The sequence below is a fragment of the Amblyomma mixtum genome, chromosome 2, assembly GCF_055824585.1.
Source record: "Amblyomma mixtum isolate Tamu chromosome 2, ASM5582458v1, whole genome shotgun sequence".
Lineage (NCBI taxonomy): Eukaryota > Metazoa > Arthropoda > Arachnida > Ixodida > Ixodidae > Amblyomma > Amblyomma mixtum.
Window position 1 is genome coordinate 236680968 of NC_143013.1, and position 144179 is coordinate 236825146.

Sequence of the window (144179 nt, forward strand, 5' to 3'; positions counted from 1 at the left end):
ATTCACTAAAGGTGTGGATTGGGCGCATGCCCACATCATATGGGCTAAGGTGGCTCGTTCTCCACAGGCCCTACATTTCCCGTCATTGAAGCCGGGCATGAACCTACTCAGCGTGGCTGGATTCGGAAAAGTGCCCACCTGCAACTGCCGCCATGCTACTTCCTCCTTCTTGCTCAGCTTCTTGTGCGGTGCGGAGTATTCTCTTCGACTAATACCCCTGTCACACGGGCACTGTAAAGGTACTTTCAACTAAAGCTCCATTACTCCAAGGGAGAACGCGCGCTGCCACACGGACGCGCCTAAGGACACCTAGTTCAAAGGAACTTCGAATCAAGGCAGCTCGAGTTTGTCCTTTGAGGCTGCAAGGGAGTACTCTCTCTCCCAGTAAGTTAGCAGCAAAAATAAATGGGGATAAGAAACGATCGATGCTCTTTTCTTAAATTTGCTTCGTAAAATTATTGATGTTTTAAAATATAAGGTTATTTGTTTTGTGGCGGTTTCACCGTGCCATACTCTCGTCCCGGATTTACAAGCGCCACGGTAACTACGACGCCATGTCGGCCATGTTTGTTGTTTTCAGCAAGTACGGACAGTGGCGGACAGCAGATAGTGCCACATCTGCGGTGCCGTTGCTAGACACCCTGCCGTTGGCACTAGACTCACTGGATGCCGCTAGTCGCCAACACTACCCGCTCTCCGAGACTGCACTGCTTTTTTTTTCTGTGTGTACAGCTTCGTGCTTTTTTTTATTTTTGACAAAATGAGTGGCAGTGAATCCGCGGTGGACCCTACTGCAAAACCGCCAAAACCGCGGACCACGTGGAGTGAAAGAGAGACTTGGGCCCTCATCTCGCTATGGGAAGAAAATTTAGATAGCCTCAGGGCCGAGAAACAAAACGCAAAGGTGTACGAGGCCATCGCTCAAGGCCTTGCTCGAAGCGGGATTTTTAAATCCCGCAAACAGGTGCAGTCGAAGATTGATAACCTCACTCAAGCCTACAGGTAAGGCATTTGCTGGTCTTAAATGAAGTGTTCTGAGCTGATTGCTAATGCTTTTATAGGAATCGGTGCGCAGAAGCTGCACGGTTTCGTGAAAGTTTGCGGAGTGAGGATTGAGCCGCGTATTGTAGTCGCCGAGAAGGCGGGATGAAAGCTTTCACTGGCTGCTGTATCACAATCAGTTAAAAACGAATGTGTAGCTGCATTGAATGTCCCGACCCTCTACTTGTGAGCTATATTACGCGGCGCCCCCGAGATGCACTTTTCACAGTAGATAATTTCATCTTTCTGTATGCAGCTTGCTCTTGCTACTCATCATTTCCTGCTCATTCTGACACTTGCGTGCGAATAACAAATGAGTGAAACTGTTTCAGGAACTGCTCCAAACAACGGACGACGGGCTCAGCGCCGGTTCCGTGGATGTACTTCACGGAAATCCACAGGTTTCTGGGCAGCCTGCCAGCCAATGATCATTCACTGGTCGAAGAGAGCGTGACAGTGGAACAGGTAGGCAGCAATTTTCTTCGGCACGGCATTAATGCTTGCTGTTAATCACGCGAGTGAACCAAAGTGCAGTGCATGCCGCTGCACTCCCTTTTACGCCAAACATTGTGCACATTATGACTCAGTTGTATAGAAATGAAACCATATATTTATAAGCACAGTGGTCTTCCATGGTCTCCTACATGCATATTGACTCATGCAATCAGTGCTTTCTCTAAAATGAAATTCTTCCTTCATTCAATTCATGTGAATGTGAACTTGTTCACTGCTGGAAATGTTATTTTATTGTTGTACCAAATCAAAAGCTGTTTGCATGGTATGGTACAGCGCCATCATTTTCTGTTCACATGAATTTCAGTGCAACTGCTGAGAAGCACGAAATTTTTTTAAGAAGTCTGCACAACAAGAGTTAAGTCGAGAATGTTTTGCTGCTTTCATTGCCACCAGTACATGGAATATGATAAGCGCATGTAAATTCTCTTGGCCACAGGAAGGCGCCTGTCCTGTGGTATCTTCTGTGTTTTGTTTGTTCGCGCCCACAAATTCCATCATAAATTCTCTTGCATTTGTTTTCTTTAGCTCATCGCCAGCATGGAAGGTGGCGCAAGTCCACCAAGGAGCACAGCTGGGGATCTGGACGTACCCAGTTCATCACAGAATGCCTTGTGCACAGCTGTGTGCGAGGATGAAGAGCAAGGAAATGAAAATGAAGAGCCAGGCAACATCCAGAGGCGGCGCTCGCGCAAAAGGAAGGCTGAGAGCTCGAGCTTCCAGCAGCAGCTGCTTGAAGAGCAACGCCAGCTTCGCATCGCACTGGCAGCTGCCTCAGAGAAGGAAGCGCAATTAATGGAACGCCACGTCAATGCTCAAGAAAAGCTTGTTGATTTGATGGGGAAATTTTTTAATAAAACTTAAAAGGAGTAGGTAAGTCGAAAACCAGCGGAAAGGACGCGCTCACAAGGAGGAGAAGTATACAGGACAACGCTGGAAACACAACTGAAAATTCTTTACTTGCTGTATCGCCAACATCACAACAGGGCGCACATGCACGAGAGCAACCACAAACGATAACAGGACAACAAAAACAAAATTGATTAAGCGACCGAAGATTGCATGTGGCAACCTATGTCCCATTCATGAAACTGTACTCTTTTGCCGTGAATCTAACGGAGCTGTCACTGATGCATTCAGTTCCTAACTGCTTGATTTTGAAGGCTTCCAAGATTTCTCGTTAGAAACGCAGATAGACGAGAAATCTTGGAAGCCTTCAAAATCAAGCAGTTAGGAACTGAATGCATCAGTGACAGCTCTGTTAGGTTCACGGCAAAAGAGTACACTTTCATGAAAGGGACATAGGTTGCCACATGCAATCTTCGGTCGCTTAATCAACTTTGCTTTTGTTGTCCTGTTATCATTTGTGGTTGCTCTTGTGCGCCCTGTTCTGATGTTGGCGATACACCAAGTAAATTATTTGCAGTTGTGTTTCCAGCGTTGTCATGTGTACTTCTCCTGCTTCTGAATGCGTCCTTTCCACTGGTTTTCGACTTACCATGCACCAACTGGCCGAACAAGCTTCGCTTCTTCAATATTCAAAGGAGTGAAGACACAAGACCTTTGCTGGCGTGTTTTGTTCTTTTTAAATAATGCGCTAAATATTACATTGATCACACAAGTTAAAAAGTCCCCTGTACGGCTGCGCCAGTTGAAATCCTCTCTTAAGATCTCGTAGAAGGGAACTGCTGTTGAAGATGATAATTGTAGGATGGTTGACGTCTTGCAGATTCGTATTGCTCAATCACATTGCAAGAGGACACTTCTGGAGAGGTTAACTTTCTATAACAATTAAAAGCACAAAGGAAGATACAAGCAAGTAGAAAACATATTGTTACGGGGAAATACTATATACATTTATTTACAAGCCGAATGTGGATAGTTCCTAGCAGGGAGCACCAACGCGAACAAAAAACACCATCAACCTCTTCTTCTTCGTTCGTCCCTTTCGTGCAGGAGTTCACTTCGTCGTAACATGACCCCCGGAAGCACAAGCGCTGTCCCGGCGCTAGGCCGATGATAGAGGAGCTGCGTGGTAGGGCTTGAGGCGCGTAACGTGAACAATATCGGTGGGTGCTCTACATGATGAGGATGCAGGTGTATGAGGAGCAACTTCATACGTGACGTCAATGACCTGATGCACAACACGATAAGGACCATAGTAGGGAGACAAAAGTTTCTCAGAAAGACCGACGCGGCGGGAAGGGGACACAGAAGAACGAGCGACCCCGGTTCGTATGTGACATGGCGATGGTGATTATCATACAGAGACTTTTGTGCTTGCTGGGACGCTTGTAGCCGAGTACGGGTGATTTGGCGAGCGTCTGCAGCTTGAGCAATGGCGTCACGGGCATAGGCGGTGACTGGACGGTCAGCAGATGGGACGAGTGTATCCAAAGGCAGGACGGCGTGTCTCCCTTATAAGAGATAGAAAGGAGAGTAGCCAGTTGTGTCATGCCGTGAGGTGTTGTAAGCGAACGTGACGTAGGGCAAGGCGAGATCCCAGTCTTTGTGGTCGGGGGAGACGTACATAGACAACATGTCTGTCAATGTTCGGTTCAAACGCTCGGTTAGCCCGTTGGTCTGCGGGTGGTATGCTGTGGCAATCTTATGCTTGGTGGAACATGAACGCAGGATGTCGTCAACAACTCTGGACAGGAAATAGCGTCCGCGGTCTGTGAGTAGCTGACGAGGGGCACCATGTTGCAGAATGAGATTGTGCAAAAGAAAATCTGCCACATCGGTCGCGCAGATCGTAGGCAATGCATGGGTGATCGCATACCGAGTGGCATAGTCTGTGGCTACTGCAACCCACCTATTTCCGGATGCCGAGGTCGGGAATGGTCCAAGGAGGTCGAGCCCTACACGGTGGAACGGTTCCACAGGCACGTCTATAGGATGCAGAAGACCAGGAGGTGGTGACGTAATGCCGCACTGTACGGTATAATCCAGGCCAAAAGAAACGGCGCCGTATCCGGTCGTAAGTTCGTGCCACACCAAGGTGGCCAGCGGCAGGCAGGTCATGGAGTTCTGCAATTATAGAAAACCGCAGCTGCTGGGGAATGACTAGAAGGAGGGAGGGCAAGTTAGGACGGAAGTTGCGGCGATAGAGGATGTCATTTTCGGTAACGAAGAGCTGCAGGGACCGCTTCGAGCTTCCAGAGCTGAGGCCCTCGATGATGGTTTGCAAATAAGGGTCTTTGCGCTGCTCCTCGGCGATGTTGTGTAGATCAGAAATGCCAAACAGGGAAGGGATATCATCAGTGTCACTGAGAGCAGGTGGCTCGACAGGGTACCGAGACAGGCAATCAGCGTCTTGATGGAGACGCCCAGACTTGTACACGACAGTGTACGAATACTCCTGACGGCATAGCACCCAGCGGCCAAGACGCCCAGAAGGGTCTTTCCGCGAGGACAGCCAGCATAGGGCGTGGTGGTCCGTGATAACAGAAAAGGCACGCCCGAACAAGTATGGCCGGAATTTAGCAACAGCCCAAACCAGGGCGAGGCACTCACGTTCGGTAATGGAGTAATTTCGCTCGGCAGGTGACAGCAGGCGGCTAGCATACGCAACCACGCGGTATGGGCCCCGGGAGCGTTGAGCCAGCACGGGTCTGATCCCGTAGCCACAGGCGTCCGTGCGGAGTCCAGTAGGGGCCGCGGGATCAAAATGTGCTAAAATTGGGGATGATGTCAGCAGGCGGACAAGCGTGGAAAACGCATGCTGTTGATCAGTGCCCCAAGTAAAGTCTGTCGGTCTTCAGGAGGTCAGTGAGGGGACGAGCGATACGAGCAAAATCCTGAATAAAACGGCGAAAGTAGGAACACAGCCCAAGAAAACTGCGTACGTCTTTCTGGGAATGTAGACGAGGGAAGTGTTGCACCGCTGCAATTTTAGCTGGATCAGGACGTACACCGGAGGCGTCGACGAGATGTAAAAGAATGGTGAGTTGCCGGTGGCCGAAGTGGCATTTGGACGAGTTGAGCTGTAGCCCAGCCGTACGAAAGACAGTCAGGATACTCCTGAGACGGGCAAGGTGCGAGGCAAATGTGGGCGAGAAGACAACAACATCGTCAAGGTAGCACATACACGTAATCCATTTAAATCCGCAAAGTAGTGAGTCCATCAACCGTTCAAAAGTAGCTGGTGCATTACAAAGTCCGAACGGCATGACTTTGAACTGGTATAAACCGTCAGGTATGACAAAAGCTGTTTTTTCGCGGTCCTGCTCGTCAACGGTGATTTGCCAATAACCGGAACGAAGATCAATGGAAGAAAAGTATTGAGATCCGTGGAGGCAGTCGAGAGCGTCATCGATCCTAGGGAGTGGGTACACGTCTCTTCTTGTGATGCGGTTCAGGTGGCGATAGTCGACGCAGAAATGCCAACTACCGTCTTTCTTTTTAACAAGGACGACCGGAGAGGCCCAAGGACTGGACGACGGTTCGATGATGTCCTTAGGGAGCATCTTTTCGACTTCCTGTTGTATCACTTGGCGTTCGGAACTGGACACCCTATAAGGCCGGCGGTGCAGAGGAGCGGCATCACCGGTGTTGATACGATGCTTCAAAATAGTCGTACGAGCCAAAGGGCGGTCATTGAAATCAAGTATGTCCTGAAAAGATGCCAGAAGATGGCTAAGCGCCTCTGCTTGGTCGGAAGAGAGATCGGAAGCGATCATAATGGCAAAGTGGTCAGGTCTCGAAAGAGCTGTGACATGATTGGCCGGAGAGGACGATACACAGTTTGTGATTGCGGAGATCACGTAGTCGTCGGTGGGGGACACCGTGGCGAGGCACATGCCTTGAGGAAGCATCTGGACGTGCGTACTGAAGTTGAGAACAGGTAGACATGCGCTGTTTGCCGAGACTGTGACAACTGTATGGGCAAGGGCAACATTCTTTGTGACGGGCAAATCAAGGACAGGAGTGATGATATACTGGCCGTTAGGAAGAGGTGGAACAGATTTAAACAATTGTAGGGGTGCGTTTATTAGGCGTCCTCAAGAGACCGAACCGCCGTGCAGGATCTGGCAGCGTAGACGGGCGTAGCCAGCACCAAGAGAGCGGGGCAACTTCGTCGTCGTCAGGCGCAGCGCAGTGTCGGCGCATGGCGGTAGCGGAACCTGTCACAGTTGGCACACTACACAATACGTAAGTAGCGGCTTCAGGTGGCAAGCGGATGAACTAGGCAGTACAGAGACGGTGCACAACTGGGGCAGGTGGTTCTGAGAGGAACGGTAGGTCCAACTCAACAACACTTGTAGCACAGTCTATAAGGGCTGCGTGCTCACCAAGGAAATCAAGGCAGAGTATGATGTCATGAGGGCACTGATTCAGAACGGTAAAGAGCACGGTGGTTCGTCGGTCAGAAATCGTCACACGAGCAGCACACAAGCCGAGGACTGGGGACGTTGTGCCATCGGCAACTCGAACAGCAGCTGTAGGAGCAAGCGTCAGTACTTTGCGAAGGCGGCGTCGTAGGTCGGAACTCATCACAGAAATGTGGGCGCCCGTGTCAACCAGAGCAGAGACGGCAACGCCATCGATTTGTATGGTCAGTAAATTGCGCGGGGCACGAAGAACTAAGCGAGGATTTTGGGCCCGGGTCGTCACTGCAGCATCACCTCTAGACGCTGCAGAAACTAGTTTTCCGCCTGTGATCGTCCATAGGGGCCCGGAGAGGAAGCGCGTGGTCGTTGCGGCGAACGGGACTGGCGGCGTTGTGGGGATGGTGAGCGGCTGAAGCGGGGCGGCGAGACGTCGGTGGTGGGGCTTGATGGGACCAAGGGTCGCGAGGAAGAGCTTGAGTCTGCAGCGTCGGGGCGATAAGGTGGGGTCGAGTAACGGGTCCGCTGGGAGGAATACCATCGACTACGGCAATGACGGGCGATGTGGCCGACACGGGAACAGGTGAAACAGATGGGCCTGTCGTCAGGCGTACGCCACTCGGAGGGGTTGCGCGGTCGAGGAGCGGTGTAAACGGGTCGGACAGGGTAGAGAGGAGGGACTTCGAGTACATGGGAGGGTTGAAGAGCGGCGACAGAGTTTAAACCTAAGTTAGCAATTTCCTGGCGCACGACGGCTTGAATAAGTGGAAGGTGCAGGGGCTGGTTGGCTACGGATGTTGGTAAAGGAGCCGGAGCAATGGCTTCAAGCTCACGGCGCACAATACGGGTCACGGTCTCAGGCGAGGTCAGCTGGTTACGAGAACAAAGATCTTGGCAGGACGAAGACGCAGCCGTGTTGGGCAGGCGTGCGATATGCTGACTGATCCGTCGGCTTTTGGCGTCCTCGAAGCGGCGGCATTCTTTTATGATGCCTGCAATCTTGTCACAGTTTTTGTAAACGAGCAGATTGAAGGCGTCGTCTGCGATGCCCTTGAGCACATGTCCAACTTTGTCAGCCTCACTCATCTCTGTATCTACCGTATAGCACAGAGCCAACACATCCTGAATATAGGAGACGTAGGACTCCGTGGATGACTGGGCGCGGCTTGCGAGATCTCTTTTTTGCGGCAAGCTGCCGGCCGAGCGGTTTGTCGAAAAGGTCGATAAGTTTCTGTTTACAGTCATCCCAACTGGTCAATGTCTCTTCGTTGGTATCGTACCACTTGAGCGCCGTGCCCTTAAGGTAAAAAACGACGTTCGCAAGCATGAAAGTTTGGTCCCACCGGTTGTTAGCGCTGCACCGTTCATACTTGCGAAGCCAAGTCTCGACGTCAGCGTCGTCGTCCCCAGAGAAGGGTCCAGGATCACGAGGGTGTGTGAGGACGACGGAGGACACCAATGCTGCCGAATCTGGAGGAGTTGTTTCCGTCATTGTCGGCCGTGGAAGGTAGGTCGGGGGTGGAAGTTTGACGTCTCCTGTAATCCCCCGCCATTCGGCGCCCCCTTCATCCGCTGGGTTGACTGACCCTTTCTGTGCGGTTGTGCGGAGGGCCCAAGAAAAAGGACGTAATAGGCATTCCATAGGCATTCCAATAACGCGACCGGATGCGGCAAACAAAATACAGCACCACGAACTTCACTACACAGTAGTGTACTGTGCGATGTCAGTGCACGTTAAAGAACCCCAGGTGGTCGAAATTTCCGGAGCCCTCCACTACAGCGTCCCTCATAGCCTCAGTCGCTTTGGGACGTTAAACCCCATAAACCAAACCAAACCAGTGACAAATATATCTACTGTTGTTCAAAATGCCGATAGTATTCAACAAGTGCTTCTCTAACATCTGCACCATTTGCAGTCACGACATCAGAGGAATGTGCAGGCTGTACATGCGCAGTTTCATCAATTTCTACTTCCCGCAACCACTGTTGTGCCACAAAGTCATTAAAATGCTCACAAATATTGTGGAGCACACAACATGCCCTCATTATCCTTGGCACATTCTTGATGTTAGCATCCATTCTTTTAGAAAGGAGCCTGAATCTTGCTTTCAGCCTCCAAAATGCGTTTTCCACAATTCTTCTAGACTTGGACAGGTGGTAGTTGTAGCTTCTGTGCCCATCGCAGGTATCAAGGCTTCTGAAAGGCTTCATCAAGTTCTGTGTCAGAGGAAATGCCTGATCGTACAGAGTCAAAGGTGGCACGATGACTCCGTTTATGGTGGCAGTTGGCGCAGTGAATATGGGTGACCCAACAATCGTGGCCAACGTCGAGGTTTGGTGCACATATGAGTCGTGACACCGCCCCGGCGATCCAGCGTTCACGAACCGGAAACTGTACTTGTGATCCACAAGGGCCAGTAGAATGATACTGTACCTGCAAAGCAGAATATTTTATTAACATACAGAAAACTGCAATCAGAAAGGTCATCAAATATGTGCTATCATGAGAACATCAATGGAGGAGGAATATGTTTAAAAGAAGTAACCAGGATGCGCGCATGGGGTGCTTTAAATTGCTTCCTAATGTCACAAGATGCATCCATACCTTTGTTTCATGCTTCCACATCAGCAGTTCATATGTTTGTTCTATGCTATCCAAAGCATTAAAATAATTACCGCCACACATACACTTACTCCTCCCATTCACAACTGCTATATGTTTTCGAAATGAAAAGCACAATATGCAACTATGAAAAAATGGACATCTCTCATTCACAACTGTTATGAGTTTTTTTTTTGCAGGTGGCAATGAGCACAGTATGTGAAAAATAAAAACGTGGCATCTCCAATGTATGACTCCTAAGTTTACTTTTGCTGGTGGCAAGCAGCACAGTACACGAACTATGAAAACATAGTGGACGACTCCTGCATGGCCCTTTCAATATTGTCGGAACTCGTTGACTACTTACCATCCCTTGTAGTTGTAATTGTCACTGGCATGCTCCTTCGGTGGCGACACAGGAATATGACAACCATCCAACGCTCCAACGGCTTGCGGGAACCCACACACAGCTTCAAACTCCCTTATGTGAGCAGGCATGTCAGCCGCAGTGGGTATTTTCACCCACTCATCTTCTAGCGTAGCCACGACAGTCTCGCAAAATTCCCTGTACACTTCGTTCACTGTTGAACGTCCAATGCCGAAGACGTCAGCGACGGCTCTGTCCTCTGCGCACGAGCAGAGCTTGTACAAGGCGACTGCGACGCGTTTTTCTACGGGGATGGGCTCGCGCATGTTCGTAACTTGTCGCTCCATTGCTGGCCGGCAAACGTCGACAAGATACCGAAAGCTGGTCTCCGACACGCGAAAAGACTGCCGGAAGTGCCGGCTACCTAAACCTGGCAGCGTGTCTTCGAACCAGCGCTCGTTACGTGGGTATGCCCAGACCTGTCGCCACACTGTGCGCCGGGACGAGGCCAGTGCTATAAGCAAAGCGTTGTTCGCCAAGAGACGCCGTCTTATTGCGCGCACCCTTCGCCTTGCTAGCGCAAGGTCTGCGGTCGATGACGAAACCGCAGTCATTGCAAGAGCGATTTCAAACTTCCTCTCGACGTCGCGTGGGTCGTCACTCATCTTGACGGAGATCGCTGAACGCAAGGCACAGAGAAAAACGTGAACAGAATCGCAATGATCGCAAGGCCAAAGAAAACAGAGGAAAAGAAGCAAAGGGAAGAGCCGAAGAACCAAGCCGAGCCAGTTGAGCTCAGTGTGGCCAGCGCTGTGATGTTATGCTCTGTGCTTGGCAGGTAATGTCATTATTGCAGTTGAAATTGCGTTGATTCAGCATAATCATGACATAAAACAAGTTTTTTTTATGATAATATGTTACACTGTTGTATTTTCATGTGCACTGAAGTCTGCAATTTTAATCCAGTTTTTCACCGATGAGGGCGCTAAAATCGTTTTCCAAAGGTCGTTCCGCGACCGTGTAGCACGGGCGAACTCCCTTGAAGTAATGCTCCTTTGGTAGCGTAATGGAGCTTTAGTTCAAAGTACCTTTACAGTGCCCGTGTGACAGGGGTATAAGAATGTAGAACTGTGTGATATCACGGAAAGAGTGTAACCGCTCGTTTTTTGAAATGTGTCCATCCTTGGACGGAGTCGCTGAGATCGGCCGGAAGGTCAGTCCTCGGGCGAGCTCGTGGGCTCCCTCATTGCCTTGAAGGGTTTGGTGCGCAGGCGTCCAAAGCAAGATGGTTTGACTCTCAATTTTTTCGTTCGACAGTATGCGTGCTGCCGCTGCTGATATTCTGCCTAAATCAAAATTGCGTATCGCTTCCTTAGAGTCGCTGATGACCACCTTATTGTCTTTTTGTGTGAGCGCGAGTGCGATGGCCGCCTCTTCTGCCGTAGTGACCGTAGCTCTTCTGATTGTGCAGCTGCTTACTAACCGGGCGCCTTCCTTTGCGACCACTGCTACCTTCGCTGTTCGTCCGTGGTACTCTGCCGCATCAGTATGCACAACGTCCTGGCGCCCTGTATATTTGCGATGCAACATTTCTGCCCTGTCTTTCCTGCGTGCCTCATGAAAATCGGAATGCATGTTCCGTGGCATAGGGGGGATTATTATTTTCTGCCTCACTTCAGCAGGAATTCCCACCTCAAGTTCTTTTGTCTGCGTGGGAGAATATCCCAGCTGCCTTAGGATATGCCTACCCGTGTTCATGGTCATTAATCGATTAAACTGCGCAGAAAGCGCAGCTTCTATAAGCTCGTTTATGGTGTTTGATACTCCTAAGGCCTGAAGTTTTTTTGTCCGAGCCCACTGCTGAAGTCCCAGAGCTATCTTGACACTTTTTCTTATGAGTAACTCTAAGCCCTTACGGTCGGAGACGGTGAGTTTTTGATACGGCACAGCAAACACAATCCTGCATATTACAAAGGCTTGTAGTAACCTAAGCAGATTTGCCTCCTTTACGCCTGCCTGCTTGTTGGCAACTGGTCGATTGAGCCCACTGGTGTGCTGCGCGCTACGTTGGATTCTTTCCAATGCTTGGGAGTTACATCTTGTGGACTGCACGTATAGCCCCAGCATGCGCCGGCATACCATGCTGAATACGCCACTTCTCGTTAAAGTCCCTCAATAATTTTAAAGTAAGGAAACGCTTTTATCTAGCCGCCGACGCCAGCGATTGGACGATCGACGGCATGTGACCTTGCTCCGCCCCTCGGCGCCATGAAAGCTCCTGCGCGCGCGTTCGCCTGCTCTGCTGTGCACGTCGCTGCGGTAGTTTTGTTCCGCAGGGGCCGAAATGCCTTGTTGCTGTGCGTTTGGGTGCCGAAATTCCTCGGAAGATGGCAAGAAGTTATTTTGCATTCCGCGTGGCAAAGAGAATTTAACCATAAGATAAGTGTGGCTGCACAGAATTGGACGGAAAGACTTTGAACCGTCGGCGTATACAGCATATACATATATACAGCAAAGCATATACAGCAAGCCGCGCGATGATTCAAGGCTACGTGGGGACGTTAAACGGTTCACGAGAACAGTCAACGGCGTTAACACACGCGCTGACAAAAAGCCACAACAAAGATATCTACAACGCTCAATGTTGGTGATCCGCGAGATCAGATCACTCTTGAAGCACGAACATGATCGAGGAGCTTCGAATACGCGATCCATACCACCGCTTTAGAATGTCGAGACAGTTGCACTGACTCGTAGCACTGAACCACAAGCACACGACACTCGTCGAGTAATCGTTACACGACAGACATACAGCGGCAAGAAGACGGCGCAAACGTTTCCGCACACAGGACGATTACTTTCCGTACGGGTCGCAGGTTTCAGCCGCGTTATGTCGTAGCTTTTAGATCCGAGCGACCGTCAGGCTTTTTTTTTTACTCGCATTCTTGCAACAAGGTAACCGGTATATGTATACCGCAGACTTACAAGTAAAAGAAACCACAGGGCAAACAGAACTGTCAGCACGCGATCACCAAGGCATGCGCGGATAGACACGAAACGCCATGCGAAACGCGCCGCGCGTTGTCTTCGGCTCCGACTTCGTGTCGTCTATCGTCGAATGCATCGACTACTTTAAAAGACACTGCCAGGTTAACACCTCATTCTTATTTTTGATTATATACTGCTAATTTATGTTTAAAAACTAATTTAACACGAGAACAAATCAACGAGATGCAAACATGCGGAATCCTGGCGACCAAGCACTCATTGTGCTCTCTTGAGTGAATTTTTTTCAGCGCTCATTTAAAAGAAGAGGACTGGTTTTGGCAGTTCGGGCTCTTCTTTCATTTTTTTACCACAGTCAGGCACCGGTAGTTTTATTTCCTCGCATGTGCAGTTATGTTTTCACTTCATGAATGCCGCGGTAGCCGCAGTAGAAACATGGCCGTCGTCTACTACCCAGGATCCTTCTAGGTGGCGCGCGCGTCAGATGTCCGTACCTAAATATTATAGAGGGACCTTAGTTCTCGTTAGGGTGCCTCGATGCCAGCGCCGCCGTTCAGGGTGGAGACAACATTGCGGGCGCCGCCATATTGAATCACACGGGATCACAGGGGCACGTCAAGCCAAAATTTCTGGCTTTTTTCCCTCGGCCCTCACCATGTGTACATGGGAAATAAATTGAAATTGAAATAGTGCTCAGTGGTAAGGCGCTCGTCTACCGAGCCGGAGTACCCGGTTTCGAACCCGACCGCGGCGGCCGCGTTTCGATGGAGGCGAAACGCAAGAGGCGCCCGTGTGCTGTGCGATGTCAGTGCACGTTAAAGATCCCCAGGTAGTCGAAATTATTCCGGAGACCTCCACTACGGCACCTCTTTCTCTCTTTCTTCTTTCACTCCTACCTTCCTCCCTTCCCTTACGGCGCGGTTCAGGTGTCCGCCGATATATGTAAGACAGATACTGCGCCATTTCCTTTCCTCAAAAAACCAATTTACCAATTTACCAATGTGTGTAACGACGCCACTCTTACTCTCGGCGGACGTGAGAGTGCTTTTGACTAGAACAGTCTTTTTCATCAACATCGCACTGCGTATCTTTTCACTCATAATAGCCATTTTAACATCCGAGGGTCGAAGACGTAATTGCATTACTTAATTTTACAGCCCCACGTGGTCGAGGTTGAACATTTACTGTTCCGTCTGTTGGTGTGAAAAGCGCGCTAAAAATTCAGGGGGCACTTTGACTGTCCAAAGTGCGCAGAGGCGAAAGCATCTTACGCACCACTTTCACTGCTTCTGTGGCACTGGTGGCGTCACATGTAATTGAGTACAAATTACTAAGTGATGACAAATCACTAATTAATGGTTAATTACTGATTAATGCCTGAATATTAATTAACTGCTAATTAATGACGCTTAAGCTTCGCCTTTAGGAGTGGAACGCGACAGCGTGTTGTAGCGCTGCCAGGGAGTCCACGGAACGCCACCACCCGTTCGGCGCGATGCCTTGCCGTTTGAACGCAATGGTTTTTGAGGAAAGGAAATGGCGCAGTAATTCTCTGTCATCTCGGTGGACACCTGAACCGCACCGTAGAGGAAAGGAGGAAATGGGAGTGAAAGAAGAAAGACAAAGATTGCCCGTAATGAAGAAAATGAAAATTGTATTTGAGGAAAGAAAATTATGCAGCAACTGTCTCGCATATCTCGGTGGACACCCGTCAAAATTCAGGGGGTGGGGGGTACACTTTTTTGAACTAAAGTGCGGTCACTGATGTGTGGCTAAGATGTTAAGCTTCACCTCTAAGAGTGCAACGCGAAGCGTCTTGCAACGCTGCCAGGGAGTCCATAGAACGCCATCGCCCATTCGGTTCTACGCCTCGCTCGTCGGTAAATTGGTTTTTGAGGAAAGGAAATATATTTCTCTCTCATATCTCGGTGGACAGCTAAACCTCGCCGGAAGGGAAGGGAGGAGGATGGCAGTGAGCGAAGACACCGTATTCACTAGATGCGCCTTTGTTCATTCCAAACCATCGAGCTGGCATGGCGGAGTGGATAGCATGCTCGTCTCGCACTCCGAAGACCGGGGTTCGATTCTCGAGCTCGACCAATTTCTTACTCGGTTTTATTTATTTATATGCCCTGACTAGAAAAGTTATTTAGGCTAATTGGGTAATTAAGCAATTAACTAAGCTCAGTCCCACTTACTTGGAGCATCACTATATGATCCCTTCAATTGGTTGCATGGTTACTAGCCAAACTACAATTGGCCCCGTTTGAAATTCGCGCACTTTAACGTCACGACCGTTTCGACCAATTGAAAAGCGTGACATTTATGTCGACAACTGCTGCTTACAACGATGAGACATTAAAGGCTTTCGCCTTAATATTTAAGATCTGTTGCCGGGCAGGTGCTGCTGCTCCATGCGGATAGAAGAAATTGCTGCCTCTTTTTTTTCCACGATATTTTGGATTTTAATTCCCGCGTTCTGTTAACGCCCGCGTGTCGTCAGCCGCCCGAGCGCTGCGGCTGGTTTCGCTATCGTCGCGCGGGCTGTTTCCGTTTCTTCTGCTCGCAAACACTGGTGTCTGTCTGCTTTCTAATCTTTCAAAGGGTAACTACGAGTTGCTCGCCCGTTTATTGCTCACAAGGGCGCAATAACATCTGCTTATGGGGCGGGCGCTGGTATTACAAATGATGCCGCCGTATACCGACGTTGCCACTGCTCCTGCGTTTTCTTTCTCGAGGCCAAAGAAAACGAATCACCCCTCGTTGGCGATAGCATAAAGGATTAGTGGAAGTTTCTCACTCGTTTCATTTTTATGACGGGCGCGCACAACCACCGAATGTTCTTACGTGCGCTCGCATGCACACTTCGCTTGCGCCATGGACATACGCACCGGTTGCTTTCCTGCGATTCTTTAGTTTGTGAAACACAATTATGCACATTTCTTTTTCATATTTATTTTATTCAAGCCAATCGGTATTTATTAATAAACCATGCATGTTAACCTGCTAAAAAAGGGTGGATTTTGTCATTAAAAAACTGCAGTAATACTGAAAATTTTAAATTCGAAATCGAATTAATCGACATTGAAAAGTCACGCTTCCGACCACAGAGGGTTTTGTTTAAAAAAACACGCGTTTTAACGTTGGCTATCCGTGTATTTCCTATTATGTCTACAAAATTGTATGCTGATGGGTTAGGGTGTTCGAAAAATAACTCCTACCTAAAAGTTGATCTTTATTACTGATGAAGACCAATATGTAACATAGCTTTCCAGCCTACCCTCTTGCAGAGGGCACAGAGAACAAAGCAAAAGAAAATGCAAATTATTCATTTAACGCCAACTGTAATTGCAGGTCATTAAAAGGCACGAACTACAATAAAAGTAAGCAAGACATTGGGACAGAAAAGTGGGGTATGTATCGTGGTGTGTAACCTTAAAGGAAAACATAAAAGAAAGGCATGAAGAAAGGTTCAAGTCACGAAATAAGTCAACAAGACTTAGGGGGAAAATGTTGTGCACAGTGTGGTGTAACCTTCGCCGCAAACATGAAAACAAAGTATGAAAAAAAGAGATGCAAACCACGAAATAGCAGAACAAGACCGAGCGGTAAAAAAAGCACAGTGGGGTGTAACACTTAAAGCAATGTACTCTAGCACTGATCCCGCTTTCCATGAGCTTCACATTTTTTCCTTCGCTCGGAGTCTCGGGGGAAGCGAAAACAGCGTATTCCTTTACGCGTTGGCACACAACAACCCGTCATGCTGCCTCGGTGGACTTGACAAGCTCCTCAGTCATGCGGCAGAGCACTGTCAAACAAATAAAGCCACCAGCGATCGTCCGCAGCCACTGTGCCTCGAAAAACGGGAGCTCAGCTGCTTGCACCAAGCACTGAAAACAGCCGACCGACCGCTGGGATTCAAAATGGCGCCGCAGAGAGAGAGAGGCGGCTTTGGAGCGGTCAAAGGATGGCACCACCCTGAACGGCGGGGCTGGCATCGAGGCACCCTATTTCTCGTTAGAGTCACTGGAAAAAATTTCAGAGTACTGCAAAGGTCGGAATTCGACTGGCAACACTGAGCGGCCACTGCCATTTACCTTCCAAGCCGGCTGCGTCGCAGGAAGGTAGCCGTGTTGGAAGAGCTTGATATTCGGTGACATATCGGGTTGAGTGTTCACTGAAGCGCAAATACTTCGTGCTCGGAGACAATGCTTACTCAGAAGAGAAAAAAATATTGTTATTTTGTGCGAAGTAATGCAGCCGGCGGTTGTTTTACTCCGCGGTTGCGTTTACTGCAGGACCTGTGCTATGATTGTGAGCAGCATCTTAGAGCTGCTATCGGGAGCTTGTGCACGCCTTTTTCCCCTTTCCGCGGAGCAAGCTACGAAGGAAACATTCCGCCACTCCGAGCAGCAAAGAGACAATCTCGTGCTTTTCCGCAGTCGGCATCGTGGACCGCCATGGGACTGCCGTCTCGTTCAAGCAGGACGAAACTACTTGACATTAGCTTCTTCTTCCCATCCACGCTAGGCTTCTCGAAGTCTTCAGCACAAAAGTGGTCCTGCAAATGTTTGTTGTACAGTTAGAAGAGTGATGCTGTCACCCGGATGATGGGCTGCCCAAGGATGCTCCCAGGGCTTTTTCGAGTGAAGCCCTGTTTCAAATATGTGGAACAAGAAAAACATGGAATATAGCTGTAATAATAAGCTGAAACACCCAAATAAAGAGGCGAAGAAAAATAATACGTTATAAAGGTTTCTAAGTTTACGCAGCGACACTTAAATTAACTCATTTGGGATGTGAACACGCATGTCGCCGCAAACACGCAGCTTCAAGGATTGCTAACATTTGACCCATTTCTATTTTTCTACCAGTCCCAACACAACTGAACAGAAAGCGGTCGTTATGTGAACGTAAGACATGCTCGACCATGCTTTTATTGACTGCGATCGTCACGGTCCGCGAAAAACAAGTGCCACGGGTCGAATGACTCGAGGCGCGGAACGATCGTGCGAGTGCTTGGTGCACGTTAGGACGCGGAATTCTCGCGCGACAAATGTGCCTTCGCGTGCCACAAGCACGGAATAGTCGGAAGAGCCGCGTGTGTTGAGTAACAAGCGCGTACACGTGTACCCGTGTCAAGCGGGCAAGCCGCGAACGATCCCTGCGCGACATGCGCGACGGTCTTGCTGTGAACTCCTATTTTCTTAGCATCCTATCGCTAACACCGCGTTCACTGCGCTTACTTACCTTCTAAAACAGCACCAAAAAGCACAAGCAAGGTTCAGTTAGATCGCACAAGCGTGTTTTTTGAAGGCTTGAAGTTCTCCCGGCCGATTCTGTGCAACCACGCATAACGACGCTCTCGGTCATTTTTCCCGGTCGGAATCGAGAAAGAAGTCTTTCCGGACTCGGTTTGTTTGCTGCATCCGAAGGCGCAGCAGCCAGGCATGATTTCTTCAGTATCAAACACGAGAGCGACAATTGCAACACGAGAAACGTCGGGAACCTGCGCTCTTCTCAGCCGGCCCGACCGGCCCTTGGAAGGTATAAGGCAACCCAAGATCACGTGGTACGGTTGGGTCAATGACCGCGTCGGCGGCGCGGGAAGGAAGGAAGGGAAAACTTTATTTACACTAATGGTTTTTCCTGCGCTTTGGGGGCTTCTTCAGAGACGTCTTGGTTCTACCCCCAGGAGCCTTCTCTGTCGAAGTCGTCCGCCTCTAATCAGTGGTCGGTTGCCCTCAGTCCAGGGCTCCGCTGGCCACTGCCGTCCGTTGAGCTCGCTGTACTAGACCTTGTTGGTCTTCGCAGCGGTCGCTGGACAGCAGAGTCTCCCACTGCTCCGCACTCGGGTTTTGTATTTTGCGGCGCGGGGAAAAGAAATGCGGTACTCTGAAATTTTTTCCAGTGACTCTAGTTCTCGTTAGGGTGCCTCGATGCCAGCGCCGCCGTTCAGGGTGGTGCCATCCTTTGACCGCTCCAACGCCGCCTCTCTCTCCCTGCGGCGCCATTTTGAATCACAGCGGTCGGTCGGGCTGGTCTCAGTTGCTTGGTGGAAGCAGCTGGGCTTCCGTTTTTCGAGGCCCAGTGGCTGCGGACGATCGGTGGTTGCTTTATTTGTTTGACAGTGCTCTACCGCATGACTGAAGAGCTTGTCAAGTCCAACGAGGCAGCATGACGGGTTGTTGTGTGCGAGTGTGCGCAGGATCAACGCGTAAAGGCCTACGCTGTTTTCGCTTCCCCCGAGACTCCGAGCGAAGGAAAAAATGGGAAGCTAAAGTAAAGCGGGATTAGCTCTAGAGTACATTGCTTTAAATGTTACACCTCACTGTGCTTTTTTTCCACTCTTTCTCATTCTGCTATTTCGTGGTTTGCACCTTTTTTTTCATACTTTGTTTTCATGTTTGCGGCGAAGGTTGCACCACACTGTGCGCAACAACATTTTTCCCCTAAATCTTGTTGACTTATTTCGTGGTTTGAACCTTTTTTCATGCTTTGCTTTTATGTTTTCCTTTAAGGTTACACCCCACGGTACATGCCTCACTTTTCTGTCCCAATGTCTTGCTTGCTTATATTATAGTTCGTGTTTTTTCATGACCTGCAATTACAGTTGGCATTAAATGATTAATTTGCATTATCTTTTGTTTTGTTCTCTGTACACTCTGTAAGAGGGTAGGCTGAAAGGATATGTTACATATTTGTCTTCCTCAGTAATAAAAATCAACTTTTAGGTAGGAGTTATTTTTCGAACAGCCTAACCCATCAGCACATAATTTTGTAGACAGAATAGGAAATACACGGATAGCCAGCGTTAAAAACCGCGTTGTTTTTTTTTAACAAAACCCTCTATGGTCGATTGTTTTCGAAAAGCCTGACTTTTCAATGTCGATTAATTCGATTTCGAATTTAAAATTTTCAGAATTACTGCAGTTTTTTAATGCCTAAAATCCAATCTTTTTTGAGCAGGTTTACATGCATGGTTTATTAATGAATACCGATTGGCTTGAATAAAATAAATATAAAAAATATATGTACAATTGTGTTTAACAAACTGAGGAATCGCAGGAGAGCAACCGATGCGTATGTCCAGGGCGCAAGCGAAGTGTGCATGCGTGCGCACGCAAGAACATTCGGTGGTCGTGGCCCCTCATAAAAATGAAACGAGTGAGAAACTTCCAATAATCCTTTATGTTATTGCCAACGAGGGGCGATTCGTTTTCTTTGGCCTCGAGAAAGAAAACGCAGGAGCAGTGGCAACGTCGGTGTACGGCGATATCATTTGTATATACCAGCGCCCGCCCCATAAGCAGATGTAATTGCGCCCTTGTGAGGAATAAACGGCGAGAAACTCGCAGTTACCCTTAGAAAGATTAGAAAGCAAACTGACACCAGTTTTTGCGAGCAGAAGAAGCGGAAACAGCCCGCGCGACGATAGCGAAACCACCCGCAGCGCTCGAGCGGCTGACGACACGCGGGCGTTAACAGAACATGGAAATTAAAATCCAAAATATCGTGAAAAAAAAGAGGCAGCAATTTCTTCTATCCGCATGGAGCAGCAGCACCTGCCCGGCAACAGATCTTTAAAATGTTAGCGCGTTTTTCAAACCAACAGACGGAACAGTAAATGTTCAACCTCGACCACCTGGGGCTGTAAAATTAAGTCATGCAATTACGTCTTCGACCCTCGGATGTTAAAATGGCTATTATGAGTGAAAAGATACGCAGTGCGATGTTGATGAAAAAGACAATTCCAGTCAAAAGCACTCTCACGCCCGCCGAAAGTAAGAGTGGCGCCGTTACACACGCTAGCGCAGCTGATCCCGTGTGATTCAATATGGCGGCGCCCGCGATGTTGTCTCCACCCTGTACGGCGGCGCTGGCATCGAGGCACCCTAGTTCTCGTCAGCTATCTGCGCCATCTACGGGGCCAGCGCAGTACATTGCGATGGCGTTTGCTGTGGGTGCCGCAGGATGACGCTACGCCTGCACTGCAAACACAAATAAGCCCAAATAGGAATATAAATGGCTAGTGTCCGCTTTTAAACTCCTTATTGAAAATTGCGCAATCGACTTTAAGTAGTAAAAAAGAGGAAATCCTCCTTTTTTACTGCCGTCGCGAAATCGAGGAGTAAAATAAAGCATTTACATGATTTTACTACTTTTCCAAGAAGGAGTATGTCGGCTTCAATACTCCTTCAGGCCCTTTATGCACTCCTTAGTGTCTGCCCGCCGCCTAGTGGCAGCTGCCGGTTCGCTGCACTTGCAGGTGACGACGCCGGCTCTGTCGTCGCTGCCTGCTCGCCTGTGCTTTTGCTGCTTCACGCACGTTTGTCATGTTACAAGACACCGGATCGCCGCAACCTCGCGCACCAAGGTGCGCCACAGACAGTGCCTGTGAAGCCCCCAGTGTATTCGGAGAACGCTTGGTGTTGCATCGCCTGCGACGGCAGTCTGCGAGAGGCTTAGCCAGCCGAGCTCAGCCGAGCCAACATGGCGGTGTGTGACGCGTCGACCTCCCCGAAGCCGCCAGTTTGCCACCCGCTCCTTTGCGCGCTCTTGTCGTGACGTAAGACTGGACATCATCGACCTTAGCAGCAACGTGCTGCAATGAACGTCTCACTCAAGCCAGCAATATGTGCAGAAGCAGCGGCTAGTCATTCATTGTCTACGCATCATACAAGTGTTGGCTGCTGCCGTTTCGCCGCGCCGACATGGCGATGTGTGTGTGACGCACCAGTTTTCTCGACATCGTCGGCCCCTCGTTCTTTCGCTGTATTGCAAGAATACTAAAGACCGGATTATCATCGTCGTGTGTTCTGGTAAGCAGTATTAAACTCTCCTTTGATGCCATAGACGCGCATGCACTTAACGCCGCTCCCTTTTCAGTGTGCGTAGACTTGCTGTGAACCACGGGTGAGCCGAGATGAAAGGCTTAACGAGAACAGCAAAACAGCAAAGGCTTCATTGTGGTCCGGTGGAGCCAACTCACACAGCAGGCATGAAGTAAGTATCTGAGAAATTTGTTGTTGCATGCGGCTGAAAAAAAGAGTGTGGCACTGCAGTCGTGGCTGTTACGCTAACATGTACAGCTGGAAGTACGGTCAGTTCTTCTAGGGACCAAATTTTCTTCATGCGTTCACGCCCCATGAATGTGGAAAAGCTGTACAGGCAATGACAGGTGAAAATGCACAGCCTTGGGGTCTGTGAATTTTTGTCACGTTATTACGAACAGTGCTGAGAACCGTGCCCTAATCGGTTGCTTCCTTTCCTGTGTTTTAAGAGGGCCTTGTTATGCAAACAATGCAAGCGATTTTATTCTTTTCAGTCATAGCACAGGACATGGCGAAGCCTTAGCGCTCGCGGAGATTAGCTAAACTGTTACATTTTCCGAGTTGGTGGCATCTTAACGTTGCAGCGATTTTCGGCAGCGGACATGAGGTTTCAACCATACTGAACGCTGCCTTTTCTGGATGGTTAGGCGTCTAGTTCCAAAATGTGGTATCTTGTAAGCTCTTCGCATTTGAAAAATGTGAAAAGAAGTTTCCACTTCGCGTGCAGTTTCCGAACACATTCCATTATGTGAAACTCGTGGAGGCAAGCGTTCCGGTTCAGACTGCTGATCCCAGGAAGGCAGCGAAAGAAAAAGAATAAAGCTTACGCCAGTGTACGAGATCCCCTGCTCGTGCTGGACGTAGTACATTGGCGAAAGCAAGCATTTCCCAGAAAAACTGAAGCAGCACAAAGCGGATGCCAAACAAATGAACAAGGAAGGAAGCGCGGGTTGACAAGACTGACTTCGAGGGAACTATCCTTGCATCAACTGTCTACGACCAGTGACCCGGCGGATGACTAACCGAAGGCTTAAAAAAGGCAAGCTGTGACTCACTCGCAGTCACACCTGCTGAAAGAACCAAGAAAATTCCCAAACATGTTTTTTTTTTCTGGTTGGCGTTCTTTCCCGAAAGTATATTCCTTACCCAGCCAGATAGACCTGTCTAAAATGTTTTCTTTTGAACCCTGGCCACGAATGTGAGGGCAAAGCTTAACAGAAGACAGGTGGCGGCGGGAGGGTGGGTCTGGTGGTAGCTTTCTATTCCTAACAATGCCTGCTATGTCAGTCACCCTTGCCCTGCCTTTGGCCTATACACAGAATGAGGACGTCCTGAAAATGCGTAGCTGCGGGCTCTCCCATCAAGGAAATTCCATGTAAGCTTCCGCTGCGTGTATGCAAAGCGCTGTCTTTTGTTTGCATGTTTTGATTTCAGTAATTGGTTCTGATATGGTGCCTGAAAAGCATGAGGAACCTCTGACAAGTAAAAAAAAATTATATCTCGAGGCCTCTTTCGGTGCAGCAACGCAGCCAAAGGCAGCGCGAATGCGCAAGTGCCTCAGTAAGACCATTTTATTTTTTTTCAGTTTTATGCTTTGCGGAAAAAGTGTTCCCTATCGATGCTGCTTCCCATTCGCCGTATTGCCTTAACGTTTACGAAAGCGGCTCTCTGGAATTAGTGATTCCCTGAAAACCGCGTTTAGCCGCTGTCATCCGACAGGGTACAGGTATGTATTAGCTAGTTGATTACCTACTATGTTCTGCTAGCTAATCTTTTGTCATGAAAAACGTTTAAACTTCAATAATACCTACTTTATTGAAAAGTGCACTCTGAACGGTTGACTTCTACACTTGAAGCACGTCATACTTCAAGCTTAGAGGTGCAATTCCACTGATGCATTTGTTTTTCTAATCTTTCTTTCAGAAGGAGCCTGTATGTTGACAGCGAAGCATTTCAAGGTTCCCTCCTTGCTTTCAAGTGTGGCATCTCTATTTTCATTTCTTTGGGTATTTAAATTATGTACCCAAAGACAGCGTGGGTTAAGGCACTCTTCTTTTCTACAGGGGCCAAGACGTTGGTTCTCTGTAACCGTCGAAAGCAAGCTGCCGAAAACATGTCTCAAATGTTTTGTACCCAATAAAATATTGTTTGAAATAAATCACTGTAAGTTCATCGACGCATTTATCCTGGAATATCAAGCTCTAAAATGAGCCTTCCATACGAATACTTTATTTCAAATCGGCTTCCGCATCAAGTGAAGTAATATACTCATCTGGGAATCATAAATGTAACCCTATAGTAAGAAAAATTTCTCCAAAAATTTCCTGTCAAAACTACTTAAAAGGAACAGGCACGTACTCCTGAAATGTACTATAAAAGTAGCTGCAAAGGAGTATATAATACTTCTATTAATTGCCATGCTAACTCCTTTGTGATCACAACTTTACTCCTAAATAAACTCCCGTCTGCAGAGCGGTAACACTTTACTCCTTCTAGCACTCCGAAAGTATCCCTTCAAGCAGAGGAGTAGACGATATACTCCTATTCTGAGGAGTATAAAAACCCCTTTTCGGGAGTGCGCTACGCGATGAGTCATTTACTCCTATCCGGGTGTTTTTCGGTTTGCAGTGTGCACGCCAAGGACAGAGGAAATTTACGGAGACGGAGGAAACTTGGTGCTCGCCTGATTGAGACATTTGTAATTAACATGCTCATAATTACTTCTATAGGCCTCAGTACATATCTCGAAGATACGATTCTAAGAACTTTGGAGTCTGCAGACGCTCCTTTATTCAACTTCGAACGTCGAACTGACTTCGCCCTTTTCTGTTCAGGTAAAAATAGTGTGCTTGAAGCTTTGCATTTAGCAGCGCAGTTCTTGAATTAGAGAAAGAACTAGCGCCAAACCATGCACATCACAAGAAAAAAACGAGGATGAGACACACGCTCTAATTTCTCTAATTCAAGTATGCACCAACTAGCCCAAAAGGAGGTGTTAAAGCTCAGTTCTGTGACGTCTCGGGAGCGGCTCTAAATTTGGAAAAAATTGAAGGAATCTGATTAGATTAATTGGGTATGAAACCTAAACGTTTTTGTAGATTTAGCTGGGACAGGGGTTCTGTGCAGCATCTTGACGTGCCCCTTCTTCAGATCGGTAATAATGAATCTAACTGAGAGTCACAAATTCTGTTTGCGAGGCGCCAAACGCAGTCGTGGATGGTACTGGAGCTCTTAATTTTTGCTTGGGTACAAGTCTTCAACATCTCGGTGCAAAGCTCGTCTATGCATTGCAAGTGATGCGCTGTGCGTGGAAGAGGGTACAAGCGCTCACAGACTATTCGCGACCTTTGTTTAGTGTTCTCAATTGGAGCCTATGCTTTGAGACAATGTTTATTTTTTTTCTCTCGAGTCTGGAGGAGCTGGCCTTTTTCACTTCTTTGTTCGCCATCTTGTTGCACGGTTTTCTTCTGCAAGCCACCCATTTCTGCTAGCGGTGCGTGTTACAATATGCGCCACGAGATGGCGACACCATTCCCGCCAGTGCAAGCTCTTGAAGCACTCTCTCCCCGGCTCTCGGCTCGTCAAGCATAGCGCCCGTGCGGGTGGCACGGCAGTCGATTAATTCCGTTCAATAAACAAGTTATTTGTTCTTGCAAGACTGTCTTTTGAAACATGGTGTCAGAAGTCGATGCCAACGTGTACTTCAACTAGAAGGCGACCAACGCAGCAGACATGGAAAGGATAACGCCGCCACCAAGATTTGAAAACGACAGCAATGCTGCCGAACTATGGCGTACCTTCAAACAAGCCTTCAGCCTCTACATGACTGCCACGGACGTTGCTGGCGCGTCATCGGAAAGGCAAGTTGCGTTACTTCTCACGGTCGGAGGACTAAGCCTTCTCGACATCTATAACACGTTTAATTTTGGGGAGCCAACGCCAGCAAACCCTCATCCGGAATCTGACTACAACCACGTGTTGGCGCTGTTCGACGCACATTTTCTGCTGAAGCAAAACGAGGTCTACTCCCGCTACATCTTTCGCACTCGAATGCAACTCCCAGACGAAAGGTTCGATGCATTCTTGACCGACCTCGAACTGAAGACTCGAGACTGCAACTTCGGTGCCGAAAAGGAAAAGATGATCCGAGACCAGATCGTGTGCGGAATGAACGACGGACGAGCGCGTGCAGATATTTTGAAGCTCGAAGAACCGACGCTCGAAAAGGTCGTGCGGGTATGTCTGGCGCAATCTACAAAGCTGCAGATGAAAGCGTTCAAAGAGGTCTCAAGAGTGTCTGAAGATGTTCACGCGTTGAGAGGCAACCGCAGCCGTCACGCATTCAATGACGCGGCAAAGGCAAAGCACAAAACCTCGAAGGAAACAGTACAGAGCTGCAAGTACTGAGGAGGCAATCATGATCGTGCAAGAAACGCCTGTACAGCATGGAATCAAATATGCAACAAGTGCAAGAAGCGAAACCATTTTGCTGCAGTGTGTAAAAGCAGCAAGACTGTCGCTTGCATCGAGCGTGAGGACAGCATTGACGAAGTACTCATGGTGCGAGACGGCAAGACAGATTCACTATTCACAGCCCTGCATGTCAACGGAAGAAGGGTGAAATTCCAAGTTGACAGCGGTGCTGCCGTGAACGTGATCCCAAAGAAGTTTGTGACGACAGAACAGGTTGAGCCGACGACCACAACCCTGCGTATGTGTAATGGTTCCACAGTTGTCCCATTTGGCAAGGCTAGAGTGAATGCAACAACAGCCGATGGACACAAGCACACCGTTGACTTCATTGTAACCCGTGATGATCTCACACCGCTCATAGGGCGCTGTACAGCTGAACTGATGGCACTCATTACGGTGGTCCACAACCTTGTTGCCAACGTCAGGGAGTCAAGTGCCGAAGGCTTGATGGGCCACATTTTGAAGAAGTACAAAGATGTGCTTGGCCCAACCTTGGGCTGCCTACCCGGACGTGTTCACCTTGTGACTAAACCTGCCTCGAACCCAAAAACAGAAACGAATTGCCGTGTGCCTGTCAGCATGAAGCCACAGCTTGTAGCAACAATAAGAAGCCTGGAACAGCGAGGTGTGGTGAAGGGTGTCACAGAGCCAACGCCGTGGGTCAGCCGCATGGTTGTCGCTACGAAGAAGAATGGGGAAATGAGAATCTGCGTGGACCCGCAAGCACTCAACGAGGCATTGGAGCGTGAGAGACACCCCCTGCCAATTCTCGATGACATCCTACCGGAAGTCGCAAAGGCAAAGATCTTCTCAAAGCTAGACCTGCGTGATGGCTAGAGGCAGTGCATTCTTGACGAAGAGTCCAGTCTCCTTACCACGTTTCAGGCACCAATGGGACGTTACCGCTGGCTCCGCCTTCCTTTTGGAATTGCTGTCAGCCGGGAAATTTTCGAAGGAAAATTACAGTCACCACTTGACGGGCTAGACGGTGTACTGTGCGTTGCAGATGACATTTTGGTGTTTGGAGTAGGAGGGATTGACCAGGTAGCTCGCCGTTACCATGACAAGAAACTTGAGAACCTGCTACGGAGATGTCAGCAGATGGGCGTGCGCCTCTACGAAGAGAAGACTGAACTTCATTGCTCAAGCATGACGTTTCTGGGTCAGGTTTTGACAAGAGAAGGGCTACGCGTTGACCCTGAAAAGGTCAAAGCCATTCAAGAGATGCCACCACCGACTGACGTTCATGGTGCCCAACGCTCCTGTGGAATGGTCAACTACTTGGCACGTTTTCTCCCAAAGATCTCCCATGTCACACAACAACTCAGAAAGTTGGTGGTCAAGGAAGCTCCGTGGACATGGACGAGTAGAGAGGCCAAAGCGTTTCAACAGACAAAAGACTTGGTATTGAAGGCACCAGTACTGGCCTACTATGACTCACAAAAACGGTTAGTCTTGCAGTGCGATGCCAGTGAACATGGACTTGGAGCTGCACTTCTTCAAGACGGTAAGCCGATATCATTTGCAAGCAGAGCTCTCACACCCACTGGAGTGCGGTATGCGCAAACAGAGAATGAAATGCTTGCCATAGTCTTTGCACTCAACAAGTTTCACCAATACATATTTGGCAGACTGACTACTGTTGTCACAGATCACAAGCCACTGCCAGCAATCCTCAAGAAGCGATTAGACCATGTGCTAAGAAGGCTTCAAGGAATGATTCTGCGTACTCAACGATACAACATTGACATACAGTATCGCCCTGGGAAGGAGCTTCTTCTGGCTGACACGATGTCGCGTGAATTTCTCCCATATGACAGCCGTAGTGAACAACAGCTCGAAGACATCAACGTGATCAACCACCTTCCTGTCAGGAAAGAGACCGCAGAGAAGATACGACAAGCCACCATAGAAGATGACAACCTCCAGAAGCTAAAGACGTTGATCCTGTCTGGATGGCCACAAGAGAAACACAGTGTGCCAGCAGAAATCCGAATGTACTTTCAGTTCCGAGAAGAGCTCGTTGTGGAAGACGGCATAATATTCAAGGGACAAAGACTGGTCATTCCAAGAACACTACGTCGTGAGATGAAATATAAGCTGCATGCTTCACACATGGGCATCGAGAGCACTCTGCGGCGTGCACGTGGCAGCATCTTTTGGCCAGGCATGAACGCTGAGATCAGGGACCACATTTCAGCATGCGATGTGTGCCAGAAGTATGCACCAGCGCAACAGAGAGAGACACTGAAGCCCCACCCAGAGCCAAGTTTTCCTTGGGAGCGTGTTGGATGTGACATTTTGGAGTACAGAGGAAAACACTTGGTGCTACAAGCGGACTATTACAGTAACTTCTGGGAAGTCGACCAACTCGACTCCCTAACTTCTGCTGATGTCGTCAGGAAACTGAGAGCCCATTTTGCAAGACATGGCTTCCCAAGAGTCCTGGTCTTAGATAATGGCCCACTGTTCTCCAGCGAAGCATTCTGCAGGTTTGCAGCGGAATGGAATTTAGAGCACGTCACATCAAGCCCAGGGTATCCAAGATCAAATGGCATGGCAGAGTCAGCAGTTAAGACTGTGAAGATGCTTCTAAAGAAAGCACACGAAAGCAATAGTGATCCACAGATGGCATTTCTCGACTATAGGAACACGCCACTACAGCACTTGAAAGCGTGTCCTGTCCTGCGTTTAATGGGCAGGCGCACGCGAACCACAGTCCCAATGACAACAAAGCTATTGCAGCCGAAATCAATCATCGTCGATAAACGGCGGAAAGAGAAAAGACGGAGAATGGTGTTCTACCACGACAGACAAGCAAAGGATCTGCCACCTTTAACAGAAGGACAACATGTCACAGTTCGGCCAAGCCCACAGGCAACTTGGGAAATGGGTATAGTGACCGAGCAGTGCGGCGACAGGTCCTACAAGGTACAGACAGGTGACAGCGTTCTGCGCCGAAACAGAACACACATAAGGGGCACAGCAGGCCACATGGAAGCACGGTCTGACGTTCATGACGGTTCACAGACAACCTGCGACCAACCCGGGTCATCTCGAACTGAAGATTTCCAGTCACGGGTGGCCACCCTGTCGTCCTCTTCACCTGAGCCAGTCAACTGGCCCTCACAAGCCTCAACTCCTGCCCGGCCCAAGAGGTGTACTGCAATACCAAGGAGGCTCCACGACTACGTTGTAGGGTAGTCGACTCACAAAAGGGAGGATGTTACAATATGCGCCACGAGATGGCGACACCGTACCGTGGCGGCATCGTTCTCTATACGTTTCCCGCCAGTGCAAGCTCTTGAAGCATTCTCTCCCCGGCTCTCGGCTCGTCAAGCATGGCGCTCGTGCGGTTGGCACGGCAGTCGATTACATCCGTTCAATAAACAAGTTATTTGTTCTTGCAAGACTGTCTTTTGAAACAGTGTGTAGAAGGCGACCGAGTTGTACGCTGCCTTATCTGTTTGCTTCGACTGGTCATGGATGAAGGGGGCTTTGTAGGGTTTCCTGATGCAGCTTGCTGATACCTTTCATTTCCTGGCCGTTTGCTTCTCGGTGCAGTATTTATTTTACCTGTCAAGGAGGCAGATGACAAAAGTACCTAAAATTCAGGATGCTCTTTGTTGACCTAATGTGCGGTGAGGCGAAAGCTTTAAGCGTGGTGTTGCTGCTTGTGTCACTGATGTGTGGTTAAGATGTTAAGCTTCGCCTCTAAGAGGGGGTTGCAGCCTTCGGGCTACGGCCGCTTATCTGTTTTTTAAGCCAGCGTCCGCTTCGGCGAACGCGGTGGTTGCGACGCGCGTCTTTACTCTCTCTATTTTTCTCTTTCTTGCTGCTTACAACTGCTGCTTACAACGATGAGGCATTAAAGGCTTCCGCCTTAATAGAATCTCTATTCCCTCTGCCCATGTATCGGCAGCCTTACCTTGGTCTCATGAATCCGAGTTTGTTGAAACGAGTTCATCGGATATGTATTCAGCCTGCTGCTAAATCCTACTTTTTTTTTTAATTCCCCAATTCGACTCTCCACGTCAAGGCCTGGCTTCGCGCCAAGGGAACTTTTGCGCTTTGGTCGGCTAACTGTCACCTGTGCGGCCAATCAGAGACGATCGATCATTGCTTTGTGTAGTTCCATGATGCAGCGTTTTTCTGGCACATACTACAGCGGACTATCACAATGGACATTGAGGTCTCGCCTTGGAGTATACGGTTCTTGCCTGTCTTAAAGACTCCGTTATTCCGTGCGATCTGTTAATGCTGATTTGAATTTCTAGCCTGTGGAAGACCTGCATGATGGATCGCCACGCAGAACCACCTAGTTCATCTAAGTCTCTGTTTAGTGAACAGTGCGCCTTGGAGCGGGGCGGCAGGTTATGCTGCGCAGAAACGGCCACCTGAAAGGTTGGCGATTCTTGACGCATGCGTATGTCTCCCGCAATTCTGATGTACTCGTGTAGTGCACTGTACGAAGACATTAGAATGTCTCTGCATCGCGGAATAGTATGCGTATACGTAAAACATATGGTAGCTTAGCGGGTCTGATTTCTATTCAATGAAGATATAAAATTTGGCGTAGCGGAGTGGAAGCGTCCCCGTCTGTCACGCGGTCAGCCCGCGTTCTAGTCACACCTAGACCCCAATTTTCTTTTCGTATTATTTTAATTAACACACAGCTTATGATTGAGAGTTCATGCGTCCACTTTTGTGGACAGCCTCTATCTACAACTTCCTTCTGCGCCACTCATGAGCCCAGAAACGCTTTCACCGTAATATTGAAGGCTGCAGACGGGTAAAAGAACAGCTAGTCTGGTGCGAGGTGGGTTTACGAAACATTCAAGTTATCTTTCGGGCAGCGGCTTTCATGTAAAATAACAACGTTTATATAGCGGTACTCTTACCCTTCTTACGGCTGGTCAACTAGGGCGAAATTGTCAAGTGTTGGGTAGGCTAGAGTTTTATGATCCATAAATGCTTTAAGACATCATGCTCCAAACGCAGTAAGCAAAAATTTGTTTGTATTGCTGAAGAAGCTAAACGATCAGAAAGGAATTATTGTTTCTCAAAATGTTTCTTTCTTGAAAGAATCCAGGCACGTTGATCTTAAGAAAACAATGGAAAGAGATGCTAGTTATAACACAAATGATGGAAGCAAGCAGTCATCGAAATCACGTAGCATAGCTAATGTCTTTTCATATAATTTTGTAGTTTTATCAATGGGAAATAATAAACGCAGGTGTTCACTGACTGTTGGCTTCTGTCATTTCTTTCGTAACAAGCAGTTATTTTCATTACCTTGTCTTCTTAATATTTTATCGAGGGCCTCAAATATGGCAGTCTTCATGCCGTAGCTAGCTTAATAGGGTTATCGCACACTTCCACCGTCACCGTTCGACCAGGCTCGTACGGGGAACTCGCGGCTATACAGGACGTGCTACGTCCGCCGCTGTCCACGAGGGGGGCGTTGGTGAACACTCTGGAGGTTCGGTTACAGTACACATAAATACCATCGAAAGCAGAAGATTATATAGCCATCGACGTAGCTGAATTAAATAAAGAAAAAAAGTCGCCGTAGTTCAGTTGGTAGAGCACCGGACGCGAAATTCGAGGTCGTGGGTTAAGATCCCACCTGCGGCACATGGTTGTTTTTATCTTCTGCTCTTATTAATCTCCAATACAAGAAAGCTACAAAATTAAAAAAAAAACATAACCCTTATGCTCTTTGGTTACGGTGGCTCTCGGCTCCAACGCTTCACATTGTTCTTAAGCTGTGTTAGAGTGAAAGAATAGATGTTAGGACAATAACTGAGGAAAATACGTTTTTTTACTGTCAAATGTAGTAGCAGGAAAAGTAATCACTGGCTTGTTTCCTGTGCGGCTTCTTCTGCTTTATGCTATTCCGCTTGGAAAAGAAATGATGTTTTAACTCTACTTCCTCAGCTCATACAATTTGGTCAGCGCTTGTTATATGCGAGAAATATTTGTACTTATATTCAAGATAACAGTCTCCGCGATGCCTGCATGAGAGCTAGCTTGCTTTCGTACGCATTGAAATTTCAGAAATTTCCTGTATAGTCCTACTAGCCTACGTCATATGCGCCTAGACATTTTTTTTTTTGCGATTGTGCAGGCAAGCAGTCAAGCCCTCTACGCCGAGCACTGAGCTCCAGGAGAGTTAGAAAAGGCGGAGACCACTCAGTTAGGATTGTCGCCCCCCGACCAAAACAAATAATCTTGCTTCCACACTCTAGGCCCGAATCGGCCATGACCGTGTTTGCAATAATAGAGAACAAAACCCAAGCCAGGAAATCATTACAAAACAACAGAGATGCACCCATTACGTCTCTAAACTCCAGAATATTATACCAGTGCTTCAGAGTTCCAAGATATACACACACTCGTTACTTTGCTGCTGCTCTCATACGCTGAACTGCTCATTAAAGACGATTCAGCCGGCTGTTTCTATAACCAGAAAGCTTTATTTACCTGGTCGGCATCTATGTACATGTTCGTATTGCTTTTGTTTTGCTTAGGCGACGCCCATGCTATGAGTTTAAAAGAGATGCTGAAAAGTAGTTCATAGAATTTGTTTTTAGTGAAATCGATCTAGCGCCCCATTCTGGATGTGTTAAGATTGTCCGATATCAAGAGGCTTCTTTGTTGCTGACAAAATTGAACTGAAAAATTTTTCGCCACTCAATTCAAGCCTGAGTATTCTATATGAAAAAAGGTCTCCATGGTAACTGTTGGAAGTAAATGGTGCTGTAGTGTAGCCTCTCAGATGCACTCCAAAAACACCAGCGTTGGCACGCGCAGTTTACGTGCAAAGTGGGCCGGTGACGGAGGCATATGCTTTCCTTTTTGATGTCTTCTCTAGTTACTAACATAATACTTTTAGTGAAGCTGACCTGTATATCGTTGGGGTATGGTATCCTTGTGATAAAGGCCTGCTTTGATTTCACCTAAGTGTCTTTTAAAGACGCTGTTTCTAAATCGGCACTCTAACTCTCTAACTCAGCTGGTCAACGGATCTGATAACAGCAATATGACAAGTGTAACTGTACAGCCAATCCTTCTCATCACGAAACATAGCTTTCAGCCATTTGGTAAGCATCGGAATTATGTTGTCCTGAAGCTCGAATGCTGGACATATTCTGGGCATTTCAAGTGGCTTGCCTTTCTCTAAATTTGCATTGGGAGCTGGAATTCACTGAAAAATTATACAGTAGCCTTTGATGCTGATCAATAATGTTGATATCAGTTTGAATGGAAACAGGTCAGATCATTTTTAAGAATAGTCTTAATAGGTTTTGTAATGCTGCTTAGAGTGTACGAATATCGCATAGTTCATGTCTTCGGAAAGACATGTTCACACTATTCATTCTTTTTCTACATTCCATCTCTTTACCAGGAACCGCCACATTATATTCAACATGTTTTCCAACATCATGCTCCCAGTTACCTTTGCCTACGCAATAGCGCTTGGGCAACTACCATCTGGTGTCATCATGGGACGTTTCGAAAGAGGTAAGTGTTTCAATTTGTGAACTCGCCGCAGATTAGCGACGCAGAAATATTAATTTTATCGCGTTCGTAAAGTTAATACAAAATAATAATCTTAATAATATATAATAACTGCCGTCTAGTATTGAGAACATTACACTGAAGACGCCACGGCAATGCTAATAGATGAGCTCATGCCCTAACCAGCAAAACGTTTTCTTCTTGGCATTCTCCTCACGGCTTTGATCTTTCTAAAGCCTGCATTCTGTGTAAAATGTCTTAGTATGCCGGTGCTTAGTGTGCTGTGTGCCGGTGCTTTGTTTCACTTCTTTATAACATTCATGTAAAAGTGGAATATTGCAGTATTTAAAATAAAATTCACGATATAGGTATTATATTTTACAGTTGTAAAACCAAGCATTCCACGGCATATCATAACAATTGTGCCAACAATATGTCATAACACTGGCGTCCCCTCCAAACTTGCCCGGTAGATCAGCTTAAGCTGTCCGCTTGCTCCAGTGTCCAAAAGGTAATGGTTTGTCTGACAGGAGGAGTGGGTTGGGGAGTGAAAGGGTGCAGCGTATATTGGATGTGGGCATTCTTAGATCATGTGGGACGAACGGTTGAGATTCTACAATATTTTGCTTGGAATTATGAGAGTGATGTGATTTTCCCCCCAATCTTCTAGATGATACGCATATAGTGGCCATTTTTCACCACTTATACGGCCCTTTTTTGGTGCCAAATTAAGAAACGAATTTAAAGCAAGAAAGCGAGAAGTCCGAATAGACACCGACATCAATCACAGATAGCGGGCCAAGTGCGCTTCAACTGTTTTCTTACCGCGCCCACGAAGCGTCACCGGTGACCCATAGATTTAGCGCACATTCTTTCAAAACTGCCAATGCATAGCATACACTAATAGGGTAACTTTTGATGCAATTCGCAACCTCCCAATAAAGCGGTAACTTTCTTAACTAGCGTGCGATATTGTCTGATAGCCACACCCTGTTGCAAACGGTCTCAGGGTACTGACGAAATGTAAACGCCCAGAACACGGGGACAAGCAAGAGAGAGACAGGACAAAGCGGCAATGTCTATCTCTTTAGGCCTGTGGGTAATTTACTTCACTGCTAGTAGTGCAGTCAGCTTTAGGTTTATTTGATATAGTGGTTGTTGCACATGGGACGATGAGAACCTCGAGCACCAGCCGCAAATATTAACGCTACCCTCCGAGGAGCACTGTTTTCTGCTTGTTTCTGGTTGACTGATTTTTTTGTGCTACCTAAGATATAATAGCAATGTCCGCAGTACAATAGTTGCTGTTTGCCAAGTGTACAATTTTGCGGACAAGATTTGGCCCCGCCTTCTCTATAGACACAGCCGTTTTGCTTGATGTTACTGCTTGATTAAAGAGCATAACAATATGCAACCTTCATAGTGGCTCTGCATAAGCAGTAAAAACTGAGTAAATGCGCTGAAGTCTTGCGACGAGGTTTCATTGCATAGGCAGCGAACAGCCTGTTACAAGCGCGCAGTTTCTCAGTTCTGGAAGAACCAAGACGTAATCGACGGGAACACGTCTCCGCCGCTGCCGGCCAGTCGGCGGTCGACAGCTACGCGCAGCTGGGCTCTGATAGCTAGCGAATGCGCGCTAGATAGCCGCGGACTGACTGCGAAGCTTAGAAACCGGAACTACTCGGCAAGGCAGCTTAGTGGCCGGGGACCACGTGTTCTATACTTGCCGTTATGCCCGTGTCAGAAGCACGCCGCATGCGGTGCACCATGAAATAGGAGGACTTTTTGCAGGAAGGTTTTCCCAGCTGCTGACAGCCCCACTCGGCCTCGTTTTAGGGAGCAATAAGTGATAGATAGATGGATGCAAAAACTTTATTTCGTCCAAAGCGACCAGGGCGGCCCATTCAACGGCAGGGACATAGACGGCCGGATCTTAGGTGGGAAGCAGGGCATCCACGGCGCTAGAGAAAGATATTGCAGTAGATCCGCCGGGGGTGGCCCTTCTTTTCTCTCGCACAAGATTTGATCACATATCGCCGGGTCGCAATGCCACCTACACTCCGGCTTCACCTTTTGTCGATATGTTTTGCTTAATATCTACGGACTATGGGAAACTCGTATGGAGCCTTCTCCAAACGGATTCCTCGCTTTGACCGATATATTATCATGCGGTGGAAAAATCATTCGGCTGAACTTGTACTTATTTGTAATGGGAGAGAGAGCATCACTTTAATGAAAAAAAAACTCAGCCGGAGCTTAAAAATCGCTGGCATGCTGCTGTGCGTGAATAAGAGAATATGGAAGTTAAAGAGTGACAGTGAGTGGTGCGGTAAAAGTAAAATAATAAAGTAAGAAGTGGACAAGATAAAAAGCGGTCATAAAATTCGTACCACGATGCGTCTGCGAGTAATGATGTAATATATTAAATGAAGGGCATTGCCTGTCAAGTGGGCTAAAAAAGTTCACTGCATGAAAAATGCATTAGGGTAATATGCAAGGTGAAATTAAAGCTTGACGAAATCTCTAATGTCTTTTAAACATGCAAAAAAGGTTCTTTGCTCGCCTCTGTTGCCTAAGGCAGGCTAAACGACCTAATACGCTGATATTTGTTAGATACACTGGGGACAGCTTCTCCATGTAATGTTGATAGAACGCACGCTCCTCAGCATAGGCAGGGCACTCAAGCAGGACATGTTCCGCAGTTTCCATCGAGCAGCGGTTGTCACAAGGCCGACTGTTCCTTTGACCGAAAGGGCATTGCAGCCCGTTTATAAATGCAATTTTCAGGTGCAGTTGGTCATAAGGTTTTTCCAGGTGGCGAAGAATTCTGAGTGAGAGTCCTGATCTGAGATGTTGGTTGACTAAGTGAAGAAGTTGATAGTGATGTGCCGGCAAGCTCCAGAGCCGATAAGTTTCTTGGAAAGGAAATATTTCAATCATTTGGGCCGCATAAAATTTCCTGAAGAAAGTGGGAAGTATCTCCGATGTTGGTGACCTTTTTGGGCAGCTTCATCTACTTTCTTTATTTTCCGGAATGACACAGTGTGCTCGTATCCAATGAAATTGTATGCAGTGGCCTGCGGCAATCGCCAAAGATGCAGATACCACATCTCAGGGTAAACGGGCTGAACACAATTCTTCAGCATTTTTGAGAAGATCTATAGAGATGCTTTGGAGTAGATAAGGATAACCGATCGGTCTGGGATCGGTTCAGGATATATTAAACAGCTTCTTTAATGCCGTGAAGCTCAGCTGTCGTAGAGGATGTCTGCCGCTGCAGCCGCTAAGGAAGGACATGACTTGTTGAGGCAAAGCGAACCCACAGGAAGAAGTTTCTTGAGTAGTTGTACCGTTGGTGAAGACGTGGGTATGCTGAGTATATTCCTTGGTTAAGTAGGGGAGAGTAGGTTGCAGAAGCGCTCCCTGTAGCACGCGATTCATTGCATTCACAGGCTGGAAGAAACTTTTTCACATTTAGAGGCGAAAGTGTACAGGGGTAAAAGGTCAGAGGCATTAGTTTCTGTGGATGTTTAATAGTAGGGAAGAGCAGGATATGCACAGCTTGGCCAAATCCAGAGTTGGAGTGGGTTAGTGGACGCGGTGTAGTAAGTGCTTTTTCCCTTAGAGGACAGGGTGGAGACGGGTACGCCGTTTCCTTGGCGGCAGTCGCATCTAACGGTAGACAGGCTGCTTCCGCTACTGTTCCCGATGGAGAGGAACCCTTTTGGAGGCGAAAGCATATCCGGAGGAAGTTTTTCCGCGCGGCCTCTAGAATCTTCTTGCTTGTTAGAGATAATCTGCGGAGAACCGGTAAACAGTAGTCCACGGTTCCTTCAACAAGGGCTTTTTTAAGTAAAACTGTCTGCCTACAGTTGTCTCCCCATCGTTTTCCCGCCATGGACATGAAAACATGCGGTGCTGCAGTGATCCTCTCCCGGATTTTATTGATCTGAGGTGACTGTGAGAGATTTCTGTCTATAGTAAGGCTTAGGAATCTCTAAGCTACTACATAAGGTAGCGACCGTTCACCTAATTGAAGTAGATATTGGGTTATTGTTTTTCTTGTGAAAGCCATGACAACACTGTTTTCTGGCGGGAGACAAAGACCTCAAGGATCCAGGTACATCGTAATGTGCCGTAAAACTCTCTGAAGACGTTGGTGGGCAATACAGCGCGAACAATACGCGTGCCTGATGCATATATTGTAAGCATAAATCTTTGCGCGTACTGCTTCGGAAAGCCTCTTCTTACGTTCATAAAGGCAATATTGCGCAGCAGAGGGCTTACCACCGCTTCCTTTCCTTGCAACTCGCCTGCGAAAAGCACACAGACTGAAATGCCTGCAAAGTTGAAGGTTGGCCATCATTTTTAGCTGTAATTCGTGTACCTTCTTTCAAGGAATGAGCCTCAATCGATACCAATTCCTAATTCGGGGTTTCTTTCCTTACAGCTTCCTTGTATTCATCCCAGGCCTGTAGATTTTGTAAGGAATTCCTTAGCCGCAGTCTGCGCGCGGGCAGCTGATGTGAGGTCGGGGTAATGGTGACTTCCTCGTGTTTCCAATTTGGTGAACCAGCTAAAGCTGTGTGCAAGTGAACTCATTACAGAGGTCACGTCGATGCTGATGGCAGTCGTACGGCCTCTGAGGTAGGTTATGCTGCAATCAGTGATCGCGCTCAATTGAACGGGTTGAGAAAAGTTCTGAACGCTTGGCACCTCGGTCACATGTATGTGAGCTGCCCCAAATTTCATTGTGAGGCATTGAAGTCTCTACAGAGAATAGGCGGAGAGGGCGTTCTTGCTATCTAGTTTTCAAGCTTCCAAGCGTCGAATGCCGTGCCTGGATAAACACACTCCAACCAGACTGCGCTCTTTTCTAGCAATTACTGTTACGGCGCACGTGTATTAGTTGCCACTGTTAGGCGGGACATCAACCAAGGAGGCCGGTATATCATTGCGAAAACCTATTAGTCATCATCTTACGTCATCTGTCCTTGTGAGTAGCGAAAATAGTATCCGCGCAGTCGCAAATTTTCCTCGACGCGTGATTCAGAGGTGACTATGAAAGCGAAGTGGTGCGCTGGCATGAGCTGCCGGAAATCGTACAGTTTGGAGCGTAAACCACGATCATTCTTTGAAAAATGGTTGATGTGCGAAAGATGCTGACGGTGTTCAGCTTTGGTGAAGCTGTCTTTGCGGAAACCATGATTAGTGATGTCTTGTAATACGCCAATGCGGAGCGTAGCAGGCCGACACCAACGGCTGCATTGCAGGTAGAGCTTCTACTCCTGAGAGACACCTTGTGACGAACGGTTAGCGCAGGCGAGAGGTAGATGGCTGGAAGTAGCATCGGAGTCAGTACGCATCTGATTTCTTGTTCAGTGCTTCCGTTTTGCTGCCTTTCGCTTATTGTCCTGTCGGGTTGCGGCGCCTTAGACTAAGAGCGAGAGAGGCTGTTTGTCACTCTTGTGTGGAGTGTTGCGACAGCTTTGATGGAGGAGAAGCAACGGACTTCCAGTGCCTCTTTTTGTCATCAGTGTCGTATATGTTGTCAGCTGTTTCTTCATTTCCCGTTGACTGATTTTGCGAGAAATGTGACGTATTCGTGAAAACCACGTCAGCGTTAGAGGATGGAATAGGGCGCTTGGGTGGTTTCCCTTGTGCTTGCTCTACTGTGCGAGCCAGTGGAGCAGCTTTTTTTTAGAACGCATTCCGTATGGAGCAGGGTGTGAGCCAGCGCATTTTGTGGATTTTGGCTTTGCTCTGTAGGTGCAATATTTGTGGGAATGTGGGCCAACACACACTTTGCAGCGCACGGGGCCGGTACCAATTCTGAATATTTGTGGCGATAACCCTAGCATTTGCAGCATTGTGTTGCTGCTCCGGCGTATGCAGTTGCGGGAAAATATAGCACCCATGCGTATCTCGTTTGGGCAGTGGTGCATCTTTAACGAATTCCAAAATGGCAGAGCCACAGAGCACCTTTTTGACTATTGGCACCGTCCTCAGGAGTGCAAGCAGTTATCCTCCGCGCTGAGGGAACGCCTTGGTCACGTAGATACTCCTGAACATCTTTTTCTAGTAGGTCACAAGTACGTCTTGAATTCTGCCCTAACTGGCCTTGTAAGAGTATGGGTCTCAGGGCTGTACAACTTCTCCAGCCAGCTTAGTTACTGTGAGTAGATGGTTGGCACGGAGAGTGTCGATACTGTAAACATCAAGCTGCCGTCGTTTTCAAGGCGATGGCAGAGAACTTTCTCTTGAGCCGACGCCACAACCGTCGAAGTCACGATATTAGGGTTGGATTTCTGTAGGCACTGTGCTTCGGTTGGCCTGAAGAATACACGAACGCCAGCAGCTGTTTTTCCTCTCGGACACAACCGTAAAGGATGTGTGGTCGATGTCCTCTGCATGGTAAAGGCGCGTCACTGGCTTGTTCGCCGCCCTGTTTCTTGCTCGCAGCAACGTTTTTAGATCTCTTTCAGTTCGAAAGCTGCGGTGCGCGGATTGTCGCCTTCCCGTTTCCTGCCGCGCGGTGGCGCTCGCCACGCTGTTTGCCCGACCAGCGTGGCCCTTCGCGCCTACGCCATCGTCGCCGCCGCCTGATTTGGAGCAGCCAGCAGATATCAGCATGGAATATATCAGCTCTCCTGTGCCAGTTGTTGGCAGTGACCTTATCTTACAGTATACAAAAGCTTCAAGCAAGGGTGCTTAAAGCATCCCACCAAAAAGATGCTAGAGTTTACTAACATTGTAAACTAAGCAATCTCGAATTCTTTGAAAGAAGGTCCCGTTTTTGGGGACATTTTTTGGGAGGTGCTAGACGAGCTGCAATTGCAAAACCTTGCTCGGCTTGGATGTGCAGAGCATATGGCCACTTTTACATGCCAACTGCTGCATTTTGTCATAGTGAAACGCATGCACTTCTATGCGAGAGACAACCGTCGGCTGGAGAACAGAGAAAAGGTTATTGCAAATAAAAAAGCTCGCCTTCTGTAGCCATTCCCTCCGTGCTTCCGATTTAGTGTGTCTGCATTTAATGCTTGTCTGTGTTCAATGAAATTAACATTCTAAAAATGAAAGTGCAGGACGCTGCTCCCGTCTCTGCGATCATTGCAAATAAAAAGCTCTTCTATAGTTATTCCCTCCCTGCATCCAGCTAAGTGTGTCTGCATTTTTAGTTGTGTTCACTGAAATTGGCATTCTGAAGAACGTGCAAAATGCTGCTGGTATGTGCGGTGCTTCGTTGATAATATAGCGCGGAATTTCGTGACTGATCTAGAAGTGGAACATCGCTAGTTTTAACCTTTCATTGATGTTTCGTGCATTCTACCGAAAAAATATTGATAGCTTTACTCCAACATACGCATAGCGCTAAACGTCGCGAACGCGATGCGATAAAGCGCAATGCAAACGATTGGTATTTTGCGAACTGGCATCACCCTGCGCTTTATCTCACCCTTACTAGCCAGGCGAAACATTTATTTAACCATCAGACTGAAGTTCCAACGTGACAGCTACAAAAGTGCAGCAAATTTGAGTTCGACGTGTTCGCTCCCAATGTTATCGCGGATGAGAACAGGCTGTCACAGCAACTGCCAAGCGCGAGCGCTCCTGCGGCTCCGGGCCGACAGCGACAGCAGCCCCGCGTGGTGAGTGGAAGCGGACGGGGGCCGCTTTCTCGGGCTCGGCCCGGGGGAGCTTGCAAACTGAAAGGGATCTAAAAACGTTGGCTCGCAGTGTCCTGTTATCTGACCGCCACTACAGGGGCCGCTGCACTAGCCGTTACCGCTGCTGCCATCAGTTCCGCATGGAGTTCAGCTGGCGGTGATGCTCCTAGTCGGGGTTTATATGGCGCCGAGCTAGGAGGTCTCTGGAAATGCTTTTCCCGGTGGCCTTCCCCCTCACCGGGACACCACAGTCTAGAACAAAGAGATTACAGGTGCCATGGGTATGGCCCTAAAACATGAGGAATGTTATGGAAGGATAACACAAGAAACCGCGTGCTTTCGCTTGATGATCGTTCGAAGCTTGGGATCGGCAGTCTTCTTTTCATCGAGCGCGGTTTGTGGGGAAGCTCACTTGAGGAATTCCGCACCATGTCGGGGCTGATCATCGTCGAGAAATTGACCGATCTGCGCCATTAACGACAGAGATGAAACCAAAGAGGACGATTTGTTCTTTTTTCTTGACATTTCCATACTCGCTTTTATAGTGGTCAGCTGGGTAGTGTGATTCGACACGGTCGGATAAAGTGATAATCGTCGATATTCGCTCGCGATCGTGCATTAGAGAATTTTCGATGATTAATAAATTTTAAGGCGGAAGCCTTTAATGCCTCATCGTTGTAAGCAGGAGCTGTCGACAGAAATGTCACGCTTTTCAATTGGTCGAAACGGTCGTGACGTCACAGTGCGCGAATTTCAAACGGGGCCAATTGTACTTTGGCTACTAACCATGCCACCAATTAAAGGGATCGTATAGTGATGCTCCAAGTAAGTTCGACTGAGTTTAGTTAATTGCTTACTTAACCAATTAGTCTAATTAACCTTTCTAGCCAGACCAGATAAATAAAAGCGAGTAAGAAATCGGCCGAGCTTGGGAATCGAACCCCGGTCTCCGTAGTGCGAGTCGAGCACGCTACCACTCCGCCATGCCAGCTTTTTTTTTTTCTTTATTGCCTTCAAAGGCGTGGGAATACAGTGCATTACAACATATGTGACTATTTACATGGCTATTTACATGGCTACAGCACTCCTCCCTTCCAGCGACCATTCCAACTTCTTCAGTTGGGATAGATTCTGGAAAAGGGATACAATTTCTTCGTCAAAACCTCGGTCTTTTAACACATCGAAAATTTTCAGGACACTCTCAACAAAATATTGATACACAGATGTGGCTCCAGGATCGCAATGGCGATATGCCATGGCACTACGCCACACAGCATGCAAGCCAAGTAGAAAAATGGTGTCATATGGAGCTCCATCGTCTTCGACAGGCAGAAACCTAATGCCGTGCGGAGTGAGCGGCAAATCTTTCTTTATGGTTCGCTGCAACACGTCCCAAAAGAAGATTGCATTATTACAGTCGACAAAAACATGGTCAATTGTTTCCTCCTTTCTACACAGAAGGCAATGGGCGCCCCACGGGACATACATGTCTCTTTCATGTAACCAGCTTTTAACAGGTAAGGTACCTGTGTGCAGCTGAAAGAAAGAAGAAAGTTTTTGCTGAAGGCGTTACCCCTCCGCCATGCCAGCTCGATGGTTTGGAATGAACAAAGGTGCGTCTACTGATTACGATGTCTTCGTTCACTCCCATCTTCCTCCCTTCCCGTTACGGCGAGGTTTAGGTGATGCTCCTGTCCACCGAGATATGAGAGACAGAGACATTTCCTTTCCTCAAAATCCAATTTACCGACGAGCAAGGCGTACTGGTCCGCCTTTCAGATTGGTCCAAATTGTCGTGACGTCACCGCACGCGAATTTTGACGGGTGTCCACCGAAATATGTGAGACAGTTACTGCGCAACTTCCTTTCCTCAAATACAATTTTCGACTAGTGTCTACTGAGATATGTGAGACTGTTGATGCGTAATTTCCTTTCCTCAAATACAATTTTCATTTTCTTCATTACGGCCCCTCTTTCTTCTTTCACTCGCTCTTCCTGCCTTCCTGCACCGTGCGGCTCAGGTGTCCACCGAGATGACAGAGAATTACAGCCCCATTTCCTTTCCTCAAAAAGCGTTGCGTTCAAAGTGCAACGCATCGCGCCGACCGGGTGGTGGCGTTCCTTGGACTCCGCGGCAGCGCTACAACACGCTGTCGCGTTCCACTCCTAAAGGCGAAGCTTAAGCGTCATTAAGTGGCAGTTAATTAATGCACCAACAAAATGTGCAGTGAACAATCGCGTAGCAGAATGCAGCACTCAGGCTTTCGCCTTTCACCACTTTAGCCGCTAAAGTTCCTCGTAATTTTTTAATACAAATTTCTTGAATTTAAAATTTACAAATAAGAAACGTAGTGGCTTTGTAATATCTTTCATCATATTCAAACGCCTTTTGAGCATTCACTCTCATGGTCAATAAGTTTCTTCATTTTCAAATTATTGTTAGGTATTACATTTCCACGTTCGCCGTTTATTGTACATATCATTAAGTGGGACGTTTGTTTTATTTAGTAATGCTTCTACATTCATGCACGTCTCTCAAAAAATATTTAGAGAACAATCCTGAATCTGCAAAGCAGAAAGAAATAGCTTCTTTCTCTAAGGCATTAATGATTTCCTCTTCACTCACACTGTGGGTAACGACGTACATTGAATGTGTCGCGCTTTATGCAATGAAGCAAGGAATATTTTCGTGCCTTTCAGAATTTTTAATACATGTTCTCTTTCGTTTGATCATGACAGTTTTTTTTTGCAATATCTTCTTTAATTTTGTGTCAGACAATTAAAATTTGGCATCACTGCCTAATGTTGTGGCTTAAGGATTGCGCTCTAATGTAGAATATTCATTTAGTATCAGTCCCCTTGTTTTATGAAATTGTAATTAACATACTGTAAGGCTAATGTAATAAATGAAACAACAGAGATGCCCCGCGGTGGCTCAGTGGTTACGGCGCTCGGCTGCTGACACGAAAGACGCGGGTTCGATCCCGGTCGCGGCGGCCGAATTTCGATGAAGGAGAAATTCTAGAGGCCCGTGTACTGTGCGATGTCAGTGCACGTTAAAAAACCCCAGTTGGTCGAAATTTCCGGAGCCCTTCACTACGGCGTCTCTCATAGCCTGGGTCGCTTTGGGACGTTAAACCCCAATAAACCAAACCAAACCGAAACAACAGAGACGGCGACTTTTCCTTTGCAACGAAGTAGTTGGGCGCTATGGAAGAAGGAAAAAACACTGTGTTGTTCGTTTTCCAGTTGAGTATAAGCCTCGACACTGCGGTGACATTCTTCTAGCCGGCCACTACACAAGTGGAGTGTACACCGTGTTCCATAATGCAGCCGGTTCATGGGGACAGAGAGTATACTGTGACATGGACACCGACGGTGGAGGCTGGACGGTGAGTGTAACCCTCGAGTGACACTTCTTCGAAAGAGTGAGTTCAAAAGCCCATTGCTTTACATTGACTCGAGAGCCCTTTGCATCTCTAGACGTTTGCATCTCTAGACGTTAAGAAAAAGTGGAGTGAAAGGCGTGCATGGGGCACCTTTATATCTTACGTTTCATGCTCGCTATAATACTTTTGCCAGGACTGACCTTTTCGATGAGTTAGATTGTGGCTTTTGTATTCGCCCATGGGCGTGCAGAGTTATTTAAGTAATCTTGCGCGAACTATGTACGTAAATGCCGTGATGTGAAGTTACTATATGGAGTGAGCACACGCATGAGCTCTCAGATGATGTACAGCAGGCTGGTACTGTTCGAAGAAATCCCATACACGCGCTTTGCAACTGACAGAGGTGGCAGTAAAACCGTGGGCGCCACCTCTTCATAGCCGTGAAAGATGAGGAATGCAAGCACGTCACTCTCTAAACTGCGCTGCATTGATGAGTGTGAAAAACCCCCACGTTCCTACTAGTGCGTTAATTTAATCCTATATTTGGGTGGCCGACACTTATGAAGGCAGGCATCGTCCTCATTACTCATAACGGTCCCCGCCACAAACAACTGAGCGAGATGTGATGCAGTGTAGAAGAGGAGGACAAAGTCTTCAGCAATGCTACTCGGAAGAATGTTTTATGTGTTATTTGTTGCACAGCTTTAAAACTGTTGCACGCCCATGCAGTTGGCATCACAAACACATACACAAAAAATGAAACATGCGTAGTGTCTTTAAGAGTAATATTTGGAGACTATCGTTTGCACTTAAGTCAACATTTTCAATATAATGAGTGTTTACGCCTCGCTTTCTTCTGAAACGTATTTTACTGCTTTCACAAGGTACATGTCGCACCATCGCATCACCCTGCAACCTAATGTTTGAGTTCACGAGAGCCTGGTGAGGCAGGCATCGGTGGTAATGGACATTGCAATGCGTTGGCAAGACTCTTCAGCGAGGGTCACCGCGAATCCGCTGCCGAACGATTTTCGACAATTTCATCCTTGGTTCTTTTTGGGCGTCATCTCTGAGCTAACTTCCTTACGACTTAACCAAAACGATGCGCGTATCTTTTCAAAGTTTCACTCTGGCTGTTTACTCACTTCACCTTCTTCTTGCCCATTTCAAGACCACTTCCGGCTAGTCCGTACACACTGACTAGGAATGCGCAAAAATGATGCTCAGATAGGCGTAAAATCCCGTCTCATCTAGCGCACTCTCCAATGAGAATTGTGTTTGCTGTGTGAAAATGGTATGAATAATTGATTTTCCCTCACGGGGGATATTCCGGGCTCAAAGGACATGTTCCAATTCGTTTAAGGAATTGGCGCGGTGTGCTTGTGGAATGTGTTCCATGCCTGCAGGTAGCCTATTAAGGTAGTGTTTTGGAAATAATTTTACGACCATGTAGGATGTAATTAGTAAAATGCAGGAGTTTTGTTAACGCTACAGCGTTAAGGAGCTCGTGTCGCAGAAAAGCCGGCGTCGGCGTTATTGACCACGAGAGAACAATCCTCAGCGAAGCAACCTACCTTGACATGTGGGAGTTAAATGAATTACTGACCGAAAGTGGTTGCTCGTGAAGAGCAACCTTTGTGCCATAACACCCACGAGCGGCAGCGCCTGCCATCGAAGGGCAGAGGCGTACCGCTCAGCCGTTGCACCCCAGCGCCAGTAGCGGTTTGCGGACTTGCAGGGATCTATGAAAGTAAAGTCGAGAGTGACCATTTCCGCATATATGAGCATTTGGCCATTAACTCTGTCGAGTCGTACTCTGTAGGCGGAATTTAATGTTCCCTCAATTTTTTTACTTATTAAGGACGATATATATTTCGGTCCTGTGCTCTCGCCGAGCATTTTCTTGAGCCTGCTGCATGATGAAAGCTTTTGATGAAGCGACGAAGAGGCGAAGTGATCTCATGCAGAAATTTTATGATACGGTCATACGGAGCAAGACGCAGCGGCGGCGGAGTGCTCCGCACGGCACGCGATTTTGGCTAAGCTGTGGTCGTTATTCTGAAAATTGGCCTCCATAGAATATTTCAGGTTTGTATATAGTCTACTATTTTGTTGTGAAAAGCAGGATTTATATTAAAAGGATCGTCTAATTGTTTCTGAGCTTAGCCGTTCAATTCAGGTCGATACCAGACTATCCTGAAACCGTAACTATAGTAGGATACAACTTAAAAAAAAAACAGCAGTTGCTAACACTGGGCCGCGGTCCGCGGCGTCTTGTATTACTCCGCTGCCCAATCGCAACAGTAAGCGAAATCAGCTTTTCAATGTTTGGCTATATGAAACAATCCGCGTATCCAAATTCTAGAGCTCATAATTTTTTTTCTTGTGATAAGCTTCTTGTTTATGTAACAAGAAACGTTTAAGCAGCAGCTGACTACTTTTTCGTCGAGGAGGAATTCTGTGCGCGGAGGCTGAATGTGGGCGGAGCTTCACTGCAGACTTAAGTTGTATCCGACTATAGAGAAATGCAAGCAAATTATATCCCATGTTTGACGAACCACGATGACGCTGTGACAAAACCAAGTTGGGGTTTGCGCACAGAACATGACGCGGCTTGCTTCATAGGTGCGGCGGTCTTTCAAGCGTGTTCAGAGATGAACAAGGGCAACAGTTAACTCCGAGCAGCATAAGACCAATTGATTTTTGCGGAGGTGTTATGAGATTGAGGTTAACATTTTCTGTTTTATTGAGGGGTTAGTAGGTTGCTAATGAAACTAGAAAAAAAAGCGTTTCCTTCAGTTGTCTGCATACTGTTATCGCAGAGGAAGCACACAAATCAAATTTAAGTTTGAATTAGGCATAAATCGAGGCGGACCATAACATCCAAACAGGAAATTTTTACCATCATGACGGAAGAAGTACCGTTATAGAATGGGAAATAAATCTAGTGTTTATATGCAGATGACACTCAATTGACGATGGGTATTAAACCAGACGATTAAGTGGTTTTTCTTCCTAATGAAGGAATAAATCTCTACAGCACGAGATTTGAAACAGTATCTGTCTCAGTGAACCACCAATTCGATAGATTTGTTCTTTGTGTGCATGTGTCCACCGCTGGGCGCAAATCCTATTCAGATATGCGATGCGGCAATGCCACGTCAATCTCCAACTAACTTCACTGCCTCCGAGAAACGACTGGCGGGGATGGGCGCCGGCGGTTCTCGATATATACGAAGCCGGGAACAAAGTCCGAGGTTTCGTTCGTCATTTTACATAAAAAAGACTCTTCGTGTGTTATACCCCGTGGCTCGCGATGGCATTGCAGTGTTATTTCTCAACCTGGAAGTGAGAGTGCGTGTATAGTTTCAGAAAGTTGTCCCGGCGCTAAACAGTTTTTATTTTTGCTGAGAAACGGCACTTATAATTAAGTTTGCAAGTAGTCGCTTCTGGGTCGCTTCTGGATTCTTGAAAACTTGGATGCAGATGAAAAAATAATTGCATCAGTTAACAAATGTAGTATATTTGTAAAGGCCTTCTTTTGAATAAATGTATTTTCTCCGCAAATATAATCCTGCCAGTGGAAGCAAGAGCCTTAGTGTGCGCATTTTTAGTAAATAATTGTTCAGGAACCGCACCTAGACGAAAAATGTGTTTCCGTGTGTGGTCAGGTATTTAGATGCCTTGTCCTGTCAGAAAAAATAAACTGTCGATAACGACATTTTGTTGAAAAATAGAAGCCCCTAAGAGCACAAAAATGTCAAGATTATCTCGCTTTTTAAAACAAATTTGGAGTCTGAATTTCGAGACAGAACTTGTTCGCAATGTTGTCGTAAGGCTTGTTTCAGCCCTGTTAGTCCTATAGTGGAAAACTGCCCTTGCGCTCTTTTTAATTAAGTCAAACATTATATTTTTGAAGAAACGGCCACATTAAGGTCCAGGAATGGGTATGTGGGCAACAGCGCTAGACAAAAAGAAAATAGCCAAATGGTCAGATCATTGAGTTGGCTGTCCATTCAACGACCCTGCCGCAATCACTAACGCCAACACAGAACGTTCTTTTAAGTGCTTTATCTGCATAGTGAAGGCCTAATTGCCATTGAGTAAATATTCTGCCTGCTTGTGATTGTACCTATACGATGGTGATGGCAAAGGGTTACATCTAACGTGCCTAATGTGGTATTCCCGGAAACACTTCGGCGAAGTAACCATTGTATAAAACATAGTGAAGGCTTTCATGCAGCACAGCTGTGACTTATTTTGCTTCCGAGCATCGGTGAATAAGCTTAATGGCACCCCGCGTGAAGCATGCGAAATAGTCGTCAATTTTTGAGGCGCCAGAAAGGCTGAGTAGTATGACACCTTAAGATGCAACCTACATTACAAGGTGCCAGAACTAGTAACCAGGATGCTGTGCATAAGTTTACGCCGTCGACGGGGTACGAGAGAAAAAATCGTTTGCCGATATTTTGGCATTACTATTCAGTGAGAGGGCCACCAGAAAGAGAGCCTTTCTTGCAGGAGTAGTGGCAAGCTTCGAAAATTTGAGTGCCGTATATATTGGAGCCGTGCATGTTCGAGAAAGATCCATGGGATGCGCCTTTTTTATTAATGGGGTGAGGAGGATAGCAGAAACCACGGTAAATTGGTGCAATATGTATTTCCGATACTGAGAAGGCATTTGCATTGTTCTCCCAGTTGACACGTCCCTTCGGAGGCTTTTTAAAGAATACTGACATCGTTCAAAGACGAGCCTTTCTAGCTCTCGGTTCCTCTGTTCTCTTAAAATGGCGTCCACACATGAGAATGAATTCTTCAGAGCAGCATGAGGCCCATTACATGTCAAGGTTTTTACAATGAAAGCCTGCCACATAGCTGCTCCCTTCCTTGAATCAGGGACCAAATCTTTACCAATCAACGAGAATTTCACTAGGGCCGCAAGCATGCAGTGACAATGAGGGACTAAAGTCTGCTCTGTAGACCTGTATGTTTCGCTTCGGGTATATCTATACCATGCTTCTAAGTCGATTCATCAAGCCTTGTAAGAAGTAGGTGGTGACGCAAGGGCTCTCAGTGCGTAGAGGACGGGTACTTAAATATTTAACTAGCTTGGTCAAATGTTTAGGGGAATCCCCAAAGTGGAGTAGATTTGTGATAAGGGAGTATACTCACTGACATCCACCCGAGCGCAGCCATACGGCTACAAAGGAAAGCTATACTCAGCTATACTAGCTTACCCTGGAAAGCTATACCCTGGAATAAAATACCCTGGAAAGCTATACCCTGGAAAGATATACCCTGGAATAAAATACCCTGGAAAGCTATATCCTGGAAAGCTATATTTGCTTGTGCGGACCGTGACTGTTCTGCGAGCCGGTACCATGTGACGGAAGCAAGTTGGCAAAAGGGTGAGGCTAAGCGCATATCCAAAATTCGCGTACAACTGGACCCTAGCTTGTTCCTTTTAAGGTCGTCGCCCCATATTAGCGCTCTTCAGAAGAACTGGCTGCGAGAGTAGGCGAGTGGTTTTGCTAGTATTTTATGTTCCACAGATCAACGTTGTAGCAACCAACCGAGAGATTAAAATTTATAGATAGGTCCTACTCCAGTAATCTTGAGAAGACGTAAAAAGCATTGATCGTTAATAAATACTTCCAGACGTAGACAATTTTTAGCATCCCTAAAAGGGCAGTTATCAACACTCGTCACCATCACCATGAACACTATTAGCGCACTATGGAAGCATAACCTCTTAAGGTATACAAGGAGGCATTTTTGATAGCTGTTCCAAATTATGCATTTCCATACTTGCTACCGCAATGGCATGTGAAGAAATGACATATATTAAGGTCCTGGCCTAATTAATATTACGAACGATGTGCACAACTGGACTTCATTTTTAACGGAGAAACACATGAAAGGAAGGAACGAACTAGACAGCAAAGAGCGCTAACTAACAACTAGGTTTTTATTGACAGATTACTTGCTTTTAAACAGTCCTCAGAATCGATTTCGGCAACTTTCGAGAAATGCGAAAAAATCTCGTTGCAGACAGTTAAGACACAAGAAAAGAAAGTTATTGAGCAGTTAAAATTGGATGGTCTACTTCACTGTGTTTGCAAAGGTGAAAAGTTATGCATGGAAATATTTTTTTTTAGCTCGAAGGCGTACAAGTACGCCTGTTATTTCAGAGTAATTGTTTCAGAACGGGATTCCTGGCAGCATACTCTATCTAGATCATTTCAGCAAATGTCTGGGGTGTTGCAGATTGACGATACTTTTAGGGTGAAAAAATTCTGATGCAATAACTGGATTTCCGAAATGCAATGTGTACAACACGCGTAGCACTTACCACTGACTTGTAGTTGGCATCTGAAGAAATTACGGACGACAAATTTCAAAATACTGCTTATAAACTGCTCATAAGAGGGAGTGTACTTCCTTATTGTCAAAGCAGATTGTATAAGTAATCAATTTTCATCCATTTTTGCCGACATTGCTCAATGTTTTTTGTTCTTTCCTGATAATGGGATGATCATTACTGTCTCTTTCAAGCGTTTCTCAGTTGAGTGTAGGTGTCGACAAGCCTCCAGAAGAATTTTTGCCTGCACCCGCAGCATTGCAAATATACCATGCAATGTTGAAATATATTTCTCATTCAGATTCCATGAGCACCGCCTGCAGAGTAGCTTAACAAATTCGAGCTAAAATAGCGAGAATTGTGCCTAGTAAGTTGTTCATGGTGGCTCAACACGCTTAACCTTTAAAAGAACGAGATGAAGACACAACACAGAGGGCAAACTTACAACTGGTGCCGGCCGTGGTGGCTCAGTGCTTACGGTGCTCGGATGCTGACCCGAAAAACGCAGGTTCAATCCCGGCCGCGGCGGTGGAATTTCGTTGGAGGCGAAATTCTAAGGGTCCGTGTACTTTTCCATGTCAGTCCCGGTTAAAGAACCCCAGGTGGTCCAAAATTTCCGGAGCCCTTCACTGCGGCGTCCCTCATACCCTGAGTCGCTTTGGTGCGTTAAACCCCCAAAAACCTAAACCTGAAATTTACAACAGATTTTAAAAGAGGAATCGGTTATTCTTTCATACAAAAGACATGAGCGTCATCAGTAGCACTCAAAGAAACGAGTGAACATATTGATACCAGAAATAGTAAGCAGATCCACACTACAAACACAGTCATCCCGATGGCCGAAGCAGGCCAACTTTTCTCGTACAACAACGACACATTGCTGATACAGCTTTCGGAACCGGTGGATTTCATTTCAAAAACTTCTGCAATCTCTCTTTCTGTTTCGTTATTGGAAGATGAAATGTTTGTGGTTCTTTCGAACATAGGCTTGCATTTTTTGCAGCGATGACTGCGTCGCCAGCTTTCCTGAATGCGTGATGGCGTTACAGTTGTTACCGTGCTCACCTAGCCTTTTATGTATAAAAGAATAACCGTTTCCTCCATTAAAACCTGTGGTAAGCTCGCCCTCTGAGCTGTTATCTCTCGTTCTGCGAAAAGTTAGGTGTGTTGAACCGCCATAATTGACCTGACACGAAGCCCATGGAATTTCGGGCCAGGCTACCTACAAAATAAGTTCAGAATTTGAGACCACGGACAGTGCTCATTGCTGCACTTTCAGAGATGAAAAGCGTTTACATTAGGAAGTATGAAATTAAGCCCCCAAGCTCCTTGGCTTATCTCTGGATTGGACGTGTTTTGTCTATCATTAAATTTCATTTCCTTTGCTGGTTGGTAGAACTTACATTATCGGAACTTAATTACGAGCACATCCATATGCCGCTTCACGCTGCCAGTTCGTCTGAATTGCTCTAATATGGAGTTACGTCCTTAAGCATCAGTGGTCTAGCGGAGTATGTGTCAGCAGTGCGGGATGTTGGAGCATGCTGTAAGCCTCAGTTTATTTGCAAACCGGCTCCATGATACGAAGCTGAAGCGCAGAAAAGTCGCTGCTTGCGCAATATAGTTGCAGATTTGGGAATCTGTACGTTCATGTTGTAGATATGTTAGTCGCGCTAGACGAAGCTGGATTGAATGTATCATGAAATGCCCATGGTCTCGGCCGAAGGAAATGCGTCTCAGACAATGTCACGCGGTTAGTGACGTCCTCCTAACATCGAAAAACTCTAGGGATTTATGCGTGCATGCCCATCACGGCACAAGCTCTGAACGCGAGACCATACCAATCCTACGCAGAAGTGATCCTTGGTTCACCATATGTATTTCAAGATAGGGTGTAGTTTCGGCGACACGCTGACGAGGAATGAGTGTATTCTTACTTTTCGGGGGTGCGCGTACTTTGTTGTGAGCCTGATTATCGTCACACAGAGGAGATAAGTCGTTGGAAACTGCTACCACTAAGGAGGCGACTTCTGTGTCAGAAGTGGGTCAAATCAGGATACCAGCACTTCCCTCATGGTCTGCACCCAAAACACAGAGCGCTACGAGGTTCGGGCAGATTCATCCGGAGCGACTGCACATTGCGGTGAACCTGTGGTGTACACCTCATAATGCGCGCGCCGCAGTAATAAAAGATAACTTTGCGACTAAGAAAAAGCTACAAAGCGGGCACGAACTTGTTGTGGCTAGCATAAGGTACACTGGGGTTAAGTTCCACCGCACTGTGTCGTTTAGAGGTGAACTGACACGCTGCTATGCATGACATCCCAGAATATAATAGGGAGGAGGGGTGCAACATTTGTTTGTACCCAGGTAGTAAAGTCCGTTCTCTGAACTTTCAGGTCATCCAGAAGAGAGGACAGTACGGTAACAACGTGTACTACTTCTACAGGAACTGGGCCGAGTACGCGACAGGTTTTGGCGATCCGGCCAAAGAATACTGGATTGGTAAGTAGCGAAGAAATAACTAATTTTTGAGGTATATAATGGTGTGTGTGTCGCTTGACGAGAGTAAAGAGATTACTGGTAAATGCAATTTTCTTTCATCCAATATTATTCACAAATTTTTACTTCTGGTCATGGTAAGCATAGAATTGGGGTATTTTGTGAGCTGGGACTGTAGCTGTATAAACCAAGATTTCTCACTTTAAAAAATCCGTTGATCTGCAAGGGGTGCTAACAGACAGCGAATTACACCTCCAGAAGCGTTTGCTTTACAACAGGGGCTTAGGTCAGTGCTTAGGCGGCGGTGAAAACACGGCGGCGCAACAGAATTCCTTGTCTGTCGGAGTCAGCAGGCTCTTGATGTGAGCGATGGCAGTGCAGCTGGGCTAGCGCCCTTCTTCACCTTCGAAATGACCCCGAAGAGTAAAGGAGACATCCTGGCGACTCATGGTTGCTACAACTCAACAGTGTCGTAATACGACTTGAGGCGTTGGACACGTACAGGCACGGACTGAAGTAAACGGAGCACCCAACTGTCTTCGAATATTTTTCACGCGTCACCTAATTGAAATTTCCAGCAGTGGTACGCGCATGCTGGTAGCCGAGGTTGGTGGGCTTTCTTGTAGACAGACAACGCTTCTTCATTTCCCATGGAGAAAGCGTGATTGCACTTCGAACGCAATAGCGTGCTCCGTTTACTTATGGCCGCGCCTGTACAGTCTCGCGGCCACGCCGGCGAAGATCGGCAGACAGTGTGAGAGGCCATGGCGGTAGTGGCCATGGTATATACAAAGAATATTTCTGGAGAGACCAGGAGCACTGGAGGGCATCCACAGCCAGACGACAGAACAGGGTGGGGAAGCCGTGTCAAGTTACCATCGTCATTGAAAATGACGATGGCAAGCTTGAAAATGACGATGGTACCATTGCTGGAAAAATTGACGCCAACACGGTCGAAAGGGTGAGGTGGACAATGGAGTGGCTGCAACCTGGTAGCAGCGTGATGAGGCACTTGCTAATGGCCTTGGCAGACCGGCCAGAAACGGGCGTACTTCAGGAATAAGTTATACAAGCTGCGCTAGTAGCAAAGGAGACGGATACGAGCCCACGTCTCTAATACTCCGGCGTGCAACATTGCGGGTTAAAATCTGAACAGGTGTAGATATGGGACCGTATATGTTGGGGAATGACGAGGAGCCATTTCCGTCCTACAGAAATATAGTTACGCCGATAAAGCGGACTATAACGAATTGCACTATGTGAAGCTTGGTGACGAAGGGCGCGGGACGCTGGAACCATCGATGAGTCGGAGAGGAAGGGGAAGAGGGAGACAATACATTCATCTTTACTCTGCTGGGATAGCATGTCGCAGGCGGTGAGCAAAGGTCTGCGGATTTCCGGGTGGAAAGGCTGGCGATCTCTGCCTTTAGCGTAGAGCGGGATAATGCATCAGCATCCTTATGTTTGCGGCCCGACCGGTAGACGACGCGTATGTTATAATCTTGTAGGAGAGCCCATCGAGCCTGGCGGCCGAACGGATCTTCTAACGAAGGAACCAACAGAGGGCAAGGTGGTCCCCCTTACGAAAATGGCAGATATGGGCCAGATATATTTTATATATGGCTGTATATACTCATATATGGGATCATATACAGTTAAATAGGTCCATATATGGTCGTATATACGGCCAGATATGACCATGGGGAACCTGATATGCCGCAATATACGGCTATATATGGGTGTATAAGACCACAAATACGGGCAGATACGGCCATAAGGTACCTTATATAGTGCCATATACTGCTATATATAGTCGTATTTGCGTCCTTATATAGATGCTCTTTCTCTATATGGGGACCTTCAAATCCTTATATGGAAACAATCTCGCATATATGGAACATATCCGACCTCATATATGGGATTCTTGTGCCATATACTTCCGAACTTAAATAATTAACTTTATGTCAAACATGATATTATTGGTTAATTAAGATGGTGAAACACACTGCACAACAAGATACTAAGCTTTTTATGATTGCGGCTTGAATCAAATTAGACTGCTATTACGTAGCGGTGTTTAATTAATGTGAATTAAAGTACAGTGCTATAAATCACATTAAACTTTGCTATGATTTAAATGCACTAATACATGCATATATGCGCTTTCTATCTTCGGTGGACTTCGAACCTTCCTGACGAACTGAACCTTCCTGACTGGGTCTAAATAAGTGGATTACAAGTCCAGCGAGTTGGTTGCGATCGAAATCATAGTTTCTAGGAACATTGATAGATTATAGAGTCCCGAACGTACAACAAGCGCTTGGGGATCGAACTCGGCCCCTTCGCAAACGTGATGAATACTCAAACCATCAAGCCGGTGGTACGGTGTACGTTCCTTCTTTGGGCGCTGTTCCCCAAATCTATGTCGTTCTTAAGGAAGGGGAAACCTGCATTGTTTGCGGTAATGCCAGACAATAAACGTTTGCAAAACCGCTGCAGCATACAGGCATTTCTTGTCCAGGAGCCTAAATAACACATCGCTGCTTGCGGCACAGGGATGAAGATTAAAACGCTCTAGTATAATTGTCAGAGAAAAAATACAAAATGTTTGGAAATTCATCTATCTAGAGTTGCCAGCAAAACGTTTACAATGCAGACGAGAAAAACTCCACAGCTGCACGCAAATCTTTTACCCATCACCTGTTCCGCGTCGCCGAGTCTCCGTGGTGTACTGACCAAGTTCGCCATTTTACTCCGACTGTTGTGCCACAGCTGAACAGTTTGTAAAAAATCTTCTGCAAATAGTTTTTGATACTATGCGCGTTGGTCTGTTTCTTTTCACTTCAACTTTTTCTTCCCTTCATAATACACCCTCCCCTGCCGGCCGATATTCAGATGCCAGTTCTGAGACCGGCAGTCACGGGGAAGCAAGACATACTTTATTTGCGTAATAAATGAGTCGCCGCTGTGTCCACGGTCAGCCACCATTCACGGCAAAATGTTCCTTACCCTACTGAGCGAGAGATGGCGCTGCTGAGGCGGTGAAAAAGCGGACCCTCGAGAAACCCCCCCCCCCCCCCCTCAGAACAGCAGAAAAGCGACACATTGCCGCCTTCGGCAGTGCTCAGTTAGAAGATAGCTGGCGGGTGGCTAGTCCAGCTCCGTGTCACTTTCTCTCTTTCTTTCGCTCCGGAAGGCACGCCGAGGGAACCAGAGCTTGGCAGAGGGGCGCTACAAGCGCGAGTGAAAAGCAGCGTCTCCCGCGACTCCCCACAATTGACCGGGCAGACCTGTCACCCCTCCCATTGAGCCCTTTCTCTTCAAAAAAGACCAGTTCCGCACATGCTTTACACGTGTTGGACTGCCTGGAAATCTGTTTGCGCTGACGCTTGCTTTTTCCTTCGTGCTCGAACGCTGACGAAATTAAGAGGACTAGGAAAATGTACAAGGGCGATAGAAAATAATGTGAACAGCATGTTGCCTACGCACTGCGAAACTGGAATTCATGTCTGTAGCGTACTTATGTTCGAATTAGGCGGCGCGCTGTTCGCATTTCCTTCTATCGCGACAGTACCCTCTCAGGTGTAGGTTTCAAGAAAGAGTGGTCAGCGATTTTTTTTTCTGCGCCGACTTGAAAAAAAAAAGAGAACTGACAGTGCATCAGGTCCACTTCGTGGAGCAGATTGTTGACGAAACCGTCGTTACCGTTGCGGCGAAATGTGTGTCGCAAGTAAATGGCAAGTTTATTTAAGACGCGGAATTCGAGCTTAATACCTTTTTTTTTATGGCAGGGAAATTTTCGCAAAATACTTAATTTTGTTGGGTAGCTGAGCAATTCGATGTACGCAACTTTCTTTGCCAAATAGTTGGAATTTCATTACGTTTTTCGCTGAATAATAACGAGTATGTGTTTATTTGGACGTCAAATAAAGATAGGCGAGGCTGAAAACAAAAACAAAACACGCGCGAAATGCGTTTACCAGATGCTGGCTTACGACTAGCAGAAAAAATGCTCTAGTTTGGTCAATCACTACGCAGTGGTTGGTACATTTAATGTAATGCCGATTGCAGCGCACGTGCATTCCCAAAACAATTTATTTGCAGAGCCATCTCTCATATTCAAACGCTCGCTCATGTGCAAGCTAATATCTTTACTACTTTTACTTTGAGACATTTTTTACATCTAGCAAAATAACTTCGGAAATTGAGCCGGGCGTCACACAAAGGAACAATGAGGCGATCACTGACATTGCCTCACACGCGTCTGCCTAACGCAGCTGTTGATGTCAGCCTCCAAAATATTTGTTTGAGTTACCTGACCGGCGGAGGTCTTTACTGGAAAAAAAAAAATTGTTTCCTTAGCGCGAGCTGTGCGACTAAACACTGCATGCTTAGTGAATTACAATGAAAATTCGCCACAAATAATACACACGCGCAACATACCAAACCAATTTAGCAAGAGAAAACCGCCTACTTCAGCTTGCGCACAGAAGTTATCCAGGCTTGCCGTCTCTCGTTCTCAATCATTTCACAGACAACAATTCCGAGGAAAACCATTTTTGAATGGGAAAAAGTGTATGAACGCATTTTTTTTTATACACTGGAAGATTTCACTATACCAACCTCCCGTCGACATGCTTGCATTGTTTTTGTTTTTTTCTGTCTTGCTATTAATGTTTTTGTTATCGCTCGATGCGAGCGATGGAAAAGTTCTGCAAGATTTTGCTACACATCGAAAAGATTCACCATTACCTCCAAAATTTCCTCGGCAGTAGATTACAAATTTCGAGTATTGAATTTTTTTTTCAGGAATGTGGGACATATGTCCAGGAAATCTATAGAGTTACACTGGCTGCTCTTGGCCGTTGATGTTGTGAGAAATATTGTGGCAGCAAACGACTCAACAATACGTTTCTCCACTCTCTCAACGTCGCGGCATTCCAGTCATGACTCACAACCCTCACAACGAGTGGCAACCCCTCTTTTGTGCACCCACGAGCCAGACGGCACGTGCTCACAATGAAAGAAAGAGTGTCAGCAGCGCGAGCAGCACGGGTACCAGTCGAGGCGTTGCTGGCTACATGCGCTTTGCCGGCGACGTGCCCGCACAGAATTTCGGAAATGACCAGCAGGCATGAAAAAAGTGCAATATAATCGCTGTTTTACATTCGTTACAAATCCGGATAGTGAAGCTGGCTGACTGGCTCCAGCATTGTAGTGAATTAAAACGAGGACGCAGCTATTATATCGCAGTTTTTCATGCCTCACTCATTGACGTCCCACTCATAGTGAAGTTATTGAAGTTTAAACAGCAAGTCAAAAATCGATAAGAAATTATTTAGCAGTTCTAGGAACACCACGTGGTACTCCATGTATAATAATGCCTCACGCATCATTACAAAGCAGAAAACACGCACCCAAAACTTACGTGTCCATACTCCTTTAAGAGCCCTTACAGTTTGAAGAACAGGTGTCTAACTGACTCACATAATGAAATCAGCCGCATACCTAACATCCGCATACATAACATGGTCGGCTGGAATTGCGAAAAACGCATCGTTACTACACAAAGAGAATGGTAGTGCTATATACTGCATGTCTCAGGATGAACACTAGTTTGCTTTATGTACATGTATTCCGCTCAGAGAAGCATAGGTGTAAGTAAACAAAAAGACTAAGCATTTCTTGCTGAGTATGTTACAGGACTTTTGTGTTAGGTATTTCCTCAGGGCATTCATTTAATTAGGGACAGCAAAGGAATTTTGACGTGATGTATAGCATTGTGATGATAAACTTCAGGAAGGGTTTAGCGATGTGAAATGCAATAAATTACTTCACAAAATGTAATGCCCTTTCTAGTTTTCTTTCTATTGATCAAAAAAAGGGTTTTAGATGGCGGGAATTCACCAATATCAATATAAAAATTTTAAACCGCTCTATGCAACGTGATACAAATCCATACAGAAAAACTTGTAAGCGAAACATCGTGAAAACCTACATAAGCACGCTCAGAAAAACGACATCGTACCCACAACGCGCACGCATGCACGTAAAAAAAACCGCCCTAACCCGCTGAACCACACAGATGTATAAAAAACCGTAGTCTGAAACTACAGATGCGCGCTGCAAGAACGCCCCCCAAAACCACTGCCTATTACTCAGCGCATTACTTCTCTTTACACAAAGAAACAAAGCAACTCCTAGGACTCCTACCAGTGATGGCACATTGAAAACACCCTAGACTATGTAAATCCGCTCCCAGTTTGCACTCATGAATTTCGTTCCAAAATACACTCTGTTCCAGTGGACCCTCATGTGCATGCGCAAGCATGCATGATCTCCATGGAAAGAGATGTAATTTTATCTTCGATATATAAACACAGCAGTAGGTCGAGCCACCCATAATTAGCGAAGTTTGTTTTCGCTTTCGGAGGGAATATCTTGGAGCTCTCCTAGCTGACTGCAAACTGAGCGAGAGAGCGACGTCCACCTCCCCGCCCTCCCCCTTCCCTGTTACCCAGATGACGTCACTCGTGCTCGCCAAACTGCAGCGCATGGAGCCTATACTTAACTTGGACACCACAGCCATCGTTCGGCTATTAAAACCCCATTCGAAACACCATATGAGAAAAAAAATGCTATGTAAATTATTTACTGGTCAGATGTTAACAGCCCATTTTGTTCCGTCTACAGCAAGGCAAGCGAACAGCCCATGTGAACAAAACAAAATATTTTGACTGTATACTTTCAGCTGTTGTGCAGAACTAGGCTGATTCCTGTGTCTGGGTGAAGGATCTACCTAAGTACATATTTATTAACTGGCTCCAAGTGAATACTTCTCTGCAATGAAGTAAAAGAAGGCGATATGCGTGTTCGCGTTTCATTCCGGCTGGATTGTATAGTCGATCCTAGTTATAATGAACCTGACGCTCCCGCTCATTCTGTTTGCTTCTTAGTATGATGACTCCCCATATTTCCGCAAAAAAATACTAAATCATAGAAAGATAGCTTTTGTCTCTTGAATAGAAGTCCATTGTGCACGCAACCAGACCATATCACGGCGCTTTCCGAGCTCTCCAGCGCCGTCATGAGCTGCTTCGATGAGACCCTTGTTTTCGACGAATAAGCGCTAGTCCGCATTGTTCGCGTATGTGGTCTCGGCTTTTGTGGAGAGCTAATACACAAGTTTTGGCGAATGCAAATGATCATAAGTGAAGTTTTGGAAACTGCAACCCTTAGCGGAGGATTGCTGATATCGCAGGACAAATAGAACGAGCGGGAAGCGCCGGTGTCACCCGGCATGCCGAGCAGTGCTTTAGGGAGCTGTCAACAGTCGACCACTGGCGCCGCTCGTGGATAACAAATCAGATCATTTTCATTGATGCGATCAATCGTCGAACATGCTTCTGGATAAAGCAGTTCAGCACCGAGTATTTGTGGTATGGAAGAAAGCGGATCTACCACGACCGGGAAGCGTCAGTTCTCCGGCTATCAAGTGTTTCGTCCCAATCATCCGGTCTTCTTGCAGTGATCATGCTGTGTAAACAAGCATAGTTACAATCCGCGCATCAGAAAGAGAATATTCAACATAGCTTGCTTTTTATGCCATATACAAACGATAACAGGTATGCAGACAACGGTGGTACTGCAGTGCAGTCGACATTTGTGTATTCCCGCTGAAATTTCACGCGCACGCTGTAAATGCTGAATGACGAGTCATTAACTTGAAGCACTAAATTGCGACAACGCAAGCAGTGTGCTAAACAAAGAGGAGAAGAAACAAGTCAGCAGCAGATGTCGAAATCAAGAGGGCCGAAGCAGTTGCGGGACGCGGCTCTGAGGCAAGATAACGGCCACCGCCAAAGACAGGCGCGGTCTCTGTTCGCATTTCGTAAGCATTTGAAACCGTCGAATGTCGGCCGGACGCCGAAGAGCCTCTGAGTGCTCAACTTTCCGCTAAGATATCTTTTTCTCATTTTCCGCAAAGCTCTGTCGACTCGAGTGGCGATCGGTTCGACGGGATTTCAAGCAGCCGTGTAGCACGCATTGGGCATGGCAAGGAAAATACTAGCGATAACGTCAAGGGGAGCGATTAGAGTATTACTGAACAAACTGGTGTCATCCATATCTTAGCACTAACAAAATGCGGTAAAATGAGCTTAGGGTGGTCAAGTAACGAGCCGAACAAAGGTCGGCGTTCAGAGTGGCAGAGTGGACTCCAAGGGCAGCGAGTCACAGTCAAAGCTTATGGAATGTCTGATGAGCAGATGTGACAAAAAACATGGGTAGCCTGACCCTGCCCGACTGAATTCAACAGCAGCTAATCGGTGGTCGATGGGAGGGTTCTTTGTCTTGTAAAATTGATCACGGATGACGATGATGACGATCCCCGTCTTCAACTTTGGAGTGAAAAGCGACGCTCAGATCAGGCAATTCGGTTCTTATAGCCGTTGCAGCCTTCTGCTTCTCCTTAAAGAACTACAACATGTTGTTGTGTGCTGCAATGGAGTACAGCGCGCACAAATCCCCCCCCCCCCTCTCAAAAAAAAATTCCGACCCAATCCGTGCAATTATGCATGCAAAACAGTATATACCAGCGATCTAATTTTTCCAATGAAGTATGCTAACTGCTGTTCCCTGGTAGAAGGCATTTGTTGCTGGCTGATTTTTGTGTGTTCATGACGATGAGCCCTAGATGAAGCTGAAAAGTGTTTTGTTTCATTCTAGGCAAAAGAAATCGAAGAAACATCACGAGATGCACCTGGTCATCACACCAGGGAAAAGTTTGGCGCCCTTGGTCACTCTAGTCAGGTCGTAATCACGTCGATTTAACCGGACATTGAAGATACCTCAGAACGCCGTCGTTTTTTGAAAAATTCAGGCAAAAATAACGCCCTAACACAATGACTGCCTGTGTTTTCACAAAAACAAGCACTTAAGCCTCAACAAGTAATTAGAATTTTAAGAGGTTTGTTAGGAAATTAACGGTGATAATTCCACCACACTATACGGCCGCTTGGCCGAATAACTTGTATACAGAAACCGCTGTGGTGTACCGCTAATCATTTCTTAATATAAATTGTGAAACCGCACCTTCACTACATCATTTATGTGTGCAAAAAACTCTTGAAACCTATTTGTCCAAAACGGAAATTGCCATTTCACTAGCTACATATTTGATAGAGAAGGCGCGCCGTTACCTTTGATAACCAGCTGAAACGTTCCCGTAATCCACCCTGTCCTAAAGCAACAAACATGTAAAATGACGTGATTATGTGCCACAACGGGCAGTTAGTATAGGCATTCAAGAAGAGAAGACCGTTCACACATGGGGTGCCGAATCTGCGGAACAAGCCGATGCTAAATCTGCGAGCGAATGCAAACGTCAAGCTGCGCAACGTATCAATCTTTAGGAAAGGCGATTGGGATCTTTGTGATGTATCTGACGTGATGTATGGTCGAATTCATTGCGCAGTGTCCAGCACAAGGAGCAGAGAGCTAGCGATTTTCGAAATTCGCTTTAACAATCACTTCGAATATAACAGGCCTCAATCAAGCCTCTCTGGTTTATGTAGATAGGACGAAATATTTATTCGGTTCAGTTTACATAATACGTCCTACAGAGTGATCCGAAAACACGACGCAGCAGGGGTATCGTTAGTTATATTTATTTTGATAAAGATACACGCGATATAAAGCCCCATCTCGATGGACACTTCCAAGGCATACACGCGAAGCGCCTGCGCGCCCAGCACGCACCGCGACGGGCGTCGAAAAGTGGCATGAACGTCCATGCTCCTGGTGCTGGCTCGCTTTCCCTCGGGAGCCAACTGAAAAAAAAGTCAAGCCGTGAACAAGAGATGGTTGGGGAGCTGCAAGGATTCCAAGAAAATTTAGGGGAGGTGAGCTTCAAGCCATGAAGAAAAAGAGTCCCCGACAGCCCCCGCGGTCCTCCCATTGTTGTAAACCGGACCCCGCTTCTGACGCGCGCGTGAGCGCCCGTGCGCAGATGCGATATCTGACATGCACAGATATGCACAGATATCTGCTAAGGAAGGCATTGGTGGCGCCACCCTTGACTGTCGTCTGTTGCACAGAGCTAGAAGCCGGACCCTGCAGTGTGCTACGCACTTTCGTGCCAGGCGAGCAATTTCCGGTTATACCCGTTGTTGCAACCACTTGTTTTCCCTTTGAAATCATGGTACAGCGCCACACTTCTGCGTTTTGAGGAAGAAGACACTTTTGACGTCGTTAAAATGACCTGCGCCAAGCATGCATGGGATGATGAGCCATCGGAAGGATCCAGGGTGCAAGTGAGCGGGAAATACCAAGGTTTCTGTGAACCTGCAATCATCAATATTTCAGGTAAGCGTGAACAACCATTTACTGTTTTTCTCGTATTGCTTTGTTGGTTACCTTTGTCAGTGCTGTCGGCAGTTTTCGATGATAGGGCTATAAATTAAGATAAATGGTATCATAATGCATGATTTATTTGTATGTGCAGTCGGAGAGTAATCTCTCATTTTTCAGTAGCGAAATTTTTACCGCCACCGAGTTGCGTTCCTGCCAGCGGTAGTTCAAGTGCATGATATGAATTGTGTAACGCAAAAAACATAGACTAACCTCGCTAAGCACATTGCGGGGCTAGTTAGGGATGTATTTTCTAAGTAACGAGACGTAGACAACAACCTGTCATGGATTCTGTCATATGCACGTATCAGGAACTGAACCCTTTTCATTGTCGGAAGTAATAGTGCTAAATCTATTTTAACACGGGGTCAGCATTGCTGCGTTCTGCGTATCCAATTAGGTTACAATGGCCCCATTACATTTGCCACAAGACTTGCGCTCTACAGCTAAGCAGGAGCAGTGGAATGAAGAGCTGGTACGCGTTTTATTTCGGGTGGTTAGTGCGAACGAACGTGTTTCAGAAACAATTGGCTAAACCTGTTTCCGTTCGCGGTTGTTCCAGGAAACTTTAATGGTAAAGCCCGAAAAAAAAAGCATGAGGCTAAGCTTTTAAAGGGGCATCGCGATGATTTGCTCTGTACCAGTTAATATTATTAAATAGATTCATCATGCGTTCCAGAGACCAGAGCAAAAAGAATTATTGAAATCGGAGCATGCAAGCGAAAGTTATTCCACTCTGAAAATTCGAAATGAAAAGCTCAGACGAAAACGCATTTTACTCTCCCATTTCACTCACCCAGTACCGAGATAACCGCGCCTAGCCATTTCTAGAGGGTGTTGGCCAAGCGCCCACGCAGCGGAAGCGTGCATGCAGTTGTTGCTTTGTCGGGGCTGTAGACAGCCGCGCATTTTGACGGCGTCTTCCCCCCGTGTACGCGACGCCGTAGTAAGGGCAGGGGTGACTAACGACAAAGGAAGCTCCCCGAAGTTTCTTTATTAGTCGGACTCTAAGGCTGTCAGCGGTAGCCCCCCTCCCTTCCAAACTCGACTCCCGTCTCCTGTCCGGCCTTTCTCTTCACATTTTGGGCAAGGTGTATCGACTGGCTTTTTTTTTCGCTGCCGTCTTGGTATGGTCACGGCCGGTCTCGACGCGCGCGCTTTCTGGTCTGAGCCAACGTTTTTTGAACAGCGCTGGCCGCCATGAAGGTTTGAAGCGGAATGGAAAGTGTCGCCCCTAGCTGTATTCTTGTTAAGCCCGAGTCACACTGCGGAAACACAACAACGACATGAACCAAACACGTTCGCAAACGAGCCGTCAACAAGTCGCCCAACCAACTCGTCCCACAACTTCTTGTCACACTGCACGAACGGCAGGGAAACGAGACAGGTTTCTGGGGTGTTACCTCGGTATGACAGCTTCCGGGAACCGGAACAACAAACAAACAGCGTTCGTGGACACGGTTGGCGCTGTTCGCCGGCCGGGCGAATTTCCTGGCGACACCGCACGAACAAACCAAGCACTTTGTGGTGATTCACCGCTTTTGTGCCTTTCGTGCTTGGAAACTTCGTTTGCAAAGTGCAAAAAAGAGCGCCTCCTTTCGTGGTAATGCTGTCTGCTGCGGCACGGCGTCTTGCAGGAGGGTGCATACAGACGGGATGGCTGTCGTGGCCACCGTCCGCTGGCAGGTGCGGCCGCCGTGGAGAAGCACGTTCGATCCCCGTCGCATTCTTGTGAGCAAGCCTACATTTCTGACGAACGCGGTTCTGTAGGGAGCCAAAAGGAATGTCCTGTTCCAGGGACTGCCTCGGCTTCGAGTTCCAGAAGTTTCTTGACGGGTTTGTGCGCGAGAACCACCCGAGCAGGAGCCGGCATACGAGCGTGCCAGTTGCTCGCGTGAACATGCTGCCGTCGTACTCGTGCCGCCAGGAAAGTGACCTGATCGCGATGATTGAAGAGATGCGTTTTCCATGGGATATAACAGACCAAAATATCAATGGTGTGATCTGAAGGAATCTGAGTTTCAAGAGATCGCTAGTTGGGACTGTATTTCACAGGTGAGCGCTAGTTACCAGTTACCTGTCCTGCTATTTTTGAACTTGAGATGAAGAAGAAAGCAGTGCTGCATTTTTTTTCTTTGAGATATATCAATCAGAATAACTTTACTTGGCTCCCCTTTGATTGCAAGAATCATGCGTACAATTATATCTTTTTTTAGTACTCTCAGAGCGTGGAACAAACTCGATGAATCTGCCGAGATTGTGGCGTGATTTGTATAGTGACCGGCCGGGTTGATAATGCATTGTGGAACAGCAGCGCAAAACACAAAATGTGCAGAAGTAGACACAGGGCACGGAAAGTAGACGCATGTAGTCCGTGTTTAATTCTTTCGCATGAAGTTTTCGAAAACGCCTTTCTCAGGCGACCTTCTCAGCCAGTCGATCATCCAGCGGGGTTTCTCTGCGGTGGCGGCTGGTCGTCCGAGTCAGAATCGAGCAAGGCTGCACCTCAGCCGCCGCGCACGATCATAGTTCGTCCGATATTCTGCAAAACCGCCAGTAGCTACGACAGCGCAAGGTGTCTCCAGTTTCCGCGGTTGTGCCCACGCACGGAGGAGAGCGCGCGAGCAAAGGCAGAGAAGCACCGGGGAACGCGATTGAGGTGGTTTTTCCGGTGTGACAGAGAGTTTGTGAACAAGCGGCGCACATGTGGCCAACACAGGCTGGCGGCAGACAGCGACATGTTTACCCTCTGTTCGTGTTGACGCGGTGTGACAGGATCGCCAACCCGCCGAAAACACTGTTTTGTCGGACGGGTTGGCGGACTGTTTCGCAGTGTGACTCGGCCTTTAGTTTTCGTTCGCTTTCCCTGCTTCTTTCCAGTTTTTGTGGCATGCGAAAAAGCTTTCAGTACTCAGAGACATAATATTTTGGATCCATTTCACAAGTATGAAGGAACAATTTGCAAACTGGACGCCCAATCAATGAGAAAGGCAGCGCTCTATCTAGATGCCACCTCATTTCCGCTGCCGCAAATGGCCGCCGCGTTGCGACACCATCGGCTCGAAACAAGCATTTCTAGCGAAGATTAAAATATCAAATATTATGATTTCGGTGATCTCATTGCGCGTTCAGGACTCACAATGTCCCGTACTCTGCATACAAAGATTAAAGAACCCATGCTTTATGTACGTCGCAGGGCACCTTTAATATCCCACAATGGAATTTACGGTAAGGTGTCTCGGAGTGAGTGCATAATTCTACAACTTATGCTACTGTGGCCATGTGCACAAGTTCTGCGCAGATTTATATCATGATCGCTCTAATTATCTCCCACGCAGCCTACACAACGGCCCTGCCGACCAAGAAGGGGCGGGAGCTCTCCGGAAAGCTGCTGTTGCTGGCCGTGGGCACTAAACTCAGCGAAATAAGGAGCGAGAAAGAAAAGCATCGACGATAAGAAGCATACAGAACTATAGAACCACAAGAGCATTAAATATATCCCAATAAAATTTCCTGCGCAAATTCTGTGTGGTAATTGTGTTACTTGCGTTACCTATGCTATATGATTATCAGGAGATTTAGAGCAGCATAAAACCGAGTGGTCTTTCAATTTAAAGCAGCACTTAGAGATGTATTGGATGACATTTTTTAACGTTTACAGATTTTTATTTTACAAAGTGCGAGAGATATGTCGGTTTGGTCAGTGAAGGTGGACCGTACAGCAAGACGGGCATTATGTACGTAATAGAGCTCAATAATCTGAAAAATGATTAATTATATTTAACTAATCAGCTTTCATAATTTTGATTTTGGGGCGTAAGTCTGTATCGCGAAAATGAAGGCCGCGAGTTAAAAAAGATAACCTTAGCTTTTAAATTTTCGTGATCGTTAATGTGGTTCGAAATACTGAACATACACACTTGCAAGCTCAGTGAATTGCCTTGTCCGCTTCGGATATTCTTAAACGCGTTGCTGCGCGTCGTATTGCCGCCGAATTCAAAGAAACTTTTTCTACATCACAAAATACACAAACGGTGTCCGTGTTTGATGCATAAAAAAAGTGACCGACAGTTTTATGCATTTTCAATGCGTTAAACCAACTCAGCGAGCTTTGAAATGCCTAAAATCTGGCGCTCGATATTTCAAACCTCTATACCAATTAAAAAAAAGTTAGAAACTGGGCTCACCTTTTACGATGACGGCCTTTAATTTCGCAACATAATATTGCCCCTTAGAATCAAAATGAAATGTTCATTAGTTAATGTTAGTTAATTAATCGTCTATTAAATCAGGGTTATCGCTCACATAATGTTCACCATCCTGTATAACCCCCCTACACAGCACCAACGTATCTCTCAAAGTTTTAAAATAAAAATCTGCGTCAAAAATTTCAGCTGTATTACATATCTGAAGTAGTAGCGGTAAGGACGTACTGCACAGTCGCTTACGTCTGCATGTGGCGATAACGGCATATGTATGACAGCATTCTGCAATGGTTGTAACTAATTTCATTACATCTTTTGTTTGGCCGCCCTCCATCACTGTTTGGAGACGCCACGCCCCAGGCTCACTCTTTATTGGCTAATGTGATAGAAGGCCGCGTCGCTGTTGCAGGCAGTCACTGAGAGCGAGCAGTACAGAACTCGAATGAGAATAGTTTTACTGGCTGTGATGCTGGTGTTGTTCTAAAGTAGCAGCCTGCAACATTGGAGAAAGGGAGCCTAGGTGCTTGCAGAGATTGCAGATGAAGCGCGCCGCAAATCGTTGGATTTCTTCAATTTTTTTTGTACCGTCTCCTTCGGTAGATCTCGCCGTATGAGGGCACATATACATAGGCTGCCATTTATTATATATTTCCATATGAAAGCTTATAAGGTTTAAATAAGTGAGTAATCACTCATTTTCATTCCGCCAAGCAGTCACACGGCTACAAAGGGACCAGACACAGCTTCCACAGAAACTTTTGCTCTTTCGTAAAAATATTCGTCCTGGTCTGGGGACATGGTGTATGACTGTGCTTGGATAGATGCGAATAAGTAATTAATAGCTTAATGGAAGTCTGCTCCGCCTTAGGGGAAATTTCCCCTCAACATTTAACCACAAGTGTATAAGGTTATGTGCAGATCTGTCAGTATATGTTTGTATATAGAACTAGCTCCATATATAAGCTCCAGCCAAATATGAACATATACAGTTTTATCTATATTTGGCCATATATGGCCCACATAAGTATATTCATCCATATATGACTGTTCGCAGATATGGCTATATACGGATTTGGCCGTATCTGGGTATATAAAGACCATATATAGAAATCCCATATATGGGCTCCATCAGATATGGTCATATAAGGATAGGACATATCTGGCTATATAAGGACCATATATACATATATTTCCATATATAAGTTCAATCCATATATGAATATATAGGGAATTGGGCATATCAGGCTATATATGCCAGATATATCCATATATGAGTTCAATCATGATATGGATATACAGGGAATGGGGCATATCAGGCCATATATGCCAGATATATCCATATATGAGTTCAATCATGAAATGGATATATAGGGAATTGGGCATATCAGGCCATATATGCCAGATATATTCATATATTGTCATATATGAGTTCAGTCATGATATGGATATATAAGGAATTGGGCATATCAGGACATATACGACCATATATACATATATTTCCTTATATGAGTTCCATTAAGATAATGGTATATAGGGAATTGGGCATATCAGGCTATATACGCCCGTATATTCATATAAGACCTTATATGCCCAATTCCCTATTTGTTCATATCTGGATTTTTTCATATCAAACCAGATATGACATTTCCATACGGGCCATGACGACGTCAAAAGGACGATTATAGAGATAAGGTCAAAACTCAGCAAGTGCCCACACAATGACCAAGCACTCTTTTTCGGTCACAGAGTCGATCGATTCGGCTTTCGTGAGCGCGTGGCTGGCGTCAGCAACTACATATTCCTTGTATCCAGACTTTCGCAGGGCGAGTACTGCCCCGAGGCCAATACCACTGGCGTTCGTGTGTACCTCGCTTGGAGCTTGCATCGTCGACGTGGTGCAAAATGGGTGGTGGTGTGAGGAGACTGCGCCAGTTGTAGGCGCCGTCGCATGTCGGCGACCAACTCGAGAAATCAAGTTGCTGCCGATAAGCTGAGTTAAATGGGCAACAATAGCGCAAAAGTTGCGAATAAAACGTCGGAAATAGGAACACAGGCCTAGGAAGCTGCGCCGTTCCTTAATAGAAGAAGGTTTTGGAAACGCAGTTAGATCACGAAGTTTGCCGGTGTCGGGACGCACACCCTGCTTTGACGCACCGTGACCTGAAATTGTCAATTAACGCGTAGCAAATCGGCATTATTTTAAGGTGAGCTCAAGGCAGGCGTCTCTAAGGCAGGTTGAGACACGCTACAGCCAGGACGGATGAGTCTCAAGTCGGACGAAAGGATCACCACGCAGGCCAGAGAATAGAAGCACAACTTGCATTCAGGCTGCGCAGAATTGTAATCATCATGCGCTCGAAAGTTACCGGAGCATTAAAGAGGCCGCATGGCATGACAGTAAATTCTTATTGGCCATCAGGGGTCACAAATTATGTTTAAGGCGATCTTCGGTTGCCAGATGGGGACCTGCTAGCACCAACAGAGTAAAACGAGAGAAGAGAAGAGTTCTGCTCCTTGTAGGGCGTCCGCAGCAACATCAACACCGGGAACAGAGTGAACATCCAATCGAGTGATCTTATCCAGGCGGCGGTTGTCAGCGCCGATACGAATAAAGCCTTTTTTTTTCTTCATGGGTACCACGGGTGAGGCCCATGGACTGTGAGGCCTGAATTATGCTGCTCTGAAGCTACAGCTGACGTGCAACTTCCTCCCGCACGGTCTTTATTTAATGTGTGCCAATAGCGACGGGTGGTCGGATGAAGCCGATAGGCTGGCAAGCGGCTCAACAGGCGCGGTCTACCGGCGCGTGCAAAACCTCTGCTTGCGCAGTTCGTCGTAGCTCTGGTAGAGGCTGACAATTTCGACAACGGTGCGAAGGTGTCGCAACAGCAGCACCTGAAAGGTGTCATCCTCGATGCTTTTCAGAATATGCTTGATCTTGTCAGCCTCGGACTTCTGGGTCTTGACGCGTGAGCACAGGTTTAACACATATTCAATATAGCTTGTGAAGGTCTCACCAAGCTGCTGGACACGCTCGCGAAAGCGTGTTCGGCGCTTAGCTTGGGCACAGCAGGATGTCCGAAGTATTCAGTGAGGTTCAACTTGAAAGTGGCCCACATAGACAAGTCTGCTTCGTGATTTCGAAACCGCAAGTTGGCAACGCCGGTCAAATAAAAGATGACGTTGTTGTATGTGATGGTCCGCTCGCATTATGTGAGCTGGTCTTCAGCGTCATGACCATCAGTACCGCTGAAGACCGCGAGGACGCGCTGCAGGAGAGAGCCGGAACAGAGGACTGCTGAGCACACTTGCACGGCTCGGTGGCTGGGGTCGTCTGACATACGGTGGTCTGCAGCGCGCGGCTAGGGAGTTCCAGGGCGATGCGAGGATGAGAAACCGAACCTCCACCAAATGTAACGATGGGTTAGGTCAGTGCATAGGCGGCAGCGAAACCAGGCTGGAGAAACACAGTCCTGGGTCTGTCAGGGTCTGCAGGCTCTCGCTCTAAGATGGCAGTGTGGCTAGGCTAATGTTCATTTTCTTATCGCCCTTCTTCAGCTTATTGTTCCCATTTACTAAGTTATATGTTGCCCAATATGGCTGCCAAAATATTGTGTCATCTAAATAGTAGCTTACTGCTGGAAGAATGAAAGACTTTATTTAGTTTCAAACTACCCGTTTCCTTTACCTTTCCTAACTACAGCCTGTCTTCAGTACTCTAAATATCACCTCAATGGGAATCTGGCGACTCTTCAGTAAAAATTAGGCACCGTCACTTCGCTGCAAATACTGAATGAAAGGAAAACAGTAAAGTCAAGTATTTCCCTCTCTGCAGTGTCTATGAATAGAAACAAGCCTTGCGTTAGAAATATCTGCAATTCCTCCTCCATAGCGGTACATCAGGTGATAATAATTTTAGACAAAATTTGTGGCCCAGTTCTGTTACCTTAACAACTATAAAAAGTCTGCAAGAGTCAAACTGCTACTAGGGGGGGTGCAGAAACCTTTGACACGTCGTCATCGTTTCTGCGCTCTTTATCTTGGCACCATGCAACTGGTGTACACTGATTGAGTAAACAATTTGACACCAATAATAAATACGCAACAAGCAATTCTGAAGTGCTTTTTGTCTTCTGCTTTCGAAATATTTCATGAGAACACAGAATAAACCGACAGATGCCACGTTTACTTCCAGGGAACCACGCACTGCACACGTTGACCGATGGGGACCTGATGATGTCCCTTCGGATTGTTTTGGGAAACACATCCGACAGTGGCATCTCCGTCAACTATGAAAGCGTCCGGGTTGAGGACTCACGAAACGATTTCAAGATTCATATCGGGAAGTTCTTGGGCCCCCATGGTACGTTTTGCTTCTGGCGAATCTTTACTGGTATAACTAATATGTAGCGCGAAAACATTAAGGCCAAAATGGCCAAAAAACAATGTCAAAAATTTACGAAACCATCTCCCTACTTGCCTAAATGCCTTTAGTGTAGTGTGTTGTAGTGTGTAGTAATGCTTCGAATTTCTTGATAACACCTTTGGATCATGATCCTGAAGCTCTAAACGTGCATATGAGTCCGGTATTTCATGTGCTAGAGATGATGTAGCTTGCCAAATTACGGTTAAGTAGTTCAGTGCATCACGCAGCGTGCAACCATCAGTACTTAGCCCAGGGTAAGTTGCACTATTCATGTAGCAGCTCTCCTGATTTTGTCGACATAAAATAATAACGGCTTGCATATCAACGAATGTATCGACATTTGGACAAAGATAACTGTATAGTCCGGCATACAACACGTTGTTTTCCCTGTATTCGATGCTAACACAACGAAGCAAAATCAGTTACACAAGAAGCATATTGTGTACAAAAAACTGCCACAACGAAAGAATTTCTCCTAGTGATTAGACTGAGCAGATTTTTGTTTTTCTAGGTATCGCCTCTTATATTTCGATTTTAAAGCTTTCTTTGAAATTTGTGCGGAGTCCTCAGTGTGCTTGTTAATTGACCTGTACATGAGGTAGCAATATGCAGTTCTTCTTGAAATTGAAGGCTGTGTGTTCCATTTAAAAATTTATACTAGTGAGGATCAGGTCAGCATAAGTAAAAACTTTATGAAGGAAATCTCTTTATGTGACCGAACGGACATATGTATAAATTAATATAAAACAGTGCCCATGCATTCACACAGAACAGAAGCCTGTCCTTTAATTACACTGCAAACAATGTTTCTTTGTGAAGTAAATACCTAGAGTTATCGAGGGCTTCGAATCTGCCGTACCTTATCCTGGACAAACGCGTCGATGACATTGATTGGCCCTTTGTTCGAATATGCAGTGATAATCTGGAATTCCCTCCTCTACGAAGTTACAGACAGTCCAGACGAAAGTCGAACAGTTTAGTTATAACGCATATGGTGTTACATCTACCGCCCATCTCCTAAAGTAATTACTGGCTTATTGTTTCTCACAGAAACCACGATAGCCGTTTAACATTCTTTGTTTTGTCATATAATCAATGGTCAATAAAATCTGTGCATCAAACATTACAAAGTTCTGCACTGGATATAAAAAATGCCAGCGGCCCTATCTTAGGTCAACGCAAATACGCCACGTCTCGTTTTGCGTTTTGCATCCCAAAGCGACTCAGACTATGAGGGACGCCAACTGGAGGGCTCGTGATAATTTCGACCACCTGGAGTTCTTTAACCAGCACTGACATCGCACAGTACACATTCCTGTAGCATTTCGCCTCCATCGAAATGCGACTCCCGCGGCCGAGATCGAACCCGCGTCTTTCGGATCAGCAGCAGAGCACGATAGCCTCTGATCCGCCGCGGCGGCTCTAACACCGATCAGCGCACGAAATTCCCCCAGAACGATTAAAGACTGCAAAAATCTTACCAGAGATCATCATAATAATCATCATCATAAGACTGACTACACACACTTCAGGATAAAGGGTTCTCCCATATCTGTCCAATTAACCCAGTCCTGTGCTAGCTACGGCCACCTTATCCCGGCCAACTTGTTAATGTGATCCGCCCACCTAACTTTCTGCCAGCCCCTGCAACGCTTCCCTTCACTTGGAATCCAATCTGTTACCCTTAAGGACGGCCGATTACCTTGCCTTCCCATTACACGCGCATTACATATTCAATTCTATTTTTTAATAAAGCACTTTGTGGGGCTAGTTTCTGATGCATTTTCGTTTCTTGAAATTTAAACAGCGCTACATTATTAGAGGAATACATGAAAACACATGACAAGACGGGCGCTGTAGTCGTCGAAAAATGCAGCGCCTTTTAAATTTCAAGAAAAAAAATCCATTTCTTCCTCTTTATTCCGACTAGGATGTTAATAACCTGTCTTTGATCCCTGATGCACTCTGCCCTCTTCGGGTCGCTTAACGTTACTACTGTCATTTTTCTTTCCATAGCTCGCTGCGCTAGTCTTTAAATTAAGTTGAAATATTTTTTTTAACCTCCATGTTTCTGCCCCACAGGTGAGTACCGGTAAGATACAGCTGTTTTATACTTTTATTTTGAGGGATATTGGTAAACTGCCATTCATGATCTTAGAGAGCGTGCCATATGCGCTCCACTCTATTCTTATTCTTTTACTTATTTCCCTCTCATGATCCGGATCAGCAGCAACTACCTGCCATAAGCACCCGTACTCTCTTACCACTTCTAGCACCTCGTTACCTATTGTGAACTGCTGTTCCCTTGCGAGACTGTTGAACATTACTTTCGTATCCTGTATGTTTTTTTAAGACCTACCGTTCTGCTATGCCTGAATAACTCACTGACCATGCTTTGTAGCTCATCATCCGAGTGACCTAACAAGGCAATGTCATCACCGAATTGCAGATTACTTAGGTATTCTCCATTAACTCTTATCCCCAACTGTTCCCATATCAGGCCCCTGAATACCTCCTGTAAACAGGCAGTGAGTAGCGTAGGCGACATCGTGTCTACCTACCTGACACCCATTCTTACCGGAATTTTATTGCTGACTTTATCGAGGAGTATGGTAGCTGTGCAATCGTTATAAATATCTTCTAATATCACTCTTCTAAGCCCGTAGTTCTGCCACTCCAATATTTATGCATAAGGCTCTTCTACACCCTGATTCCGCAATGCCGGCATGACTGCTGAAGTGTCGACTAAATGAAATGCTTTCTCCTAATGTATAAAGGCTATATACAGGGCGTTTCAGCTAGGACTATGCACACTTTTTAAAAATAGGCTTTTCGAGTCAGAAGAGCGCTTTTTCGACTTAGAATTGTCGCTGGTATACTATCTCTGAATACAGCTGAGCTGTGCTAACTAGCAGGATGGTTAACTAATATTGAATAGATAACTTTTTAACTATTAACGTTGGACTCCTCAGTTAATGAAAGGCGTGTAGACCACTGTGTGTTGTATTCATATCAGTTTTTACAATTTTTTAAAATGCGGTTAACCTCGACGTTGCGACAAACCTAATAGTGTCTATATCGAGCCAAAATAAATGCGCTGTCGAGAAGCTTACAGGCAAAGCAACTTCTAGAGTGCATGCAAGTTGTCCAAATAGCCAAAATGTGTTTATCCACATTGCCGAGGGTAACCGCGCTTTCGGAATTCTAAAAACTGATATGCATATTGCTTACGGTGGGCTACACGCCTCGCAATAAGTAACGAGCCTAACACTAATGGGTAAAATGTTAACTATTCAATATTAATTAACGAGCCTGTTAGTTAGCATGTCTTAGCTGTATTCTATTGTACTACCGCACTAGCAATGCTATGCCGGAGAAAGCGCTCTTTTAACTCAAAACGCCTATTTATAAAAATTGTGTAAAGTCCTAGGTTAGGGGTTGGTTAAAATCGGTGGATTTCTCTATCGCCTCATTGATAGAGTGAATATGGTCCATTATCGATACCCTTCACGAATTCCGGCCTGATCAGTTTGGATAATGAAATCTGAGGTTACCCGGACACTATTAGCGATCCCCTGAGTAAATAAATTATAGCCAACGCAGAGTAAGCTGATCAGTCGGTAATTTTTCAATTCCTTGAAATCTCCTTTCTTACGGATTAAGGTGACGTTAGCGTTCTTCCGAGCTCCTGGTACACTCGAAGTCAGAAGGAATTGCGTGTATGGTGTGGCTAGTTTTTCTTACCCTATCTGTCCACCATCCTTCAACAGATAGAATTTAAATTAAGGAGCTTGCAACGCACTTTCCATTTTCTCAAAACATTGCACTGTGTAGTATCTTTGTCCTGCCTTTGTATCTGGTGTGTTTACTTCCTGTTACTTTCTTTTTTAACTTTAATTGGCTGATGTTTTTCCTAAATTTGTTTTTCGAGCATCATGGAATTGTGTTTTATTGTTTCCAATTTTTACTTGCTTTATAGCATATGCATAGCCTACTAACGTGTTGTTAAAGGATCGCAGCATCACGAAATAAATATGTATAAACGAAGTCAATGATAAAAAAGAAAAAACTAAATATACAACATGCGCTCCTAAATTGCGGCCATTGAGCAATGGTGCTGGTTTACGCATCTACATGTCCTTCATGATGACGAACTGAGGCCGTTGGCAGAAATGTTACCAGCAAAGGACGTTTTCGGTTTGCGACACTTGAAGCATGCGTTTCGCACAGATTAGGTATGAAGTAAATATATATTTTCAATATATTGCATAGCCCAGGCACCTCCAGAGACAACATGACATGGAGACTAGGATTTGGTTACGTCGATATTCGGGAGCCATATACGAAATCCACATCGCAGTAAACAATGACATTAAAACAACTAATTAAAGCTTTCATAGTGGGATCTTTTAAGTGTATAGCAACTACGAATGCCAGGAGTGAAAGCGAGAGAGATTTTGGTTATTACGGGTCAGGTGTGCCAGGTATTTCAACTGGCATGCTACTCAAGATGAGGGTGAAACAAAAGGGGGAAAAGAGGAGCAAGAAAAAGAAAAATAGAAAAATTGAAACTTTAAATCAAGCACGCGCAACAGTCAAGTACTTACACACAGAAACTTTAAAGGATGTCTTTCGAAGCGGTTCAAAGTAAGTGGAGAAAACGCGCTAGCTGGTGCTATGACTTGCATTTTGTGGCGATGCGTTTTATATGTCCCAATTACGTGGCAGTTTACATTTTTGGGAGTATAAAATCTACGATGTGTTGAAAAGTTCCTTAATCAAGGCAAACAAAGCATTGTGTAGAATGCAAACAAAATGCCGCTGGGAAATCGCACTATCATCTGAGGAAGTGAAAAAAATCACCGGACTGATGTGAACAGAAGCAACTTGCTGTTTACAGGTAGTACAAATAAAGAACATTTCGTTTTTTGTTCAGCTACGCTGCGTAGTGGCGACGTGACGCGAGCGCTAGTTAACACGGCGCATACCGCGCGCTATTAAAAATACAAAACAGAGCCACGAAGCATGAAACAAAGTTTTTATTTATTTATTTATTTATTTATTTATTTATTTATTTATGAATACTGCGATCTTGTACACAAGATCATAGCAGGTCGGAAACAATGTATTAAGATACAAAAATACAGACACATACGAACAAAACATAATTGCACATAGACATATCAGTATTGCACATAGAATTGCACATAGAAAAATCAGTAAGAAATATACCGCGGCAAGGTCATAAACAAACAATTATTTCAAATGCTCTTCAAACAAATGCAATGATCTCTGCCTGACAACGGCATCCGTAAGGTTATTACAATCAGTGATGGTCCTTGGAAAAAAAGAATATTTAAAACAATTAACTCGAGAATTTAATGGTGTTAAGGAAAGAGAATGGCGATTTCTAGTTTGGTACCCCGAGGAATGAGCAAAGATATTAAAGGTGTCAACTTTGAAATTATTATGAATTAATTGAAATAAAAATTTTTAACGAGATATGCGATTTATGTTAGGAATAGAGGGTAAGCCGCTTTTTTTGAGGAGATCACTGACTGATGCTCGCCCGTAAGTGTTCTAAAAAAACCCTACTGCTTCCTTTTGGATTCTTTCAAGTATATTGATATTTACCTTTGTGAACGGGTCCCAGATCTTCTTTTGTAGTTCGTTAGAGAGAGAAGCTCGTGCATTAGACGATATCCGGCACTGCCGGAAAGTGATCGCGGCTGCGCTGCCGGCAACAACACCCTCCGTTAGTTCAGCATAACGCAATGGCCAGAATTTTGCTCGGTGGTTCAGTTCCAGACTACGCCTACGCAGTGACTTTCAAACTGGCACTGCAAGCAAAGCCCATCCGCTCGGAGCAGGGTCATGAAAAGTACCTGGAGGAGTGTAGGTTTGTGGTAATAAACTGTAATAATAATGATAAAAACAAACTCTGTTTATTTCAAGGCAGACAATTAAGGAAGAGGTGATAGGAAGGTCATCTTATCACAGCCGATATGTGCACTGCAGCATCACTCAGCGGCCGCAAGAGGAATCTTTAATTTTTTTTTCCTCTTTCGAAGGCTACAACGCCATGAGCTCTGCGAACCTCTCTAAGTTCTCAACCTTCGACAAGGACCTGGACACGTCTGCCGCCAACTGCGCTGAGAAATTCAAAGGAGCCTGGTGGTACTGCAACTGTTACGGTGCAAACTTGAACGGCCTCAATCTTAACGGCCACCACCTATCGTTTGGCGATGGAATTGAGTGGGTTGTGCCTGGGACAATTGGCCTCGGTGCGCAATACTCCTACCCGTGGGTGCGCATGATGATCCGGCCGGCGGGTTTCGTGAAAAATCGGTCGTTCTTGCCGAAGATTGACCCTTAGTGTGCAAGGACACTACCCAGCTGGACCATGCCGTATGACGCATAGGCGCATAAAGTTAGCGGTCTGAGAAGCAGCATTTATGAAGTCGATAGCGAACTCCTGTACAGGCACATTATCATTACACATTATCCCGAGCTTCATATATGGCGTATAGCGTCATGCTATGTTTGACAAGTGTCAGCGAAGGGTAACGTTTCCAATACTGCCGAGCCGTGTCCACTCAAAGCAGACTGGAATACATTATTCAGTAAACCGTTCCGCGTGGACATATTCATCATGGCCGGCATCGAGTCTATGCCCGCCTATGACATCGATACGTTTTGCTAAATATAATATTAGGAAACAACAATCCACGCCTTTGTGAATATTGCTTTCGCATTGACACGGTATAGCGCATGAGCGGCATGCTATAAATTGTAGGCGTTTAGTGCTGCGTGTTGTGTTTTCCCCGACATCTTGACCGCTTGCTATTTGTGCAAAGTGAAGGTTTCTACATAATGTCCAGCTTGTAGTCGAAGTGAATTTGATATTCCTTATACTTTTGATGTTGCACGGCCGGACTGATTGCAACGGAGCGAGAGAGAGAGCTGTCCGCTGCATTCAGTCCGGCCGTGGATGTTGATGGTTATTGGCCAATGTTTACCGCGTTGGGTTTTTACTGTTTTTACTTATAAGTGCTCCTTTTTCAAAGAAATAAGTGCCAGCGCCAACAATTAGGTTTTCCTTGCCTGTCACGTGCTGCCATATTGGGGCTGATCTTTTTCTTTACTACATTATTCAGATAAAACCTGACAGTGCTTCCTTTTGGCCCGGCAAGAACACACAATTTTCAAGCTTGATTATGAGCGATGAGATCTAAGCAAATTTGTTTTTTGGCCTCTGAACGGTCAATTTGGCGCTATGCTGTATGTTTATAGGCCCTACAGAGTGTTTTGCAGCCGTTACTTCTGAATAAAATGATGATTAAACGACTTTGTCACTGTTTATTACGCATTATAAGCGACTGATTATCTCACATATTTATACTGCTGAGTAAGTAGAGCACGAGTGAAATTATTTCTGGCCGAAGGGGATGTGACCTTGACGTTATAACCAGACTAAGGAAGAGGCACGGTGGCTTGTTCTGGGGGACCTTTGAGGGAGAAGCGGCTACCGGAATTACTGTTATGCAAGCGTGTGCAGAGTAGTTGCTCTTAGCATCTGTATGCTTTCCAATGTTATTCCCGAGTGCCGTGCTTGGCGCTCTTCTTTTGTTAAACTCGCGGATGAGCGGACGTTTATCTTCTTGTTTGTACCACAATAAAGGCAGCGTTCTCGGTCGATGTACACTGGGTTGCTTCTCTGTTAAGCCGCGGCTCGTGAATATCGCTGAACAGAAGGCAGCGCCCTCAAAATTTCAACTTGTGATTGTAATTGTAATCAATGTTCAGGAAGTAACACAACTAGAAAAAATATTCAAGAAAACACTCGCTACTCCGGGCTGCGGCTCAGTTAAAGTATTTGACAAGATCCGTTATTCTTAACAATTCACAACTGCGAAAGTTCTCTAAGTCAGCTTAACCGCAAAGCATTTTCCACCCCAACAAGTCTTTCACAAACTCGTCTGCACTCCCGGCACTGCTCCCAAAAGCGGTTGGCACTAGTGAAGAGCCACTAGCCCCTCCACTGCATTAGTTTCCAAATAATAGATAGCTTGTTCTCCCCCTCCACCGCCCCCCCAAATTTGAGTTAGAAATGTTTCGTTATCATTTTTTTATTTTAACTTAAACATGTAATGTCTAACTATGCAATAGAGTTGACACTAAATTCAACTTGCATTCATACCTAAAATTTATTTCAGAACAAGTTTTAAATTTTTAACTGAAATTGAGATATATATTCTATTTTAAACTAAAACCTAACTTTTAAAAAATTTTTACATTTAGAAGGCATTTAGAAGCATTCCTAAAATCTCGAAATAAATATCGGCTACAATTTATTTCCCATTTTAATTTCCTACATGTTAAGTACACTTTTTAAAGAGTTAATTTGTACGCCTGGCTTAAAATTTCAATATAGAAGTGAATTTCATTTGATTTTTCGTTTAAAACTAACTTGTATACACCTCTTGGGCTCTTCCATAGCGCTGTTTATAACATTTAGTTATCACTGTGCGTGCTTGCACTGCAACGATAGAGTTCTTAATGCGCGCTGGTGCCTTACTTTTATGCATCAATGGTAACTAAATTTATGGTTTGCGGCGGTTTAAAGTACCAAAGCGATTCAGGCTATGAGGGACGCCGTAGTGAAGGGCTCCGGAAATTTTGACCACCTGGGGTTCTTTAATGCGCACTGACACCGCACAGTACATGGGGCTTTAGAATTTCGCCTCCATCGAAATTCGACCGCCGCGGCCGAAATAGAACCCGCGCATGACGGGCCAATTTCGGGCCAGCAGCCGAGCGCCATAGCTATTGAGCGACCGCGGCGGCTGATCAAAGTAAATTAATTGCCTAATACTAACATTATATGAGATAATTTTGTGGCTTTGGCTGAATACATCTGGAACATGAAAGTGGAATAGAAAATGAATACCCCTGCGTCCCCTGAATTTCTTGTGGGCCAGCACAAATATTTGTGGTGGTTTTTCCGCTTAAGAAGCTGCTAAAGAACGTGCGAAAAATAATTAGGACAACAAGAACAGTGATTTTCAAGAGAAAAGCATGTCCAGTGATAACACTGGGTATTATTTCTTGCACTTGGAATAACACATTTTTATCTGCACTGGAAGACTTCTCCCTACTTTCTTCGCTATGAAGCACACACTCTGGCCGGAAGTTTTCCGCTTTGTCGCCTGAGTATGAATTTACATCAAAGTCTGACACGCCTCCACACAAAGGTTTCTGAATTTCTTCATTAGTGACCGTCTTTTCTGCTAATAAAACGACCAAATTATGCTCAAAATAATGTTACTTGCACGACAAGTCCACTTCAGGGTGTTTCTACAACGACATTTGGAGTTGTGTAATTTTGGTGCAAAAAAATTATTCAAACTGAAACCTAACCCGCTTCCATGGGGATTTCAACAACACGCACCAATTGAACCCTAGCGACCAGTACGCTGGACATAAAACATTATCGCATCGCGAAGAACCTGCTCATAACTAGGGCAAACTTTTAACTACATTGTTTCAAATGAAGGTTAATTAACTTGCATGAATACATTTATTTATTTGAACTGCATGAAGGAAAAACGTTAAAAAAGTATTTACTTCAGCACGTTTTCGTAAAGGATACTCGACAATAGACCATATTCACGCTATCAATCAGGTGATAGAGAAATGCGTAGATTATAACCAGCCCCTATATATAGCGTTCATTGATTTCGAGAAAGCATTCGACTCAGTAGAAACCACAGCAGTCATGCAGGCATTGCGGAATCAGGGTGTAGAAGAGCGTTATGTGACAATGTTGGAAGGTATTTATAACGATTGCACAGCTACCATAGTTCTCCATAAAATAAACAATAAAATTAAAATAAGGAAAGGTGTCTGGCAGGGAGACACGATCTAGCCTATGCTATTCACTGCCTGTTTACAGGAGGTATTCCGGGGCCTGAAATGGGGACAGTTGAGGATAAGAATTAATGGTGAATACCTTACTAATCTGCGATTCGCTGATGATATTGCCTTGCTAAGTCACTCGTGATATGAATTAAAAATTAACATGCAAAAAACGAAAGTAATATTCAACAGTCTAGCAAGACAGCAACAGTTCGCAATTGGTGGCGCGGAGCTAGAAGTAGTAAGGGAATATGTCTGTTTAGGGCAGGTAGTGAGCGCTGATCCGGATCATGAGAGGGAAATAACTAGAAGAATGGGGTGGAGCGCATATTGCACGTTCTCTCAGATTATGAATGGCAGTTTACCAATATCCCTCAAAAGAAACGTATACAAAAACTGTATCTTACCGGTACTCACCTATGGGTCAGAAACGTGGAGGCTTACAAAGAGAGCTCAGTTTAAGTTAAGGACAACGCAGCGAGCTATGGAAAGAAAAATGATCGGTGTAAGGTTAAGAGATCAGAAGCGGGTGGAGTAGGTTAGAGAACCAACACGGGTTAATAACAACCTAGTTGAAATCAAGAGGAAGAATTGGGCATGGGCAGGGCATGTAATGCGATGTCAAGGTAACCACTGGTCTTAAAAGGTAACGAAGTTGATACCAAGTGTAGCAGGGGGCGGCAGAAAGTTAGGTGGGCGGATGAGATTAAGAAATTTACGGGAATACGGTGGCCGCAACTAGCGAAGCACAGGGTTATTTGCTCTGCAGTGGGCGTAGTCAGGCTGATGATGATGATGATGGTGATGATGTGCTGTCCTCCTAAGAAGATGCGGCCGAAAGTGCACCTATAATGATCGAGATATTCCTCGTCTGTTCCGGAAGCCGTAGAAAATGTTTCAGTTTTGATTTAGACTTTGTATGCTTCTTTCCCTCGCTTTTTTCCTTATGTCCAATGTACTGGTCGCTCGGTCGGAAAGGGATATTTTACATATGATTTGTTTGCCCGGTTCTACGTCCACTTTTTTCTACAAAAAAAAATGTTGACGCCCTAATGAGCTCTGGTAGGGCTCATTTCGTAGTTACCTTCGTAACAGCAGGCATGTGTTCACAAGGGACACAGGTCAGATCATTTTTTTCCGTGTGTTTCTCTTCCTACTTTTGTCCTTCTTGCACTGTAAAAATACATGAGAACCCAAATATTATTTGCTGCCGCTGCTGACATCGACAGTCTGTTTGCGGTGGCTGATTGCCACCCCGAACAAAGAGTGCGCAAGTCCGCAGTAAACAGGGAATTCTGCGATTCTCTCGTTTCACCCCTGTACAGCGACGGCACTGCTCTCAAATATTGCCAACAAACGAGCTTTGCTGCCCGTATGAACTAAGACTTGTGTGAGTTCCTCGTAATGAATGCCGGCCGGTTTATCAACCTGGGGAAACACGCCGACGAGTGTGCTATTGCAAAGTGTGGAAGCAAGAACTACTGATACCTTGTTAGACGACATAACACCAGCCTCGGATAGGCTCTCGCAATGGTCATATTTTGAACGCAAGACTTTCTGTATGCTTTTCCATTCATCCCAGGTCGTTCACTAAGTGTCAAGCACACACAGCTTTCGTATTTGAAGCAGTTTTTTTTGGCTTGCCACGGTAGAAGTCATTTGGTGAAGCAAGACATTTTGTGTTACCTTTTTTCTAACAGATTGCCTGCAAGATTAGAGTTCTCTCTAAATAGAGTTTGTTATTTTATTATACACCGTTTCTCAAGCCACTGTGCTTCGCCCGGCAGCTAAGGCCCACAATTTTTATCAACCAGTGGTCCAAGCCCATCGTCTATGCCCTGTGGTCGTGACAAGCATACTATGCTGACCGGAATTTTTCTGCGCAGGTATTTATTCACAGAAATGCATGAATATCCCCCAATAGGCCTTCGAAAATTAGGAAACCTATAAGCAACGCTGTTAGTGTACATGCAAAAGAAGCCAGTGGCTCTCTTTCTGTGCCTTTCGTCGCTGGGCAATATCCTTTGTGCACATCCTCTTCTATAGCAGCGATAAAAGTGGGGATGAAAAAGGAAAATGCACCATTCTGCAGGAAATTCTAATGGATACGTTCTTGTGATCTTTTATTCGCATGAGTGAATTTTGCGCGTTAAAGGCACTTTTTTGAGTAGCGCCGTTAAAATACTGCTCGTAATTTTTGTTTCCTGTCACTCAGGTCTACAAGACGAAAACACATTATGACCTTTGACGACTTCATTAAGAACAGATTGAGCTAGAAGATTTATTTTTAAGTTAAAGGAAAAAACTACAGTGCTGGGTATTTTTAGATTGCACTAGTCTAATTAACAGTTGCCATAGAAAAGAGCAGTTTTCTATTATTTTCTTTATACGCATAGGCCAGCAGAGGGTCCAAACCAGAGAGGCACATTTTGTACAAATAGAACTACTAAAGGAAACAAAAGAAGTCTGGAACAAATAAGATGAGGGAGAATTAGAATCACGTTCGAACTAGTCGTATGCACAAAGAACAAAAATTTACTGAAGATCGTTTTCGGAAATAATGACTGTAGGACCGCATCTGTGGTTTTTGCTTATGACAGGCCAAAAGAGATGATAAATGTATTTAACGTTCCAGCGCTAACACATGGTTAAGCTACGAGTTGAAGAAGTCAAACCGGCATCTCCTTCGTAGCACTTGAAGCGGTCCAGTAGTTTTAGACACCATTAGTTCGGTCGGAGAATCGGTCATTATTAAATTTCAGTAAATAAGCACCATAGCCTTTCATTGAATTCTTTAACCTTTTATGTTACTTTTTAAAAGATCACACAATGCGTGCGCGCACACACATGGATGCGCGCGCACATATCTTATCTGATACAATTTCCCGTAATAGACGCTAATACGTTAATACATCACCAAGGCACTTTAGCTATGTACCTCCTGTTATAATTGTCAACCAATGTTTACGCTTTAGTCAACGGCTTCTTTTTGTGTGTTGTCTGAGAACAAGCAGTTAATCGATGTTAGAAAGCATGCAAAGCTCACTGCACAACTTATGTACCGCCTTTTGAAGCAATGTACAGTGCTGTGGCTTGGCCACCTTTGACAATTAAAATCTCACTTCCTTATTTTTTGTTTTGTATCGTTTAAGGACTCCTGCCTCAACTTGTGTGTATCCTAACAACCCCAACTTATCTAACGTTGATGCGCGTGACCTACACACTGGGGCACTGGCATAACTGACGCATGAGGCAGCTGTCCTGCATGACTCGGCGCTGAAGCGGGAGGAATTATTAGAGTACTGGTGGGCAGAAAAAAAGCTCGTGGTGTATATATCTATATATCCTCAAAAGCTTCCTCGAGAACCATAGAGTTTCTTACTATTACCTAGAGGGAAAGCTGGCGGCGCTGCACTTCAGCCACCATGGACGCTCAAAGCATCATGGGGCGGTGAGCTACTTGTTGCGAGACAGTCGTAGTTTTTGGAGAGCACGGAGTGGCACTACTAAGACGTTTCATTCCGAAAACGCTGTTCGTGTGTGCGCAGACGACTTTCGCGCGAACGCAGTGTGCAAAACCCATAGTAGTGAAAACGCAACGACACACGACGCCAATAAAAGGTTTTACTTTTCCGAAATGCCATTAAGAAACCTCTTAAAGTATCTAAGCAACAACATATTTTTTGAAAACATATTTACTTTTAAAAGTGCGCCTGTTAATTACGAAATATTAGTTTTTGTAGTGTTCATTACTTGGCCAATAGGAGAGCGAGTCGTCTCTTATTTTGGGCAAACTTTGCAGTTAAATGCTTTTCTGCTTGTTTGTTGCAATCATTAGACAAGATATTGAATGTTAGGACGTTTGTAGTTATCAAACAGCTTTATTTTTCTATTATTTTTTGGCCAAAAGTTGCAGTTCCGCAACAAGTAGCTCACCGCCCCATGATGCTTTGAGCGCCCATGGTAGCTGAAATGGTCTCGAGGGGTCGCCATGCAAACTCCTATAGACGGGCTGCCAGCTTTCCCTCTAGGTAATAGTAAGAAACTCTATGTCGAAAACAATCGGCAGGAGCTGCGCCATTGATCGAGACAAATGATTATGTATCGAGAACGGCAAAAAACGTACAGAGGTAACAGGAGCTTACCGCATAATGATTCCGCCTGTGCGCTCACCGCTTGCAATGAAAATAAATGAGGCCCTTCTTCGTTTCTCCTAGGTGAATAGCAGAGTTTGGTATCAGTGTATTCATACTGTGTTACACTGAGGTCACTGTGGCTTAAATAAATCGTCCATCGAAGAAATGTACTGCTGAGTATTTCACCCTCTCATGTAATACCTCTTCAATGGGGCATTTGAGGTACAAAGAAATAAATAAATAATTAAATAAATAAATAAAACTAGGAATCTATCCTTATTACGCATTCAAACATTGTCGTGGCAGAAGCGCGCCCTTACAAAAAGTGCGCACTTTCAGCTGCAGGTCTGTGGAAAGGAGTCAGTGGAAGATCTTTTCATTGATACACAACAGAAAAAATGTAAAGATCAATAGAAGTGTTTTTAAGCTGTTAGAAAGTGTTTCCGCCCAACTTTTATGAATAGCTTTCTGAAAACTATTTGCGTACTTGATCTGTTGATTCTTAACTGAAGGCTCATAAAAAATTCATAAACATACCTTTAAATTTTAGTAAAGCTGTTAGATACAAAAAATATCAGTGGACGCAAAATACAAATTCCAGTACGCCTCCAGGTTATGGAAGTTTTAATCCAGAAGTTTCTTATAACCGCAGAGAAATCGTTTCCTAAATTACGCGAAATCAATCACGAACATTTTCGTTTGAGTGTTTCAGTAATAGCTCATTACCGGAACCAGCAGATGCAAAACACGTTTTATTAGCATTCTTGAAGAGACAGGAAATGCAGTTAGGAAGAGGACTTTTTAACAGAGCGCAAGGAAGTGATGGATGATGCACTCACCAGAATTGCATGGTCATGTTTATGCACCGTTACTAAGAGGGCATCAAGTATGTGTGCTCAGTTGTTAACAGGAACATAATTCGGAAAAAAAATGCAGAGCCATATTGGCATGTAGGTAATTTACTGTTTGAAAAAGGCTTAACGAGAGTTTGGCTTTTGAAGTGGAATTTTACAGTGCGACCAGAAAAATAAATTGGGCGGGTTTTAGCGTAGTTAAACCGAGTAGACGTGTGATAGCATGTGTTTAGCCTGGATGTTCGTGATCTTGCTTTTCTGGGTCGTTCTCAGGTCTCGGGATGATATTAGCTTTACAGTAGTATTAGTAGAGGAAGACGATGACGCGCAATGCACAGCGCGAGAATGTGTATTCGATAGTAGTGTTAGTTAGTGACGACTACGATGTGCAGTGCGCAGCGCAGTAGTGCATTGCAGTTCAAGAACAAGGCGTGATCGGCTGTGGCGATAGCATAGTGCTTTGGGGCATTGGCCAGCCTCGCTGATCCTTTCGTGCCGCCACAGGCTCGAATTAAAGTCACGACAACATTCATTTAATTTACTTATGGTTTTGTCAAGGTCACCCTTAAGGTCAAGCTTCCCACAAAGTCGGTGAGCCGGTTTGACCTCGTGAAGTAGTGCTTGCACACTAAAGAATAGTCGCATTCATTAAATTGATATTCAAGGTAAATTTTTCGTCTCTGGACCCACCCTGCACTACGGCGGCCCTCATCGGCTGTGTCGTTTTGGGACGTTAAACACCACAAACCATAAACCATCTCTGGATCCGTCGTTTTTTGCGTGGGAACATTATTTTCATTCTTGCAATCAATACTACATAACTACTGCTTAATCTGTTTATCTTCAATACTAATTATAAGCTTGTCTTAAGCGTCGCAGTAGAAAAACAATCCGTATTACAAATGTGTTTATTGATGCGCGACCGCACGCATTCGAAATGGATACACTGCCCTTTAGTACACCTGCTATGCGTTCAACATGAAGCAGTATATATTCTCTTTGTTACCTATTGAATGATTTCTACTGTGTCGATGATTCCGCTGAGTTTCAATTGATTCAGCGCAAACGCAAAATAGCTTCAATTGAAACAAAAACATTTTTTAACGATGCATTCTGTCAATCAATTTCATGTAAATTATTTTCTGCACAACCTAATCCTTAATCAATCAGTTATTTTACCTTGTCGCCATTCGCTCTCAAGTAATAATAACATCATGATCACTTTGTAGTAATTGGCTGGTCTTCATTATCAAATAGCCGCCGTGGTGGTTAAGTGGTTATGGCGCTCGGTTGCCGACCCGGAATACGTGGTTTCGATTCTGACCGCGGCGATCGAATTTTGATGGAGGTGAAATTCTACAAATCCTTGAACTGTGCGATGTCAGTACATGTTAAGGAACCCCATGGGGCCAAAATTTTCGGAGTCCTTCGCTACGGTGCCCTTCATAGCCTGAGTCACTCTGGGACGTTAAAGCACCAAAGACCATAAATCAATCACTATCCAATACGACGCTTCAAAGCCAGGTGCCTAATAAATGCACTTTGTAAACGTGGTTTTTATGCCCTAATCAGATCGGCTTCTTCAAGTGCAAGGCGTTTAGCGTAGCGTAGACTATGGTCCTATATTATATTACACAACGTATCATATTTGTATATTTTGGCACCTTTAGACCTCAGACTACTAACTACCTACCTGCCTTTAGTAGTGAGAACAAATCATATTCTTATAGCAGCACAGATGTAACAAATTTGAGACCCGCAAATGACTCCGACGGTTACGTTTCGCCGACTGTTTGCCTCCCCACTCAAAAGGCGCGCCAGTTTGAAGCAAGCAAAGCCTTATTGGACGTTCTTGTTTCTTAAGCGGGGGGCAATCATATTACTCGGAATTCCGAACAAGTACTTCTAGTAGCCTACGCTGACATCCAAGTGGCGCATGCTGAGAAGGGGAAACAAGAAATAAATTGTTTGCTGCTTACCGTCTGTTACCCTTTTTTGCAAAAAAGCTAGTGGATATTGGTTTCCACTTCCGCATTTCTTTCCTCAACAGCTGCTCTTCATAAACCACCTACATATATTTCCACACATGCTTTCCTGCTCTCGCGATCGTGAGTGATACTGGATTTGCAGTGGCAGTATTCTTGCAACCATCTATGAGATTGTCAGAAGAAGGGTGAAAGCTTTATGCCTTTGGCATCTAGTGAACAGAAATGAAATAAACCAGCATTTTAGCAAAACAAACACAAAATTGTGTTCATTGCGGTGGACACGCCATGTCGCTATTTCACTTGCGCTAAGTGGCATGCAAGTAATGTCCGTTTATGCACTCATGGTCAGAACAAAAGGCAACTTATAGTTTATGGGTAAATTCATGAGATAAGCTTAGGAAAAAAATTAATGTTTTTTGTATTCCATGTAGTCGAATTTAGTATATCAAATAAAACAAATGACTGAACCACGGGAAAAGCGACGCACTGCATTGCCAACATGTTTTAAGTGGGTGCTGGATAAGACGCTACGTTCCTGATCAAACTGACTCTATTTCCTGAGATATAAGTACGTTAGACAAGAGAAGGTTCACAGGAATCGGACTCTTCATGTCAGCCCTTTAATTTTTTAAAGTGGGCTCTGGTATGTGTGAAATCTCCGGGGATCCGGATCTGAGCGAGGTACTAAGGCTTCGGGAAAACCAATCATAACATATTTTTTAATATGAGACAATAGGATTGTCAGTAGGGCAGTGCCAAAAATCAACAGTTTACTAGAGCGCTGGTCAATTCCAAAGGGCTGTGCGCTGAGGCTTCGATGCGAAACGAAGTAGGCCTAGCGACGACCAGTGAATAGCACACTGACAGAGCGCAGTCGTAAGCCGCGCTCGCGGGCAGCACCGTTGCGGTTGTCACGTGGGATCCCGCGCTGCGAGTGTTACGAACTCGTCGCCTACTGCAACGATGCAACAGAGCATCGTTCTATGACGCATTCTACGCATTCTAGCGACATTACAGTGCAAGAATGTGTAACTGGAGCCCCTTTGGACGATGCTGTATATACTTATGCTGCGCCGCCAAAGAGTACTCAAAGGCTACACAAAAGCGCTGTCGGATGGCACTCTACACACAGTGTATTCAAATGCGTTCTTCTTGATACATAACATTATCGGAAGAATGTGCGTTCTTGACGCGGGCGAGCTGCTGCTCTTTACGCACTCCAACGCCGTCGGACACTTTCCTCCAACGTACGCCGCCATTTTCTCGGCCAACGATGCAAACCGAGGCTGCCAAGATTGATTCTGATAACCGCTGGTAGCCGCGTAGCCGCGTGTTGGTCCACAATCTGAACAGCAGCAACCACCGTTAGAGAAAACCGTGGTTACCGTAACCGTGGTTAAGCGTGTCCGTGTGACAAAGGTATTCCTTTGGATGCCTCGCCCTTTCGCGTCCACGTTCGAAACGTCATGCGTAACCATCAGTCCTCCGTCGTTCTTTGGCAGTTCAGGTCCTTCGCTGCGTGGCGTTTTGAACACATCGACGATGGCTTCGAACGTCGTGCGAAACAAAACAAGAAGAACGCTTCCGTCCTCACACCTCATGGCATCCGCCCGTTAGCTGTGCATACACGTCGATTATTGGTCAAATGTTTTTAGCGGACGCCCCCAAGGTGGATTAGATTTGTAATAAGGGATTAATTATTAATTGATATCCAGTGAAATTTAACACAAAATCCTAGCAGTTTACAACAGATAAATGTATACCTCCGTGAGCCTAGTATTATTGCCACTCGACAAGGTGCTTTTGCAACAAATGCTTTTGGAGCGGTGGAAGGGCATATCCCCCGCAACAGCAGCAACAACAAATCTCAGTCAGGGAGATGCTATTTTGGCAGTCACAATTTATGTTCAAGTCACGAATTGGTATCCTCTTGTAGAAAACCTGATCCAGTGTCGATGACATATTCAATGCCTAACTTGTTGATTTTAAGTGCTTCTTAGATTTCTCGTTCCCTATGTGTTTTTACACACGTGTTTTTACGCGATCGTTGATACCAACTATACTAAATAGGGAAAGAGTCGTATACAACTGGTTATTTACCATGTGAGCAACACGCACGATACATCAGTCTATGAGTGCGGGGCATCATAGGAATGATTATCCCCTACGGCTGAACTGTATCTACCTGCCTTCCCTCACATGGAGGTGCTAACAGTAGTCATAGGAGGCATAATCTTTACAGTGGCTTGAATGGGGACACAATTCATTCGTTTCGGACAGTGAACTAATATGGAAGGTTTTAATGCAGGAATGCCTTTGACGCGTACATTTTCATACCTCTTTTCCTCAAAACTAGTTCGTCCGGTTCTTATCGATCCGTTCATTAAGGCCCGTCTTCTAGGACCTGCATGAGTCACAAGGTGTCGCTCGGAGAAGGTTCGTTTTATTTCTTGCACTTCATCTTGCAAATGTTATCAAAATTACGCTTGAATAGCAATCAAGCCCGCTACCCAGTAATTGAATTGCTAACGAAACCTTCGTTCCGTAAGAAGCCCTTGCGGAAGCCTAACCACATTCGTGCGTCGTCATTCGCGATGTATTAAGAGTGACTAATGCGCAGCCTACTCTTCAGGGGAATGACCGAGGAAATTCTGCGCAGCCAGGCATTGTCTCTTTAACCGGGGCGAAAATAAGCGAACATCGAGACTATCATTAAGCCACGTGTGACGCAGCAAAAATACCAGACTCCTAAGCACGGTAAAAGTAGCGGTGTAATCAGTGGCTGCGCCCAGATTACCTCATTGCAGGAATGCGTGAGTGCTGATACGTGTTCCGTTGCCAGAAAAAAAGAACCGTTTTTTTAGAAAGTGTACAGGCGCCGTCAGAAGTAAATGAAATGCAATATTAACGAAAAAAATTATCATTGCCCCCCCCCCCCCCCCCCCCCCCCCCCCCCCCATTTATGCATCCTTGAATACTTATGTGCAGCCTAACTGTGATTGTGCGAATTGCACTGTGCACCAACAAGCATCGACAATTATGCTTTAGATTTAAAGAAATTAAAATTATTTTGATAAAGTCGCCTTCCATTTACATTTGACGGCGAGTGTACATTTTTTTTAATGCGTGTGTTTTTAGCTGCCGCCCAGCATGGCGAACGGCATGCGATAACTGAAGTACGACACCAAATTCATGCGGGTCTCAGGTGGTCAAAGATATGTCCGGGCGCTTCCTTAGGCGATCGCGCTGTTGGTCTCCTTCCTTAGTTAAAAGATGTCTCGTCTCACTTCCAAATACGGTCGCTTTCTCGGCGACCGACAGCGGCACCTTTGTAAGTTCTGCCGATTACGATGCCATTGTGTCAAGTCATAGATGAACAGTCAGGGAGTGAACAGTCGGTCCATGTGACTACTTTAGCTGCACTGAGCAAAAGCATCGATAAAGCATCTTCAATTGAGCCGCTCAGTCCTCTTCCACCTCTCAGTTTCGACAATAAAACAATCGTTCTTTGGAAAGGCACTAGATGGCGCCGCTAGCATTCTCTATGCCAAAGCAGCTTGTTTTCGGTAGCAAATGCAGCAGTCCAGCACACTCAATTCACAGAGGAGAGATGCCGCCTTCCCGTACACTGGAGACGCGCCCTCCACGTGCGGCCTCTCCCCACCAATATGTCCAAAGAGGATCATAATGGCAGGCGCCTGGAGCGGGCGGAAGCCATGGACCGCCATTTTCGGAGCAAACCAGGAGTCTTCTACGTGGACGCGTCCGGCCCGGACTCCAGGGGATGGTACACGGCCGCGGTCGTCCACGAGGGTAAAACAGTAGACGCCCTTACTTTCAAGGCCCAGTCAGCAATTCACGCAGAAGAGGTTGCCATCGCTTTGGCAGCCTCTGACACCTCCTCCAAATACATAATCACCGACTCACGAGGGGCTTGTCGAAACGTCACGCAAGGGTGGGTTACTCCCCTAGCTTATCGTATTTACCAAAATTGTAGCCGAGACTCGGATCCCGCGCACCGATCTATCGTTTGGGCTCCAGGTCACCAAGGCGTCCACGGAAATGAGGCAGCCGACGCCGCCGCCCGCGCGCTCTCTCTCGGGGCATTTCCCACGGGACCCGACGCCGACCAGGACTTCCATTTCAATCCGATTTACACTTTTAAGGAAATATGCGATTATTACAAATCCACGCACCAAACTCTTGCCACCCCATGCAAAGGGCTGGGGAAGGTCAGCGAGCGGGACTCCTGCGCCTGCTCACCAACACGATGTTGTGCCCGGCAATTCTAAAGCATTTCGATCCTAAATTCGACGGGCGGTGCTCCCACTGTGGGGAGGTGTCTGACACCTACCACATGGTGTGGGCCTGCCAGCAGAACCCATCCCTACCCCCTATCCCGAACCCCACCCGAGAGGACTGGGAGGCGACCCTGTCCGGTTGCTGCACCCTCGAGGCCCAAAGGGCCTTAACGCAGCGCGCCCGGGCTGCGGCAAACGCCAATGGTGTGCCTGACTAGGCATCCCACCTAGTGGTTGTAAGGGCGCGACCCTTCAGGTCACGACCCCCAACACCTCTCTCTATGATTAATAAATGTTTTTACCACCCCACCCACGCAGATTTCTAATTAATTCTGCTCAAATAGGGGAAGTAGATTATCCAAACGTCGCATTAAAAGAAAAATACTTTCGTAGCCATTCTCTGCGCCCAACCTTAGAGCGAATAAGCGAGCACTTTAGCAGCGAGACACATTTTACTCTCAGCGTTTATCGTTCCAAAGGTCAGTAGGTTGACTGGAGGAATCTGAACGGAAAGAATTTGTGGACAGTGAGAGATGTTAATGTAGCCACTATATGCATTCCTGCATTAAAAAGCAGACGGATGAAAAACCACCCAAGCAAAAGACAAAGCAGCGGCTGTGTGGCTGAGAGGCATTGCCCTCTTTTCCAACAATCGTCGGTCCTCTTGTGCAGTGGGTGCTAGATGTAGGCTTTTTATTTTGCGCGGGAAATTGGAATGTGTTTATGCGCTATCCCACTGACTCAGTACAAAGAGAAGAATGGGCAAAAAAAAAAGAAATAAAATGAAAATTTCGAAGTCCGCACTGCAAACGTTTACAATACAGACAGATTCATTTGTCCGCCTGAAAAACTGCTGTAGAGATGGAAGGTAACCTTCTTCGCGTACGTTGCCTTGAGTGCCGGCAGTGTGGCCGCCAACTGCCTGTGGACACTAACGCATAGGGCGCCTCGATGAGCTCCCGCTCTACGGAGAACGGGCGTGCATCAAGGCACCCGACTAACTGACCGACATTAGCGCCACCTGTAGGTCGATCTCACGGCCATACTTTAAAAGCTCATAGGTGCTGCTAAGTACAAGCAGTGTTTCGAGTCTCATGAGTGCGTAATTTTGTGCGTAATTCCGGAATTTTATGCTACCCAGAAGTGTGATGACATAGAACTGTAACAGTGTTCTTAATAAAAAAAAAAATGATCACGGGAACAGAAAACTGCGTGGATTCGTCGGAACTTTCAGTTGTCTTCACTTAGTTTCGGGTTACATGTCACGCGCTACCGCGACTGCGTACTGTCGACGAGGAACTGCTCAAACTGCCTCGTCAAATAAACGTGAAGGCGGAAGGTGTTCTGCACGCGATGGCACGATTGCAGCGAGCTTGCTTCGGAGTCCCGCCAACAGGCGCGCGCAAGTATATCTCTTGCTTGCGACAGCGAGCCCACGCGAGTAAGATGATCCGTGCTGCTCCTGGCTAATCGCGAACGAATGAACTCAGCCGGAGAAACTGAAGCAAACCTCTATACCCAGACGGCACAAAGCTAGTGTGCCGTCAAGGTCTGTCAAAATATGCGTCAGCGCATGGCACCTTGCGCTCAAGGCCTTGTGAGAGCAACAACATTGATACAAACGCCTTCACGCACTGCTTCAGCAGTGCGCTTAGAGATCGAGTTACTGTGGCGCGTAGGCACTTCCTCCTGCCCCTAAGGTTGCGTGCTACTTGGGCGAGCGGCTGCTTAAGCCTTAAATGGACCTCCGCGGCTCTTAGCGCTTCATGTTGTCGTAGCGACCACTCCTCGACGACATCAACCACTGAATAAGCTCCCAGATCCCTCAGGTCTGCATAGTGAGTACGGCGCTTATTAAATTATTTGTCATGAAAATATTTGCGCACATCATCTCCCTCTTTTCTTGCTGACTATTTTGTTAGTGCTTATATGTTGCAAAACAGCAGATTTCTTATGTCGGGCTAAAAGTGAAATTCCCTAGAGCAGCCTGTGATTCTTCTACACCCTTCATTTTCTTTCGCAACCCAGAACTGACAGACGTCTGAAGCAAAATGAGAAGTTGCACCATAGTTCAGGGCATCGTGCTATTCTACGTCGTCACCGCTGCGACTAGCTTTGAGCTGCCAGAAGCGGGGGAACGATCGGTGATCGACTTGGCGGAGGACGCTGCGAAGGAAGTTTCAAAGGCTCTCCATCGCATTAGGGGTGAGTCGTCTGCGTTTCTCGCTAAGTAAGCCTCGCCAGGATGCTCGGATTCAGAGAAGAATTTCAGGGTGCAGTATTGGAACCCTCATGACAAACCTGGAGTTCAAATGTAATTGAAATGTCCTTTCGCCAGCTTGCTGTGATTAGCACTGGGCATGAGTGATCGATTCTTGTTTACGATTTCTGGCGACGATGACTTTGAAATGTTTAGCAATTAGACGGGTAACATAGATCGTGCACGTCGACCACTTGCATTACACGTTGAAAACTTCAGTTGTGGAAGCCCCGTTCCCATTTACTCTACGAGCAAGTGAATAGAATCACTTTTCTGGCAGTGCAGAAAATCAGCGCTAACTGTCATGCGTTAATTATTGCGCACAGAAAGATAAGACCCTTGCTCTAATGCGCTTACGACCTTTATTGCTACCTGTACCTGATTCCAACTGTTTCCAACGTGCGCATTCACTTTGATCGCGCAGACGTTCTCCATCCTCGGCACTGCGCTGATCTGCTGGAGGCTGGCCAGAGAACAAGCGGCATATACACCGTGTTCCACAAAACGGCCGGCCCCTCTGGACAGAACGTCTACTGCGACATGGAGACAGATGGCGGGGGTTGGACGGTGAGGCACTGCTGTTTCTATAATTTTAAATATGTTTCCCATATTTCTTTCGTTTAGTTCAAAACCTTCGGACTTATAAAGATGCAAAGAACATATTTCCTCAATCCGCATATCTAGTAAGCAAGATTAGAATCGTATTGTTCGCAGGCGTTACATTTGTGCCTTTAAGATAAGCCAATACCCAGCCCTCAAGATGAACTCAAAATCGAGCGAGGGTTTCCGTCTTTGCGTTTATCAGTCGGTGTCTTCCTTTATTTTGCTTTTCAGCTGATGAATTATATAATTACAATGAACCGTCTGTGCCGACGAAATCCCCAGCGACCAGTGGGAGCGAGTATTTGTGTGGTTGGTACCGCCGATTGCTGCTCCCGGTGATGTAGGCCGTGAAGAACATCATGCTGCATTTGCGCAAATACAAGCATGGTGCATACAAGCGCCCGAGCCTATGCCGTGCCGTTCATGAGGAAACACGACGACGGGTATGGCATGCCTGAGGAGCTTCTTCAGCGTCACTTCCGCCCTGGGAAAGAATCATAGCGATGGTTTTGTGGCGAATTGGGGAAGTATGTTTCCTCTGACGCGAGCCCATGGAATGGAGAGGCGGTACAGTGGATGCAGTCCGTGAAAGCTAGTTTTTTTTTTAACTGAAGCCAAAGCTAGAGAGCCGGAAGAAGCACTCTGTTCCTACGCACAGGTATGCAGGGTGTTTCGCCTAAAAATTTACACAAGTTGAAAAATAGGCTTTTTGAAATAGAAGGGCGCCTTTGTCGGCATAGTATTGTCACGTTGTAGTGACGGCAGTCCAGCGGTCAGGAAGACACCAACCAGTCTTGGAAACGAAGCTCTTTATTTGGGCTGACTTGCGCCCACAAAAGAACTGAATCACTCGGCGGCGGCGTAAGCAACCAACGTGCTCGTCGGCCGTCGAACTACGAATGTCCGCCGCTCGCGGCATCGCTCAATTTAAAGCCGGCAAGGAAACTTCCAGATAACAGGACAAGTTCATATACAGTAATATGGAAAAACCTAGATGCAGCCTTTCTTGGCTGCGATCAATCGAGATTAGTCTGGTCGCTTCTCGCGTCACGAACAAAAGTGATAAGAACCCTGTCCTGCAGCCTTGAGCGTGAACGAACAAAGACTACAGTGATACGTGGCAGTATTGTCAGCAATATAGTGCAAAAGAATGCAGCTAAGGCGTGCTAACTACCAGGCTAGTTAACTAATATTGAAAAGTCAGCTTTTAAACCATTGCAGTTAGGCTCCTTAATTATTGTGGGGCGTGTAGCCCAACGCAATGATTATCCACATGAGTTTTTAGGATTTCGAAAGCATGGTTTCCCTCTGCGCTGTGGCCCAACAAAATTTTGGCTATTTCGACGACTTACGTGCACCGGGGAGGCTGCTTTATCTACAAGCTTCTCGAAAGGACATGTATTTTGGCGCGATGTAGCCAGATTTTGTTGCGCCGCAGCTTCGAGGGTAACCACGGATTCGAAATTCTGAAAACTTATATGGAAATCAATCACGTTTGGCTGCATGCCCCTCAGTAACTATGGAGTCTAGAAGCAATAGTTAAAAAGTTAAGAATTCAATATTAATTAAACAACTTGCTAGTTCGCTCATCTTAAATTTATTCTGATGTACTACACCTCTAACAATGCTGTTTCTAAAAATTGTGTACAATCGAAGGTGAAATACCCTATATAGCCCCCATAGAAGTTGATAGTTTTGTCTTTAAACATAGCTATTAGCGTTGTTCATTATCGAACCTGCGTTTATTTATTTTATTTATTTATTTATTTATTCAATAAACCCCTAAAGGCTCTCAATCGAGGGTATTACATAGGGGGGAGCAATGACACACAACGCAAAATAAGAATGAGCAAGTACCAAGGTGCAAAACATAAATACAAAAAGCACATGTAGAAAACAAAACAAGAAACAAACAAAACCCTGTAGTATACATTGTAATTTACACGAAAAAAGAACAGATAGCGTTTTAGAGGCAATAACAATCGCAGGAACAAAACAAAATAATAAAACAGCTCAATGCAGCAAGTGGTACAATCAATTAGTAAAGCTAAACAGACATTTGGGTTAGAAGGTCGTGAAACTTGTTAAGATCCCTTTCAGAAGCGATGTGTGATGGTAGATTATTCCAGTCGACTATAGTACGTGGTACGAAAGAGTTAGCAAAAGAACAAGTGTGGCATGATATGCGTTTAACTTTCAGCGGGTGGTCGCGACGTGGAAAAAAAGATTCAGGTGATTGAAAAAAATCGTTATGGAGCAGAACATGATGGTAAAGTTTATGGAAAAGGGTCAAGCGTGATAGTTTGCGGCGATGTGATAACGTATCAAGTTCGGCGCGAGCCTTTAGTGCGGTGACGCTAGTATGACGAGAATAATCAGAAAAGATGAATCTAACGGCACGGTTTTGCAAAGATTCCAAGTCATCTATAAGGTATGCTTGATCCGGGTCCCAGATGGCCGACGCATATTCGATTTTAGGCCGTATTAAGGTAACGTATGCTAGTTTTTTTAGGTGAAAAGGCGCTTGTTTAAGGTTACGTTTTAGAAGACCCAGAGAGCGGTTAGCAGCTGCAAGAATATGGCTAATATGGTAATTCCATGTTAAATTGGACTGAAGGTGTAGTCCCAAATACTTGTAGGAAGTAGAAAGTTCAACCGGGTTATTAAGGAGAGTGTAAGATGCCGGGATGCGGCAAGACTTGCGAGTGAAAGAGACAAGTTTAGTTTTAGAGGAATTAAGGGTCATTAACCAAGAAGAACACCAGTTACTAATGGAATCTAAATCAGCTTGCAAAAATTGGCGGTCAGAGTCGTTAGAAATGCTACCGTATATAACACAGTCATCAGCGAATAATCTGATTTTGGATGATACGCAGGCGGATAAGTCATTTATGAAGATTAGAAAAAGTAAAGGTCCCAAAACGCTTCCCTGGGGAACACCGGACGAAACGGGTGAGGAGGACGAAAGATGATTATTGACAGAAATGAACTGAGATCGACATGCAAGAAGCATAACTTTGATTACGAAAATTGTTTAGGCATGTCCGGTTGCAAGCAGCACCCATAGATGGCGGCACCAGCTACGCCAGCAACCGAAGGAACATAAGTAGTGCAGCGCGATTGAAGGTGCCGGAAAGCGTAACCTTTCCTCTCCCTTCTTTATTTCACCTTCGGGTACCTACACTCGCGCTGCTTTACTTATGTCAAAATTGACCAACTAGTCCGGCAAAAACTTTTGTTTCACACTCGAGCTAAGCAACCAACCAACGAGCAGCGACTATAAAACATAAAAAAAGCCGCCGGCTCGGAAGAATGATATAAGAGAGTTCTTAGCAGGCTTTCGCACCCCCCCGCCCCCCGTTTTCAAAAAAAGAAACTAGTAGAAACATTTCTTTCACATGCTTTTGGGCTAATTGTGTGTTCTTTGCTAACACAGTCAGGTAGGCGTTACCACCGTTACTGGCTTGATTGGATGGGCAATGAACCCGGGCAGTGAGCACTAATTTCTTGCTAAATAAATATTGTAATCTCAGCTTACAATACAATGACGCCTAATCAAGGATCCGAAACCTTTCAGTAGGAAACACTGGTCTAGAGGTCACCCATAAATGTGTGTATACAGCATATCTGTAAAGGACAATTTTCGTACAAGTGGTTGAGGATGCGGTGCACCTTGAAGTGATCGTTTCTTAAACAGCAAAGCGATGTTATAGTTGTGATCATTATAAACATGCAAAAAGTCAACAAAGACGATCAATCGAAGGTTACAAGTCTCATGGAAGAGTTCATTTTATATGCCTACACAGGTAATCCAGAAGAGAGGCCAATACGGTAACAACGCTTTCTACTTTTACCGGAATTGGACCGAATATGCCAATGGGTTCGGCGATCCTGCCAAAGAATACTGGATTGGTGAGCACTCTTGGAAAATAGCCTATGACAATTTCTATCTTAGAAGAAAGGTTCACAGCGCTGCCCTGCGGTACGGAACTGCGACATGGCGACGCAGAGGCGGAGTACGAGCAGCATTGCTGACTTTATGCAGCTGTTACCAGTGAGCGAGACAACAACAAATACTCAGCGACTTTAGCTTGGCATGGAACAAATTTCTGTCGCATTAAACAGCTAGTTCATTGCTGCTAGACGATGAATGGGCTTAATCTCTACGTAACCACCTACCAAGCTATGTCTGGAGACCATATTCAGTGTTATTCTATGTTGGTTGTTTTGACCTGAAGTTTATATTTCGACGTGTATTTTGAGCGAGTGCTCCAGATATTGTTCCCTCGTCATGGACGCTTAGTTACGGTGCGCGGGTTGGTTCAGATAAATTCGGTTAAATCAGGCTATATTCGGTGAAACGTTCGGTTAAATTCGTAGACAGTAGCCAATTAAGCAAAGTAAGTAGCGTCAGTCGCAGCTCAAGATTTATAGTCTTGCGAATATGAAATCATTCCAATAAAAGTAAAAATGTTTTGTATGCTTACAATATTGAAGTGAATGTCATGGAATGATGCCCAACACACATAAGAGAGCAGAGTTTTCCCTTCCAGTGTTGGAGCCTTTCACCTTGCTGAGTGTTTGGATTTTTGTGCAGTGACGTCCATTCCAATATTCGGAACGCATGAGAGGGGAAAGTTTGGAATCGAGTAATAGAAATCAGAGGATAGTAGAAGATTAGTGCTTCAAATATTTCGAGCTTTCGGAGATATCTGGAAGTCATTCATTCGTTCAGGGGAAATTTAACGGCAGTGAAACTGAACATACATTAGGACTGTGTGTTAACGAATGATAATTGGGGAGAAACTCACAAACTCTGCCGACTACACTGCCAGCGGTTGGTTACAACACGTAAAGATTAACTTGAGGTTGAGGACACAGGTAGGATTAACCTTGCGTTAGAGATATGGGCAATTCCTTCACCATAGCGGTACATCAGGGAATAATAACTAAAGCCAACATTTTGTGGCACAGTTCTGTTACCTTAACAAGTATAAAAAGCTTGCAAGAGTCATACTGCTGCTCTGTGGCTGCAGAAACCTTTGACACGTCGTCATGGTTTCTGCGCCATTTATCTTGGCACCATGCAACTGGTGTTCACTGATTGAGTAAACAATTTAACACCAATAAAAAGAAGCAATAAGCAATTCTGAAGTGTTTTTTGTCTTCTGTTCTCGCAATATTCCATGAGAACATAGAATAAACCGGCAAATGCCACGTTTACTCCCAGGGAACCACGCACTGCACACGTTGACCAATGGGGACCTTATGATGTCCCTTCGGATTGTTTTGGGAAACACTTCCGACAGTGGCATCTCCGTCAACTACGAAAGCGTCCGAGTTGAGGACTCACAAAACCATTTCAAGATTCATATCGGGAAGTTCTTGGGCCCCCATGGTACGTTTTGCTTCTGGCGAATCTTTACTGGTATAACTAATATGTAGCGCGAAAACATTAAGGCCAAAATGGGCAAAAAACAATGTCGAAAATTTACGAAACCATCTCCCTACTTGCCTAAACGCCTTTAGTGTAGTGTGTTGTAGTGTGTAGTAATGCTTCGAATTTCTTGATAACACCTTTGGATCATGATCCTGAAGTTCTAAACGTGCATATGAGTCCGGTATTTCATGTGCTAGAGATGATGTAGCTTGCCAAATTACGGGTAAGTAATTCAGTGCAGCACGCAGCGTGCAACCACCAGTACTTAGCCCAGGGCAAGATGCACTATTCATATAGCAGCTCTCCTGATTTTGTCGACATAAAATAATAACGGCTTGCATATCAACGAATATATCGACATTTGGACAAAGATAACTGTATACTCCGGCATACAACACGTTGTTTTCCCTGTATTCGATGCTAACACAACGAAGCAAAATCAGTTACACAAGAAGCATATTGTGTACAAAAAACTGCCACAACGAAAGAATTTCTCCTAGTGATTAGACAAAGCAGATTTTTGTTTTTCTAGGTATCGTCTCTTATATTTCGATTTTAAAGCTTTCTTTGAAATTTGTGCGGAGTCCTCAGTGTGCTTGTTAATTGACCTGTACATGAGGTAGCAATATGCAGTTCTTGAAATTGAAGGCTGTGTGTTTCATTTAAAAATTTATACTAGTGAGGATCAGGTCAGCATAAGTAAAAACTTTATGAAGGAAATCTCTTTATGTGACCGAACGGACATATGTATAAATTAATATAAAACAGTGCCCATGCATTCACACAGAACAGAAGCCTGTCTTTTAATTACACTGCAAACAATGTTTCTTTGTGAAGTAAATACCTAGAGTTATCGAGGGCTTCGAATCTGCCGTACCTTATCCTGGACAAACACGTCGATGACATTGATTCGCCCTTTGTTCGAATATGCAGTGATAATCTGGAACTCCTTCCTCTGCGAGCTTACAGACAGTCCAGACAAAAGTGGAAAAGTTTAGTTATAACGCATATGGTGTTACATCTACCGCCCATCTCCTAAAGAAATTGCTGGCTTAATGTTTCTCGCAGAAACCACGTCAGCCGTTCAACATTCTTTGTTTTTTTTGAGATAATCAATGGTCAATAAAATATACGCATCCAACATTACAATCTTCTGCACTGGATATAACAAAAGCCAGCGGCCCTATTTTAGGTCAAAGCAAATACGCCACGTCTCGTTTTGCGTTTTACCTCCCAAAGCGACTCCGACTATGAGGGACGCCATAGTGGAGGGCTCGTGATAATATCGACCGCCTGGGGTTCTTTAACGAGCACTGACATCGCACAGTACACATGCCTGTACCATTTCGTCTCCATCGAAATACGACTCCCGCAGCCGAGATCGAACCCGCGTCTATCGGATCAGCAGCAGAGCACGATAGCCTCTGATCCGCCGCGGCGGCTCTAACACCAATCAGCGCACGAAATGACTTCCGTAGTATTCTTATTCCCCCAGAACGATTAAAGACTGCAAAAATCTTACCAGAGATCATCATAATAATCATCATCATAAGACTGACTACACACACTTCAGGATAAAGGGTTCTCCCATATCCGCCGAATTAACCCAGTCCTTTTCTAGCTACGGCCACCTCATCCCTGCCAACTTGTTAATGTCATCCGCCCACCTAACTTTCTGCCAGCCCCTGCAACCCTTCCCTTCACTTGGAATCCAATCTGTTACCCTTAAGGACGATCGATTACCTTGCCTTCCCATTACACGCGCATTACATATTCAATTCTATTTTTTTTTAATAAAACACTTTTTGGGGCTAGTTTCTGATGCATTTTCTTTTCTTGAAATTTAAACAGCGCTACATTTTTAGAGGAATACACGGAAACACATGACATGACGGGCGCTGTAGTCGTCGAAAAATGTAGTGCCTTTTAAATATCAAGAAAAGAAAATTCCATTTCTTCCTCTTGATTCCGACTAGGGTGTTAATAACCTGTCTTTGATCCCTGATGCACTCTGCCCTGTTCCGGTCGGTTAACGTTACTACTGTCATTTTTCTTTCCATAGCTCGCTGCGCTGTCCTTAAATTAAGTTGAAATATTTTGTTTACCTCCATGTTTCTGTCCCATATGTGAGTACCGGTAAGATACAGCTGTTATATAGTTTTCTTTTGAGGGATATTGGTAAACTGCCATTCATGATCTTAGAGAGCGTGCCATATGCGTTCCACCCCATTCTTATCCTTTTACTTATTTCCCTCTCATGATCCGGATCAGCAGCAACTACCTGCCATAAGCACACGTACTCCCTTACCACTTCTAGCACCTCGTTAGCTATTGTGAACTGCTGCTCGCTTGCGAGACTGTTGAACATTACTTTGGTTTTCTGCATGTTAATTTTAAGACCTACCATTCTGCTCTGCCTGTCTAACTCACTGACCATGCTTTGTAGCTCATCATCTGAGTGACCTAACAAGGCAATGTTAGCACCGAATCGCAGATTACTTAGGTATTCTTCATTAACTCTTATCCCCAACTGTTCCCATATCAGGCCCCGGAATACCTCCTGTAAACAGGCAGTGAGTAGCATAGGCGAGATCGTTTCTACCTACCTGACACCCATTCTTACCAGAATTTTATTGCTGACTTTATCGAGGACTATGGTAGCTGTGCAATCGTTATAAATATCTTCTAATATAACTCTTCTAAGCCCGTAGTTCTGCCAGTCCAGTATTTCTGCATAAGGCTCTTCTACACCCTTATTCCGCAATGCCTGCATGACTGCTGAAGTGTCGACTAAATCAAATGATTTCTCCTAACCTATAAAGGCCATATACAGGGCGTTTCACCTAAGACTATGCACAATTTTTAAAAATAGGCTTTTCGAATCAGAAGAGCGCTTTTTCGACTTAGAATTGTCGCTGGTATAGTATCTCTGAATACAGCTGAGCTGTGCTAACTAGCAGGATGGTTAACTAATCGCCGCCGCGGTGGCTCAGTGGTTATGGTGCTCGGCTGCTGACCCGAAAGACGCGGGTGCGATCCCGGCCGCGGCGGCTAGAATTTCTTTGGAGGAGAAATTCTAGAGGACCGTGTACTGTGCGATGTCAGTGCACGTTAATGAACCACAGGTGGTCGAAATTTCCACAGCCCTCCACTACGGCGTCTCTCATAGCCTTAGTCGCTTTGGGACGTTAAACCCCATAAACCATAAACCAAACCTAACTAATATTGAATAGACAACTTTTTAACTATTAGCGTTGGACTCCTCAGTTAATGAAACGCGTGTAGACCACTGTGTGTTGTATTCATATCAGTTTCTACAATTTTGAAAATGCGGTTAACCTCGACGTTGCGACAAACCTAATTGTGTCGTTATCGAGCCAAAATAAATGCGCTGTCGAGAAGCTTTCAGGCAAAGCAACTTCTAGAGTGCATGTAAGTTGTCCAAATAGCCAAAATGTGTTGATCCACATTGCCGAGGGTAACCGCGCTTTCGGAATTCTTAAAACTCATATGCATATTGCTTACGGTGGGCTACACTCCTCGTAATAAGTAACGAGCCTAACACTAATGGGTAAAAAGTTAACTATTCAATATTAATTAACGAGCCTGCTAGTTAGCAAGTCTTAGCTGTATTCTGTTGTACTACCGCACTAGCAATGCTATGCCGGAGAAAGCGCTCTTTTAACTCAAAACGCCTATTTCTAAAAATTGTGTAAAGTTCTAGGTGAAAAACCCTGAATAGGGGTTGGTTAAAATCGGTGGATTTCTCTATCGCGTCATCGATAGAGTGAATATGGTCCATTGTCGATACTCTTCACGAATTCCGGCCTGATCAGTTTGGAGAATGAAATCTGAGGTGACCCTGACACTATTAGCGATCCCCAGAGTAAATACCTTATAGCCAACGCAGAGCAAGCTGATCAGACGGTAATTTTTCAATTCCTTGAAATCTCCTTTCTTATGGATTAAGGTGACGTTAGCGTTCTTCCAAGCTCCTGGTACACTCGAAGTCAGAAGGAATTGCGTGTATGGTGCGGCTAGTTTTTCTTACCGTATCTCTCTACCATCCTTCAACAGATAGAATTTAAATTAAGGAGCTTCTAGCGCACATTCCATTTTCTCATAACATTGCACTGAGTAGTATCTTTGTCCTGCCTTTGTATCTGGTGTGTCTACTTCCTGTTACTTCCTTTTTTAAGTTTAATTGGCTGATGTTTTTCCTGAATTTGTTTTTCGAGCATCATGGAATTGTGTTTTTTTGTTTCCAATTTTTACTTGCTTTATAGCATATGCATAGCCTACTAAGGTCTTGTTAAAGGATCGCAGCATCACGAAATAAATATGTATAAACGAAGTGAATGACAAAAAAAGAAAAAACTGAATATACAAACATGCGCTCCTAAATTACGGCCGTTGAGCAATAGTGATTTTTTACCTATCTACATGTACTTCATGATGACGGACTGAGGCCGTTAGCAAAAATGTTACTAGCAAAGGTCGTTTTCGGTTTGCGTCACTTGAAGCATGCGTTTCGCACAGATTAGGTATGAAGTAAATATATATTTTCAATAAATTACACAGCCCAGGCACCTGCAGAGACAACATGACATGCAGACTAGGATTTGGTTACATCGATATTCGGGAGCCATATACGAAATCCGCATCGCAGTAAACAATCACATTATAACAACTAAAACTTTCATAGTGGGATCTTTTAGGTGTATAGCAACTACGCATGCCAGGAGTGAAAGCGGGGGAGATTTTGGTTATTACGGGTCAGGTGTGCCAGGTATTTAAACTGGCATGCTACTCAAGATGTGGGTGAAGCAAAAGGGGTAAAAGAGGTGAAAGAAAAAGAAAAATAGAAAAATTGAAAGTTTAAATCAAGCACGCGCAACAGTCAAGTACTTACACACAGAAACTTTACAGGATGTCTTTCGAAGCGGTTCAAAGTAAGGGGAGAAAACGCGCTAGCTGGTGCTATGACTTGCATTTTGTGGCGATGCGTTTTATATGTCCCAATTACGTGGCAATTTACATTTTTGGGAGTATGAAATCTAGGATGTGTTGAAAAGTTTTTTAATCAAGGCAAACAAAGCATTGTCTTGAATGCAAACAAAATGCCGCTGGGAAATCGCACTATCATCTGAGGAAGTGAAAAAAATCACCGGACTGATGTGAACAGAAGCAACTTGCTGTTTACAGGTAGTACAAATAAAAAACATTTCGTTTTTTGTTGAGCTACGCTGCGTAGTGGCGACGTGAAGCGAGCGCTAGTTAGCACGGCGCATACCGCGCGCTATTTAAAATAAAAAACAGAGTCACGAAGCATGAAACAAAGTTTTTATTTATTTATTTATTTATTTACAAATACTGCGATCTTGTACACAAGGTCATAGCAGGTGGGAAACAATGTATTAAGATACAAAAATACAGACACATGCGAACAAAACATAATTGCACATAGACATATCAGAATTGCACATAGAATTGCACATAGAACAAAGCAGAATTGCTCATAGAAAAATCAGGAAGAAAAATACCGCGGCAAGGTCATAAACAAACAATTATTTCAAATGCTCTTCAAACAAATGCAATGATCTCTGCCTGACAACGTCATCCGTAAGGTTATTCCAATCAGTGATGGTCCTTGGAAAAAAAGAATATTTAAAACAATTAACTCGAGAATTTAATGGCGTTATGGAAAGAGAATGGCGATTTCTAGTTTGGTACCCCGAGGAATAAGCAAGGATATTAGAGGTGTCAACTTTGAAATTATTATGAACTAATTGAAAGAAAAATTTTAAGCGACATATGCGATTTATGTTAGGAATAGAGGGTAAGCCGCTTTTTTTGAGGAGATCACTGACTGATGCTCGCCCGTAAGTGTTCTAAAAAAACCTTACTGCTTTATTTTGGATTCTTTCAAGTTTATTTATGTTTACCTTTGTGAACGGGCCCCAGATCTTCTTTTGTAGTTCGTGAGAGAGAGAAGCTTGAGCGTTACATGATATCCGGCATCGCCGGAAAGTGATCGCGGCTACGCTGCCGGCTAGTCTCATCCGCTAGTTCAGCATAACGCAATGGCCAGAATTTTGCTCGGTGGTTCAGTTCCAGACTATGCCTACGCAATGACTTTCAAACTGGCACGGCAAGCAAAGCCCATCCGCTCGGAACAGGGTCATGAAAAGTACCTGGAGGAGTGCTAGGTTTGTAGTAATAAACTGTAATAATAATGATAAAAACAAACTCTGTTTATTTCAAGGGAGACAATTAAGGAAGAGGTGATAGGAAGGTCATCTTATCACAGCCGATATGTGCACTGCAGCATGGCTCAGCGGCCGCAAGAGGAATATTTAATTTTTTTTTCCTCTTTCGAAGGCTACGACGCCATGAGCTCTGCGAACCTCTCTAAGTTCTCAACCTTCGACAAGGACCTGGACACGTCTACCGACAACTGCGCTGAGGCATACAAAGGAGCCTGGTGGTACAGCGACTGTTACGATGCAAACTTGAACGGCCTCAATCTGAACGGCCACCACCTATCGAATGGCGATGGAATTGAGTGGGTTGTGTCCGGGACAGTTGACCTCGGTGCGCACTACTCCTACCCGTGGGTGCGGATGATGATCCGGCCGGCGGGTTTCGTGAAAAATCGGCCGTTCTTGCCAAGGGCACTACCCAGCTGGGACATGCCGTCTGACACATAGGCGCATAAAATTAGCGGTCTGAGAAGCAGCATTTATGAAGTCGATAGCGGACTTTGGTATAGGCTATCTCATCACACATTATCCAGAGCGTCATGTATGGCGTATAGCGTCATGCTATGCTTGACAAGTCTCAGCGAAGGGCAACGTTTCCACTACTGCCGAGCCGTGCCCACCCAAGACAGGCTGGAGTACATTATTCAGTAAACCGTTTCGCATGCACATATTCATCGTGGCAGGTATCGAGGCTATGCCCGCCTCGATACGTTACGCAAAATATAATGTGACAAGAGAACAATCGACACATTTATGCATATTGCGTTCGCACTGACACGATATGGCGTCAGTGCAGCATACTGTAAATTGTCGGCGTTTAATGCTGCGTGTTTTGTTTTTCCTGGCATCTTGACCGCTTGCAATTTGTGCAAAGTTAAAGTTTCGACATAATGTCCTGACTGCAGGCAAAGTGAATTTGATATTCCTAATACTTTTGATGTTGTTCCATGGTACTTGCCAATTTTTATCGCGATGGCTTTTTTGTGTGTTTACTTATAAATTGCTCCTTTTTCAAATGCCCAAGTGCGAGCGTCAAAACTTCGGTTTTCTTTACTTGTAGCGTGCTGTCTTATTAAAGCTGATCATTTTTTTACTACATCATTCAGAGAAATCTTGAGAGTGCTTACTTTCGCCAAGCAATAAAATCCATTTTTCAAGCTTGATTATGAGCGATGAGATCTAAGCAAATTTGTTCTTTGGCTTGTGAACGGTCAATTTGACAATATGCTGTATCCATAAGTCCTATGGTGTGTTGTGCAAGCGTTACTTCTGAATAAAATGATGATGAAACGACTTAGTGTTTATTACGCATATTAGGTCACTAATTACCTCACATATTTATACTGCTGAGTAAGTAGAGCACGAGTGAAATTATTTCTGGCCGAAGGGGGTGTGACCTTGACGTTATAAGCAGACTGAAGGAGAGGCACGGGGGCTTGTTCTGGGAGGACGTTTGGGGGAGCAAGCGGCTACCGGAATTATTGTTATGCAAGTGTTTGCAGGGCAGTTGCTCTCAGCATCTATATGCCTTCGCTGTTATTCCCGAGTGCCGTGCTTGGCGCTCTTCTTTTGTTAAACTCGCGGAGGAGCGGGCCTTTATCTTCTTTTTTGTTTGTACCACAATAAAGGCAGCGTTCTCGGTCGATGTACACTGTGTTGCTTCTCTGTTAAGTCGCGGCTCGTGAACCTCGTTGTACAGAAGGCAGTGCCCTCAAAATTTCAACTCGTGCAGTACAGATTGTAATCAATGTTCAGGAAATAACACAACTAGAATAAATCATCAAGAAAAAACCGACTAATCCAGGCTACGGCTCAGTTAAAGTATTTCACAAGATCCGTTATTCTTAGCAGATCACATTATCGGATTCGGCTTCTTTTAAGGTTCAGGAACACTCCGAATAACTGCTCTCTCTGCATTTGCCCTTCACTGTAACAAAACACAGCTTAAGAGTTGAAAGGCCGCTTTTGCTGGGTCATGAATAGGAAAGTACATGAGTGATTGCTTGGGATGGTTTGAGAACCACGACAAGGTAAAATTCAGAGAACACCGCACCAGAGATATGCAAAAACAAGTTGAACCATCACACCCACACGTTTGCGTAGTGTCCATGATTTCTTCTGTTAGACGCACCCACTACAGAGGTGAAGCGTCTATCCTGAGTACATATATAGAGTCGAAAACGCAGACTGTTCAAGTGATCCGTTATTGGGCCTGATGTGCCAATGGAGCTGATATCCTAATTGTAGGCGGCCCTTTCGCTATTTTGGTACAGCAAATACAAGTTTATCTGAACCTGATATTTTAGCGTTTTAGAAAATTATAACAATATCCGATAGAAGAATATTCTCAATTTAAACAAAATGAATGTGATAGCGCCCGTCCTATACATTATCCCCATTTAAGGAAGAAAGCGGGGCCACTTGGTGTTTAGAGAGAGAGAACATAGTAGTAGCGCTGGACGAGAGGGCCGAAGGGAGAGAAAACAACACAAACGCTAGACAACACTAGCGCTTGCACTAACCATCTACAATGCGACATCACTCCTCACTGCTCCTAGAGGTCCCGTGCGCAATGAAAACCTTTGGCACTGCTTTCTCAAAGACGAATGATGACGTCACACTCACTCACAGCGCTCCTAGTGTTCTCCGCGAGAAGTGGAATACTTCTGCTCTCTCAACCTACGCAAGGCCTCCGCTGGTGGTGTGACTGAGACTTTTCAGGCACTGACGACACGATGCAGCCGGGGCAGTCTTCGGCTCTGGTGACGCCGGCTTTCCAGGCTCACAGATGCTCACAGCTTAAAATTAAAAAAAAGGCGGTAAACCACCAACTGATTACTACAGATGGCTAGATTACTTCGGCCAAGAACCCACCGTAAACGTGGAAGCTAACTGGCGCCGCATTAGTTTTCGCGAGTGCCGCCAGCTACCGATCGACACTAGCGGAGCGGCAGCGCTATCGCCTGTAGGCTAGTCTCGCGGTCATACTACAGAAGCTCATGGATACCCATGGATATCCATGGAGGAAGGAAAGAAGGAAAAAACTAAAGAAAGGCGCTGACGTCACTTTTTGTGAAACCGCCTCGCAACCGGAAGTTGACACACTTCTCCACCTCCATTGTTTCTCTCTCCTCGCTTTCTTCCTTCTACGGCAAGTTTCGGTATGGTGACTAGAAGCCCTCTAGTCACCCTAGTTTCGGGGCTGGGGTCGCGCGCTGCTCGGGTAGCGCCGTGTCGCTCGAAAGAGAAACTTCTGCAAGTGTAGTGCGTAGTTGCGTTCGCTGCGTCGTCAGAGTGCTTTTGAGGCGACCGTGACTTGGCAGTGGAGTTTCATAAGCCAGCTTCACTGTTTCACGCTGCAAGTCGCGTACACGAGTTTCGGTTTCTGAAGTGAGCATTTCAGCGATTCATCTGCTTCCGCAAAGCAAAACGTGCTGCCTAGCGTTCACTTGCGCACTTTGTTGAAAAGTGAGCTCCGTCGAAGGAAGTGGGCTGAGACCGTGCAACCTCGGCGTTGTCGAATCTAGTCCGACTTACGTGGGGTGCAATCCTTACGCTCTTGGTGAGAGACAAGCGTGACATCGAACTGAAGTGCAGCATGAATGTACCGAGTGTGTGATTAAGCGGAGCATTAAGAAGGCTATTAGTAAGAAATCTTTGGGCTGATAGTGCAGCACGGAGCATCGCGATGCAAATACTTGCATCATACCTCGTATAACGTCCTACTTTGCTAGCGCTAGATATTGATTGAGCAGTGGCTGATAGGGGCATCTCAAGGAGTACATGCACCATACCAAAATCTAGATAGCAATTGTTTATCGAATGTTTTCATGAAGCTTACTCAGTTAAATGATTGTATAATTGTATTTTGCATAAATCTCCAGACCGACTCCACAGTAAGTTTTTGTTTTCAAATAAATTCATGTTTGTCTGTCTTCAAATTATTCTGGTTCTTCGTTTAAACCTGAAGAAGGATATGTTATCCAATTTGCACATCTTGCTATTATATTCCAAGTATATTGCTTTCTTCATATATTTGCATGTGTGCTTTGCGTGTTGTGCTGGAGAATGCTTGGAGAACACTCGTACATTCTTTTCAGCTAGCGTATGGCATGACTGTGATCATCGCGAAGTGAACAAGGGAGGAAAGAGCCTTAAGGTTCTTGGGAGTGCCAACGGCTGTTGCCTTCTTTCATATTTATAACGAGCCCCTCATTCCCCTTCTCTTGTTTGCCTAATTGCTTAGCGAGGGCCTCGGTTCTGGCAGCCTTGACGCCATAGGAAGCATAAGAGGGTTCTCACGCAGCTTCCACCCTCTCCGTTCGATGACGTTCTACGTCACACCTGCGGTCACTCAGGACGTTCCACGTCCGCCGCTTATGAACTTGGGTGGCGCTGATGAACACTCTCAAGGTTAGGTTACTTGTAAACATAAATACCCCCGAAGGCAGAAGAATTGACAGCCGTCGCCGTAGCTCACAGGTAGAGCACCGGACGCGTAATTCGGAGGTCGTGGGTTCGGATCCCACCGGCGGCATGTGGTTGTTTTTTTCTTCTGCTTTTCTAATCAATTAGCTTTAAGCGGTAACATATTCAGTAATATTCTAAATTGATCAACACCACAAAATAAATAAATAAAAAAAATTGAAAATACCCCGTGCCCCTTGGTTTCTGTGGCTGTTGGCTTCTTTCATATTTATAACGAGCCCCTCATTCCCCTTCTCTTGTTTGCTTAATGTTTCCACAAGAGTACTTGTCTTAGTGTGGGCAAAGACGAGCCCTCTTGTCTAAATGCTGGCAAGAACCCTGAGGCTACAGCCTTCCTTGTTCACTTTGTGTTTTGAAGAAACTCATTTAATCTATGCACAGTTGTGTAAGCTGATATAATTAGTGAATAGCCTTTTTTCATGGAGTTGATACCCTGAGGCTGTGTTGTAGCTATAAGAGATGCTTTACTGAACACCTGCCACCAATTTATCTCGCCCATCTGGGGTCTTTAACAATGTCACTCAGCACATGAACATTTTTGCTTTTTGTCGCCAATGAAATGTGAATGCCAAAGCTGAGATAACACTTCCAACTCATGCTAAGCAGCTGAATGCTGTATCCTCTGCACCGCCACAGCCAGGGAAGAAGCATTTGGCTTTCGTTAACAGTCTTGTGCAGCATTTCGAGCAATTGAGATGAATATAACCAGGCGCGTGCACTTTATTGCTTTGCTCATGTCTGAAAACTTTCGCATATTTTATCACAGTGCTAATTCGTTCCCTTTCCCTGTATACATAAGCTTGGTTTCTGTCTCTTGCTTTAGTAGCAGGGCATCCTGTGTTTGTAGGTGGCAGCAAGATTTATTTTGTCGAAGTGGAGGATGCGCCCCACCCCTTATTTTTATGTAGAGTAATGAATTCATGTACGCGAGGTTTGAAACATTTTTTTTCTAGACATATTTTCACTCTGCACTATCGTTTGGTTTAGTAAGATGACGGTACACTGCGTATTTAACTTTAGTGCTTATTTATAGCCTCTCTGCACCAAAAATACGCAGTGCAGAGTTCTAAACTGAGTTAGCAGCATGGCATCCAGTGTTTGCAGATGGTAGCAGGTTTTTCCCTTGAAATTATACAATGTCTACAGGCCACTCTTATGAACACTTTGCGGCCTGAACAGAATATCTAAAGAAGAATATCTAAAAATATCTAAACAATCGACATTCATGCTTGCATATTTTACCCCAAAAATTTGTTTTACTTTCAGGGTGGGGTACCAGTGCTTATAGTGACATACTGATATCATAGCAATGCACTCCATATGTGTTCAGTGGCTCCTTATGTTGGTCGGGGAACCTTAATAAATGTTTTTGACCAATAGGAATTTGTGCTCTTAATTCATTACTTTGACAGTTGAATATATTAAACAACCATTGCGTTGAAAGACAAAGACTTTCCCTGTTATGCTGGCCACACTCATTAGACTATAGCCAGCAGAAAATAGGCGGACATGCTTGGAACTAGGTGAAAAATAAGCTACATTGCATGTGCACTGCATATTATAAAGACGCATGAATCAAATAGCGCATATGTACTCTCAGCAGCGCTATCCCAAGACGTCCCTTGTTACAGAAGGCTTCTAATAGCGCTGTGTTCTGCAGTGGTTGCATGTGCACAAAATGCTCAGAGATTTGATGCGAATAAATTCACTTGATGAGCTGGAAAGTCCTCGAGTTAGATTTTCATTACGATCTTGTTTTAAATGTGCAGCAGAAGACGCACATATCAAAAGAAATTCTGTTGCAGTGTCGCTGTAGGACTCAGCGCAAATTTTAAAGGTCTATATATGGTTTAGCAAACGCAAGAGTTGCTTACTGATTGTTTTCATACCTGCACTTGGGAGCAAATCTATCCTTGTCAACCAAAACTTCCGCACCAGTAGGATACCGGCACTGCAAAATACGCAATGTGTCACTTTTTACTAAATCAGACGCGACACACGTCGGTAGTGTAAAATGTCGACGCACAAATCGCTCGCAAAAGATCAGCTAGTATGAAATGCGCCGTTGTGATCCGATGCCAGCGAATGACGAACAGGGACCCCGCCGACACTACGTTGTTCAAGCGCTTCGTAAAAGAAGGTACCTCAGAACAGCGCCGCTCGCCGCAACACTCCTACACCTCCCTCCCCACAAACACGCACCTAGATGCAGACCAGTGCGCAGGTGTGGTTAACATTTTTCGACGCCAGGCCGAGAAAGACGATATTGCGCGCAGCTTAGCGCAGCGCACCGTCCTCCTCAGGGCTACCGTACGCACGCCGTGTGGTCATCGAAACGCAGCTCAGCATCGCCGAGAGAGGCTTCATGTCTCTGTGCTGTTTGGCGAGGTGCGAAAGTTCGCTGATCGAAATAATCAACGCTTCTTGGCGTGTCGAAGCGCGGTTCCGGAGTACCAAATTCTCGCGAGATTCATTTAAATGCATCGATCGCTCCGCGTAAAAGTTTTACAAACAAAATATCAAATGCGCGGTTATTCGCCGCATTTGTAAACAATCCCACATGCGTGCGTAACGTCCCGACGCGAGGCATGTAGACTTCAACACGCAAGGCCGAACACGCCAGGCCGAACACACCATGCCGAAAGCCCATCCACCACCACCAACAAAAACTCGGACACTCAGGCCCATAGCATGCAGCAAAGCCGCCGTACGCCGTTGCTAGTGGCTCGAGTTTTCATAGCAACAACGACAACGTTGCTAGTGGCCCGACTTTTTAAGCCTAATTTTTGACGTCACTTCCGCCACATTTTCGTCTATGCATTTGAAATACGAAGGCCCTCTCCTGAGTTTTCCTTCCTCCATGTGGATACCACTCATGCAGTATAAGTGCTTTTTCGAGTGCATTGAAAGCACGCTTCCTAGACATTTTTCGTACGGAATCTTGTGCTACTGAGAACAGCGAAGAGATTAAACAGCAGTGTTTTTAAGGAATGAAAAACGTCATGGCAGAAGAAATCTGCGTGGATTGGTACGAACTTTTACTTCTTTTCACTTAAGTTCAGGACATGCGCTACGCGCTACCGCGACTCCGTACTGTTGACCGGTAACTACAAAAACTGCTTCGTCAACTAAAGACGAAGCCGGAAGGTGCCCTGCACACGATGGCGGGAGTGCAACGACTTTGTTTTGGAGTCTCGCCAGCATGCGCAAGTATATCTCTTGCTTTCGACAGCGAGCCAGCGCAAGTGCGATTATCCGTGCTTCTCCTTGCTAATCACTAACGAATGAACGAAACCAGAGAAACTGAAACAAACATATATACCCGGACGGGATAAACCTAATGTGTAGTGTGCTTCTATACAAAGGCGATAAAGCTTCAGTAAAGAATTTTATTTCCTATAAGACCGTTCTGCAACGGGAAGCCTAGCGGCTACAACCGCTGTCCAAACATGCTTCAGTACACAGTACCTTCTGCTCAAGGCCTTGCAAGACCAAAGACATTGATAGGAACACCTTCGCGCTCTGCATCAGCTTTGCGCGTATAGATCGAGTTACTCTGACGCGTAGGCACCTCCTCGTGCTCCTAGTGTTGCGCGGTACATGAGCAAGAGACTACTTAAACCGTAAGCATCGGCCAGCACGGCGGTTCTCAGCGTTTTAACTCGTAGCGGGCATTGCTCGAATAAGCTGTGGATAAGCTGCCAGATCACACAAGTCTGCACAGCAAGTACCGCGCTTATTAACTTTCCATGAAGGTATTTTCGCATCTCCTTTCCCTCTTTTCCCGCTGACTTTCTTCATTTCTGCTTCCCTTTTACAAAACAGCATATTTAGAAACATGGCGTAAACTGCACTTTCTTAGTGCATTCTATGTGCACGATTCATATTCTCTTGTAGCTGTGAACTGGCATCTGAAGCAAAATGAAGAGTAGGAAAATGGTTGAGGGCATCGTACTATGCTTCGCCTTCACGGGTGTGACTAGCTTGGGGCTGCCAGCAGCGGGGGAGCGATCGGCTATCGACCTGGCGGAGGGAGCTGCGATTGAGGTTATGAGGCATCTCCGGCGCATCAGGGGTGAGTTAACGTTTGTTTTCTATTGACTGTGGCAATGGCATCCACGCGGTTGTCACAAAAGCTCCTGTAGCTAAAGAAACAACTTTATCAGTGATAAGATATGAATGACGCATCTTCGTTGTTCTCAAGCCTATTTTTAGAAATGATATATAAACCTAACCCTGCACGCTCAGATCTGAAAATACATTCGGGGTGAAATTCTGGAACCGTCCTGATGAACCTGGAGCTGCGGTCTAATGAACAATAAAATTAAACAAATAGCCTAGCTGCAGTTCGAGTTTGAATACAATCAAAATGTCTCTTCTTCAGGTTGCTGTGCTCAGCACCCGGCTTCAGTGCTTGACTATTTCGGATGTCTGGTGATAATGGCTTTGAATGTCGCAAACAGACGGGTAACGCAAGTTGTCCACGTTGGTCATTTGCATTATACGTAGAGAAGTTTAACCGTGGAAGCCCAGTTTGCATCTACTGTGCGAAAAAAAGGGAAAGGCGGTCACATACATGGTAGTGCAGAAAATCAAAGCTAAATGGCCTAAATGGCTGCGCACTAGAAGATGCAGCTTTTTCGGTATGCGCGTACGGGATGCCGGTGCTGCTGGTGCGCCCCTTCTCCGCGACTGTTATCCCAGTCTGCCCCTTCAGCCAAGGGTGTACAGCGCTCAATCGCTTTGATCACGCAGACATTCTTCATCCTCGGCACTGCGCTCAACTGCTGGATGCCGGCCAGAAGACGAGTGGCATATACACCGTGTTCCACAACACGGCCGGCCGCTTTGGTCAGAACGTCTACTGTGACATGGAGACGGGCGGCGGAGGTTGGACGGTGAGGCACTGCTGTTCCTATAATTTTAAATATGCCTCCCATGTAACTTTCGTCTATAACATATTTCCTCAATCCGCATATCTAGTAAGGAAGCTTCGAATCGTACTGTGCATCCGCGTTACATTGAAGATGAGCCATTTCCGAGACCTCAAAGTGACCTCGAAATCGAGTGAGGGCTTCCCCTTTTGAGCTTATCAATCGGCGAGACGAAGAGTGTTAGGGGAGCGCGGGAGGCGCTCTCTCCCGCTGGCGCATTCCAGCGCAGGGTCCCGGCACTCCTCTCTCCGGGCCCTTTGGCGAGACAGCTCGTGTGGACAGACATTCGAGAAGGTTCGTGCCCTCCCGAGAACACTTGGGGAGACAGACGCAGCTTAACGCGTTCTGAGGCGCCTCCCCCGTCCCTCAAAGACGCCGCCCGCTTCTAGAAGTTTCGCGGTTGGCTATTTAAGAGCGTGCGAGTGTGCTGCATGCTGCTGTGCGGTTCTTGGCCAGGATTCGTCGAAGGAAATAGGCAGTACCCACATTCTTACTCGTGTTCCTGCCTTGTGTTCCGTGTGCCCTGGAAACCATTTGAATGTGGCTTGTTTAGGAGGATGTTTAGCTAAGAGTGTGATACTTGACTGATGAATTAGTCCGTTCTTTATACTTCTGTACGAATTTTGGGAGTCTGTCAGTACATAAGAACTCGGGACCTTCAGTTCATTAGCCAAACGTCACAGCCAGTTAGCCACCATGGTGGGCCTATAGATACATTCAGCGATGAAAGTTCCACCAAGATCACTTTACTAGCCCATTCAGTGTAGAAAAAATTCTTACGAAACTTGCTTACTTGTGAACAAAATATCGAGTTGTTTAGCATTGCTAAGCAGGAAAATTGTGCTAAAGCAGTTTTTTTCAGGTGGACACCATCGCCACGTACCTGAAAGCACGAGTGAGGTGTCAGCTGACCCAGGGAGCCAATTACGCACCTTTCCTTGCCTCAAAATAAGCGGAATCTTCAATGTTGTCTACGCCAACGCCAATGAAACCAATGAACGCCGGCGGCCTATTGCTACAGTTTCGCGTTTCTGTCAAAACGTCAACGCAGACACAAGAAGCGCACATCTTAGTCACAACACCCACGTAGCTCAATGCGCGACTCCATGAACTCATGAACGTGGGGTGCAGTGAGGTCACGCGGGGACCCAGGGCCCTACCTGTCCCAAATCCCATGGTCAATAAAACCATTTTTCTCTCACTCTCTCCGCTGACCAGGGGAACCAGTTATGCGCATTTCCTTTCCTTTCGTGACTTGCGTGCAGATGGTAGTTGACGTAGACGATGATGTGCAATACACAGCGCCAGAGTTTGCCACTCCAACAGAGGACAACAACAACAACGAGTGTGGCAGTTTATCACAAGGCGTCATCGGTTGCGGCGATGGCATAGCGCTCTTGCTCAGTGGCCAGCAAAGTCGATCTGTCCGCCCCGCCACGGGTTGGAAAACTAACCTCGGCCATATATATTTTATCTCTGCAGGTATCGGACAGGCTTGAAACATCGGCCTTTTCAGGATTGCTAGCGAAGCAGTGCTTTCGCACTAAATCTTTGTAGATATGGACTATACAGCTACACTTGTATGGCTCCAATACCCGGTGTGCTTGCAGGGAACACTTGCACTCCTGTATTCAGCATTCATTGGGTCAGATACATGCATTCTGTTCTCATGTAATGGGGTAAGGAACCATGTACTCCTAATAGATTGAACACCTTTATTATAAACAAGAAAACAGAAGCACAAGCGGATTACAAGCAATTACTACGTAATGCGGTCTGCAGCGTTGGGCTGTTCTGATACGATTGCCCAGATAACTTATAAAAGCGACAATTTCTGAACGTATTCAATCAGACAAAATGGCATACACCTAAACTGTTGTGGATTGAGCGCAAGATACCTCTCAGTAACCACTGTACCTCTATGAGAAAAAGCAAATGGAAAGCAGGTTCATTGTTTTTATATTAAAGTTTAAGGTGAGCAACAACAACAAGTAGGGTTGGCCAAACTGGGCTGCTTGCCCTAAGGTACAAATAACGCGCAGAAACAACGAAGGTGCCGCAGTCCCACAAAATGCGCAAGGGAAAAATGACCTTCTTAAGACCTAAAGTTCGCAGGTCGAATCATCATACGAGCACTTGGAAATGAGTAGTACAGAAACTGCTGACGCTTGCCCCAGTTGGCCCAGACAATGCCTTGGGCATAGCCATAGTCACGACCGTTTAGGTTCATGCCGTTAAGATTCGAGTGCAGGCAGGCGTTGTACCACCAGGCGCCACGGTAGACCCGCGCGCAGTTTGCTTTGTCATTGTCATTGTCTCTGTCCAGGGTGGTGAACTTCTGATTGTTCTGAAAGGCCAAGGCGTCCCAATCTGCGAAAGAGAATACAATGAGAGAACATAACGCAGAGAACATTAGCCCCTTTTTATTGCGAAAGGATTGCTAGGCTGTGCAGGCGAGGTCGTGTCACCAAAACGTGTCCGCAGTAGTGTCGTTCTCAGAAGAGATGGCGGCAAAAAAATATTTGTAATCGATAGACAGCAATGTGAGGACAGTGGGAAAAATATGATGCCAATAGGTTGATTGGTTAATTAATTAGAGCCAAAAATATCGGAAAACCGTCAAAATAGCATAGATGTCGATAAATTAAGTGAACAGGAAAACAGCCGTGGACGGCAAAATAGTGGGAAGATAAGCAAAGGAGTGAAAATACAGTTTGAAATTAATTGAAATGTATTCGATGAGTGACAATTAATCCAACAAAAAGTTTGATTGACATAGATTAATTGGTTCATCATAAGCAAAAACCATTGGAGGGTTGAATATGCTGGACGGGGATATAGTGGGTGGACGGAAAAGCAGCGTTGGCGCAAAATTTGAAAGCTAAAGAGTGGGATGGAGGTGACGGGATGTAATCAGAGTGAAATTAAATGATTAGTTGATTAACATGAACGGCTTTCAGACGTTGCTGACCGAGAGCCAGCTTACGTGCCTAGTGACAAAGGAAGAGAGGCAAACAGAATAAAAGAGAAGTAAAGAGAGGCAAAAAGGGGCAAAGAGTATCAAAGAGAGACGACGAGTGCCGTGGAGGCCTCAGTGCTTTCGCATTCTCCCAGTGCCTGTCCCCGCAGTGATCTCCAGCGTTTTCTTGTTCATGTAAGATTTTTTGTTACCACTCACAGCCCAAAAGCAGAAAAAGTACAGCTTGGACACTGGGGACGGAAAATGCGCGCAGGTAGGAGGCAAACTTCAGTCAGGTAGGCAACATTTTGTGAAGAGCACTCGAGACAATTCATCTCGTCGAAACGTTAGCTATTTTACTGATGCTTACCCCGTCCTTGTTTCACTTGGCGCTATTATTGTACTAAAGGTGCCTTGCATAAGTCGGTTAAGGGGCAGACACGTTATCACTTTGCTCACGTGAGATGAAACACAGTTTCGCGCAATAATAATTATACGCCAGTGACGTAAGTACATCCTTGGACTGGTCGACGAGTGTCAGTTTCGTCAACATACGCGGTTGTGTATCAATCGCTTGCATTTTTTGCCACTTTTCAAACCATAGTCCGCGAAAATGATGATTACCGCCCACATGAAGCCTAATTCGTAAGAACGTTCTCGCGTTCTTAAGAACAATTTCAATTGAGAATTGGTACTAAACGAGCCTATCGGAAACGACATGGACAGTTTAACTGCACATTAATTTCCTGCTTCCTCTGAGTTTTCTCTCTTAAAACTGAAGCTACACAGCTTAAGTAACCACGAAAGCCTATGATAGACGCTGTGCTACGCAATAAATTAGGATACGGGAATAAAATGGGCCAATAATTTAACAGACACCGTGATCCAATTGATATAGAAAAATACCGAAATGAACTTGGCGCAAATAAAAATGACGAAATATCAGTCGTGAGAGCGATAACAGAAGCTATCTGCAAGATTTTAACGTTATGACAAAAATTTGGAATCGAAGTTAGATTCTTAACGGGAAAAAATGAGCAGCAGAACATGTTAAATCTTATACCAGATTGTTTGGGCCTCAAGCTTGAAAGACATGTTATTGCTTTAAATAGGCATTCCTACCAATTTCGATACCATATCTGAGTGTCTACCAAGGTATATCTAACATTTTCTTATCAAGTGCAAGGGTGGCTAAATCATTAATTTTGTTCCCCACCTCGCCATATACACGGCGCGTGATAGTGATGAACTGTGAAATAATGTCTCATTGCGATGAGGATAAAGCAGCTCCTCCTGTAAAAGATCTTCTTATCAATCTTATGTTATCTGCCCACTCTGGAAAAATTTATACTACCGTGTTCTTTAACCTGCGCTAACACCGCTAAGCACCCATGCGTTTTCCTATTCTGATTCTATCGTAGTACGGCACCGCGGGCGTGACTGAACTTGCGGCCTAGGAGTCAGCAGCCGACCGCCGAATCGGCTGAGCCACCGAGATGACAAAAAAGAAAAGAAAGGATAGCGGACATTTGATTGCAAAAATCTAATCCGAGAAAAATTGTCCAAATCATAACCTCTGTTTGCAATTTGTGCACTGCGAGCATCTATTTTTTTCGAAAACTACGGCACTCTGGAAATAGTTCAGCTCTAGAAACTAAGCTGAAGATATAAAAAGAGCAAAAAAAGTCTAGTCTGGATTTTGTTTCGGACCTCGGCTGCGCTGGTTTCTCAGCATGATTTGATCAAAACTCCACTAGCTTTAGCTATTGTCTTCAACTTCCAGAATCTTCCTCTGTGGTGCGGAAGAATAACGGTGAAGCTCCTCGGGTAACCCAAGTTCATCTCAGTTAGTTCCAAGAAACCTCATCGATGAGATGTATGTTGACACTGTTGGAAGATAAAGTCTAGATCTGATCGGCTAGCTTCACCTCAGTACAAAGCTCAGAATTACAACGCCTCGCCAAAAATTTAGCGACCGCTCTTTTAAAAAATCTTTTCCTATAGACGACTACTTTTCCGGCCAGCTGATGTCATATTAATTTCTAGAGCCACCTTGAATTGTTTCCGAACTGGGTGAATTTTTTTGTATGTGTGACAGAACAGAACGGCGCTGAAAATTAATCATCTAAGAGAACTTCGATATATCTGAACTGGCAGTCAACGCGAAGAGGAAGCAGAGATTTCTGAAAGGGAATTAAGAGAGTGCCATAATGCGTAAAGATATTCGGCGTGGTTGCTCCTGCATGGACTGGCTTTCACCAGCCTTTTACTATATCCGGAGAAGCCGTGCTCTGCAGGCGTGGCTCCAAATCACAGGTACCCATGTTCACGTGTCAAGACATCGTGCATACCTGCAATCTGTCAGTACCCTTTTAGAGAATCGACAATGTCAAGCGCATGTGATATTTATTTTCTGTTAATGGAAGCATATTAGAAAAAAAAGCACTGTATTGTTATGTCCGCGGCATGTTAGGAAATTTGCTAGAATTATCTGTTTACGATATTTTTTTCCGGTGATTAAATAAGCATGTATTTTGTTCTACGGCGCCAAAGAGACTCACCATCCGGTCCGTCGTATTCGCCTATCTTCAGCTGAAATTGACTTTCCTCGTTGCCAACAGTGAATTCGTCGTAATTAGCAGTTACGCTGTCTGTTGAGCTGTTGCTAACCGTGACTCGAAGAGCCATTGTCTCTCGGCCAGACGTTAGAGCATGGAGTGCATGATTTCCTGCATGGAAATGGTAAAGAATATTGAGTCTAATTCTCGGAACAAAACATACGATACAGCGAATGCGGTGCAGAACACATCATAAAGTACACGCCTGAATGAGGCATTGCGCCTCAACTTCAGGAACATTAATTCAGCTCAGATTACGTCATTGAAATGCGCATTATTAGGAAGACAACCAGTGCAAGCGCTGCAAAAAAAAACTGCAAAGGCATGGCAATCGCCTGAGTGCATTCCAGCGTAATTTGTGGGCCCACTCAGAAGTCCAGAGAAGTCTGACTTTTAGTGGCGCTTTAGCTACAATCATTATTCTTATAATACAAATAAACAAAACGAATTTATTGTCACGTCAAAATAAACCAGCAGAAGGTGAACTCCGCGTACAAACATGCACATGTGCCTTAGGGATACGGTTTCAGGGTAGTAGTTTTATTTGTGCCCAAAAAGTAAAACCAGTTAAACGAAAAGAATGAAAACATGAGCAGGTATGCCTCCTCCCTCCGTTGAAAGAAGTTCTATTTCAGTGAGTAGCATGGCAATGCCGAATTAAATCATTTCTCGTGCACCAGTGCTCCGTAAAATCTCATCCGTAACTACACATAAACAATCCCTTCCTTTATGCCAAGTAATTGCTTTGTCTAAGCCACCACTATTACCTGAGAAGAGAAAAAGGGGTAATGAGCCTGCTCCTTGTTTAAATTCAGCATAACATCAGTACTACCTAGCACTGGTGTTAAAAGCACAAACCATGCGGTAATGTACTTTTTGTGCAAGATCATCCCGCGTATTACTTTTATTCTTCAATGCTTCTTGCGCCACAAAACTACTATGGAACCTTTTCAGAAGGTGACAGCTTTGCTCAAACTGGACAGTTTCATGAGAGAATATTTTTAAATAAAACTGTTGTCTTAAATAACAGACAAATTTTAAGCCCTGACAAGGCTCAATTGACTAGTAAAGAAGACAATAAACAGAGCGACTAGTCCACTGATTAATGAGGCCGTGTTTTGTAAGTTCTTTTTCTTCTTTTGCCTACTTCCAATTATTCAGCCCGGCTCTTGATAGCGCAGCTGCAAGCGACATTGCTTGTTGGCTATGCGCCTTGACGTCACAGAGGGCTGCCACTAACAGCGGCAAAAGAAAAAAACATTCACGCGGGGGTAAACGAAACATGTGCAATCTTTTAAAAGCATGAGCACGTTATACGCTAAGAAGAAGACACAAATTGTGCTATGAAGAGCGCTATGTTTTAACTTCTTCCTAGCGCAAGTTTTGTGTCTTCTACATGTGCTCGATATCAAGTTGAAATATGTTGGGAATTGCCAGGCAACAAAATTATTCGTCTCGCTTAATTTAAATACTTCCACGAGGCTCTCTGCGAATAACATCTGTGCACTGTCCCTACTTATGATCCCACTGTAACGAGACTTTCTCTATTGGGTGAATTTTTCTGTGCTAAAGCGCGCATTATCGACAACCTGAAAATGTAAACAGGCATAGAGATTCATTTTTTATGTATCCTTTGCCGTTTTTGTTCATGTTACCATTACACTTTAAACCATGCATACCTGATCACTTGGAAAAGCATTGATTTCCATTTATAACCTCTGTGCCATATATTTTAGATTTGTTTCCCCGCCTCTGGGCGACAACCTCACTCACAGTCAGCGAACCGGTAAACGCTGAGGATGCAGCACACCTCGATATAAGTTTTATCGTGCACAAAATGGAAGAAGCACTTCTAGCTGCGAACACACAAGGTCAGAATGCGTGTTATATGATTGGTTTCTGAGGAGTACTTTGCCTCTTTTACTGCGCTGTTCGTCAACTCATGTTCAGTATTCATGGTAAATTGAGTTCATTTCATTGCTTTCGTTATTTAGTTTTAGTACACGTTTCTAGTTCCGTCAATCTCACATCAACGTGGATTTGTTCACAGCAAGAAAAGATTTTAAACTAGTAATCTCTAGCTTTTCCAGTGGTACCGCGGGCCATCATATCCAGCATTTTTGTACGGGAGAGTTTTTCAATGAAGTTGAGTATCAGCAATGTCAGGTTCTTTTTCCCCGGCCAATATAGTACCCCGGTAGCCAATATGATAGTAAAAAGCTATATTACCAATCCAGTATTCTCCAGATGCATAACCGAAGCCACGTGCGTACTCGTCCCAGTCCCGGTAGAAGTAATACACGCTGTTTCCATACTGTCCCCTCCTCTGGATGACCTGAAAAGCAGAAGTGTGAAATCCACAAATATTGCAAGCTTGCGCCCTCACTGCCAGCGTTTTGTTTTTCACATACGCTATCAGAAGTAAGTGCGACGTTGGAGTTGCGGATTAGTTGCATACTCGCAGCGGCACATGGAACAAATAAACAATTAAGTTGGGTCACTGAAAGCTGAAAGAAAAACGCCGCTGCTACAGCGCTTTTCATTGCTGCTGTATACACCATCTCGGCACGAAAGAGGCGCTGCTCACAAACGTGCTAACAGCAGTTTTGCAGGCAGCAATGTTCATGTGCGAATGCCCACATTGCGTATTATGCACAGCGTGTTCATCTCGCAGGAAAGTTTTGGCGAGGTAATTCACACTTAATGACTTGTTTACAGCACTTTCGCGCAACCGAGCTTTATTTCCTGAACGAGCATAAAAGGCGGTGGCTAAAAAAAGTACCTATAGCACTGTAGGACGTACCTCGCAAAGCAGTTTGTTGGGAGTTTTCGACGCTACTCAAAATGCAATTTCCAGTGGCCCAGTTGCGCTTCTTAGAAGCCCTAAAGCCAAGCGCTTGCCTGCAGAATAGGGCGCACTGAGCTCTCAGCGCTTTTATTTTTAGTTACTTATTTTACCCTAATTATTACTCACTTGTTTGAACGTGTTGAATTTTGCGGTTTCAATGTGTTATACTGCACTTAACCAAATGTTACCCAAACTCTGCCTTCTGAATATTTACCATCATTTGTTATGAGTTGATTTGTTATGTGTGCTTTCTTTTAATCATTCCCCCCCTATGTCATGCCCTCTTCTCGGTCTTAGGGTAAATAAATAAATAAATAAATAAACTCATTTGCTGCTTTGCCAAGCTGAGGTTCTGACTGTAAAAAAAAAGTTTCTTTGAACTGCGCAAAGACGAAGACAATACTTCTTCTCTTAACATTGGCTAGCGCCCTGAAGCTTCCCCCTCCACTGCTCACTTTGTGCCGGCAAGAAAACCATTTATTGCCCTCTCTCTACCATTTGCTTGAACTATGCATTATAGTTAATGGCAGCTGTTTATGTGGCACGTGCTCACATGGGCTACGCCTCAATGGCATTGCAATTGCAAATGTGGTAGAGTATAAGGTTTGAGGCAGTAGTAAATGAACTTATAACCTCCAACCAGCAACCTAAAATTCGCAAAAACATTTTAAAATTGCTTTCAGCGCTTTCCATTGGACATAGCTGTCAAATGCGTTGTCATGCTTCATCACAGCAGAACTTAGTATAGCTCAGTTCCATCTGCTGCCGGGAGCTGGCGTGGGTGGGCTCAATAGCTCCGCCATTTATATTACAAAATCCTTCTCCCACGCCATTACATGACGAGTCATTAGCAAGTGCAAGCTTTACACACACTGGGAATGAAACAGGTTTCGAATATAGCTTGTGCAGGTTAGGGTTGCTTCTCTGCTTGTATTGCTGCCACGACATATATGGTCGCCCGTGAGTTTAAGGCGAATGAGCAATAAATATTTAATTCGTGAACGTATACCTCGATACACTGCTTCAAACCCACGAGTACTAAGGCAATGCAAGTTTATTCAAGTGTCTCCCTCATTGAGCGATAAAAGCGACGGTCTGCGCATGAAACCCAGTTTCTAGTTGGTCATGAGGCCAAACTCAGAGTGATGATTAATGTAAAACGAATGAGCAGAGTTACGGCTTCTGGTACGCAGGCAGGTGGCTCTATAGGCCAAAATAGTGCATAGCATGCACATATTAAACATTACACTCCAAGAATGAATTTGTGTTCCGGATTCTTACCATGGAGACAACATAACCTGGCACACAGAGTTTGTTGAGGAGCTCTTTGACGGTTTTGCCATGGCTTGATCCATCATTGTGTGCTCGGAATGAGTTCTCCAAGCTGATTCTCATGAGCCAGTCTACTGTGTGCTATGTAGATCGAGTTATTTGACAGCGCGGAATCTCCGCGCCAACGGGTGGCTTTGTAGTATGAGACCCAAACCGGTGCGTCTCGTATCACAGATACCGATATACTCGTACAGCCTGGAGTCAGTCGCACAGCATTCTTATATAACTTTGGATGCCTCTAAACTCCCAGAAAACCTAGAGCAAACACCGAAAAGAATAGATGCGATGACTTCACCTGCCAACTGGTTTTGTGCGTGAGAAAAGCCAATAAATTTCACACATCTGCCACATAGGCACGTGGTGTACGATGTGACAAGAAAATCAAGAAGCACTTCATTTGAAAACCATTCAGTCGTGTGGAAGCACCGCGCCGATAAAAAAAAAAGATGAGCCATTGCCTGTATCTTGAATTCAATTACTTAACGATGTGTTCAGCTTCTATTGAAGCTGAACTAGCGTACTTTTCTAACCTGGATAAAGTGAAATCACCCAATTGAATAAGCTGCTCCGCATCGCAGAACGTTCAGCCTCCCATGTATGCAGTCTGCATAAAATGAGCCCAAGATAGGATTCAACATTTTCTCTTTTGCCACTGCAAATACCTCCGACGCCTAAGTTCACCAGCAAGGGTTCCAGCGGCAAGCCTCCTTATCCAGCTAGCCAGAAACCACAACCATCTACAGTACAAACTCGCAGGATATACTTAAACATCATCACGCTATTCTAAGAGTCAACAAGTTTCAATTCCCTACAAGATTTGTGGCACGAAAGAACTACGCGCTGACCCAGCAGTCATCTAATTCATTCACAAAGCCTTGTGTAAGAATATTCACATCAGCATCAGGAGATGATGTTTTGAAATAATAACCGGCCTCACCGTCCAGCCTCCACCGTCTGTGTCCATGTCGCAGTACACTGTCTGCCCCGAAGAACCGGCAGCTTCGTGGAATATGGTGTACACTCCGCTAGTAGTCTGACCGGCGAGGAAAATGTCGGCGCAGTGCCGAGGCCTAAACTCCGCTGAAAGATGAGACAAGTGACAGCAATTTTATACCCCTGTCACACGGGCACTGTAAAGGTACTTTGAGCTAAAGCTCCATTACTCCAAGGGAGAACGCGCGCTGCTACACGGGCGCGCCTAAGGACACCTAGTTCAAAGGAACTTCGAATCAAGGCAGCTCGAGTTTGTCCTTTGAGGCTGCAAGGGAGTACTCTCTCTCCCAGTAAGTTAGCAGCAAAAATAAATGGGGATAAGAAACGATCGATATTCTTTTCTGAAATTTGCTTCGTAAAATTATTGGTCTTTTAAAATATAAGGTTATTTGTTTTGTGGCGGTTTCACCACGCCATACTCTCGTCCCGGATTTACAAGCGCCACGGTAACTACGACGCCATGTGGGCCATGTTTGTTGTTTTCAGCAAGTACGGACAGTGGCGGACAGCAGCTAGTGATACATCTTGACGGAGATCGCCGAGCATAACATGTGCGACAACTTCGCCGACGCGCTGCACCGATCGTCGCGTGCGAACTGGCATCCCACTGCAAACAGGGACACACGGAGCGGTGAGCATTCGCTGCGCCGCTCTACCCAAGCTCCGCCCACAACCGCTGTCACACTTCGCCGCCGTGCAGCGGTGCCTCAGCGCTGCTTGTGATCGTGTACAAATATCCCAAGAAAAGACAAGATTGCCTTGTTATCAGAAAGTCTGCTCGAGCAGCGACAAAGCATGCCTGCTTATGTTGCGAGCTTTCGGCAACGGCACCGCTCGCGGGCGCTCCGGGCGACGAGCTCTGCTACTGCCTGGCTGCCGTGGTCGTCGCTAGGCCTATAGCCTCTTTCGGATCGAAACCGCAGCGGCCGGCGCTTCGGAAGTCGCCTGAGCTATAATAAAAGGCCTACTCCACACATCGCTCTACTGTCAACAGCACCATCTCACAATAAAGTAATAATATGGCCAATTTCCGCGACGCCTTCGGCAGCGAAGCGAGCGAGCGCCAGGCGAGCCGGACCCCAACGTCATGCAAGCGGCAGCTGCGGGGTGGTTGTGGATAGAAGTTTGCTTGTATCGCAGTCGTTACCTTTAGCAGCAGCTCAGTATTGGTCAGCGATCCTCAAAAATGACATATTTTTCACATTTCTCATCCCAGGGTTTATTATTTAAGTCAAGAACACACTTTAGCTCGTTTTTATGACGCCGGCAGACGGGATCCAGGCTGGCCGGCCGGCCGGCATGCTCGGAATACTTCACGTTCGCACAAGAAAGTACAAAACAGCCATGTACCAGAGAGGATGCTTCCTAGATTCGAGCAACGACAATATACCGGTGCAAAAGAGGATCTTTCGGCAACGACACCGGCTGCGGCAACGCCGGGCAACGAACTGTGCGCTGGTCCCGGCTGCCGTAGTCGTCGCTAGGCCTACTTGATTTCGCGTCGAAGGCGCAGCTGACAGCGCTTCGGAAGTCGCCTGTGCTATAATAAAAGGCCTACTATTCACATCGCTTGACTGCGAACTCGTCCCATAATAAAAGATATGTTCGATTTCCACGACGCCTTCAGAAACGGATTAGCAGACGGCAGGCGAACCACACCAAGTAGCAGCAGCACCGAAGCGGCTGTGGGATGAAATTTTCTTGTTACGTGCAACTCGGTATTAGCCAACGATCGTCAGAAATGATGCAATTTTGACATGCATCTATCCCTGGGCTTGCTAGAACCTCAACAAACAATACTAGCGCGTTTTTCAGTCGCCGGCGGCTGGCATCAGAGCTGGCAGACCGGCCCGGCATGGCTCGGCCCCGAGCGCCCTGAGCCTCGCGTTGATTGAGCATAATATTGATATAAAACAAGTTTTTTTATGAAAATATGTGACACTGCTATATTCTCATGTGCACTGAAGTCTGCAATTTTAATCCAGTTTTCACCGATGAGGGCGCTAAAATCGTTTTTCAAAGGTCGTTCCGCGACCGTGTAGCACGGGCGAACTCCCTTGAAGTAGTGCTCCTTTGGTAGCGTAATGGAGCTTTAGTTCAAAGTACCTTTACAGTGCCCGTGTGACAGGGGTATTACACTTCCTAAAGGGTCACCCACACGCTCTCGATGGCGGATTTGAACTGTTGTTATTGTCCCCCTTCAATATTGCACACACCGAATAAGAGTAGCAACCAGCATTTCTTTATAAATTTATGAAGAAATGGAGTTATCCAGAAATGCCAGAGAGAAATTCCATCAGGAGTTGGTCATGCGGATCCTACGCCATCGTCTCGTCCATTACATTGTACCATGAAGCAAAGGAGAACATACCCGAGGTCGTTCTGCCTGACTATCACGGTGCACACAAGATGTCTATCTACGCGGACTCTGACTATCTTTATTTAAAAGTCGGTTAACGACCTAATTATGCCAATTATGCGCAATTACAGGGCCAGTTCTTCGGTCTCGGTCCGCTTGTGTTTCTCTGAATTTCAACAAACGCCGAAGCCATGCCCCTCCGCGCTTCCCGCATAAGTTGTAACGCCTCCCCCCCCTCCCCCCCCCCCCCCCGGGTACCTCTTCTGCTCGCTTTTCCAAAAGACGTGTAGCGTGGTGCCGTCTCGTGACCACGTTAGCCCCTCAGAGAGATTGCTGAAAATTAGTACTTGTAGTCATGAGGTAAACAAATGGCCAGCATGCGATCACATTGTCACACGCAGTCAAACATGGCCATGGGCGCAACGCAGGTTGAGTCACATGAGCAGATAAAAAGAAAAAACAGGCTTTCTAATAAAAACAAGGATTTGAGCCGCATTTTAAAAGAACAAACATGATACCCTTTGTCGCGGATAGGTTTTGGGAAATAACTGCGCGAATATAAGGGTGCAGACGCCGCTCAAATGAGAGAAATAAACTCACTATGTGTACTGAGTCAATGAATTGCGATGAATGCCTAGAAAGTAACATAAGGAATGTTAACAAAAATTACAATATCCTGCAGACAAGCAGATGAAAAGTTTAGTGGATCGCGGCTCCTTACAATGGGCGGATGCAGAAAGTTTTTATTTTGTTGCGAGAGCTACACTACGCTACCCAGTCGAGCGTTTCGCCGACAGCCTGGAAGGCCGATAGTGCGCTTGCGCGAAACCAGAGAGGAGCAGCAGGTGCGCGGCGCATGACGTCAGAGTTCGCCACCGCCGTCGCGCAAGAAGCCGCGCCGGCCCGACTACTCCCGCCGGCGCCGCGCGTCAGTGCGTATGCGCGGCAACCGGAGAACGGCAGCAGCGGCGGACACGCCTGAGCAAAGCGAAGAATGTCTTGCCAAGCGGAGACGCCAAGGTTGCTCTCGCTACGTGTATCCTGGCATAGCTTACCTAAGCCACTCCCAATATTTTTTCGTTAATAAGGTGCGCAACATCCTGCAGATACACATAAAAAAGCAGACTACAGTTTGTTGCTGTATACGGTGTGCCGAAGGATTTGCATATCTCTCTTCTACTGGAAGTTTTTTGAGAGTCGCAATTTTGTGCTCGTAACATACTCGCCGCAAACAAGGTAGCAGTTCCTGCCTACACCATGTACAGCCCACAGGCTACAGAACTACATGATTGCTGTAGGTCTAAAGAAGGGCAGTAAAAGAAAAATTGCGCAATGCGAAGAATAAATTTAATGCATTTCGTGTAAAATTCAAGAAGACAAGTCAAGAGGCGGCGGCTTCTCTCGTTTTTCTACACTTTTTCTCTATGAGATTCAGTACGCTTCCTTTCGTAACATTATTAATGAAACCAGAGCAGCTTTTCAGTATTGGAGAAGCACGTGCACCGTAAAGTATAAGGAAGACTTACTTTTGCACTTGTGTAGGAGCTGCTGCAACACCGCAATACCTGACTGGTCCGCAGCAGTAGTAGCCAAGGCAAACACCATCAGCAGCAAGATACAGCGAGGCATGTTGAACATGCTTCGGGGATATCTAGTAAGCACGAGAAAAGTAGACGAAAAGAAGTCCCTTCATAAAGCAGCCACAGATCTCATCTACATGAACGACCCGAAAGACGCGGGTTCGATCAAGGTAGCGGGGGCCGAATTTCGATGGAGACGAAATTCTAGAGGCCCATGTACTGTGCGATGTGAGTGCACGTTAAAGAACCCCGGGTGGTTGAAATTTCTGGAACCCTTCACTGCGGCGTCCCTCATGGCCTGAGTTGCTTTGGGACGTTAAACCCCAATAAACCAAAACAATAAACCAATCATCTACATAACTGAGGCAAGGTAACGCTAACACGTAAGCTCTATTCCTAAAAGGTAATTTCGTTCATGTGTGCTACCGGTAGAAAGACCACCTTTCTTTCCCTGCTTAAACAACGGCACTTCAAGAAATGGGGATATGAAGCGAGTCAACAGAGGTTCGAATAGTTTGGAATTATAATTGAGTGCGAAGTATATCTTCATTGCTCATTCATTTGCTCATCTGATGCACCTTAAAGACCCCCTAGCAAAATTGTTCTACCCGCGTTGTTAGTATATAGGAGACTGAAGTGCAAAAGAACCAATCGACTATCACTCACTTAAAATGATCAAGGCATTGCAAAGGCTAACAACCAAGAGAATACCCCTAATTTCGCAGAGGAATACAGGATACTAAAATTCAGTCAGGGACAGCTGGGTTTCAATACTCCAGCAAGTGTACATCTGTGAGCAAGGAGTGTCAAAAGATATCAACCACGTCAAAAAGCTGAATGGTGCACCAGACAGTCGAATTATAGCCTTGCAGCTTAGCACTCCGATGGTGATGCCAAGCAGCCTGCCGCATTGCACAAATCTGGGCAAACGCAACGCTACAATCAAGGAAACGCTACAATCAACACAGCCCGTATGCGGCGAACATCGGGCGGCTGGCTCGTGTTGTACCACGGTGAACCAGGAGCGGGCCTTTCTTTCTTCCACTGCTCATGTCATGGAATAGTATGGAGAGAATTTTCACTCAATGCTTCTTGACTTGACTACATTCGAATACAGGGAAGACTGTTCCTCTTCCCCGATTTCAGTCCAAGTGCAAGTCTACATTTCTTGGACATCACTTTGAATTGTGAGGAAGCTTTGAAATAATATGTGAAAGCAGTACTAGTCCGATTGCGAGAAAAGCCGGCAGTGTGTGTATGTGCACACGCGGATGCTGCTGAAAATCTCCGCTATGGAAAGCAAAAAAGGGCGATGTCACCAAGCGGCCGTAAGATGCACACAGCAAGCTAAGCACCGGCATTTCAGAAAATCAGATACATGTCTTTCGTCCACATTTACTCTCCCCTAGCCGGCCTCATTGTGGCGCCAGTTTCTCTGACAAGATTCGTAACACAATTACGACGCAACCGTTTGTCGCACAGCGCTCCGGGTGGCGTCATATGACTTCTCGTCGCATATAGTTTACGTATGCTTGTTAGGTTAGAAGCTAGCTTGTGACAAGGATTCGAACCGACGTCATATGCACCTTCAAGTTTATGTCTTCCAAGACTACCTCTGGCCTTAAGGGGCACTTGAGGTATCCATACAGATGTGAGACAGTTACTGCCCCCTTTCCTTTCCACAAAAAAGCAATTTTCGTATTATAATTGCGATGCAATCGTTCGTCGTACAGCATACTGAAAATTGCGCAAAAAACGAAGACACAGAACGAGAAGGCACGACACGGGCGCAGCATTCGTACAGCATTCCGAGCGGTGCCATACTCGCGTGTGTGCTTGTGGGCGGGGTTCAGTGCACCCAGGGATAGCAGTGCTGTCGCATTCCCAAACGTAACCTCTCTGAAGAGTCTCTGCCTAATGTTATAAACTTACGAACATATTGATAATTGATAAGAATGGTGTATCCTTCCAGTCGACAGCAAAATCTCGCATTTAAAGCTTTTCGTACGTTTGTACCGAGTATTTTGGCGTCCATAAAAGAATAGTGTAAGAGTTTTACAGTAGTTGTGAATGAACTCAGAAATATTGTGAGTTACTGCTTGAGCATGTTATTGAGAGTAGTCCAAACTTGCCATCTGTAGAAAAATTCTGCTTTAAAGTTTCTTGTGAGCTCCCAACGAGTAGTTATAATAGTAGTTATAAGAATAATAGGACACGTCTCTGACAATTGCGCAGCAAGACACAACAAGCGTCTGAGGAGCGATCCGCGGATACATTGGTTGTCATGTTCCAATCTTACTACATGCGAAAAATTTGCGTTTATTAACAACTTCCTGTTGCAAACATGGGCATGTTTAGAATACCTTGGCAAGATCTCTCCCCCGAAAGCTCCCGAAGTCCCCCAGATTTCATCAGAATAAACTATATAGTTTGGCAATCACTGACCTCGCCACTTTAATGCATTACTAGAAGCAACAGCAATCGGTCAATTATCTCAATTACGCGCGGTACACAAAAACCTGCCGCCAAAATCTCTCTAGACCTTGATATCTACAACTTCAGTGCCTTAATGAATGACGAGTTCGATCATTTCCCCGATTGCTTGAATCTGTTCCCATGGCACATGTTGCAGATGCATTAGTATTGTTGGAGTCTTAACGCTAAAAAATTATTTTTTTTACCTCAGAGGATATCTTATTAACGGTCATAGATTTGTGCGTCACATTAATGTTATGTTGTTAGAAAGTAGGATGAAATGATGAAAGGCTTTGCTCATTAATATTACCTCGCCGTCTCTTGGCCACCTGTCCCACTGGCAACGAATAAATCTGTTCAATAAAAATGTTTGTCCTTCAACTGAAACGCATATATTAAGGACTATAATACACTCAGATAATGCAGAATCTGGCATCTTACAACTTCTTGAAACCGTGAGGAATACGGCAGTGAGAAGCGCCGTAAAATGCCAAGAAATCGGGTGCTAAGAACTCAGCCGCACTGTTTGGTCGCTTTGCAAGCATCAAGTGTAAGTTTTTCGGATCATCTCTATCGCGCAGTTCACTGCAGCTGCTGAAAGTACAAGGGCAAATAAATACCTGCGTAAGCATCTGCCGCTACGTAGAAACCACATTCCACAAGCCCTGGTTATGGATGGTCCGTCGAATCAGAATTCTGTTAACTTTGACGGTCGCTAGTTGAACCTATTATGCCTTCGACGCCCTTGATTTATGGCAGCAGCTGTCGACAGCATCGACCCAAAACACGGCTTAAATGGAAAAACGTTTCTCGGCTTGGCCAATCACGAACGTCCCAGATGAAACAAAAAAGTAACAAGGATGCGAGTTGAACCCCAGCACCCTGCTGTGAGCACTGCGTAATCTAATTGTACGTGGCTTGCTCGATTTTTTTGACGCATTATATGTCGCGCCGCTGGCCGATAACCTGGCCGCATTCATCACGGGTTTTTTCACGCCCCAATATTCTATATTAGAACAATAGTTCTTTATGTTTCTATTAGTGCTCAAAGCTGGGATTGCAGCACGCTTACGACATAAGAAGATCCCAGAAGTTCCTGCTTGACGTACATTTGCACTCTTCTTGTCAGAGATGTCAATCACCGGGCGAAAAGAACTGTCATTGTCAGCACTGACCGACAAATATGTTAAAGCTTCAGCGCCCTAAAAGGGCCCTGATATATCTGCAATAATAAAGTTAGGTAGGCAACTAAAAGTCTGAAGTCTAAAGGTGCCAAAAATGGTAGCACAGTGCGCAGTACAGCAGAGTAATTTATACTATAGTATTGTACAGCACTGTATAGCATATTAATATATACTACTTTTGCACGCGACCTAAACAGCGAGTCACTCTACGAGAACCCGATCTAGACAGGGCAGAGAAGCAACGTGTTAAAAACGTCATTCATTTCTCAGTAGACTTTGAAAAGTGATACTAGGTAATGAACAGCAGCAAATTAAAACCAAATTATCATGATGAAACTTTATTCAATACTGAATGGTCAGCGGGCAATTACTAACTTTGTAAGCAGTAATTTCATTATTGATCTTATTTACTTTAAATTCATTAAATGCGCGTACGCATTATAAAAATAAGGTTTTTGTTCATTTTGCGGTGTTCTTTCTGCAGATAGAACTGATATTCCGCCCTACCGTTGTAGCTGTTGCAGGACACCAATGTCAATTCCACGCGACATTAACTGCCCCCCGCTTAACACACGGTTTCTGCTGAATTTATGTTGTCGCAGAAGAATGCAAACCACTCTACACGAAATACGTTGCTGATGTTGGGCTCCAGATGAAGGTGATAATTAGAGATGAAAATAAAACATTTGAGCAATAGTTGTGGTGTAATGACTGGAAGGATCAGATTATTACTGCACTGTGAAAAAAAAAGATAGGTCCAGACAATCAGAAGTCTAATTTCAGTACCACTTCGAGCACTACATGCCAATTCTTTTCCACTGGTTGTAGAGTAAATACGCGCGCCAACTATCCGGATGTTGCAGATAGGCTTGCATCTCTCGGTTTGTGCGAACTACAAATTGTGTACATCGTCATCATTATCACCAGCAGCAGCAGCCTGACTACTGCAGCCTTTGACCTGCAGTCAGGCTGCAGGGCAAAGGCTTCTCTCATGTCTCTGCCATTAACCCTGTCTTTCGCTAGCTGCAGCCACCGTGTCCCGGCAAACTGCTTAGTCTCAACCGCCCGTGCAGCTTCGGAATGTGCAGAACCGGAATGTGCAGCGTCGTGAGATTACAACAGTGACAGCAGAGTTTTTTTTTTTGAAAATACGGGATATATGAGCGCCCCACTTACGGCGGGAAGTAAACAATACACCAACAACCTTATTTTCCTCAACTATTTCTATGTGGCGGTATTGAAAAATGATGGAATGTAGCGGGTGAACAACTTTATTCTTAGCACAGAAGATAACGGCTTTGTATTTAATAGGGTTAATCTGGATTTGGTTTACAGTGGTCCATGCTGAGAGTTTATTAAGCATGTGGCTGCGTCCTGAGCCTAGTTGGCTGATATCACTCTCAGAAATAAGTAACGCACTACCGCTGAAATTATCCTTACTTCGCTCAAACCTCAATACATCTTTACAGACAATCAGTTGTGTATCAATGAAAGCAAGTTAGCTCGCATTGAGTTGTTTCAGCTGATTTGCCATGAAAAGAAAGCACACCTTTGAGTAGCCTCTAAAAAACTCATTGAATGCGTATGCCTGATGAATCCCTAATTTACGCCACAGCGAAGGCGCTATACCACAATATGATTGCCCTGACACCTACCCGTTGTTAGCCATGTCGGGAGAACGTAGAGGGCCTAATATATATTCTGTTAATGCTGACTGCAAGGGGTGAAGCAGTGCTAGTACACGTAGGCCATTACCCTCTGCTACCGTTCCCCATTCTTTTACGTGTACGATACAAAGTCATTTGTCGTGATCAATGGCACAGCTGCAACATATTTCTCAAGCCAGCTCTTTCCGATAATGTAACACAGAATTAGTTTCTGCGTATTGGCACTGCAATCTCTCTTCCCCCTTAAACGCCGATCAATGCACGATAGCTTAGTCCCCGTCAGTTGAGCCGGTGCAGAAGTGTGCACACAACACAAAGTAAAAAAAGATTAGAGCGGCTTGTGAGATATGCACAAAAATATCGCAGTGTATTTGAACAAAGAGAGCAAAGTAGAACAGTATGGATTTTCCGGCTTGTGAGATATGCACAAAAATATCGCAGTGTATTTGAACAAAGAGAGCAAAGTAGAACAGTATGGATTTTCGTCCTTTAAAGGGACAGAGTAAATTACTGAGAACTTTGAATAGCCGACAACTTGATAGAATGTGGAATAAATGTGCCGCAGTTTGGACAGAAACATCTGACGTCAGCTTTTGGACTCCTCCTTTAGGCCAAATAAGCCTAGCTAGCAACTGTGACCTGTTAATTCTAGAATATATTGTTTATTTAGTCACCCGAACCTTAACCTTAACAATGCTGCCCCGAGCCTCGCCCAAAAAAGGGGCGCATGTAATACGCAGCCTACATTCCGGCAGTATATTCCGCGCCACCTACACGTGAGAACTTGCCGCCACCTCGTGCAATTCGAGTCCGGCAGGTTCTGGCAGGATATCTTTAACATTCATCTACCCGCGCTGGACAGCGTATCAGTTTTTTTAAAGTCATTTCGTGTCTCTAAATGCCCGCAGAAAAGCTCTTATAGATCAGTATGGAGCAGCAGTTTGCTTCAATTCACGTGAACGAAAATGGGCACGCATTATTACTGCTATGTGATTATTCAAGGACGCGAAAATTTTATGAGTGTCCAAGGCAAATATTTCATGTCCATAACATTCTACCAACGCTTAACTCAGTGACTTCATTAGGGTTCCTTGATCGTTATTCTGAACATTTGACGGCAGCTCAAGCCGTATACCTGTATTTCGCATCCTTAATCTATGAATGCTTCAGTAACCCATTTTACGAGGTTCGTTTCAGTGTCAGGAAGCCTAACGATAATGAAGCCTATCCACTGGTGTTATTTTCTGCGCAGTTCTGCTACAGCATTGCATTTTGTGCTAAGTTGTGTAATCAGGCATCACATAACTCTAGCATATCTCTTGGTGCCACTCCCCCCCCCCCCCCCCCCCTTCATCACAGTTTTATTCAGATTTACATTGCTTTTATTGTGCTCCCACGTTGGTACAGGTCTCTTAGAAAAAGTGTTTACCAATAGTAATTTGATCTTAGTATTTGTCATTGACTCATTAACTGAATTATTGCACTTGAGTTGAGCCCTACTCGAATGTACTAAATCATTGTAGTCCAGCGTGATGCAGGGAATATATCAGGAGAGAAATGATGAAGGCACAACTTGAAGGCTCCACCTCGCTAAGCACGCCCTACCTGGGACATGTTCTCAAATATTAATATTCTAAAGCTAGCTATAAAAGCGCTATAGATTCGCGTATGCGCAGCACAGTTCCACATGAAGCTTCTTGCTTTAAATCGGACCTTCTTGCACATATTTATTCATGTCTATATCTTCAATACAGTTCTACTTATTTAAGTGTCACTTTTTCCAAATTTATACCTTGTTTCCAACCGCTAGCCAGTACCTATGTGCAACCTATTTCAGTGTAGAAGCAACGAACACGTTGGCGATGTGAAACTGAGCTTGATTTTGAAGATTCCGACCCTAGAACCAGTCCTACACATTAAATGCTGTCCACCAAGGAGCATTGTTTCCTACACTCTGCCTCTTTGCTGATTTTTGTGCCGCCTAATGCCATAAACTGGTGTGGATTTCTCTTACTGTGAGCTACATGCCTCTCAGTAAATAAGGAGACAAACAGTAATAGTTGAAAAGTGAACTTATCAATATTAGTTAACCACCCAACTATTCAGCTCGTCTAAGCCATACCCTTATGCGCGTCAAAGCTGAAAATGTATGCAGGAAAAGCTCCCTTCCAAATACTTACCCTTAAAAATTGCAGAAAATCTTAGGTGAAACTCCCAGTACAAAAATCCACTAGGTAATCCAGGCCTGTGAACGGGCAAGAGAAATTATCTCGTAATATTCGGGTGTGCCAAAAGTTTAAAAACAAAAGAAAACGCTTGATATGTCATTGTGCGCCGTAATACCATATTTATCAATCGCTCCCCCTGTGAGGCTGTGTGTTCTGCACGTACCACAACGGCACATAGGCTCTGACTACTTAGTGCACATGCAGCACACCTATTCTCTTCTATCTTGTTTTACTTGTATTACTAAGCAGTTTCACTCTGCGTGAGTGCCTGTATTTCTTACATTTCGGTTTATTCCTGGAATCTTGCAAATTCGCCTCCTTTAAAAACCGCATGTATTTCCTCACGTCTACAGCACCGTCGAATTATGGCGCCTCTAAGCGTTACCAATTATCTGTCATCTTGATGCGTGGAACTTCGACCTACCACTTCCTAAACGATTACAGTCAAATATTCTTAATTTCGCTGGAAAGTCCTGTCAATATTAAATAAACGATGACTCCAAAGAATGATATCGGATTATCAAAGCATAGAATACCTAAGATATGGCACTTAAGCAAGTTTGTAGACTTAAAGAAGCCCGCTATTTTATAGCAAACACCTGGGCTGCGGCGCGGAAAAGGCGCGCAATCTAATTCGGTCGCTGAATTCTGGAGCAGAAATTCAGGATACTCAAGTTACCTTCTTTTAAAAGAAATATGCCCGTAAATGTGCTCCGTGCAAACACAGGTGAATCTGCTTCTGGGGTTTAAACTCTCAAAATGACTCAGACTGTGAGAGATGCCGTAGTGGACGGCTCCCAATAATTCTGACCATCTGGAACTGACATCGCTGCGTACAAATACTTCCGCCATTTCGTTTCCATCGGAATGCGACTACGGCAACCGGGGTCGAACAAGCATCTTCATTGGGCCGGCCACGACGTCCCATAACCCCGGAGCCACAGCATAGGCTTCCATGAAAAAGTGATAGAACATTAGTTTTAAAAAAATACGCACCTTACAAAACCTCGGAAAAAAGTAATATGAAATTAGCTTTAACAAATATAACGCTGATTAACCAGGCTTTGAAAGATACAGCTTTCAAAAGAAACAAGCACATAAGAAAAATCCACGAACAAGTGAAAGGAAGTAGGCTTAAATGTTATGCTGCTTCCACAGGTTTTAAAAGATACAGGCACGTTAATACGCTTCATCGAAAAGAGGGCTGGAAATTTGGTTTGACAATTAGGATATTTCTGGACAACAGCAGGCGGTCACCGCCAGCGTTTTGCACAGGTGAGGCTTCTACGTATTGCTTAACAAATGCACTACTTCCACCTTATGTCAGAAACAAGCCTGACTTGTTTAACTCAAGGTAACTTAACTTTTATCTATATCCAAGCAGCACAACTGCGCATACACGCTGTAAATAATGTGGCCTTCCATTGCGTGCTCAGAGCAGACAAACTGCATTAAATCGTTAAACCCCAAAACTTCAAGTTCAATCGGGGGCAGGATCAGTATTTCAGCCAGTTCGAATCATATTGGCAACGAGCGTGGAAAAAAGTTATAAGTTCATTTGACTAATTCCGGACGTGTCTAGTCTGAGCTACCAGAGTATGTTGGCTGTAAATCACACTTTCCAGTAAACATATTGCGCTTTACATGTACAAATTATGTGGAATGATGTCATCAAATAACCCTACACGGCACCTACACAGGTTCAGAATGCAAAAAAAAAAGCAAATCGAAAAGGGTCACTCAAGCATGACACGTGCACTGAGGATGCACAGGTAAATCTTTCTCAGTCTTATTCACTCCATAAATCTGACCTTCATTTACCGGCTGGTGGCTCATACCTGTTCAGCTAGATACCAGCTGTAATTATCAAGTTGTGTTTGCAGACACAGATTAGACTACCCAACCGCACACCGTGCAGAAATGTTTAATTACAAAACCTTTTTATCCACACAACTGTCTGTAAATTATATTCTATCACTCTCTTTTTGGATTAAAGGAACGGTTACTGACCAGGTACTGCAAGCAACCATAGGTAGTGTAAAGGTAGGGATTGGTTAGGTTTACTAACTACCTTGAAGAGGGTACTAAATAGTAAAAAAGTAGTAAAACACAGTCAGAGTTTGTAACTGCTGCACTTCCTATCTTTTTACTACCGTTTTTCTTAAAAATTCTTACGTATGTTATTACCCTACTGAAGAATTCGTACCCTTCTATACTAGCCCAACTGAATGGACTGATAAAAGCATACATGGTAGTATTTCACGGCACCTTGCCAGCCTTCTTGTGCTATCTGTGTGGCTGATATGTGTTCCTCTACTCTTATTTCAGATTCCGTACTTAGTACACCTATCCGCCGCGTTGGTTCATGGGCTACCACGTTCGGCCGCTCAGAATTAATTCGCACAATTAATTCCGGCAGCTTCACAGCAACTTTAATGAAGGAGAAAAACAATAGAGGCCCATATTGTGTGCGAGGTCATAGCCCGTTAAAACCGTAGGTGGGCGAAATTGTCCCCAACCCTTCATTACGGCGCACCTCATTTTTCAGAATGTAGCTTCAGTACGTAAACCGTTCATCGTGCAATGCTTTCTGTTTAACCCTTATTCAATAAACGCTTTGCGAGATTGTTGCCAGCGCCACTTCGTTTTATTTTCGCACTTTGAAGTAGTTGTTGCCTATACTTTTTGAGAGTCTTATCATCATTACCGTAAGCTGTTAGTTTAGTATATGGAGTAAATAATTTTTCTTGTAAAAATTCCACAAAAGCGTGAGGCCAGAAAACGAACAGAAGAAAAACAGTACCTGCAGACCATGGCGAAAGACAGTACACCTCATTTCATAACTATTACGAACTATTTTGGCAAATCTGTGGTCTGGTTGTGAATTTCTGAAGTACTGTCGCCAGCAGTGGTCCTGATAATGAAAAGTTGCAATTGCTCTCCATTGATTTCAGTTTCTTTCTCTGTCAGTGAAAGCACACCTGATAGTAACCAATCATTTTTGCGCTGCTCTGATATTAAGCCTCGTCTTGCGCATTACAAACAGTCGTCATAATTACAACTGTAAGCTTAATTGATGCCCCATCACCACACCCGACGGCAGCTTAATGCAGTATTATTAAAATGAAGACTTTCAAAAAACTATGCTAAACTACACAAACATCAAAATCCTTTAAGGCTTTGCTAATTATTTAAAGGTATCGCTAGTTACGGCCTATGGCGCGTCACATATAGGCATCTGAGCTGGTAGCCCGAACGCAGTGTGTTTCCCAGACAGGGATAAACAATGAATCGAGACTCTAGGATTTGCAATATTGCTCGCTTTGTTCTGAAATTTTGCGTTTCCACGACTTTCAGGAGCTCTCTTGTTTTGTATAGCCGTAACGGGTGCCTCCAGACGTTAATCTGTAAGTTCGTCCTTCAGTGCGCCTCATTCGTGTTTTTTTTTTACTTTTTTCAGACCTCATACTTCCGCGGTGGTGGTGGTGGTGGTAGTGAAACTTTGTTACCAGCAAATATAGAGAAGCGACCCGAAGTCGCCCCCCCCCCCCCCTTAAACGGCGGCCTCTATCCCTTGGGCAGCGGCGGCGTCTTCAGCCAGCTGGAGGAGCTTGAACTGTGTCCCCTGGTCGGGGCTGAGTAATAGAGCCTCCCAATGAGCAGAGTCGGTAATGAAGTGACTCGCGGGTAGGGGCTGCGGGCAGTTCCAGATCATATGATTTAGATCGGCTTTCATATCACAATTTTTGCATTTGTCTGAGTAGACTCCTTCCGAATAGAAGCTACACAATTGGGGATTTGTATAGGTGTTAGTTTGATGTTTACGCCAGGCTTTGGCCTGTTGCTTGGAGAGCGCTTTATCTGCTGTGGGGAATCTGAGTCTTGCAAGCCTGTAGTTCTGCAGGACTTCTCTGTAAGAAGACAACCTGTCCTTGCTGGAGTTTAGGGCGGGTGAGCTGCACGACCCAGCTCGGCGGGACAGTTCTCGAGCTAGATTATGAGCCGTCTCATTACCAGCAAGGGAGACATGAGCAGGCGTCCAGATTAGGCGAATGCGCCGCGTGGGTTGATAATTTCGCAGAATCCATACTGCTTGTG

General features: G+C 45.4%; 5 protein-coding genes across 5 annotated transcripts in view; 3 read left to right on the forward strand and 2 right to left on the reverse strand.

Moving 5' to 3' along the window:
- Window positions 1-8735: 8735 nt before the first annotated feature.
- Window positions 8736-10319, reverse strand: LOC149363031 (uncharacterized). The gene is made up of 2 exons (XM_089568419.1): window positions 9854-10319; window positions 8736-9318 (listed from the first exon to the last, which is right to left on the reverse strand). Exons 1-2 carry the CDS (start codon window positions 10198-10200, stop codon window positions 8736-8738), a joined length of 930 nt encoding a protein of 309 aa, XP_089424545.1. The 5' UTR covers window positions 10201-10319.
- Window positions 10320-27643: 17324 nt separating this feature from the next.
- On the forward strand, window positions 27644-79029 carry LOC149363032 (techylectin-5A-like). Its single transcript, XM_089568421.1, has 6 exons — window positions 27644-27673; window positions 42555-42585; window positions 44610-44752; window positions 53510-53615; window positions 72423-72590; window positions 78725-79029. The coding sequence occupies exons 1-6, from the start codon at window positions 27644-27646 to the stop codon at window positions 79027-79029; spliced, it is 783 nt and encodes a 260-aa protein (XP_089424547.1).
- A 16872-nt stretch (window positions 79030-95901) lies between these two features.
- LOC149363033 (techylectin-5A-like) lies at window positions 95902-108863 on the forward strand. Its single transcript, XM_089568422.1, has 5 exons — window positions 95902-96055; window positions 96535-96677; window positions 100520-100625; window positions 101944-102111; window positions 108535-108863. The coding sequence occupies exons 1-5, from the start codon at window positions 95902-95904 to the stop codon at window positions 108861-108863; spliced, it is 900 nt and encodes a 299-aa protein (XP_089424548.1).
- Window positions 108864-116825: 7962 nt separating this feature from the next.
- Window positions 116826-144179, forward strand: part of LOC149363034 (techylectin-5A-like) — a 61621-nt gene continuing 34267 nt past the window's right edge. Inside the window, exons 1-2 of the mRNA XM_089573336.1 lie at window positions 116826-116979; window positions 117660-117802. Of these exons, the coding sequence (XP_089429462.1) occupies window positions 116826-116979; window positions 117660-117802 (297 nt within the window). The remainder of the gene's footprint in view (window positions 116980-117659; window positions 117803-144179) is intronic.
- Window positions 119934-128574, reverse strand: LOC149363035 (techylectin-5A-like). Its single transcript, XM_089567490.1, has 4 exons — window positions 128533-128574; window positions 125645-125750; window positions 123359-123526; window positions 119934-120208 (listed from the first exon to the last, which is right to left on the reverse strand). Exons 1-4 carry the CDS (start codon window positions 128557-128559, stop codon window positions 119934-119936), a joined length of 576 nt encoding a protein of 191 aa, XP_089423616.1. The 5' UTR covers window positions 128560-128574.

Excerpts from the sequence above, each read along its gene's own strand:
- LOC149363033 (XM_089568422.1), top strand. The coding sequence starts at position 95,902 with ATGAGAAGTTGCACCATAGTTCAGGGCATCGTGCTATTCTACGTCGTC. Across the intron at positions 96,056-96,534 it reads GGCTCTCCATCGCATTAGGG|ACGTTCTCCATCCTCGGCAC; the intron begins GTGAGTCGTCTG and ends TTGATCGCGCAG. Across the intron at positions 102,112-108,534 it reads GAAGTTCTTGGGCCCCCATG|GCTACGACGCCATGAGCTCT; the intron begins GTACGTTTTGCT and ends CCTCTTTCGAAG.
- LOC149363032 (XM_089568421.1), top strand. The coding sequence starts at position 27,644 with ATGGACTTGGAGCTGCACTTCTTCAAGACG. Across the intron at positions 27,674-42,554 it reads AGCTGCACTTCTTCAAGACG|GACACTCTCAACAAAATATT; the intron begins GTAAGCCGATAT and ends GAAAATTTTCAG. Across the intron at positions 42,586-44,609 it reads CAAAATATTGATACACAGAT|TTGAGTATAAGCCTCGACAC; the intron begins GTGGCTCCAGGA and ends TTCGTTTTCCAG.
- LOC149363031 (XM_089568419.1), bottom strand. The coding sequence starts at position 10,200 with ATGGAGCGACAAGTTACGAACATGCGCGAGCCCATCCCCGTAGAAAAA. Across the intron at positions 9,319-9,853 it reads AATTACAACTACAAGGGATG|GTACAGTATCATTCTACTGG; the intron begins GTAAGTAGTCAA and ends TCTGCTTTGCAG.
- LOC149363035 (XM_089567490.1), bottom strand. The coding sequence starts at position 128,559 with ATGGACACAGACGGTGGAGGCTGGACG. Across the intron at positions 123,527-125,644 it reads ATCTGGAGAATACTGGATTG|GAAATCATGCACTCCATGCT; the intron begins GTAATATAGCTT and ends ATTTCCATGCAG. Across the intron at positions 120,209-123,358 it reads CGAATACGACGGACCGGATG|ATTGGGACGCCTTGGCCTTT; the intron begins GTGAGTCTCTTT and ends TCTCTTTCGCAG.